General features: G+C 35.2%; 4 protein-coding genes across 13 annotated transcripts in view; 2 read left to right on the top strand and 2 right to left on the bottom strand.

Annotated features, from left to right (window-relative positions):
* Window positions 1–15,333, bottom strand: part of LOC127868642 (eukaryotic translation initiation factor 3 subunit B-like) — a 51,261-nt gene extending 35,928 nt beyond the window's left edge. The window contains exons 1-6 of the mRNA XM_052410573.1: window positions 15,153–15,333; window positions 11,785–11,980; window positions 9,010–9,129; window positions 8,812–8,869; window positions 8,508–8,651; window positions 3,282–3,439 (exon numbers count right to left, since the gene is read on the bottom strand). Of these exons, the coding sequence (XP_052266533.1) occupies window positions 3,282–3,439; window positions 8,508–8,651; window positions 8,812–8,869; window positions 9,010–9,129; window positions 11,785–11,980; window positions 15,153–15,294 (818 nt within the window). The 5' untranslated portion in view covers window positions 15,295–15,333. The remainder of the gene's footprint in view (window positions 1–3,281; window positions 3,440–8,507; window positions 8,652–8,811; window positions 8,870–9,009; window positions 9,130–11,784; window positions 11,981–15,152) is intronic.
* Window positions 15,334–22,563: 7,230 nt separating this feature from the next.
* Window positions 22,564–45,583, top strand: LOC127868647 (WD repeat-containing protein 13-like). 4 transcript variants are annotated; one of them, XM_052410579.1, is made up of 14 exons: window positions 22,587–22,696; window positions 31,278–31,336; window positions 32,003–32,091; window positions 32,419–32,479; window positions 33,130–33,275; window positions 34,148–34,230; window positions 36,552–36,692; window positions 37,440–37,606; window positions 37,964–38,023; window positions 39,450–39,592; window positions 40,496–40,615; window positions 41,558–41,673; window positions 43,652–43,883; window positions 45,180–45,583. In XM_052410579.1, exons 1-13 carry the CDS (start codon window positions 22,621–22,623, stop codon window positions 43,846–43,848), a joined length of 1,458 nt encoding a protein of 485 aa, XP_052266539.1. In that variant the 5' UTR covers window positions 22,587–22,620; the 3' UTR covers window positions 43,849–43,883; window positions 45,180–45,583. The 4 variants fall into 4 exon arrangements, with proteins under 4 accessions (XP_052266538.1, XP_052266539.1, XP_052266540.1 ...); XM_052410578.1 differs by lacking the exon at window positions 45,180–45,583 and having other exon boundaries at window positions 22,564–22,696; window positions 43,652–44,726; XM_052410580.1 differs by lacking the exon at window positions 45,180–45,583 and having other exon boundaries at window positions 32,422–32,479; window positions 43,652–44,726.
* Window positions 45,584–47,103: 1,520 nt separating this feature from the next.
* On the bottom strand, window positions 47,104–70,551 carry LOC127868641 (serine/threonine-protein kinase LMTK1-like). Of its 5 annotated transcripts, none has more exons than XM_052410569.1 (13): window positions 70,469–70,551; window positions 65,823–65,948; window positions 64,274–64,466; window positions 63,793–63,863; window positions 63,000–63,127; window positions 62,620–62,707; window positions 61,182–61,291; window positions 60,097–60,181; window positions 59,446–59,564; window positions 54,813–54,962; window positions 52,749–54,333; window positions 50,001–50,019; window positions 49,268–49,408 (listed from the first exon to the last, which is right to left on the bottom strand). In XM_052410569.1, coding segments are annotated over exons 2-13 (2,652 nt in total). In that variant the 5' UTR covers window positions 65,925–65,948; window positions 70,469–70,551; the 3' UTR covers window positions 49,268–49,406. The 5 variants fall into 5 exon arrangements, with proteins under 5 accessions (XP_052266528.1, XP_052266531.1, XP_052266529.1 ...); XM_052410572.1 differs by having other exon boundaries at window positions 53,076–54,333; XM_052410568.1 differs by lacking the exon at window positions 50,001–50,019 and having other exon boundaries at window positions 47,104–49,408.
* A 10,868-nt stretch (window positions 70,552–81,419) lies between these two features.
* LOC127868652 (cytohesin-1-like) lies at window positions 81,420–142,562 on the top strand. 3 transcript variants are annotated; one of them, XM_052410586.1, is made up of 14 exons: window positions 81,420–81,563; window positions 93,255–93,328; window positions 105,099–105,166; window positions 109,552–109,618; window positions 123,677–123,795; window positions 125,637–125,717; window positions 126,671–126,783; window positions 127,107–127,255; window positions 129,032–129,143; window positions 130,605–130,619; window positions 136,215–136,291; window positions 138,756–138,906; window positions 139,156–139,225; window positions 140,619–142,562. In XM_052410586.1, the coding sequence occupies exons 1-14, from the start codon at window positions 81,512–81,514 to the stop codon at window positions 140,689–140,691; spliced, it is 1,221 nt and encodes a 406-aa protein (XP_052266546.1). In that variant the 5' UTR covers window positions 81,420–81,511; the 3' UTR covers window positions 140,692–142,562. The 3 variants fall into 3 exon arrangements, with proteins under 3 accessions (XP_052266546.1, XP_052266547.1, XP_052266548.1); XM_052410588.1 differs by lacking the exon at window positions 81,420–81,563 and adding an exon at window positions 90,197–90,622; XM_052410587.1 differs by lacking the exon at window positions 130,605–130,619.
* Window positions 142,563–144,179: the final 1,617 nt, after the last annotated feature.

The raw sequence follows: 144,179 nt of genomic DNA, 5'->3' as shown, positions 1-144,179 counted from the left end.
TAATTTTGCAAGATCTGTGTACACACAAAAGTTTTGTTTCCCTGTTATCAGTGTGACAGAATGTATGAGGACACTCTGACTATGGTTCTGAGGGAAGTTTCGTCTTGCAAAGTGTCTGACCTTTTAACACCTATAAGAGGTGTAAAGGAATTCGCTGTGCTTATTTTCTAACAAGAGCACCGCATAAGGGGTGCCACGCTTGGCTGAGGGTGCAGTTTTGTATAAATGAAAGCTTGACAGAATTATCTTTTTTGAAGGTCACAGTGACCTTGACCTTTCACCTAGTGACCAAACAATGGGTGTGGCATGTAGAACTCATTAAGGTGCAGCTACATAAGAAGTTTCAAAGTTGTAGGTTGAAGCACTTTGATTTTAGAGCAAATGTTCAAAACCTTGACAAAATGTTAAGGTTTTAGCACAACGCAGACGGCGGACACGACGACGGACACAACACGACGAGCTGGCTATGACAATACCTCGGGTTTTCTCCGAAAACAGCCGAGCTAAAAATTGCCACAATGAAGCTTATCTCACCAATTCCTTCAAGTCAAGGCTTGATTCAACCTTGAAGAACCTTGTCTTTTCAATACATTCAACCATAGCCTTCATTAAAAAGCAAAAAATGAATTTTTAGTGGTGAAATTTAATTGCTAGCTGAACAATGTTTGTTTCCCTGTTGTCAGTGTGACAGAATGTATGAAGACAATCTGACCATGGTTCCGAGGGAAGTTCATATAGCATAGTGTCTGACCTGTTAACACCTATATGAGGTGTCAAGGAATTCGCTGTGCTTATTTTCTAAAAATTGCCCCAATCTTAAAAAAAATTTATCTAGCCAATTCCTTCAAGTCTTTTGACATCTGTCAAAAAACACCATGACATCCTTGTAGACCACCCTTCCGTTCTCATCCCCAACAAGCCCTTTTTTGATTCGGACACAATATAATACAGCAAACTTCAATAAATGTGTTCATTTTTCAGGGTAAAACTAGTTTTATTAAATACAGAAACAATGTTTTGAACCAAATAAATGCGATATAAAATTAAATAGGCCCACATAACATAGGCTTCATAAAAAATATGCCACAGGGACATTAAGACCATGCAGACTAAGGTGCTCTGTTCACAAAAAGCTACCTGCCCTTTTTAATTCTGAGATGGAGCACCAATGTCATAACAAAAGCATAAGAAAGAAGTGTACACAATCAAAGCACATATAAAACCCATGAGTAAGAATGTTCACCTATTGATTCCACAATATAAGTATTAACAAAGCCTGTTGCTGCAAAAAGTTTATTTCCCTGTTATCAGTGTGACAGAATGCATGAAGACAATCTGACTATGGTTCCGAGGGAAGTTCATATAGCACAGTGTCTGACCTGTTAACACCTATAAGAGGTGTCAAGGAATTCGCTGTGCCAAGTTCAATTACCTATTCAAGGCCAAAGTGACAGAAACTGAATGTTAATAGAGAAATGGATTAATAGTGTAGATGGGGAAACACTATGTCCCCTTCTGCGCCGCTTTGAATTTATATTTTTGTGACCTTTGACCTTGAAGGATGACCTTGACCTTTCAGCACTCAAAATGTGCAGCTCCATAAATACACATGCATGCCAAATATGAAGTTGCTATCTTCAATATTGGAAAAGTTAAGGCAAAATGTTAAAGTTGGAGCAAACAGACAAACACACACAGCAATCAACCAACCAACAGACAGGGCAAAAATAATATGTCCCCCACTATAGTGGTGGGGGACATAAAAGGGGACACAAATCAAAATGTGCATTGTTACCCCCTTGTTTCAAATTCAATCTATTTTTACTCGTGGCGACCTTGATTTCAATTTGAAAAAAAAAATATGATAAAGAGAAACAACTCAAAATGTGTGTTGTTACTGATTATTCATAGTTACCCCCCCTTGTTACAAAATCAATCTATTTTAAGTCGTGGCGACCTTAACCTTGGAGATATTGACGCAATTCATTCGCGCGACACACCGTCCAATTATGGTGAACAAATGTGCCAAATGATTTTAAAATCTCACAATGAACGACATAGTTATGGCATGGACAAGCTCATTTATGGCCATTTTTTACCTTTGAACTCCAAGTGTGACCTTGACCTTGGAGATATCAACATAATTCTTTCGCGTGACACACTGTCCATTGATGGTGAACAAATGTGCCAAATGATTTTAAAATCCCACAATGAACGACAAAGTTATGGCCCTTGACAAGCGTGTTCTTCCGCCCGCCAGCCGACATTCACCAATCTAATAACCAGTTTTTTCCTTCGGAAAACCTGGTTAAAAATTGCCTCAATCTTAAAAGAACCTTATCTGGCCAATTCCTCCAAGTCAAGGCTTAATTCAACCTTGAAAGAATCTTGTCTCTTCAACACTTTCAAACAAAGCCTTGATTAAAACGCACACACAAAAATATATTTTTGGTGCTGAAATTTAATTGCTTGCTGTTAAAGCTGAACAATGTTTGTGTCCCTGTTATCAGTGTGACAGAATGTATGAGGACAATCTGACCATGGTTCCGAGGGAAGTTCGTCTAGCACAGTGTCTGACCTATTAACACCTATAAGAGGTGTAAAGGAATTCGCAGTGCAATAATGACAAAACAAGGGGATTGTAAATATAACACATTGCCACATAAGCTAAACAATGATACATGTAAACATTCAATAAAATTGGTTTCAATCGGACATGGAAACATGGCTATTTATAACTGTTAATTATGAAATTAAATCGTTATAAAATTTTACAAGATCTGTGTGCACACAAAAGTTTGTTTCTCTGTTATCAGTGTGACAGAATGTATGACGACAATCTGACTATGGTTCTGAGGGAAGTTCATCTAGCATAGTGTCTGACCTGTTAACACCTAAAAGAGGTGTCAAGGAATTCGCTATGCAATAATGACAAGAGGATTGTCAATATAACAAGCAAATTCGTTTGATATCCCCTGCCAATATGCTTCTGGACACAAAATTGTTTTATTTGACACTCAGCTAAAAAAAGGACAAATGGCTTTTAATAACTGTTAATTTCTAATGACAGCCTTTAAAAGAAAACTTCAAAATAACTCTTAAAATGCCACGCTTACAAATATTTGCAGTTATATGCATTAAGCACAACATAAAATATACAGAAATTAAAAGAAAAACCATCGGCAGAGCACCAACATTTTTAGAAAAGAAAGCAATTTCCAATGGTAGGTGAAAATAAACTGCAAATAAAGGTTTAAGGAAGGCCTAACATGGAAGAATACCTTTCACAAGGTGAGAAATCTATCAGCTGAACTCCAGGGTGGCTGAACCTCATAATCTGGTCAAACTTTGGTCCACCCCACAGTGCTATACCTTTCTGATGCAGGGTGGCTAAGTAGGTTCCCTGTGGAGACCAGCGCACATACGTCTCTGTCCATCTCTGGAAACAACATCAAATATGAACTAAATACATTTTTCTTCCCTGCAGTTTCTTTTTATTTTCTAAGAAGTTCAATCTTATAGATAACTGTATTGTTAACGTTTTCTCTGCCATTTCCAGCTATTTGAAATATGCCTCTATCAGAGGAGAAAAAGTCTATTACGCTTTGATAAATATTGCTCATGCTTATTTATTCTTATATCAGAGTATTTTCAACTTTTCAAGTACTCATTTTGTCAACATTTTGATTTTCTGTCCTATGTGCACCTCTTAACTTAAAATATGCATCAGAGCTCCAGATAAGAGCCGTACAGCCGTAAATACGGCTTTTTAATGAAGGTTTATGCATTATTTTTTTTTAAATGGACGTACAATTATTACTTTTATATCCTTTTTACGCATTTACGAAATAAATCTGGCCGTACCAATACGTCAGCGCGGCGTGATGTGCTTTTCTCTTACCTAACGGCGCTTTTCGTTAATTTAAATTACAGAAAAATTGTAGACTGGATTGCGGTATTATGGTCTATTTTGTCGCGTGATTTCCGTTTACTCGTAAACCCGGTAAAAACAATATGTCTACGGGCAATGGAAGGCCGTCAAAAAACACTTTGTTGTCATATAATGACTAGACACCGTCATCTAACCATCCTGACATTCAATCTGTAAACCCAGAAAAAGACATTGTCGCCCCGATATAAAACAATTTGATTGCATCGGTGGCTAAAAACGTTAGAAAACACGATTGGACACTCAAGAAAAAAAAGTGGAAGATTGGAAAACTGAATATGAGACAGTGACATTAGTGTTCATTTACTTAGCTTACTAGTTGGCTTGTGTTTTCTTGTCAAATAAATGAAAAAAATAGCATTTAGTCTAAGTTTTAATGTGTAAATATATTTGCATCATAATTCAGAAAGGATAACCTTATAAAGTAACTGTTTAAGAAGCTAAATATATTTATTATTATTGCTGCAAATGTTTCTGTTAAGTCAGTTATAAACCCTTCAATTTATCCAAGAACACGGGTAGTACAATACTTCCTGTATTTTTGAATATGGTAGTACAGGTACTAATTGATTTTCAGCGTTACTCCTTTTCTTTCTGTCTGTGGCAGTACCGTAACTAATTTCACAAATCATATCTGGAGCTCTGATGCATATATAACGTAAATCCACGAATATAATACGCCCTCGTGCATGATACACACCCCCGAGTTTGGTCAAAATTTATCAGTAAAAATTGAAAATCCGAGTAAAATACGCACTAAAAAAATCAGTGTCCGAAATCGGCCATTTCCAAAAAAATGTGTCAATATATTTTTGTGTTGTGAAAATAGCAAATCAATTTGGTGTTGTCAACTATCTGTTTCAAAGTAATACCCCGGTATATTGATCGGGATGTGTTATAGTGCTGTTGTTACGACAGTTGCATAATAAATATCTCTGTCTGTTGTTCATATTACCATTGATTGTTACCGCTAACACACGGGCTCCTTGCTGACATCCGGGTCAAGCAGTCATAATTACAAAAGAAAGAAGCAGAGACGCTGTTTTTTGTTTTCACATTTAATTCAATTTGACAATATTCGGGACGATAATAATTATAACAAGAGCACCGCCTTGCGGGTGCAGACCGCTCATCTATTTTCTTTTCAAAGGTGAAGGGACTCTCATTTTCAATCACAAAGGAGGGAGGGGTGGAGTGAAGAGGGGTTTATAGTGTGGGGTTGTGGACATTTATTTCATTATCTTCCAAAAAAGCGAAAAAAAAATAAAAAATAGGGGGCGGGGGGAGGGGGGGGGGGGGGGGGGGGGGGGGGGGGATGGCGGGGGCGATGGGGGGGGGGGTATTTTTTGGGTGCGATGGTTGGACGGTATTTCAAACATAACCGTTTTAAAAAAAAAAATGGGTGGGGGGGGTTATTTTGTGATGGGGGGTGGTGGTAATTTGTGAGATGAGATTAAAAAAAAAAAAAAAAAAAAAAAAAAACAAATTGGGGGGGGGGGGGGTGGGGTGGGGGTATAGTGTGAGGGTGTGGTGGTCATTTGTGAGATGATCTTAAAAAAAAAAAAAAAAAAAAAAAAAAAAAAATTAGGGGGGGGGCGGAGGGGGGGAGGGCACGGGGGATGGTTTGGGTGGAGTCTATTGTGGTATGTCAGGTAAGAGTAGTTTCGTCAAAGTATCAATCAAATCTAATCATAAATAAAGAAGTTATGGCAATTTTAGCAAAATTTAATAATTTGACCTTGATTCAACTTGCCAGGTACAGTAACCTCATGATAGCATGAAAGTATTTGAAGTTTGAAAGCAATAGCCTTGATACTTAAGAAGTAAAGTGGATCGAAACACAAAATTTAACCATATATTAAAAGTTACTAAGTCAAAAAAGGGCCATAATTACGTTACAATGACAACCAGAGTTATGCAACTTGTCCTTTTACTGTACCCTTAGTTTGTGAGTGTTCCAAGTATGAAAGCAATATCTATGATACTTTAGGGGTAAAGTGGACCAAAACACAAACATTAACCAAATTTTCAATTTTCTAAGTATAAAGGGCCCATAATTCCGTCAAAATGCCAGTCAGAGTTACATAACTTTTCCTGCACAGTCCCCTTATGATAGTTAATAAGTGTTGCAAGTATGAAAGCAATAGCTTTGATACTGTAGGAATAAAGTGGACCTAAACACAAAACTTAACCAAATTTTCAATTTTCTAAGTATAAAAAGGGCACATAATTCTGTCAAAATGCCAGTCAGAGTTACATCACTTTGCCTGCACAGTCCCCTTATGATAGTTAGTAAGTGTTGCAAGTATGAAAGCAATAGCTTTGATGCTTAAGGAATAAAATGGACCTAAACACAAAACTTAACCAAAATTTTCAATTTTCTAAGTATAAAAAGGGCACATAATTCTGTCAAAATGCACGCCAGAGTTATCTAACTTTGCCTGCCCAGTCCCCTCATGATAGTAAGTAAGTGTACCAAGTTTGAATGCAATAGCATTGATACTTACTGAGAAAAGTGGACCTAAACGCAAAACTTTCAATTTTCTAAGTATAAAAAGGGCACATAATTATGTCAAAATGCACGCCAGAGTTATCTAACTTTGCCTGCCCAGTCCCCTCGTGATAGTAAGTAAGTGTACCAAGTTTGAATGCAATAGCATTGATACTCTTGAGAAAAGTGGACCTAAACGCAAAACTTAACCGGACGCCAACGCCAACGCCAAGGTGATGACAATAGCTCATAATTTTTTTTCAAAAAATAGATGAGCTAATAATAATAAAGTAATAAGAAGACAAAATGGTTACTTCCGTTTTTATAGTTGTCTAGATGAATTACTTTTCCAAAGTATTACAAACTTAATACTTTAATATAACTTAAAATACAATTAAACCGCTTGTGTTTTTCATGATCTCTTTAATTAAAATACGCTGCTGTCATAAAGGCTAGTTTGGGAGTAAAAAACAAATTAATTAATTATCACATTTCAATTTAATTCGGCAATCGGCAGACAGGTGTAATAGACTCTATTAGCATCATAAAACTAATTATTTAATTACCACTCTTTACTTCAAATATGGTAAATATGCGGTAGAAAGATAAATAGTGGTCAGCTAAGAAATATTTATTTACAGGTATTGTCAGTTTTTTTTTTCATTTGCTAATCTCTTTATACGATTTAGCGTCCAGTCGCTATTTTGTAGGAAGACGACGATATTAACTATGTATTCAAATTATACAGTGTCTGCGCATGAATTACCCAATATTATCTGATAGCTCCTCCCGTTCTCACGTTTCATTCGACAACGTCATTTCATGTTTAAGCGAGCTCAATGTTGATTGGCCAGCTACCATGCCCACTTCAATGACAATAAGGTCAAGCGATGTCTCATAATCGGGTACAGAATGGGTTTTGTTTACTGTTCGAATTGCGAACACTTTCATTAAAACAAAGAGACAAATATAGAAAACCAGTCTGATATAAATGGCGGATGTTTTCAATGAAATTTAACTAGATTTTCGCATTTTCACAAATAAGATTTTTATTGAGCCTAATTCTCAATATTTTCGCAAATGACTCAAATGGCGAACGACAGCGCGAGCCCTGTTGCACCCCTTTGATGAAATGGTGTAGTTCAAAATGGCTGCTGAGAAGCTTATAACAGCGATTAAGTTGAAAATGTGCACAGGAAAAATTTTGTTCTGCTCTAAACTCGTATATAATACGCACCCCCTACTTGACGAAAAAATCGGCAGGTAAAAAAGTGCATATTATATTCGTAGATTTACGGTAATAAGGCTGTATCTTATAATTAATTGAGCATTTTGAATTCTTATAACACATCATGCTTACAACGATAATGACCTATCTTTCCAAAAACTAAAAGACAAACTGTAGGGAATAAGCTAATGCCAATTGGCAGCCCCTCTCCTTAAAAAATTATGCCCCATCCGTTTCAAATATATATGGCTCCCTTCAGTTTTCATAAACCATCTTTACTTAAACAATATTTTTCACCTTATTTTATTCCTTTATTTGTTTTTCACCTTATTTTATTCCTTTATTTGTCTTGTAAATACGTACACTTCCTACTAGTTTTTATTGGTTATTGACAGTTTCTTATACTAGTTTCTCATACTAAAATGGAATTTGTATTGATAGTAAGATCAAAACATTTTAAATACAGTACACACCTCATGGAATGGATGATTTAATATAAGAACTTAAGAGGAAACAGCAAATTAAGTCAATATGTACAAGTTTATCATATGACAATTTTTCGCTAAAAAGGTCACCCTGCCCAATTGCAGGATGCTTGCCCAGCGTGTTTTTTTCACCATTTTGGGAATGGGGCTGGGTCCCTTTGGATTGGAAATTGGAGATTAATGACATGTTTAGACTTATTAATAATAAAAAAATATATTTTTCGAAACTTTAAATAGGGATTTTAAAGGTCCCATTTTGGAAAAATATATACTTTTTCCATTGTTGTCATTTTTAGTATGGCTCAATTACTAATGCTTTATATTCTCATTAAAAAGTACCCAGATTCTACTTACAGCTCTCTCCTCCACAACAGTGGGGTCCCTGACAGCCCCAAGGTGCACAGTGTTCTGATAGATCGCAGTCTTCTCTCCACCCTCATAGATCACACTATAGTGATCATAGCAGTCCGGATCTTGCAGCCAATACCTCAGATTGCCCTGAAAGTAGCATATAGAAGCTGCTTCAACTTCCCATCCATTTCTTCAATTTTTTTATTTGAATTAATGCATTTCATAAATGATACCTAACAGACTGAGTTTGTGCAAAGTTACTCATGAACTAGTGTAGTTTGAAAGCAGTAACGAGATGTTGCCATACCAGGTCCTTGTAAGGCTTAGGCTGAGGGGGCTCCCATTCATCAGACACATGCTCATATCTAAAATTTAACAAGTTAAAAGCAATGTTTATATATATATATATATATATGGGTTCAAGTAATACAAATAAAAAAGCAAAGTGGGTTTCTCACATTGCAAAAAGAATAGTTATTTATAAATAATTACCTGTTCCACTTACTTATCATAATCTGAAAACAGGTTGACAGCAAATGTATGTGCTTTATCCAACTTGTAACCGTTTGTGGCTTTCACAGCTTCAGCAGCACTGTTTGGGTTGGAGTATTCGATAAACATGTACCTGTAAACACCAAAAACTTACACATTGTAAATCATGATGTAGACATTACCTTATCTTACAAATTTACACATAATTAACAATAATACAGTACACTCCACGCGTTTTCCCCAATTTCCCTCCATACTCCGCGGGTTTCGACCTGGAGGGAGATTAAGAAAATCCCGCTATACGCGGCGTTTGCATGATTTTGGACGCGGCGGTTAACGATCGGCAAAACTGATAAGCCAACGCGGCGGCCCTCGGCGTTGGCAACGCGGGGAAACTCCGCGTTTTACGAGATAACGATCAATTTAATTTTGTTTGACTTCCTGATTTTCAAATAAAATTACATTTATTATAAGTACATACATGTACATGTAGTATAATATTTACAATAAAAAAAAACAACCAAGATAGATCGATCCCGACGTGGTTGTAGAAGTAGTTGTTGTTGTATAGAAAACTCGTTGATTTACGACACACAAAACGTCGTCTTTTAACTAATACTTACCAATTAATATAAACACAGTTTGCAACATTGTTTTTATTTTGATAATTTAATCCAAAGTTTTCATGTTAGCAGGTGATTTTCTATACTGAACATGTATACAAATGACCAAGGACCCTAAAAATCTCGCAAATCTGTGTGAATTGACAGTTTGACGTAATCAAAGAAAAGCCGCTTCCTGTCTACAGGCATAACTTACTCAAGTAAACACGTTCAAAGAATGCATAAGGAATGGTTTTAATTGTCGGAACAAAGTCAATTCTCTGCTCGCTAATGCATTGATTTTCTCTTTGTTTGTAGGTTATTCCATTGATTGCTAAAAGGTGGTAACTATTGAGTTGATAATTGCATTTAATATTCACAGGTGTATTCTTGTTGCGTCGACATTCTAAACAATGTTTACCAGTAATTATGGACCAAATCGGCAGAGTGACATTCACACATGTTAATCCCTTTTGTCAAAACACCGCAGACAGCAGTCTACACAATAGGTCAGTAGACAAGCTTTGCGTGTTTTCATAACGTCAAACACTTAAAATCCAGTTCCGCCAAGATGTCTTCTTTAATCAGTTTACTATACAATTAGTGTTAAAATAATTACTCTACTAAAATACCGTAACGATAAAGATTCGGCGTGTTCGATTTGAAATTATTTTAGAGGAAATATCAACTTTTTCGCGATATAATTTCGTTAATAAATACCAAAGAAACTTTTAACCGAAATCAACAAAATTCAATGTTCTCTGCGCTACAAAGTTTGTATAACAAGGGACAAAATTGTCACAAAACCAGGTTTTCATTGTGAAAAAAAAATCTGATAAAGGGAGAAAACTCAAACGGAACTTTTGAAATGACCAAAAAAAATTAACCCCCTTTGTAAGTTTTATTTTTTTTTTAAATCTATTTTTAGTCGTGGCGACCTTGACATTGGAGAAATTGACGTGATTCTTTTGTGGGACACACCGTCCCATGATGGTGAACAAATGTGCCAAATGATTTTAAAATCTCACAATGAATGACATAGTTATGGCCAGGACAAGCTCATTTATGGCCATTTTTGACCTTTGAACTCAAAGTGTGACCTTGACCTTGGAGATATCGACGTAATTATTTCGCGCGACACACCGTCCAATGATGGTGAACAAATGTGCCAAATGATTTTAAAATCTGACGATGAACGACATAGTTATGGCTCGGACAAGCTCATTTATGGCCATTTTTGACCTTTGAACTCAAAGTGTGACCTTGACCTTGGAGATATTGACGTAAATATTTCGCGCGACACACCGTCCAATGATGGTGAACAAATGTGCCAAATGATTTTAAAATCTGACAATGAACGACATAGTTATGGCCCGGACAAGCTTATTCTGCCAGCCCGCCCGCCCGCATTCGCCAATCTAATAACCAGTTTTTTCCTTCGGAAAACCTGGTTAAAATATCAATACACGCACGCTTTGCAGGAGTATACATTGTACCTTGACCTTGTACATTGCAGCATAATTTTCGCGCGCTTTTGTCGGGAAATATACATGACTGTATATTGGAAGCATTTGTAAACGTCGTGTTAACAATTAAAAATCGTAGTGTGTTTCGGATTACGAATTATTATTCTCATTTGGAAATTTTACGGAACATTTATTCTTGTGTCATATGTGTTATGATTTAAATATTAATTTGTCAAATGTATTATATTAGACTAATTCATATCGTAGACGTACCTGTGAATTAAAAAACATAATTTTTATACGTATTAATTTTCTATACAATTATCTTTTTTATACATGTACTACAGTATTTAAACAATTTATTATAACAATGTTTTTATTTTTTGGCATGCCCAGTAGCACACTGCTAACGCGGCGTTGCGCGGCGATCACTGATAAGAACGGAAAGTGTCTGCATTTACCGACTAGCCTAAAGTAATACACGCCGCGGGAATTAGCGAACGCGGCGTAACGCCGAGCGTTTTATCGAGTTCACCTCGCTCTTCCAACGTCGCGTGAACACTCGCTAGCAGAAAAAACCCGCGGAGGGAGCGCGTTTTTTGGGGAAAACGCGTGGAGTGTACTGTATAGTGAACACCTACATATTTCTTAAATTTGTATAATGCAATTTTACATAAATATCTTTAGTATTTAGCTACCACAAATAATTTAATTAAATACCCCTTTGTCTTTTCGTCTTCGCCCAATGGGTAGAAGTCATTGACAATCTTTCCAAACTTTTCATATATCTTTTTTACGACAACCTGAAGTTTTGTCAACTTTTCACTTCCAACAACAGGGATATTGTCAACAATGATCACATTGTCGATGCTGTCAGTGTCCTTAGGTTTAGTCTTCAGTAAATCACCAAGCAGATCTGAAATCAACAAATTTGATGTTTCTTACTTTCTTATGCATCATTAAACTTGTGTAGCTGCAATACATTTTCATTATTGCACTGCATGGTTTGTTCTTTAGCAGGGAGCCTTATAAAGACAAATCCAAACCAGTCAAATTATCAAGGACAGTAGGTCATGTAAACTGGGAAATTATACATTACCTCTTTTTTAAAGGATTGCAAATCTAAGCTGAGAGTTGCTATGCCGTCTTTTTTTCTAAGGTACAAAATTTGATGACCACTGCAAGGGCTAAGGAACACTGATACTTCAAAAACTGATCAACATTTACCTGTCTCAAACTCAAACAAATGTAGTCCAAATAATTAGACGTAAGCTACCCCGCTTACGTCTAAACGGCTACCGTCGTTTTCCTATAGCAAATTGAGTTCAACTAAAACTTCAGTTTTTCTCGTTAAATCTTTGCTAATGCATAAAATTATCATCAATTAGACATATATGTGAGCGATTACCTCTTAAATGTGTAAAAATTGTGCTTTTAAACCACTTATGTACATTTTTAAAAATAAACATACACAACACACTTCGTGTGTTTGTCGTTTATAGAATTACATTGAATTATCTTGAACGAAATTATTTTTTGAATAGGTTACACATAACCAATTGTTGTTGTACAACAAACCACATCACTTTTTAGCTTTCTGTACTCTTTAATTAAATGGAACCTATATGTGTGTGTTAAAACTACCAGTTGTATCACGGAGTGTATATTGTTAGGAGATGAATCGAGTATTTGACCCTTACTGTAGTAAATTCAATCTTATGCAAAAACTATTCATCCGATTTTATTGGTTTATACGTTATCTTGTTGCTTATTAATTCCTCTTTCAAAAATATACGTTTTAGTATATTCACGTTGTTATTAATGGATTTTTAGCGAGATAAACACAAGAAATAAACATTTTATGTTTTACCACCGCGCGTTTTACCGTATTGTGGCTATCGATTTTGTACAATTAGCGTACAGCGAAGCGCCGAGGTTATACATTTTGATGTACCCACTCACGTCTTTTGTTGAATTATAGTTTCATTTCTCGGCCGATTTTGACAAATTATATATCATTAGAAAGCTTACGTAACGTAGTAAACAGATATATAAATATATATTAAGTTTTTCTTCTGATTTCGACAGCCCGGCGAGTTATAACTTTAACTTTTTCAAATATCATACCGTTTTGGAGTTTTAGAATCTAGATTTACGGTTGACATGTTCGTACTTTATACCAATTTGTAGCGTTTATATTTGGAGTTCAGTTTTAAAAATTACATCTTGCTTAGAAGAATAGAATTCTGTATACGATAGAAAAAAATTTGTTTAAAAACGAAAGTAATTAAGGAATGAAGGCGGAAGAAAGTAGCGCGCGTTCCTAACGCACTGAACTGATGCTACGGTCTCGGCGATTATGCTTTTGTTTAGAAACCGGCCATTGAATTTCCTTTGCCATGATTATTATATTTTTTATGAAAAGATATCTCAATAATCTTGTTTATTGATAGATCTGTGGTTTTATTGCCCCTGTGTTCAGCACAAACCAATTGTCTCGTTATGATCAGATACTGTGCCGACCAATACTAAATAACACTATGGTGTCATACGCCACAGCAGGGACCTATACTTGTGATCATGGAGTCTAAGTGCAAGACTTAAAAAAGTATGTTGTTTCGCTTGCGGTTGTTAAAGCCAAAACGGGGCTCCCAGCTGGCACAGCTGCTGATATTCAGATCTAAATACTTAAACTTATTGAGACCTTATTCTTAACCGTTGCGCGTTTTACGATATCGGATTTTAGGCGGGAATAAAACTCAGTGAAACTATTCAATTTCTTACACAACATTAAGCATATTAACAGTTATTGAAATTAACAATATCAGCGACATCTCTTTAAAGACTAAACACCTTTTCAAGTATCGAATTTAACATGTCAATAAAATATATTAATACCAAAAAAGGTTTCATTTAATATTGTTCACATTAAACCTTTAAATGAAAGTGTCGCTTTAACTATTTTCCGTGTCTTATTAAGCCGCGAATCGTTTGCTAAAAACAGTTAACAAAAAGGGCTACACGTTCTAATTCTTAATGAAATACAAAAATAAGTATAACATAATTAATAACGTCCATAAACACACACAGCAAGATAAAAGTTTTAATGGAAAACTAATATGACATTCCACGTAAATTATTATTTTCGTCTAAATCTAATACTATATATAGAGAAACAATGTATTTATAACCGACCAATGAGGTAACATTATGCAACTTTCAATTTACACAGTGCTATATGGCAACAATATGGAATTTGAACAGTGGTAGTGTTTTAAGGTCTGGACTATCATTACTTGTAAGTTTGTATAAACATTTTTCTAATGCAATTAGTAAAATAATGTTTATATTTTATGTTTAATAATTTATTGCATGATTATTCTGTGCTGTTATATGAATTTGATGCCGTTAAAGCTTCCTACATGAATTCATGTCGGAACGATGCTATTGCAAAATAACGTTAAACGATATGAGGTCGATGTAAATTGACCTCATATTTATAGGAGTAAAACAAATGGTACAATTAAAGCAAGAAATAATTGCTTTTTATTTACTTCGTTATTCTTTTGAGCGCTCTATCCACCGTATTGGAAGACTTTTGCAATGTTGTAGACTTAAAGTATCGCAATTGGTTAGTTCACCAAACTTTTGTGCATTGTGATATTTGATGTAGCCTAAGTGGATAACGATGCCCAACAGATGTTGTATACTTAAACTTCCAATGGAATTGCTGCGAAGACCTGCGGTCATGTCTATGAAGTGGTGCATGTCTTTAAAAAGCCGCCATAGCAAAAAATATCAAATGCTCTGGGAGTACCTTTATATGGACTTCTACTTAATTAAGAGGTTCTTGGCTTTGTTTCTTAGTTGGTTTTCAGGGGGGGGGTAGTGAATAAGGTCACCTTAATGAGCTAGCTTTTCATTGAAGCGGTTTTATGTGCACTGACTGTGTTGTGAAATAGAGCAACGTCTGGTTACTGCCTGGATGGATGACCGCAAGTTACATCAGTAAATAGTGTATTGTGTAAAAATTAAAACACGTTGAGGCGGCATATTGCGAACAGTTTAAAGACAAACACAACTCAAACCTTCATCAGATACATCATCAACATAATCTTCTGGATCGCTAAACTCCGGTTCATCTTCATATTTCATGTCTGATTGATTGTCTACAGCTGACTCTGACCGTTTTTGTTTCCTCACTTCACGGTCCCCCTTCTCAGCCGCCATCTTACAAACCTCGTGGACCCGGCGGTGTATGGAATTTTAATACTTGTAAAACTAGCATTTAGTAACACCGCACTTTTCGGTAACTCACCAAAGGTCATAATACACCAAATAGTTTCCCTATATAATTCAATGTAAAAGCGACAACTTTGAGCGAAAATAAATGCAACATTTTGCACATAGAGACCCCCATTACCATACCTTTTCTTAAAGGCCATTCTAAGCGGAATCGATTTATGCAATAAAAAAGATATGTCATGCACAAAGCAAGAAAGAACTTGACACAAATCAAAATCGACTGTTTTTGCAACTTTTTTTTTCGGCCGTTTCTTAGTGAAATGTAACCTTTTCTACTGCAATGGTTTACTTTAGTCTTCAAGTGTATCATATTTCAGGGATTCAGTTGTGAACACCTATTCATGCCCTACCATTATCTCCGCAAGATAACACCCGAATAATGGTAAAACGTGTAAAACATGCCTTCCTGTCAACTATGATATTTTTTTAGAGAGTACAGCCCTACATGAAGCGATCATTTAGTGTATTGTAACCTATAACAAAGTCGATATTTCGGTTGCATACGTCTGCATTAGAAACCGCATACCGTTTACATCTTAAAACTTAAAATAGTCAAATCTCTTTCCGCGAAAGTTGCTAGGTTTTAAAGTGCATTTAATATCATATTTCTAAATAATAAAACCATCTTAACAAATATGTTTGCATGTACAGTATGGGCCAAGTTTTGTGTTTGCCTCTAACTTTGAGAATCTTGTAAATCATCAGAACGCGAATGGATTTAAAGGCACAATGGTTAGTACTTGAGGTAGTCGTAAATGGTACAAATAACTATTCAAAGAAACTTTTATTGATCAATTTAGACAGGAACCTTGTTTGTATAGAGCACAAAAGTTGTACACATGCATTACACAACAATAAAAAGAGCAACATAACTAAGCGGGAGTATGAAGGGAAGACAAAAAAGAAACCGAGCGAAAATGTAAATCGAAATGATACTAAATAATTAAAACATAAACGCGCCTTTCACAGAAGAGCCATTTATAATAAGTAAAGCAAAAAAGCAGTGGAATTTCATAAAAACAGATATTATATGATAAATATGTTCTACTACCAGACAACACTACCATGCAGTTAATGTTTATGATATTTATACGATTTAATATTTCCAACTACATTTACTTCATTGTGCTATCTATCTATCTATCTATCTATCTATCTATCTATCTATCTATCTATCTATCTATCTATCTATCTATCTATCTATCTATCTATCTATCTATCTATCTATCTATCTATCTATCCATCCATCCATCCATCCATCCATCCATCCATCCATCCATCCATCCATCCATCCATCCATCCATCCATCCATCCATCCATCCATCCATCCATCCATCCATCCATCCATCCATCCATCCATCCATCCATCCATCCATCCATCTATCTATCTATCTATCTATCTATACTGTCTAACTCCCCTTGCGGGTATTATTGACAGGTGCGCAGTCAGTGCAAAATAAAATTGTTAAAAGTGAATAAGTGAGAAAGATAAAAGTATGTTCGATTAATCATGCATGGTGAAGTGATTTAAGGTTAAAGCTGATAAAAACATGTCTCTCGAAGTTCAAGGGGCAGAAGGGGAAAGCAGGGACCGCTTAAACCCTTCAAGATCAGGATGTAATACTGTAGTGACAGGGAGGTTGTTCCACATCACAATAGCACTTGGGAAAAATGAAAACTTATAATAATTTGCAGTGGTATGGATCTGTCTGAAAGAGAGGGGGTGCATGTGTCGAGTGAATCTGGTGGGTCGCTCGATATATGATGGCAGCGGCACGGCTACTAAACCTTGAACAATTTTGAAAAAGATTATTAATTTAGTGTCATTTCGTCTGTCTTGTAGGGTCTGCCAACCAAGTTCCTGTTGCATGGAGGTGACACTGTCATATGGAGAATAATTATGCTTGACCCAGCGGACTGCTCGACGCTGTACTTTTTCATTTTTTTGTATATTTTGTAAAGTGTGAGGACTCCATACGGAAGAAGCATATTCAACCTGTGGTCTAACTATTGTCTTTTATGCCAGCTGGCGAATGTTGGAATTTCTTGTCTGTATGTTCCTGTGAACAACCAAGAGATTTATTAGCGTTATTTGTAATTCTATTTATATGGGTGTTCCAGGAAAGGTCTTTTGAGATGTCCACACCTAAGTATTTTGCTTTGTCAACAGTTTCTAGTATTTGTCATGGAGTCTGTAATTAAAAAAGAATTTTGGTTTATTTCTGGTTATGTTTAAAACTTGGCATTTACTTGGGTTGAACTCCATGTCCCAAAGATGTTCCCATTTCATAAGTTTATCTAGATCTTCTTGTAGAGTATGGCAGTCATGCATATTGTTGATTGTTAGATAAACGGCAGTGTCATCTGCAAGTAAGCGAACTTGAGAAGTAATAGATTTAGGTAAGTCATTTATATAAAGAAGAAAAAGTAACGGACCAAGCACAGACCCTTGTGGTACCCCAGATGTCACTGGTACCTCGGATGATAATTCTCCACCTAGAGCAACACGTTGAGTACGACCTATAAGAAATGATTTGATACATGAGAGAGTATCTTTATCCGCACCATGTTCCTGTAATTTGAAAAGCAGTTTAAGATGGTTCACTTTGTTGAACGCTTTACTGAAATCAAGCAATATTAGATCAGTTTGTTGTCCAGATGACATATTTCGTGCCAGGTCATCAATGAGTTGTAGAAGTTGTGTTTCGCAGGAATTTCAAATACAACCACATGTTTGTGCCTCCTAAACAAGACATCATTTACCAAACTATGACGATATAAAGCAGTTAAGAAGATGTTTCAACCATTGATATCTATAAAAGGGTTATGGCAATTCAAAGCATATACATTTGAAGCTGGAAGCACAGAGAAAATTCGATCATAACACAGCATTTACAATATATTAGTCCCTGAAATAAAGAAACACATTGATTATTGTGACAAATTAACATTCAGCGTTAATAAATATGCATGCAGACACCTCGTTTTAAGCGCTACATCATATAAATTATCAATTTACATTTTATTAACAATTGACATAAGTTAAACAAATACTAGTATATAAGGAACCGCGTACAAAACACCATTAATGTACACATGTTGAGCAACCAGCCACTTGCATGTCCAAAGCGATTCAATTGTTAGAAAATAATTATAAGTCAGATATAAACTATTGACTGCGTATTCACACCATAACATTAAATATACCTTTACATTTATTATTCATGTACTGAACATGTTTGTTTAACATATATCATTAACGATTTGCATACCGTAGCTTTATATGGTATATCCTTAACGATTTGCATACTAGCTATTGCCATATATTGAAACTGATTTTTTTTATAGGGGCCTTTTCACAGATTTTGGCATGTATTGAATTTTGTCATTAAATGCTTTGTATTGATAAATGTAAACATTGGATCTAAAAAGCTCCAGTAAAAAAACACGAATAAAATTAACGAAAGAAAAAACAGTAAGCCTCAACTGGGCTCGAACCACTGACCCCTGGAGTAAAAGTCTATCGCTAAGACCACTCGGCCATCCGTGCTCATACAATGAGTGATGCATTTTATATAAGCAATCCTCGAAGTATCACAAAATATAACGACAACAACAGAACTTACCAAATCATTCAATCGTTTCGCGTTGCAACGCTTTATAATTTTCAGGTTTAAAAATCGTCAAAAGATGCATATAATGGATACTTTAGAGCTTTGTAAATGTTCAATATTTCTGGTTCCTCATAACTAAAACGAACATTTGCGAATCTGAAACAATCTTTTTTAATTTTATCAATTTACCAAAACGTGAAAAGCCCATTTAAAATCTGCTCAAGACTCACAATGGAGCTTAAATAATGGTCCGACTTGTTATCACCATTTAAAAACCGTATATATGAAACGCCTCTTTCTCGACAGCAGCTTGACACCCCCTCGCCAAAATAACAGCATGCGCACCAACCCGAAGAAATTTCAGTCGGTGCATGGTACCTGAGACTTGGCAAAGTTAATAATAAAAATAGCAAGGGTCAGTGATGTACCTGTAATGTTATAATTGACTATCGTATGGTCAACAACTTTCAGGATAGATCCTGGAAAGGGCTGTTCTATGAAGTTCTGAAGAGGTCGTGTATCAGGGATCGAGCCAACTACATGGGTTCATGTTGTCGCATAGAGAATGTACCCTTCACTGAATTTGTTCTTCAGGTGTTGACGACTTCCGAGACGTTTGAACTGACCGTTGACTATTATCGTACGCCTTATGCACATAACCTCGCATTCTTCCATACTACAAACAAAATCCGTAGCATTATGAACATATGACGCGCACAAGTTATGGTTAAAGAACTTAGTGTGTGTATTATGGGTCGTTGTGTTCTTTCCAGGTGTAGTTATAAAACGCTATGTAACACTGGAATTCCGAACAACAGGTAAAAAAAAATTAGAAATCACTTTTGAATAAATATCTTTTTGACATTACTATAAAAGTTCTTCAAGAAGACGTAATCCTCAGTAATTCCCACAAACAGCGGCGTGCATTCGGATCCAAACTACCCATTGGCTCACCCTTGATTATTACTGGCGGGTTCATTATCAGAACTACATCAATTATCAGCTTTCGCTTGATGTCAGGGCTGTAAATTATTGACATTTTGGGTTTGTTTTTCTTAATTTCGCTGTTTACAATGTCTGAACAACAAAACAAATAAAGCTGTTTGCGGTGTTAAATATTTTATATGTTAAAACGTGTATACTCGTATATTTGAACGTATATTTACCAGCATATTCAGTGAGCAGAACGGAATCTTAAAAATCTCCTACCAGAGCCGATATATCTTTCATTCCCTTTTGTCAAGCTTTTATCAAAAAATGTATCTCGTCCTGTCATTTGGTCTATCGATGTAGCACACTGCGGACAATAACCAAGGTATTGTCTTAACTGTAAATGAATAATTAAAAAAATACACTTGACATCTTTTAATTGTCCATATCATCAAAACTTATCGAAGAAATTGCATACTATTTTTTATGTCCTCAAAACTTGATCGAAGAAATTGCATGTTATTTTTGCCATATACATTTGTATATACATGTGTTGCGTCTTATTTTCGACTCCTGTAAATAGTTCTAAATAAGGTATTCCCGAATCACTGATCCGTAAGGGGTTGGTCATGTTCGCATTTCCGCTGAAAGTATTTTGTGTGCATATTTCAAACAACTCGTTAAGTGTTAGTTTTCATTCGGAAAATCCGCTCTTCATAAAAAATGAATTATGTACATCACAGAGCCGCAATAAGCTGCTCGCAATAAGAGTAATTTAAGTTTTTGTTTGAAAGATTTTATCTGTTGAAATAGTGTTTGACCTAATTGACCCAGACACGAACTTACCATATAATATATATGTATTGTAAACGTTAACATGTTGTTCACGTTTCATCAAGACTGCATTAAGGGATGAGAACAAATAAATAATATATTACCGGTAGTTAACATATAAAATGCGCTTATTGAACGCTTAATAAGATAAACCTTGAATTGGTCATCACGATGGGTTATTTCGGTTAGTACAGTGTTTGATCTAGAGAGTAAACAATACTATATTATATTCATTATATAATAACATGTGCATATCATGCACTCTGAGTACCCTAAGTTCCACTGGGTTACTTATAAAATATTGATATCAAGGGCTATACCATAAGCTGAAAACAGATAATTATAAATGGTTATATTATGGACTAATTCAAATATCGAACTACAGTACATAAAGTGAACCAAATAATTGTTTTCACCGGACCCATGTTGATGTAGAGATAAAAACAAGTTACAGGTATAGCTTTAATATCTTTATTTAAAAATGCGCTGTGTCATATGGTTCCACGAGTTTCCTTAATCATTATATTTAAGTTTTACATGCACTGTTCAATCAATCATTGTTTGCTACTATTCATATGTTACAACTCTTTCTGAATCGCCCTCTCATATTACATGTGAAAATACACATACAGTTAAACTGCAGCTGCACAACCACGAGAGAAACCGTAGAATACAATGTGATCATTTCTTTACGTCAAGTAACCTATTTTCAAGACGCATATGAACAAAACTGGGGTCACCGTCTTGGAACGGCTAATATAAACGCACGGGGGAGATGTAAATCGGTTTTAAGGAGCTCCCCTGCTCACACAAATTGCATCACACTTCAAATTAAGTAGAAATAAAAGAGAATAACATTTCAATTAAATTACAATTTAACTTCTTAAGGGTTAGGCACAGATCAGAACAGCAGATCCGTAACTTCATGAGGCGCGATAAAACGAAGCCAAAACAAGTATCATCTAGATATCGTATATCTCAAAAAGATCAAGTGTCATAGCATCATATAGTTTTCACATTCAGATGATCGTCGTGCAATTCAGAAAGAAGTCGCAATAAGGCTGTACAAATTCGAATAACACAATTAATGCTTGGTTGTATACCGGTATAAAGAATTTAACGTATTGTGGTCTTAAATGTGTATCATTCAAATCAATGGGTTAAAGCATGTTCATACGCCAGTTAAAACGACGAAAGGTAGTGTTGTAACTATTACGGGATGGTTTTATAATCTCTCTCCGGAGCCACGTGAACGTTGTTCAGCAACCGTGGGCGTAATTTAAAACAACATGACGAACAAAAGTGGGTTTTATATACACGAAATTTTCGGTCAAAAGCTAGATGTTTATTTTTATTGTCATTCTACTATTTCGGATCATTTTTACATAATGATTGATAGATTTCATATTTCAAATTGAAAAGTAGACACATATGTATAGGCCCGAGCATACTTGTTAAGGGTTATTCGAGATTCTTAGATAAAGGATAATTTGTTTATGTGGTCATTTGCATACATGAGATGCTTTACTAATTTAATGCTACTACCTGAATTTGGATGAAACACTAGTTTCCTTCCTTAGAACAAAGACCTAGAATAATATTCTTTGCTTAAAATAGCTGAATAGTGTAGATAAAAGCGCCCATGACGATTAGTGCGAATGGAAATTGCACCAAAGTACCAGATCCCAATTAAGCCCATGTACCATAAGTGGTTAAAACTACCTATAGCATAATATGAGATGTTCAAACTATTACTCATGGTATGCGTGTAAAAAAATATATCGCAAGTGAAATGTTTAGTGTAATGTAGCCGCATATCAAAAGTGTCATGTAACCATATTGCGGAAGTAAGCAATGTAAACAGACGAATAAAATGGCAAATTGGCAACAAGTGTTTGCACTAGATGCAAAATACAATGCATACAGGGCACCAAACAATCCACAGTTCAGTACGTTTTCATAAAATGAATGTTCTTACTTGTAGTCCATAAACGTACTCACAGAGCCTTTGATAGTTTTGCAATGGCATTGGCGGCTCTGTGAGTTCACATGCATCCTACTATTCCTAGTCTACTAGTCCAAATTTTTGACGCTATCAAATATTAAGCTACTTTTTATATGGGTAATATTTGGAGCGTACAAAGGGGGAAAGACCAAATTAATGGTGGGAATTTTTCGTTCTTTGTCTATATTGTTGCGCAAGGATTTTCAGGGTTCGACATTAACTTTTTTAACAGCAAGACCGTCGGACCAGCTCCTCTTAAAATGTACTAGCCCGAACCTGCTGTTTACTAGACCATAAATGACATAGCAAATGAACACAATTGTGTCATGTAACTGTTTAATCAGGATTTATCAGTAAATAATCAGTGAACACCAGATTTTTTTATGCATATAGTAAAACAATAAAATAACCCTTTTTTTGCTTTTCGTCGTCAAATTCAAGCCATGGGAACTGAATCGATTTTCCATCTATGATAAAATTGACGTTTTTGTGTTTCTTTATATTTAAGTTTCGTGTCAGTAAAGCGTCGGATTCTTTTGTATTTACTGATTTGTCGGACAAAAATCCGAACTTGAACAAAGCCATTCTTTAAATTACATTATCTTGTCTGCTACGCAAAAAAGTTTACATTGACAATACCGCTTTTCGATAGAAGTTGTAAAATCATGCCCTACAGTTTTACGACACTGCAGAAAATCATTAATATTCATGACAACTTGACCAATTGAAACAAACAATTTCTGCAGGAAGCTCTCTTTGTGTCTAAAATAGCGATGAATCATGTGAATGCTCCCCGTTTATTTAAATATACTAGTTTTGTTTTAATGTAAATAACGGATACAAGAGTAATTTTACACATTAAAAGTAAAGGTTTTCACAGCAGTTATTTATAGTTATTTGAATCAGTATAGATTTTTTTAAATTTATGTACGACCAGTCGGACAAGTTAGCCCGCAGTTTTACTAGCCCGACCACCGATCTTACTAGACAATGTCTGTCGGACGTGCTTTAGTGTCGAACCCTGATTTTGTGCGCAACATTCAAGCCCCGATATAAGACACTTAATATCAACGGATTGCAGTAATATTTACATACCTGTGTAGATAATTCATTTCTCGATAATGTTCCGTAGAAATTATGTAATGACACTTTGAATTTTGCACGCCTGATCAAGTTAAATCCAACCACTATTCAATTTTTCAATATCTCTCGATTCGCTCGCTGTGTAGATATAAATCGATAACACGACCTCGATGTAAAGCATCTGGTTTAAAGTGGGAGAACAAACAGCGTAAAATACAGTTTGCGTTCGTCTGTTGTGGTGCAGAGCGTTACATAGTAAACCGATGTTATACTTTTATGGATTAATTTAGCATTTTTTTTTTTTCTAAATTGACAATTAAAAAGTTCTGAAATAAATTACATCTTTTATTTTTATACTGTACACAAATAATTTTGATACAGATGGTACAGTATACCGTCCTCCTATGTAACGTAAGATGTAAGTAAATAAAACAACACAGACAGAGGTGCGAAAAGGACATGCATAAAAACTTGCTGAAAGTTAGAACAGTGAATAGAAACTGCACCAAATCTGTTTTGAACATATGCTTATTAAATCGACAAAGATTAGCATACTAGATCTAGTTAGGTAAAAGTCGGTGTTAAAAGCTCATGTTAAATAAAATTACGCGTACACGTTACACCGTAATGCCTTCTTCTGATTGGTTCATTTTCAAATCAGTTTCATGACATGGCTACATGTCAGTGATTGTTTTGCGATTAAAGCAGAAGTTTAACTGAAGAATGTATGCCTTTCCAACTTCAATTCGACGATATTTGAGGTAAAAATGGACTTCTGAACTAAAACTGAATGAGTTGGTAATGTTATTTTGCAATTTTACGCAAATCGATGAAAATTTAAACTTTCTGGTTTCCAACACATTTTTGACTTTTCCCCGATAAGACGTTCCAAAGAATTTAGCCCATATAAAAAGTATCTCTAAATTCTTTGCGCGTCTTATAAATAAGACTACCTAGTCTACTGGCCTAGTCCATATTAGTTGCAATAATTCAACTCTCAGCTTTATAACCCAAAGAGTTGCTGAGATTTGAAACGCACTGTCTATTGTCCAAAGGTGCAAAATTTTATCACCTCTGCAAAGGCTAAAGAAAATTGATACTGCAAAAACTTGTCTAAAGCACAAACCCATTCAAATGGTGCCATTTAAGCAAGAAATAATTGCTTTTTATACTACGACCGCTTTGAAAAAACCGGACTCACCTTTGGGAGGCGGGCGGCGGCGGTCACAGCAGTGTCTGCTTCTTAATTCAAATAGTTTTCATCCGATCTTCACCAAACTTGGTCAGAAGTTATATTTAGACAATATCTAGGTCAAGTTCGAATATGAGTTGGAAGCGAGACAATTCACCCCCAAGACAATTCACCCCCAGAAGAAAATTCACCCCCTAGACAATTCACCCCTGCTCCCTGGACAATTCACCCCCAGATATTTTTATACCCCCACAAACGAAGTTTAGGGGGGTATATAGGAGTGAACTTGTCTGGCTGTCGGTCTGTCTGGCGGTCCGTATTAAGTGTCCGCTCTCTAATTCAAGTAGTTTTCATCCGATCTTCACCAAACTTGGTCAGAAGTTGTATCTACATGATGTCTAGGCCAAGTTGGAACATGGGCCTTGCCGGGTCAAAAACTAGGTCACGGGGTCACTTAGTGCGTTTTAAACATTCAGCATGTTGTCCACTCTCTAATTCAAGTAGTTTTCATCCGATCTTCACCAAACTTGGTCAGAAGTTGTATCTAGATGATCTTAAGGCCAAGTTTGAACATGGGCCTTGCCGGATCAAAAACTAGGTCACGGAGTCACTTAGTGCGTTTTTTAACATTCAGCATGGTGTCCTCTTTCTTATTCAAGTAGTTTTCATCCGATCTTCACCAAACTTGGTCAGAAGTTTTATCTAGATGATCTGAAGGCCAAGTTCGAACATGGGCCATGCCAGATCAAAAACTAGGTCACAGGGTCACTTAGTACGTTTTACACATTGAGCATGGTGTCCGCTCTCTATTTCAAGAAGTTTAAATCCGATCTTCACCACACTTGGTCAGAAGTTGTATCTAGATGATGTGTAGGTCAAGTTCGAACATGGGCCAACTAGGTCACGGGGTCACTTAGTGTGTTTTAAACCTCACCATGCTGTCCGCTCTCTAATTCAAGTAGTTTTTATCCAATCTTCACCAAAATTGGTCAGAAGTTGTATCTTGATAATGTCTAGGGCAAGTTTGAATATGGGTCATGCCGGGTCAAAAACAAGGTCACAGGGTCACTTAGTGTGTTTTAAACATCACAATGTTGTCCGCTCTCTAATTCAAGTAGTTTTCATCCTATCTTCACCAACCTTGGTCAGAAGTTGTATCTAGATGATGTCTAGGTCAAGTTTGAATATGGGTCATGCCGGGTCAAAAACTAGGCCACGGGGTATCTTAGTGCGTTTTAGACCTCACCATGTTTTCCGTCAAGTAGTTTTCATCCAATCCTCACCAAACTTGGTCACAAGTTTTATCTAAATGATCTCTAGGACAAGTTTGAACATGGGTCATTCTGGGCCTAAAACTAGGTCACGGGGTCACTTAGTGCGTTTTTTAACATTCAGCATGGTGTCCGCTCTTTAATTTAAGTTGTTTACATCTGATCTTCACCAAACTTGGTCAGAAGTTTTATGGAGATGATCTTAAGGCCAAGTTAGAACATGGGCCTTTCTGGGTCAAAAACTAGGTCAAGGGGTCACCTTGTGTGTTTTAAAAATTGAGCATGGTGTCCGCTGTTTTTTGTGAAGACGACATGCAAAATATTATGTGTCAATGCGGCATGTGGGGGTATTGGTCACGTCTGTGACAAAGCTCTAGTTTTGTTTTCTTTTGCTGTTTGTTTTAGGATATAGTTATTACTAATATCTGTTTTCTAAGGATAGTTATTTGTATTCTAGTTAATTTTTGTTAAGTTTTATTAAAAGCAAATTAAGGTGTTCTCAAAATTTCTTTCTTTTTTTCATAAAATTACTTGCAAATGAAACATAACTGTGCTTTTTATCTATTGATGTTTGTTTTTATTATTAACAATATCATATTATTTTTTTAATGTCATTAAATAATTAATTATGTGTGTTTGTTTTATTTAAGACTGTTTTATTAATTAAAACAGTTTATATTGGTAAAAAGTGTATAAATAAATAATAATGGCATTGGATAGATTATTTGGAAATAATCCGATGTTTTTATTTGATAATTTTAGTAATATGCAAGATTTCGAAATTTTCATAATATTACTATATTTATTTTTAAATGGGAAACATAATAATAAATTTTTTGTCACATGATCAGTCAACAAAGTAACAACCCTAAAAACAACCCTTTTCACACCACTAAAGGTAACAATAAACAGATAATCTGTTAGGGCAACTTAGGCATTCAAAGCTGATGAGGGTACTGATTATCTAGTGATAAGGCTATTACTGATAGGGGTTGCTTAGAGATAAGGCTGTAATATGGAATTAGTTAACATACTGTATGATTGAAGTGGACTTGAATTGAGTACAATTTTTGTAAAAAATACATTACATTTCAAAACATTTTTATTTTAAGTAGGGCCATTCTAGTGGTATTATAGTGGATTTAATAAATCATGAAGTACTCGTGTATAAGTAGCATTTTAAAAATTATAACAGAAAATGGTGTGAATTACTGGATTTGAAATGAATACTGATATTTGCAGACTTAAATATGTTTCAATACACAACATTACAAAACACAACTTCTATCACTAATCCTTCAATGAGAGAAAATCCAACAACTTAATGGATAATAAGAATAAAAATAATTATTTTTTTAATGAAACACTTATATTTACAGGCAGTTAAATAAAAACAATAATCAAAATATCTGGTGAATAAAAATGGAATTTTTTAATACAGGTATTACCAGGTATTAGAATTGCCCAGCCCAACATAATTATTTGTCAATGTGTGTAACTGAAGTCTTTGTTTACCGGTTTTGACTCTTTGATTAATCTGTTTTGTCACGTTGATAAAGCCTTTCCAGGGTGTGAATGCTTGATTGTGCCATTAATGGCACGCTCCCAACCAGATTAAATTTATTTTCTTTAATTAAAGGTTTCTTATAAATTAAACCATTGTATTTTAGTAAATGAATTATCCTATATAATATGAATAAATAAGTAATTGTGATCATGTAAAATTCTAAGAATTCAATGAAACTAAATCATCTTTTTCAATATTTGACAGTACTAATAATAAAATAGTTACCTAGTAATATTATTTAAAACAAATGCACAAATATTATACAAAATACTTAATTTATTTCAATTTTATATGTTGTAACACAGTTTACAGAAAAATACATTGGTTGAATTGCATTTGCCAAAAATCTCAATGTCATCTCTCATTAACATACTACATTTAATATTTTCTTGTCAAAATTGTGCTGCAAAGTCAAAATTATAACCCCAAAACATCTGCTCACAACTTATTTTCAAATATGACAAAAGCAAATGACAATAAAATCTCATATAAAAATATGGGGGTGAATTGTCTTGGGGGTGAATTGTCTTTGGGGGTGAATTGTCCAAGGAAATCAAATTCTGGGGGTGAATTGTCCAGGGGGTGAATTGTCTTGGGGGTGAATTGTCTGACACCCTATGAGTCATGCTGGGTCAAAAACTAGGTCACGGGGTGACTTAGTGCATTTCAAGGATTTAACATTGTGTCCGCTCTCTTATTGAAGTAATTTTCATCCCATCTTCACCAAATTTAGTCAAAAGTTGTGTCTAAATGATATCTAGGTCAAATTCAAATATGGGTCATGCCGGGTCAAAAACTAGGTCACCAGGTCACTTAGTGCATTTCAAGCATTTAGTATTGTGTCCGCTCTGTAATTGAAGTAGTTTTTATCCAATCTTCACCAAATTTGGTCAGAAGTTGTATCTAGACAATATCTAGGTCAAGTTCGAATATGGGTCATGCCGAGTCAAAAACTAAGTCACGGGGTCATTTAGTGCATTTCAAGGATTAAGCATGGTGTCCACTCTCTAATTGAAGTAGTTTTCATCCCATCTTCACCAAATTTGGTCAAAAGTTGTGTTTAAATGATATCTAGGTCAAGTTCAAATATGGGTCATGCGGGGTCAAAAACTAGGTCACCAGGTCACTTAGTGCATTTCGAGCATTAAGCATTGTGTCCGCTCTGTAACTGAAGTAGTTTTTATCCAATCTTCACCAAATTTGGTCAGAAGTTGTATCTAGACAATATCTAGGTCAAGTTCGAATATGGGTCATGCCGGGTCAAAAACTAAGTCACGGGGTCATTAAGTGCATTTCAAGGATTTAGCATGGTGTCCACTCTCTAATTGAAGTAGTTTTCATCCAATCTTCACCAAATATGGTCAGAAGTTGTGTCTTAATGATATCTAGGTCAAGTTCAAATATGGTACATGCTGGGTCAAATACTAGGTCACTTAGTGCATTTCAAGCATTTAGCATGGTGTCCGCTCTCAAATTGAAGTAGTTTTCCTCCGATCTTCACCAAATTTAGTCAGAAGTTGTATCTAGACAATAGCTGGGTCAAGTTTGAATATGGGTCATGCAGGGTAAAAAACTAAGTCACAGGGTCACTTAGTGCATTTCAAGGATTTAGCATGGTGTCTGCTCTCTAATTGAAGTAGTTTTCATCCAATCTTTACCAAATTTGGTCAGAAGTTGTGTCTAAATGATATCTAGGTCAAGATCAAATATGGGTCATGCTGGGTCAAATACTAGGTCACTTAGTGCATTTCAAGCATTTAGCATGGTGTCCAAAACCTTCAAACGAGCGTATCTTGTGACAGTTTGGCACTCTTGTTTACTTTGTTATTCTTTCATACACTAGCTCTATCCACCATATTGGGAACTGTTATAATGTTGCCAACAAGAAGTGTCGCTATCGCTTAGGTCGCAGTACACCAATCTTTTGCACATCGTGATATTTGATGTAACCTAAGTCACAAACACTGTCAAACAGTTGTCGAATAATTACACTGTTAGGAATTTCAAAATGAAAAAGTGGGTTGAAATATTGTTGTGTTTTTTAGGTTGCATGCAAAGGATAATGTCTGTAGGCTGCCATTGAGGTAAATTTAATGTATTTGAAGTTTATTCATCGCATTCCTTAACTGGTAACCAACGACGTCTGTTAAGCGATGCGCACCAAATCTGTGCATAAAACTGCTATTGTATTTATGAAGGGGTGCATAATATATAGTCCATATAAATGTACTCCCAGAGCCTTTGATATTATAATGATGAAAGGTAGTGTGGTAATTAAGGAAAGCAATGCATAAAGTTCAAAAACACATTAAATTTTGAAAATTGGAACAGTGTAAATATTCGACGTCGTTATCAACTTAGGTTACATCAAATATCACGATGTGCAAAATATTGGTGTACTGCGACCTACTTGGTGTACTTCTTGCTTTAATGGTACCATTTGCGTGAATTTGTGCTTTAGACAAGTAAACGTTGATAAGTTTTTGCAGTATCAGTGTTCCTTAGCATTTTCAGTGGTGATGAAATTTTGCACCTCTGGACAAAAGACGGCATATTGCAACTCTCAACAACCCTTTGGGTTATAAAGCTGAGAGTTGAATTATTGAGACTATTCTTACTTGATGATTGTACAAGTCATTGTTCCTTTTTATGGCCCTGGATCGAAAGATCGGGGGCATATTGTTTTTGGCCTGTCTGTCTGTCATTCATTGTGTGCGTCACAAACTTTAACCTTGGTTAAACTTTTGCAATAACTTTTTGAATATTGAAGATAGCAACTTGATATTGGGCATGCATGTGTATCTCACGAAGCTGCACATTTTGAGTGGTGAAAGGTCAAGGTCATCCTTCAAGGTCAAAAGTCAAAAAATACAATCCAAGGGAAGTAACAAGCTTTAAAAGGGAGATAATTTCTAAACCTGCCAAATGATATATTGAAATCTTATTTCAAAGCGGCGCAATAGGGGGCATTGTGTTTCTGACAAACACATCTCTTGTTTACCCTCAAACTTAAGGATACAATAAAGTAAAATGTTTTGTCATAAGGTAAAACTGGTTATCGCCATATAGATACAGGAAGATATTCTCATAAACTTAGGACCATGGCTTCAAAGTTTTCATGATCATAACTGAAAAATCCATTTTCGTATCATTCAAAAACATAAGAAAAATATTAAAATGCTATTGTAAAACATTACCTCAGGGTTTGATTTTTGTTTTATGAATAATAACAAAGTAGAATATGAACATGTAATTCTGATTATCAACAAAAATATACTACCCCTTTAGTCTTAAAATTCTCCATATGCATCGCTACGCAAACTTTTCTCCAAAGGCTAAGAAAAAACAATGCAACAACACCAAAAACTTCTGTCTAGACTGATCTGTATGTTGGTCTGTGTATTTTTTTCAGGAACTTTGTACATCAAACGAAGGAGTCAGTTACTGAGGGAAAGTGCAAGTAATCCAGAAGTAATTCATTTGTTCTTAGTTAGCCTTTGCACAACTTCTGACCTATCACAGGGAGCTCTTGTGATTGCCCTTAGTCATCTCTGCATTCTTTATTGTAAATTGTCTGTTGTGCACTGTCCATAAACTCTGCATTCAAAGAAAATTTTCACATACACTTCCATTTGGATTAAACAAATCTTCATTGGAATTACCCTTGGAAGACCCTCTTTCTTTGTTGTTTACATGGTTCAAGTCTGCTGCATAATAATGCTCTATTGGTCATTATCGGCTCAGGTACTACTTAAAAGTACCCCTGGTACTCTGAAGTATGCTACAATTTATCCCAGTTACAGAAAATATACAAAAACCTACGCTGGAGTACTTGTTCTTAATTTGTCGTTGTCTGCTCATTTTTTCAAATTAATTATTTTGTTCATATTGATTGCAATATTCTCTAAAATGGGCTCTATATAAAAAATTCTTACTCAAAACAGCATGTTAGGGCAGGATTTGTTCAAAGAGAATTTTTGTTTGGTAATGTTTTAACATACTGGTTTTTGGGTGGGTATAAAACTCGGATGAATATGGTCACACATTTAAACATAACCGGTGCATGAACATGCATTGTACTTTTTGTAGTGGTATGAGTTATCATCAGTTATTTTTCATCCTGTTATAATTGTACAGAAAGATTCTTCAGCAAGAAAAGATTATCTGCAGTTGAGAGCCAGATTGTTGTCAGCGAAATATGGCAGCCCTGCATTCTCAGATCAAGGGTAACTTATTGTTTGGAAATTTTGATTTGTTTGTTTTGTTAAAGTTTCAAGAATATTAGGCCTTTAAAAAAAAATATATGTACATAAATATCTACCTCAATTAAACAGGATTAGAAATGTTAACCAATCCATTTTCGAATGCCAGTGAGAAACCCAAAAGCAGCAAATGTGAAATTAAGAACAAAATATGTGCCAGTAAAAAAGCAGTACAAAGATGATCACAATGGTTGGACTATTCAACCAAGTGTTATTATTTTCCACTCAAATATAAACCAATAATTTGTGGATATTAATCTTAATTAATGTAGCATGCATTCTTTCTTTCAGCAGTATCAAGAGTAGATCATTCAGTTTTGGTGGAAGAAGTATCAGTAAATCGACATTGGAGGTAAGGTGGCTTTTAGAGTAAAGATGTTAATTTCTATAAACTATAAACTGCAACTATATTTTTGATAATCATAATGTTTAAGGAGCTCAAGGCATTTGTTTATTGCAAATCACTTACCAGTATATCAGTATTATGTGGTGTCATTTTAGAAAGGTGATAAATATTTGGTTAGATTAAGTTACCCATGATATCTCTTAGAAGGTATCAAACTCATTGCGTCTCTGTCTCAAAGCTGACGTTATGATGATTACACCACTTAGATGAAGAGACCATTGGGTTAAACTTTATTTATCAGAACTCTCAGAATATATTAAGCAGCGCAAACTAAAAAGCATTATTTCTAAAAGTCCTTTTTTGCCTACTTATATGCCTCTTAAGTAGGTTTATAAAAAATCATGGTTGATAAACTGGACTTTAACTTCAATAATGTCCCTTTTCTCTTATATGGAATGCTTGTTAAATATAGATGAGTTTGCTGAGAACATTCTGTTGTCTAGAGTCTGGACCCAAAACTATCTTAAAAGTAAAAGTCGGTATTCTCCTACTTTATTTCCTGTTATATTGGTTGATTACAAAATCATTGTTGATTTACTACACAAAAACAGTTTGCTGAGAACAATTAACAATGCTAATAACATTGTGTTGTCCAGAGTATGGATCCAAAGCTGGGTGACACTAGGAAGTTCCATCGTCGCCAGAGGAGCAGTGGTTCAGCGAAGTTCAACCTGGATGGCCCAATGAAACGTATATATGACAGCATTGAGTTGGTACCCACCAAAGAGGCTGAAGCCAGCAGGTGAAATATACTTTCTACATCCATTTCTTAACATGTTAACGTACATTTTTTTGATCCCTTAGCTTTCTATGTTCATTTTTGGCTCTGCTCTATTACCATTAAACAAATTTCTTTTGAAATTCTGTTTGTTCAAAATCAGGAAAAACGCATTGTTAAATAGGCCGCGAGAGAACTGTAAATGTTTTATTGTACCCTTTTAATGCAATGATACTTTGATAACAAATTGAAATATTTACTTAAGATTAAGGTAACTTTAGGTTTAATAATTTAATAAAGCTGCACAGATTGAAGTAATTTTATTATGCTCCCCCAAAATTTTTGAGGGGAGCATATAGTCGCTGCTTCGTCTGTCCGTGTGTCCGTCCGTCCGTTCACAATTTGTTTCCGGGCTATTTCTCAGCAATTTATGACCGGAATTCAATGAAACTTTATGGGAAGCTTCACTACCAACAGAAGATGTGCATATTATCAGCCGGTTATGGTCTGATGATTTTTCACAGAGTTATGGCCCTTTGATATTTTCTATAAACTGTACATATAGTGCAATTCTTGTCCCCCCAACTACTGACTGGAATTCAATGAAGCTTGATGGGAAGCTTAACTACCTTGAGGAGATGCGCATGTTATTTGTGGGTTCTGGTTAGATGATTTATTTAGAGAGTTATGGCCCTTTGACATTTTTAAGTTGCTAAACCATCCATTGTATTATTTTGTCCAAAGTTATGCCCCTCAAGACGTTTCCTTTTATCTGAATATATAGTGCAGTATTGTGACAAAAAAAACTTTGGGGAGCATCACCTGTCTCCGACAGTTTCTTGTTGTAAATTAGTGGAACTTATTTATGAATATCAGCTATTTACAACTCATTGTAGAGCAATGGCTGGGGGGATGACAGTTTCTGAGAACTATGCTTTTGCTGGCATGCACCATATCTTTGACCAACACACAGATGCAGGTACAATATGAAACTATTGATTAATATTGCATCATTTGTGATAGCTGAATTATGGTTCACATAAATATATGTGGTATATAGTATTCTAGAATGTCTCTATAAATAAAAACTAAACATGGATTTAAAGCTTAGAATAATAATTATGGAAGATGTTTGTTAGGGTGTTATGAATTGGAGGCTCGCTCTGAGATAACAGGCTTATTGCGAATGTGCCCGCACAGGCTAATCAGGGAAACACTTTCCGCTTAAACTGTATTTTCCCTAAGAAAAGACTTCCTTTAAAGGAAAATACCATGAAGGTGAAGAGTCACAATAGTGAGGCTCATTGTCATTAAGCCTTATACCCATAGTGAGGCTCATTTTCATTAAGCCCTATACCTATAGTGAGGCTCATTGTCATTAAGCCCTATACCTATAGTGAGGCTCATTGTCATTAAGCCCTATACCTAAAGAGAGGTTCATTGTCATTAAGCCTTATACCCATAGTGAGGCTCATTGTCATTAAGCCCTATACCTATAGTGAGGTTCATTGTCATTAAGCCTTATACCCATAGTGAGGCTCATTTTCATTAAGCCCTATACTTATAGTGAGGCTCATTGTCATTAAGCCCTATACCCATAGTGAGGCTCATTGTCATTAAGCCCTATACCTATAGTGAGACTCATTGTCATTAAGCCCTATACCCATAGTGAGGCTCATTGTCATTAAGCCCTATACCTAAAGTGAGGTTCATTGTCATTAAGCCTTATACCCATAGTGAGGCTCATTGTCATTAAGCCCTAAACCTATAGTGAGGCTCATTGTCATTAAGCCCTATACCCATAGTGAGGCTCATTGTCATTAAGCCCTATACCTATAGTGAGGCTCATTGTCATTAAGCCCTATACCCATAGTGAGGCTCATTGTCATTAAGCCCTATACCCATAGTGAGGCTCATTGTCATTAAGCCCTATATCTATAGTGAGGTTCATTGTCATTAAGTCTTATACCCATAGTGAGGCCCATTGTCATTAAGTCTTATACCCATAGTGAGGCTCATTGTGATTAAGCCCTATACCCATAGTGGGGCTCATTGTCATTAAGCCCTATACCCATAGTGGGGCTCATTGTCATTAAGCCTTATACCCATAGTGAGGCTCATTGTCATTAAGCCTATACCTATAGTGAGGCTCATTGTCATTAAGTCTTATACCCATAGTGAGTCTCATTGTCATTAAGCCCTATACCTAAAGTGAGGTTCATTGTCATTAAGCCCTATACCCATAGTGAGGCTCATTGTCATTAAGCCTTATACCCATAGTGAGGCTCATTGTCATTAAGCACTATACCTATAGTGAGGCTCATTGTCATTAAGCCTTATACCCATAGTGAGGCTCATTGTCATTAAGCCTATACCTATAGTGAGGCTCATTGTCACTAAGCCCTATACCCATAGTGAGGCCCATTGTCATCAAGCCCTATACCTATAGTGAGGCTCATTGTCATTAAGCCCTATACCCATAGTGAGGCTCATTGTCATTTAGCCCTATACCTATAGTGAGGCTCATTGTCATTAAGCCTTATACCTATAGTGAGGCTCATTGTCATTAAGCCCTATACCCATAGTGAGGCTCATTGTCATTAAGCCCTATACCTATAGTGAGGTTCATTGTCATTAAGCTTTATACCCATAGTGAGGCTCATTGTCATCAAGCCCTATACCTATAGTGAGGCTCATTGTCATTAAGCCCTATACCCATAGTGAGGCTCATTGTCATTAAGCCCTATACCTATAGTGAGGCTCATTGTCATTAAGCCTTATACCCATAGTGAGGCTCATTGTCATTAAGTCCTATACCTATAGTGAGGTTCATTGTCATTAAGCCCTATACCTATAGTGAGGCTCATTGTCATTAAGCCCTATACCCATAGTGGGGCTCATTGTCATTAAGCCCTATACCTATAGTGAGGCTCATTGTCATTAAGCCTTATACCCATAGTGGGGCTCATTGTCATTAAGCCCTATACCTATAGTGAGGCTCATTGTCATTAAGCCTTATACCCATAGTGAGGCTCATTGTCATTAAGCCCTATACCTATAGTGAGGCTCATTGTCATTAAGCCCTATACCTATAGTGAGGCTCATTGTCATTAAGCCCTATACCCATAGTGGGGCTCATTGTCATTAAGCCCTATACCTATAGTGAGGTTCATTGTCATTAAGCCCTATACCCATAGTGAGGCTCATTGTCATTAAGCCCTATACCTATAGTGAGGTTCATTGTCATTAAGCCCCATACCCATAGTGAGGCTCATTGTCATTTTTTTCGTCCATGTGCAGTGACGAGTGTGAAGTTTGCAAATGATGACAAGAGTCGTGTTGCCTGCTCCTCAGTAGATGGTTCCCTGTCTGTGTGTCAGGTGATCCCTCCCCCAGCAACTGTCATCTGTATGCTCAAGGGACATACTGATGCTGTGTCAGGTATAAACTGGGATCTCACTAAATGGGGGACCTCATTCAGTTACCTACCATGAAAACTTTTTAGAAACAGATAAGTCCATGCAATTGGTTTACTCATTGATTCGTAAATATATGAACTAGGCTGATAACACTAGTCTCTAATATTGTGTAATTTTCAAAGTTATTAGATTATATGTTTTTGTGGTTTATTTTGATTAATTACATGAAATCCTTAGGATAACTGCTTAAGTTAAAGTAAATATGAGAAAATGATCAATTGATTTCTACACTAGCACTATAGAACATAGTAGAAACAGAGGATTCCAAATTATTGGATTTGTTCTACCTTGGCTTTTATCTGCAAAGGTAGTTCATAGGAGATCCACTTAGGTCCCAAATTCATGTAATATCTTGTCTTTGATGTCTTTAGTTCCTTTTCAAAGAAATGTGAAGTTGATTACAGATCAGTTACCAGTAATATTATGAAATGTATCCATACTTGTTATTTCAGGAATAGTGTGAGGAAGATACTGCAATTATTAACACAGTTCCTAGCTTTAACTATGATTTCATTTTAAAGAAATTGTGATTGTAAAATATATGTGTAAATGAACACCAGTTTGTTTGTTTTTAAATTAATTTAATGTGGGCATTTTCATTAAATATGACTTTGAGTCTACACACAGAAGTGAGTTATCAATAATTATTGACTGAATTAGTTTACTTGTGTTTTAAAAAAAATAATTTTCCTGCTTTTTAAATTTTCAGATTTCGCGTGGTCTCTTTCCAATGATATCATCCTGTCAGTTTCGTTTGACGGCACAGCCCGGCTGTGGAAAGTGGCGTCTGGAGAATGCATCCGCACGATACGAGACATCACGGGAGCAGAGCTGCACTCCTGTCTCTTCCACCCTCTAAATAACAACATGTTTGTTGTATCCTTGTGGTGGTGTGAAATTTGTGATCAGTTTGTGTTTGGTTGTTAACTCCTTCAGAAAAGATGCAACTGTATTTAATATTATTTGCAATAGTACATTCACTGAATCCAGGTAGATCACTGATAAATTATAATAATGAATTCCACTATTGATATCTCTATGTAATATGTGCTTCTTTAGGTATTTGGTCTGAAATACAAAAGAGTTATACTTCTAATAAAGAAAAAATCAAAAGGTAACATGTAGAACAAGTCATAAATGTTCATGATACAAATTGTATTTGTTGCAACAAGGCTGCAGTAAGGCATGATTTGACAACTGAGATATCTTTTCCTATCTTAACTCCATTCTCAGACTGGGAACAGTAAATGCTTTGTCCAGGTGATCAATGTATCCACTGGAAAAGGTTACAAGGTTGGTATTTCCATTAATCGCTAAACAATAAATCAATGTTGTAGACATGACTTATGTAGTTTTCAAATGGCTTGGCATTCCATTAAAAATTGTATCAAATAAAAGTAGTTAAATATTTAAGTAAAGTTTCCTAAAATGAATTCAATTAGTCGTTTTTTTCCTTAGTTATCCCCACGCTTTTTGAAAAGCGTGGGTATATTGTGGTTATCTCCGCCGTCCGTCTGTCTGTCCTGGCCATTATCTCCTCCTACACTATAAGCACTAGAACCTTGAAACTTACACACATGGTAGCTATGAGCATATGTGCGACCCTGCACTATTTGAAATTTTGATCTGCGTCAAAAGTTATGGGGGTTGGGGCGGGGCAGAGTCAGAGATTTTTACTCATTTTTTAAGGTTACTTTACTATAATTTCTTCATTTCTACACCGATTGTCTTCAAATTGATACCGAACCTCTCTTATGACAATACGGTCAATCTAAACTATGCATGACCCCATTACCAACCCTGGGGCGCCCCGCCCACATAGGTCACGCCCACCTAAAATTGCAGTTTTACTATGATTTCTTCATTTATACACCGATTCACTTCAAATTAATACTGAACCTTTCTTATGACAATACGGTCAATCTCAGCTATGCATGGCCCCATTACCAACCCTGGGGCACCCCGCCCACATAGGCCACATCCACCCAAAACTGCCTTTTACTATAATTTCTTCATTTCTACACCGATTCACTTCAAATTGATACTGAACCTCTCTTATGACAATACGGTTAATCTCTACTATGCATGGCCCCATTACCAACCCTGGGGAGCCCCGCCCACATAGGCCACACCCATCCAAAATTGCCTTTTACTATAATTTATTCATCTCTACACCGATTCACTTCAAATTGATGCTGAACCTCTTTTATGACAATACAGTCAATCTCAACTATGCATGGCCCCATTACCAACCCTGGGGCGCCCCGCCCACATAGGCCACGCCCACCCAAAATTGCCTTTTACTATAATTTCTTCATTTCTACACCGATTTACTTCAGATTGATACTGAACCTCTCTTATGACAATATGGTCAATCTCAACTATGTATGGCCCCATTACCAACCCTGGGGCACCCCGCCCACAGAGGCCACGCCCATCCAAAATTGCCTTTTACTATAATTTCTTCATTTCTACACCAATTCACTTCTAATTGATACTGAACTTCTCTTATGATAATACAGTCAATCTCAACTATGCATTGCCCCATTACCAACCCTGGGGTTCCCCTGGGTCAAACATGCGGCGTGGGTATACGCGTCGGCCTCTGCCGCGCCATTTCTAGTTCAGATTAGTTCTGCCCCTAACCAACATGTGAATAAATAGTAAACATGTGTTCATTCATTGTCTAAAGTATCATATGTGCTTCATTTATTTCCAGGGTGGCAGCTGTAAGATCACTGGCCAGGCCCTGTCCTTGGCCTTTGATCCCACAGGAGCAACCCTCTGGGTGGGGGATGACAAAGGGTCATTGTCCTCGTTCAATGTTGACTTGGCCCATGGGAAGCTGATCAGAACAAGGAGGTGGGTTTCTTTTGCTTAATGTTTGATTGCAGTGTAAGTATCATTATTATAACCTTGCAGCCTGGTATTCTCATTAAGAAAACTGCCTACCATACATCTTTTGCAGCCATGTCAGTATTTTTTTATGCCCCCGGATCGAATGATCGGGGGTATATTGTTTTTGGCCTGTCTGTCTGTCATTCTTTCTGTCACCAAAACTTTAACCTTGGTTAAAGTTTTGCGATAACTTTTGCAATATTGAAGATAGCAACTCGATACTTGGCATGCATGTGTATGGAGCTGCACATTTTGAGTGGTGAAAGGTCAAGGTCATCCTTCACTGTCAAAGGTTAAATATATGGCTTCAAAGTGGCGCAATAGGGGGCATTGTGTTTCTGACAAACACATCTCTTGTTATTGATTAATATTGATTAAAATCATATTTTGTAAAATGAAGGATATCATGAAATGTATTTTTGTCTAATGTCAAGAGGTTCTTTATAACTGACCAATTGAATAAATTTAAATGGCCTTATAATATAACCAGATACTTAAATAATAGTTTTAGAATTTATCTGTCCCTCAACAGCAAAAAACAGATAACAGCAAAAATACAAAAAATAGTGCATCTATGGGGTATTGAGTATATTGATCAATTGGTAATATCTTTATCTATAATCTTTTCCCTCAACTCACTTATCAATAGTATGCTGCAGTGTTTTTTTTCTCCATCTGTGTTTTGATCACCACATTATGTGACATATAAGGGTGGGCATTGTAACCAAAGCAGGCTGCAAGTACACAGGAATATATTAAACATGATGTGCGTTTTTTATGGGAGCCAAGTTAAGAAGTCTTTTACTAGCCAATGAAGCCAAGTTCTCCCATAACACATCTCAATGTGTACATATGTCCCTCCTGCAGGGTGTTGGTGTGCGAGGGTCACTCCATCACGAGCATATCTGCGCGAGCGTGGGTGAGCAGGGAAGCAAGGGAACCCTCCCTATTGGTCAACTGTGCAATCAACTCCCTCTGCCTTTTCAGGTACATACAGCCAAACAGCTTGCATGAGGATACATAAATAACTTTTGCTGAAGATAAAACGTCAGAAATTATTATGTTAAGATTATAGCTGATAGAAATTGCTGATGCTTTATTTTTGAAAACAAGAGACAAGGAAAAAAAATAGATTATGCGTTAACCCATTAATGTTTATCTCCATTCTTGCCTGTTGAAATTTAACAATTCATTAAATACAAATACCTTAGTTATTTAATTAAAACCCTGTACTTGTTGTATCATGAACATGGGTGCATTCTGTTTTAATGATATTTGCAATAATCATTAGTTACAAAATGTCTATTAATATTCATGTATTACTTCTACCACATTAAATCCTAGCATCCTAGCATTACATCAGGTGATCACAAACTTTTGAAATGGCTTGTATAATACAACATCAACAGTAAATGTCAGAATGCTTTCTGATTATACCCCCACAAACGAAGTTTAGGGGGGTATATAGGAGTGAGCTTGTCTGTCGGTCTGTCTGTCTGTCAGTCCTTATTAAGTGTCCGCTCTCTAATTCAAGTAGTTTTCATCTGATCTTTTCCAAACTTGGTCAGATGTTTTATCTTAATGATCTTAAGGCCAAGTTCAAACATGGGCCATGCCAGATCAAAAACTAGTTTACAGGGTCACTTAGTACGTTTTACACATTCAGCATGGTGTCCGCTCTCTAATTCAGTTTACATCCGATCTTCACCACACTTGGTCAGAAGTTGTATTTAGATGATGTGTAGGTCAAGTTCGAACATGGGCCATGCCGGGTCAAAAACTAGGTCACGGGTTCACTTAGTGCGTTTTAAACATTGAGCATGGTGTCTGGTGTTTTTTGTTAAAACAACATGCAAATATTCTGTGTCAATGCGGCATGTGGGGGTATTCGTCACGTCTGTGACAAAGCTCTAGTTTTCATTGCTGTAGAATCTGCCCAGACGGCAGTTTGCAGTTAAAGAAGCGGTTCTCAATCCGGCAGAAGCATGCCCATGTACGGAGCACATTCTGTCCTCTGATGTCTTTCAGGCAAGGAGCCTGTGTCAGTAAGTACAGTTTAAATTAGGGATGCAAGAGGTTAACTGGTTAACCTACCGAAACGACCAGTTAACCAGTTACATTTTCGGAAAAGGTTAACCTGGAAAAAATATTTGATTGTTTTTTTTTTCATGGAATAATTCGTAGGATTTTACTTTTTTCACGTGACATTCTGCCAACTTGCGCTGGCGACTAGTTAGAACAACATGCCGCACCATCGACGGTAATAAATAACGTGTCAAAAATCAAAGTAATAAAGCAATTAATCAATACCTTTGTGATAACAAATAAGGGGTACGTTTTGATAACTGACATTATTGTTTTTTGACTCACGAAAATTTAACTAACAAACTGCGGTTAGTGGGAGCTATTAGCAAAGATGTAATTGACACTTTTATTGAACTCAGGATAAAATACAGTTGAGACATTGGACGGCTTATTTAGATGTTTTGTTAACCAATATCCAGCACTGATTGATCGCGAAAATACCGTGTTTATAAGTAACAATTTTATAGAGAATTATTCGAAGTTAAAATCTTGACGAGTTTATTGATTTTGTATATCCAAAATTAATATCATTATGGTAATTTATGTCCAACGATTCCACCATTACCATCTGATGCAAGTTTTATTTAAGAAAGCAAATTATTTACTAATTAAACCTCAATTAAAACTATTTTTAAAATAAAACCGTTAAATTTAGTATTTGTGTAATTGCTTAAAATTTGCGCGCTATGGTATGTTAACAAACATACGTAACTATCAGTATTTGAGATCATAATACTTAGTTACTTCGCTATTAAATAAATGTACGGATTATATAAAATATTCAAGCAACGTACATTTTGTTCAAAATTAATTTAATCTGCATTTGTGTCCTTTATTTTACCCACATTTTTTAATTGTATAATGAAAATCAAAAGATAATATTTCGGCTATAAACGCTAAAATGAAAACAACAAAATATGCAATTATCGAATAAGAAGAGATGCGGATTAGTTGAACACACATGACCCACTTTACGTCCAATTGAAAGGGAAAAAACATATATATATATTCTATATTAAGCCAATTTGAGTTTCAAAAATTAAAACAGAATGAACAAAGGAACACACCATTTGTGAGCAAAACAACGCGAGTGTAACATAAACGGCCAAACCAAAAATAAGTAATTAACACGTGAAAATGAACATTGTGTAGATCTTAATTTTTTTTTAATCCATTTGCATTTATGCATGAAAAATAAATAAAATATATAGCATACATTTACAAAATTATTAAAATTAATTGTATCATACATTTTATTACGAAACTGGCATGTTATCAACGCAAGCGATTTCATATTTCAAATTACTTTTATTTCTACAGAGCGGTTCGAGTGGTATGACATTTTTTACGTACCCTAAGTCAATTTAACTACTTAAGGCGGTTTGGTTAACCGGTTAATAACCGGTTATGGAAAAAGGTTAACCGGTTAATGGTTTTTGTAACCTCTTGCATCCCTAGTTTAAATGGTTATTGAATTTTAAATAAGGTTTATTAAAGGGACATAATCATGCTTATTCCCCCCAAAATGGACACATACAAAAAATGAATTCCCATTTCTCATGATATATTTTCCTAGCAATATTAAAGTATAACATTATCTGTGTTTAAGTTATGTGTCCAAAACATTTATGATATAAGACTTTGGAAGTCTACCTACAAGTACTTAACTTTCAAATTTAGTTTTAGATTTGCTGTTTTTAGGATAATTTCTTGAATTATTGGTTCTTTTTTTTTCAGAGACAAATCACTAGGGGATATTATGATACTAATTGGAAACCGTAACTTGTATTCTGCTACTTTACTCACCCTTTGCTATCATGTGGATGTACCAAAATGTTTTGTTTGTCAGTCTAACTTTCAGTTGGGCAGACAAAGAATAAGCCTCAGATCTTCAAATTTACTAAATTATCATTAAATCACGTTAACTGTATATTTCAGTATCAGGAAGTGAGGACATGTGTGTTTACTTCTTTGACATTGGTAAGGACAAGAAGGCATGTGTGAACAAACTGCTGGGCCACTCTGCCCCTGTGCTGGACGTCTGTTTCAACTGTGATGAAAGCCTCCTTGCATCGTGTGACGCACAGGGATTGGTAATCATATGGAAACGTGAAGGCAAACAGGGGGTGCTCTGATAGGGGCAGGGCTGGTGAACCTGGACTTAAATCATGTGAGTTAAAAGTTGTCCAAGATTAGCCTGTGCATACTGCACAGGCTTATCTGAAAAAACTTTATGCACATGCATTAAGCCCAGTTTTCCCTGTACAAGGCTCTAATTTACAATTGGAGTAACATGTGCGAAGAGGTTGGTACATTTGCTTATCACACTGGTGAGGATTCAATTCCCGAATCTGGTCCAAGTTTGATGGGAGATCACCATACTTGACGACTACGTTGCCAGTTTCAAACAGCACATGACTACGTTAGAATGAAGTCTGTTACAAAATGAATAGAAGACACAGAAAATTGCAGCTATTATTAAATATATGATTATAATTGAATAGTCAAAATCATGCATGAAATATTATGCTAGTGTCTGAATGAAATGAATGTACTGTATTTTTGGCCGTAAACTTATCTTTAGACTATATTCTCTATATAGCAATTGTCAGCGTTGACAATGGTACAGTTATAATCTCTGATTGATGGGAAAGATATTACAATTGCTACATTTATACAAATCAATGTAAAATATTTGTTTGTGTATGCCTTTCCATACTGTTTAACACATGGTGGTAAGGTGTATAAGGATGCTTATATGCATTTTCTATTCTGGTCAACTATGACTGACTGCCTTAGCTTTTGAACTGGAAAATTTTGATAAGACTTAAGTTGTTCAGTTTTCAAAAAGACTTCAGATGTTCAGTTTTAAACAATACTTAAGTTGTTCTGCTAAAGAACTACAGTACACAGAGTAGAATTCAATAACCTTATGTTCTGGTTTCGTGTCGTGAAACAAAACATTTTTGTGCAATAAAAATTGTTGATGTGGAATAAATTATTTAAAACTTAATTTGTTGTCATGCATAAGTAACCAAATACATGTAAATGTAGAGATAGGTGATCTCTACTGTGATTACAGTTTATGATGCTCTGTAATATGTTCAACTTGAGTGTTGCTGTAAGCTTCAACACTGCTGTATGTGATATAATAATCCATGCTCTGGGAAAATAGGGCTTAATACATGTGCTTAAAGTATCATCCACGAATGGCATGAGCAATCAACTGATGACATAGACTGAAAAATTGAAATAACAAGGATATTCCCCATATGGATCACTATCAACATAATAAGTTAAATTAAAGTTGTTTAAAAACCAGAGTTATTGCAGGACCCGGATTTTAATTTTCGATTAATTCTGAAACCAAAGCAACCTCATTTTTTGTCCCATGAAAAGAATGAAACTACATGCTCATCTTTTTGGAAAACATCTTATATTCCTGGTTCTGTTCATGTACTTACAGATAATCTGATGTACACTGTATCCAACCCACCAGCACATACTGGCCCATGTTTACAACAGAAAAACAAAACAAACAAACGACATGGTTTTTTCTACTTTTTTATAAGAAAATAATACCGGTAATAATAAAGCTGTATGAGCATGATGAAACTATAAATGATACTTCTGTGATGAACATCTGATAATGAGTGGTTATTTGTGGGTTGGAACATCACACCATACATACACATTGGTGTGGAATGGACAATGGAAGCTGTACAGTCTCCAATACTATACATGCATGAGTATCTTGGATAACAAAAATCAACACTGTAAACAGGTTATATGTAATTAAATTCATATTAATACAACTGTATAACTTTGGTTTTCAATATTAAAATACACTTATTTGTTGTATATGAACAATTGTCTGCAAAAAGTAGGTCTGACCTCCCCAGTTAAACTTAAAGAGGTACTGAAGTGATTTCCATAACACTGGCCCTCATGGCCTGTGAACAATTTAGGTAAAATAGCTTTTTTGTAGTAAACAGGCCAATAAATTGGTATTTGGGCAAGATTTGGTTAGATTTTGCAGAATGCTTTCAGTAAAAGATTATTTTTGTCTGTTATTTCAGATTAACTTAACACAGGGTAATTATATATTTTAAAAACTACAACTCAAAAACTTTTGAAAAACTGGTTTTGCTTATAATTCAGAACAATTAGAAAACAACCATGTAACTAACATTTAGTTTTAGAAACAATAACATTTAAATCATTGCATCTCAAGTAAAATTACCAAACTTAAATAAAAACAAGAGCTGTACCACGACGCACACGACTATTATTCTATGTTGTATAATGTTCATTTTCTCTCAATTACATTTCATAATGACCTCTCATTAAAGTATTTTGCTTAAATAGAATTTTGGACAGAGACAGATAAATATAACATTGATGCCTGCCTCTCAGTCAGGGCATAAAATGATGCTTAAGTTGACTTAACTACTGGTCACAGTTATCGGCATATTCCTGTAACTTTACACTATCACACTGAAGACATCTGTTGGAATGGTATATCGGTATCAGATACATACTTGTTGTATAAACATTTTAACCTGAAACTGCTACATTGCATGTCAGGGTTATGGGACAAGGTCAGTTTCTATAAACAATTACCTCTTACACAGGCATGAAGTTTTAAATGAAAATCTGTACAAATAAAGTGATATAAAGTTGTTGCTTTATAACATTTAACCCGTTACCACTTAGATAAGTTTTTTGCATTTATAGTCCCTTAGAAAGTTACATTTAATTAAATAACTTTCTTGCTAAATTTAAGTTTTACAGGCTTCATTTCCAACCCTTAGTTACTGATGAGCAGCAAACAGCATAAAACCTGAACAGACTGCGAGTTCTGGTTTTATGCTGGTTGCAAAAGCCATTTTCACTTTGTTTCTTATGGGGGGCAAGGGTTTAAGTACAAAAGAAAATAAAGTTTGCTCAACTGCAGGTCGAACACAAACGTTTCAAGCAAACCTTAACCAGAGCCTGATGCTGCTGCCGACATATGGGTGTGTAGTATAGCTCAAACTATTAGATCAATGCTCAAGCTATTCAAGTCTCTGTTCATGTTAAAACATGTTTTCAATTCTAACATGCAACCAGCATTTAACATATGTATGTCAGGAAATAAGTTTGAACGTCATTGAAAAAAATCATACACAAAGGTTTTGGATGTAATTGTTTACATAACTGACACATTTTATATGCTCAATAAGGAAAACAATTCAAATGGAGATACACATACATATGTTTTTTTTTATATATATATCAAACTAAACAAGGCTATTGTCAAGCAATATGGTCCCCTACCGGCTCCACAATTGTCAGAAATTCCACCATTTTCTGAATTTTTTTTTTTTTTGTTGCAATAGCAACCACAATTTTTGATGTAGGAACAAAATGAAATGACGCGCATAATGTCCATATTTCCATCTATCCATGTTGCAAGTTTCATGAAAAAATATTAAGAACTTTTAAAGTTATCGCAGGATCCAGAAAAGTGTGACGGACTGACAGACAGACAGAGCGCAAACCATAAGTCCCCTCCGGTGAAACCGGTAGGGGACAAAAAGCAAATAACTGCCATTTCCAAGTGATATGTAAACAAGTGTTTTGTTTCCTTCATTAACTGGTTTAATTTTTATAAAGGCTAATTTTCATAATACATTTATTACATGAATATTGCAGACACTTACCGTACATAAAAACAAAACAATATAACTTCTGTTATTTGTTCATAGTCATTCAGAAATCTTTTCAGATATAAGTGAAACATATTTCATTTCGTGAAATAAGGAAATGCATTTTGGTCTAAATTGTATTTTTAGCTGTGATGTGAATAACGATATTGATATTGATGATATGGAGTTAACTCATCATGTTAATTACACAAATATAACACATTTTCCATCATACATAAACAAAACATAGTTCAAGTACACATTATTAGTATACTTTCACAATAGAACAATCACAGACAACTTTATTTAACCATAACATAGTTTGGAGACACTGGATTTCGACGATTAAATTAATTTAATTTCCATTAAAATGACTCCAAGTTGGAACCTGGGCCCGTATTCACCAAACAATTCTTAGACTTAAGTCTAAGAATAAAGAAAATTCTTTAAATTAGAATATTCAAGAATTTCTTTAATTTTGAGTCAAACTCTGCAATAAACGTCTCTATATTATTCTTCATTTAGAACATTTTGTTAATGACATACTCACCAGTGGAGGCCTGTATATATTCAAACACTGAACACATTTTTCTTGGTTCTAAGTCTATTCTTTATTCTTAAGTCTAAGAATGGGTTGGTGAATACGGGCCCTGTAGTGTGCTTGCCTATCATTGGCCATGGTAGGCTACAACACACTAAATAACAATTAAAAAACTTTTTTACACAATGACTAGAAAAGATGAATGATACACATGTATTTGCACAAAATAACAAACAAACAACAGTGGTGAGAATAATAATAATTATACAAATAATACACCTCATAAAATCCTAGTAGTCAACACATTTTAAGATTGTTCATTTCAAAATAAATTATAAATGTACATTGGTTTTGTGTCCCAAAACAACACACACATATGGCTCAAACATCAATTGATACATATTGCAAGAGTGGAAGCCCTTGACTGCAGCTGAGTGTCACTAATATATTTAATGTTGATCTAACCACCTAAATTAAACAAACATTTGTAAAAAAAATAGTAAAATGAAATGGCGATTTGCTTGATATGATATAAAAGTAAATCTCAGAAAACAAGGACTGCTTTTTTACATATCATACTATTAACTGACCAAGGTAACATTCAACAGATCTCATAATTACATTATGTATGTATGGTGCCAATCAAGGACATAGAATAATTAACTACATCTACAACAAAAATAAGCCCAATATCAAGCCAACAACACACTTGCAAGAACAAATCAGCAAAATGAAGACAATTGGTAAAAAATGACATTCTTTGGTTATTAAACAAACATAATTACATATATAGCATAATCTTATATCAGACAGGATAACATTGTGTATTTAAAAAACATGAAGTATGGTACTAACAACAGTTACCAATAATTTATGAGCTCAACATCTAATTATTTTAAACTAACACAAACTGATATGTATAATGTTAAAAATAGTTTGTTTAAATCTCATATTTAACTTGTTTGCACCAATCTGCTACATACTTAATGTTATAACAATTACAATAACATAATTATATTCATATAAAATATGCAAACTAGTTTTGGTGACATTTCATGTAATAACTGATTAATAAATGCTTAACATACCTTCACCCTTAGAAAATATAAATACAAGTGCTCACCAAGAACAAATTGTGCCCATGAGCATATGTGCCCAGACGAGCTATAAAAAAAATCCAATAAAAAACTTAGCATCCAACTCCCATATATCTAAATGCAGAATAAAATAAATAATGTAGCTCATGTGTTCTAAGTTATCTAAATGGCAGTAGAAAATTCCCTTTACTTCTGTTGTTCTTTATTATAGAATTCAAGCGATACTGTCAATGTCCTCGGAAGCTGTCAGTGGATCATGCCGCGAGTTTAAGACCTTGACTTTCACACCTGACACATTTTGAAGATGCTTGCTTCCAAGGACTTGTTCAGCTATAGAGTCAAGATCTTGTCTGATGAGGTCATCATTCTGTGAAAAAAATAAGCAAAATATTCAACCACACTAATATATGACATAACCATCTCTTCATTTAAATATTGTTTTAACAACTAATGATTTTATTTAATTTAAAATGTATTATGTCAAGTAAGGAAACCTTTTCAAGAGTTTTTAATTTATACGAAAATACTTTAATACATTTTTTGAATTGATATTACATATTGCAGAAGTCATGGGATGTGTGTATAAATGATACACAGAAATGCTGTTTACATTCACCATAAAATGCATAAGCAGGCATTAATAAACATGACCAAGGTAAAATCGAAAATATACATTAAATTATACACAAAACATTATTGCTTTAAATCTACAAATCATTTTAAAAACATCTTTTTGATTTTTTATACCAACATAATACCCAAACACATGGTATTATTAATACATAAAATCGAAATCTGTAAAACAATTTAATACCATAAGGTTTATTTGGAATATAAGACTAAATGTTTAAATAAAGTGAGGAGCCCATTTGATGCAGATTACATTAAATGGGTGATATGGGAAATTAAGTGGATACAGCCATAATTGGATGATCTGGGATACAAGGTAAAACACTTACAGAAATCCCACTCTAGTGCCTGGACAGACAAGTACAGGTAAACATGAAGTGTTTGTTCAAATATGTCCTAACAACTCACTCATCCCAAACCAAATGAGAGACAGGTTCCAATACTTAGTACATATGGTTCATTCACATTTCATTACAGCTGAACTCAAGATAGAATAGAAAATATGCTTAAATAAACAGAAAAGCAACAAACCAAGAAGACATAAAGATGATGGCCAATAAATTAGTTTATGACATGTCGTGTAACAGAATTCAGAGACTGCATAATACAAATTATTCATAGAATTAAAGTAAAATTACGACTTTGAGTATATATGTCATTGAAAAGAAATGTTTTTGACGACAATAATGATAGTAAATACTATGATGCCGTTTCTAGAGTCCCCAGTTCCATTCAATAAAACATGCTAAAAGCATCCTAATGATATATGATTGTATGTATAATTATGTAAGATTATACAAGTACATGAATACAGTTTACATGTACATACACTTGAACTTATCTGAAAGCTTCTGTATGTATTGTATTACACTAGAATTCCGTATGTATTGTATTACACTAGCATTATCATGATGTTAAGAACATGCAATAATATACATGTAAATATAGAAGTAATAAATATACATTTATACCATGGCACATATTGGAATACAAATGTCCTTAATATATAATGTAAAGTCTGAGAGTTAGAGAGTCAATTAAAAACAGTTAGCAAACTATTACAAGACTGAATATGTGATTCCATTCATCAGGATGTGTTTTGTCAAACCATGAACAAATGCATCAGTTTATTCAGTCTTTCATAAATACCCCAACTAAATCCCATAAGAAATCTCTCAACTATGTAATAAGATTAGAGATTACATGTATAAAGTAACAAGCACCAGCGTTTTCATTAGATCTATCATCATCGCCAGTTCAATTTTTTTCGGATAAAATTTTAGTTTTATTATTGGATGTATTCACGCTATGTTATTGATGTTTTATTGTTGTACACTTTTTTCTTTCAGAAAATGGGACTTGTTCACATTTTGTCAAATGACAATTTTCAGAAATATTGTCATAGATTAAAAAAAATGTGAATGCATTGCATTCAAACAAGCTAACTAACATTCCAGACTCTGATTTTGTTAATTTCAGCGTGTTTATGGATAATCATTTTTCAAATCTACAAAAATATGTTATCAAGTTGTTTGCTGTTTAAATTGTAAGCCAGTGACAAAATAAGATCAGCATTCAGTTGTACAAGTATGACCCTCTAAATGAGTACAAATCTGGTGCCTTGATGCATTTGTTCATTATCAAAAGAGAAAACAAAGACTGCCGATGACTACTGAAAAATGTAAAATCTAAATCACGTGTCAACAGTCTGTGATTTCCCAACTACAGATAAGAAACACCAAACTCTAGAAATCAGCTCAAGTTAATTAAAATGCATCTTTCAACCACAATACTTACATACGCAATGAAATAAAGAAAAGCAAACATAAATAAGTCAAAGGCTCAACAAAAAGCATATAACAAAATTAAATATTATCTAATCCAAATCTGTATCAAATGTATAAAGTTAGATATCAAAAATACAATTTCAAAATCACTGAATTCTTATTGTAAAATTGGTTATTCACGCTGCTAAATACTCTTTTATAGTAAACATTTTAACAAGGGCACAATTTGATACAGCTTTAGTTCAATAGTGCAAATCTAATATTAACACCTCATTTGCTTACATTTTCCATCAAACTACAAGATGCTTTCTTCAATAATTGAACATGCTCCCAATGGAAGCCTTTTCAGTATTGATTCATTGGCACATTTGAATAAGTCTAAGTCCAAAAGTAGGTCAATGTCAAGGTCAAAATGAGGTCAAGAGATGTTGGTGTATTGAGTGCGTACATACATAACATCCACACAATGATCAAAGCTTTGTAGCAAGCAGTAAAGATGTAAGAAAAAACACATCAATTTCTGTCAACCAAGAACTTGGAGACTCTGAATTAGTCAAACAGTGGCTCAATGTCAAGGTCAAAACAAACAGTGGCTCAATGTCAAGGTCAAAATAAGGTAAGGTGATGTGGTTGTGTTCAAAAACATCATCCATGCGAGTATCAAAGGTTTGTAGTAAGACCTAATGATGTAAGACAATACGCATTATTTTGGGTTAACCATGAATTGGGACCAGAATAATTTCAAGTCCAAAAGAAGGTCAATGTTCAGAGTGTTGCTAGTATTTAAAGACAACATCCTATCAAGTATCAATGCTTTGACAGAAGCAATATAAATGGTTGACAAAACGGTCATTTTTGGGTAAAAAGTCCAGAATTTGGGTATTGTGGAGCTCAAAATGAGGTCAGGTAATGTGGGTGCATTAATCATGTTCAAAGACATTATCCATGAATTAATCAAAACAATATCAGAAAGAGTTATTGATGTTAAATGATATGCGTCATTATGGGTTAACCTCAACATAGGGACAGACCAAGTATATGCCTTCTGGCATATGTAGATGCTGAGGGCATTAAAAAAATTAGTATGAACTGTATAAATGCATGCAGATTTACCATTATCGTAATTATCATATTATACAATTAACATGTTTCTTAACAATATAATACAGAAGTCTTACAAAAGACTGAGACTGCAGGTGGAAATTTTGTTATTTGATTATGCCATTAAAAACAAAAATAATATGCCATTAACTATATGCAAGACGCAATTTAAAAATAAAATGCAGTTACCTGCTCCTGGTAAGAGCTCTCCTTTTGGATATAATTCCAGTCCTCATTCTCTTCCTCCTCTTCCTGTACTGTGGCCAGGGTCGCTCCAGAATCATGGTTGAAAGATGCATCCATGTTATCCTGAATCAAGTCCTGTGAAACAATTTCACCAGGACTAGCTACATCTGCATCTTCCTCATCATCAGATAAAGAATAAAACATGCTTTGCGCTGTGGAAGGTGTGGGGTTAGTATTTTTAATGAGAGAGTTAAGACGGTTAGTGAGAATGCTAGCAATCCTAGCCCTAGTGTCAATGCTGGAGTTGGAGTTGATGGACAGCCTCGTTACCTCAGCATCGCTTTCACTGGCCAGACTGCCAGGCCTGGAGTTAGACTCACTTCCTGAGTCCTGGTCAAATGGCCATTCCTCTACATCCACATGCCGTGGTGACTTTGTGCTGGGGATGGAGTCTTCAGACATGTACCGCACCCGACCTACCAGCTGCTCTCCATCATAATCATCCCATTCAAAGTTCATTCCAACATCTTCGTTTTCGTTCTCCTCATTCTCTTCAAACACTAAACCAGACTGAGATGTGTTATCAGATGGAATTCCATCTTCAGGAATTGTTCCCAGTGACCTAGATTTGAGACTTACAGAAGACAGACTCGCTCCTTTGGACATATAAAGCTCCTTTGCCTTTTCAGTTTCCAGATCTGCATGTTTCGGGCTTGATTTTGAATCAAGTCTTGGGCTTTCAGAGCCAGAGTCTTCAGAAACCTCATTCTCAGTATTACTAAATTTAGTTTTAATGTCAGGAGATAGCACTAAGTCTGGTGCAGAGCTACTTATACCAGTCTTATAACCATCATCACTGCTTTGAGTTTCAGACTTCTCACCAAACAAATTCTTGGCTTTTTGACTTGACACTAGTGCTGTGTTTACTGAATATGCTGCGTTCGACGATGTGTCCTTATTTTGTGTTTTGGAAGTGGATCCTGCACCACTTATGGCTGTAACATAGTTTGAGCTAGATCCTTCAGTCTTGGCAGTGTTTTGTAAGTGATGGTCCTCTGTTCTTGGCTTACTTGGCGTGCTCATCTGAACTGGCACCGGTGGAAGGAGCAGGTTTAGATTATGATCAGAATCAAACACATTCTTGCCCATGTTCTTGCCAAAACTCTGAGTGCCCTCGACATCATTACCACCTGAGGCAATGATAGAATCATTATGTAGTAGCTCTGAATCACTCAAAGATGCACCTGGTAAAAAATTGTCTTCAAATCCTTGTGAATGAATGTTTTTCCTTATTGTGATATCTTTTGAGAAATCACTTTCAAATCCTTCACTTCTGTCCACTCTGTGTACAAGAACTTCTGCTATGTGCTTATTGGACTGGTTTACTGTTTTTGACATCACAAACTTTGACTCAAATTCAGGAGACTGTACACCAGTCTTGATATGTGTCTCTATTGAGGGAGCAGTCTGTACTAGGTCATGTGACTGTGATGTCACTTCCTCCTCTATCTGCTGCAGGAAGGCAAGAATGTCGTCTGCAGAGGGCCTGTCATCTGCCTCTTGCCAGCACATCTCCATCACTTCAAACCTACAATGGTTAACATTAAGGCCTTTAAAAACATAATATATCAAATACAATATTTATAACTACAGTTGAATTCTAGTTAAAAACTACTTAAAAGGTCGAACACATTTAACAACTTCACTGTAAATACCCTAAAACATTGCATGAAGAATCTTCATACTAGTACATTAGTAGTGAATCGTTGAGATACCATAAATAAGATTTTATAAGATTTAAGAAGCCCAAAGTCAAAAGTATAATATTTCAATTTGAAGCATTCATTCCTTATTAATATTTGAATATTTAAAATATGAAATACATATAACCTTAAATGTTTAATTCAAATGGATAATGTTAACAATATCCAATGTTTCAGCAATATTCTTTTGTGCTTATATTTTAGTAACAAAGCCATGTTTGAAAACAAGTATTCAAATAATACACTACTAAGTGAAGTGTGTGTCCCAATCCAGTGAATTATGACAACTTGAGAATAAGGTTACCATCTGTCATGCAGCGGTACATGTGTGTCAGGGGGAAGCAACTTGATGGATCCTTCACGGACTACTTTCTGGAGCACATCTTCATCCCTTAGGCTGTTGTACGGCTTCCGCCCAAGAGTAAGAATCTCCCATAGCAACACACTCAGTGACCTAGCAACAGCCACGAATTTATGAACTACAATAAAACAAGCTGTTGTAGCTGATGTAAAAAGCATTTAACACAAAAAGACAGTTATTGGAAATATTGCAAAGCAAATTTACTGAATGCATTTTGATTCTCCCTCTCTAATAATGCAGTCTCCGTGGGCTGGTGAACAGTGAAAATTACAATCATGTTTAAATTGGAAAGAAGTATATCAAAGACATGAAGTGTGTAAATTTCCCACTATGAAAAACACAAAGACATGTAAGGTTTGAGTTCCGTTTCAAATGTTGAGATCATTAAGGCTTCTAGCCTAGATAATATAATTATAAAAGATAGTCAGACTGCGAACTATCTCCATGATTTGACACAATAAATGTTGAATGTTTTCAATTTCAGCATTTTATTTTTCCACAAGTTTATCATCATTATTTTTTTCTTAAATGTATCCAGTAATGAAGAGATGTTTGTGAAACATGTATGCCCTGACCTGCAACAAAGCCATCATTGTGACCTTGACCTTAAATATCTTAAACTGAAAATCATGAAGGGGTCATCCTGCATCTAAACTAACCAGCATATTTATTTATATGATCCTAAAACTTTTCTAAATATTTGTGGACACCAATCTCATGATACAAGCCCCTGTGACCTTGCCCTTTGACCTGATTACCTCAATTTTAAAAGGTTTCTTACTTTCTACCCATGTAACCACTACTCTAATATGCATAAACGTATGTAAAGAAATTGTGTGGAATATTTTTGTATATGGCCTTATGACCTTGACCTCAAAATATATATGCGTTATATCTCCTACCAAATAACCAGAAAACCAATTTAGATGAGCAGATGTGAAAGCATTCCCAAGACATCATGCAGATACAAATGTCTGACATTTGACCTGGAAATGGTAATGCTGACGACAAACAGACAAAACGTAATCACAAAAGCATACATCGAGCATGTTGTGTTCTGTTGAGCTAAATATAAAACAAATTTTATGTTACAAGACCCAGTGACTTTGACCTTTAACAAGGCGACCTCAAAGTCAACAGCCTTTTTCCCTTTCTCAGTTGTAACCAATATGCTACCTTTCATCATCTAAATCAAAGTATTCCGAAGATATCTTGCGGAAACGCGTGACAAGCCCTTGGCATTGACTTTTTACCTGTTGACACATATCAAGAGCTGTCAGAGGACAGCGCGCTCGACTATTCGAGTTCTTGACAGTATAACGTAAGCCATCATGGAAAGGGAGGGGGGTATAATGTGGGTGTGTGGTCATTTAATAGATGATATTTCAAAAATATAATAAAAAAATTTTTTTTTTTTTTATTTTTTTTTGTGGGGGGGGGGGGGATTTTGGGGTGGGGCATGGGGGATGGTTTGGGTGGAGTGCATTGTGGTATGTCAGGTAAGTGTTGTTTTGTCAAAGTATGAATCAAATGTGATCATAAATAAAGAAGTTATGGCAATTTAAGCAAAATGTTTAATTATCTAGGTATAAAAGGGGCCATAATTCTGTCAAAATGCTTGATACAGTTGTCTGCTCTTGTTTATAGATTGGGGTCATGTTGGTAAAGAAGTATGTAAAATATAAAAGCAATATGTCAAAGGACATAGGAAATATTTGAGGTGGTACGCAAACTTTAACATAGATTTATCAATAATATGCATATTCTAAGTATAAAAGGGGCAATAATTCTGTCAAAATGCTTGTTACAGTTGTCTGCTCTTGTTTATAGATTGGGGTCATGTTGCATAAATAAAGAAGTTATGACAATTTAAGCAAAATGTTCAATTATCTAAGTATAAAAGGGGCCATAATTCTGTCAAAATGCTAGATACAGTTGTCTGCTCTTGTTTATAGATTGGGGTCATGTTGGTAAAGAAGTATGTAAAATATAAAAGCAATATGTCAAAGGACATAGGAAATATTTGAGGTGGTACGCAAACTTTAACATAGATTTATCAATAATTTGCATATTCTAAGTATAAAAGGGGCAATAATTCTGTCAAAATGCTTGTTACAGTTGTCTGCTCTTGTTTATAGATTGGGGTCATGTTGCATAAATAAAGAAGTTATGACAATTTAAGCAAAATGTTCAATTATCTAAGTATAAAAGGGGCCATAATTCTGTCAAAATTCTAGATACAGTTGTCTGCTCTTGTTTATAGATTGGGGTCATGTTGGTAAAGAAGTATGCAAAATATAAAAGTAATATGTCAAAGGACATAGGAAATATTTGAGGTGGTACGCAAACTTTAACATAGATTTATCAATAATATGCATATTCTAAGTATAAAAGGGGCAATAATTATGTCAAAATGCTTGATACAGTTCAGTGCTTTCCACAGAATTTTTGTCAGGCGCCCCGGGGCTGATAGGGGTGGTTCGGGAGGGGTGACACCTCCCGACTTTGATTTTTTTTTAAATTTAACATGTCAATTCACGTTCTGTGGTGCGTTATAACTCAAAGAAAAACAGCGTCAAAAGAGGTCATTTGGTGCGCTATGACTCTTCAAGAAAATCCCCCAGTCATTTAAAAATATATAAAAAAAATTATATTGTTTTAAAACTTTCCCGCACAGATAGTTAAATCCCGACTCGAACGATTCCCCAATACATCCGTTTCAACCCGACTCTATTACTGTATACTTACTACTTTTCAAGTTTCTATATATTACCCGATAATCCCATTTTTATAAATCACTTTCTGGTAAATATTTACGTTGAAAGCTCTCAATTATTTCTTTAACACAAACCTTGCCATTTTTCTATAGTATCAAATAAATTTTAAGTGACTATTTATAGATTTGATGAAATATTGCCTCTGAACATGCGTCAATCTCCTGACGCGTTGTGCGCTTGTTAAAACGCTAAATACACGCAAGCTTTCAATGCAAATAACGGGAAGTTGTACATGCTGCATAATTTTCGCGCTCTTTTTAATTGAGAAAAAGATTCGACACAAAATAAATTTGCACTGCTAATTTGAAGCAAGAATATTTTAACGTTGCGGTAACATTTACATTCTGAAGTGTGTTTCGGATTAAAAACGCGTTATTAACATCGACTTACGGGAATGGGTTTCGGATTACAAATTTAATTATTCCCATTTGAGATTTCAACAAATATTAACAGTTGCCTTATGAATTCAATGATAATTTGTTTAAACACTTTACGAGTCAAATAAATGTTTTGACAGAATTATGCATGAAATTCACGTTGTCCATGAGGAGTACAGCCGGTTGCCATCATCAGTCTTCTAAGTGTCGATTATCGGACGAAACAGTTACAAGTGTGCGTAATTAATTCAACGAAAATTTGTTAAAGCGCATTACGTGTCGAATAAATGTCAGAAAAACGAGGTGAATCAGTTCTATAAATGGACATGATGATATATACATGTACTGGAATTAAATTGTTATCGCATAATTGTAACCGGGAGTTATTTGCACAACTTACTCACTCTAAGTAATTAATTGTTAACCACTTGCAATTAATTTCTCGTATTAATTATGAGTCATAGGTAACACTTGTTTACAGTAAAAAGGTGTGATGATGATGCCCAAAACCGTCTTTAATTTACTGTACTGTACTAGTTACTGGTTTTATATTACGTAAATGGTACAACTTCTTGCTAATCAAGCTGCGATAAACTCTTACTTCGTGCCCGACGTCAATAAAAAATAATGGTCGATAGTTAACCCCGCCCTCATAAGCATTCGCGTAACCGATTGGACGATGAACATCACAGTTTGACGACTGGAAAGTTACCTGATACATCCTTGTCAGCATTTAAATGACTGTGTAATGTGGCTAGAATAATTGATACGCGCGTCATGCTATTCTCTTATCAGTGGATTGATCATTACCCCATGTGGTGTTCATGGCGATTACTTTTGAAAGTAGGTACCGAGTGCTCTTTTAAAACAGGGAAGATTGAAACACTGATAGAGAAACCTTGATTTTTTTTTACAATCTCCACTTTCTTTTACTGAAAAATACACTGATCAGAAAATTTCAAGCGCCCCGGGGAATCTGATTTCGAAATTCAAGTGCCCCGGCAAGAGATCGTTAAATGGCCTGTGGAAAGCCCTGCAGTTGTCTGCTCTTGTTTATAGATTGGGGTCATGTTGGTAAAGAAGTATGCAAAATATAAAAGCAATATGTCAAAGGACATAGGAAATATTTGGGTGGTATGCAAACTTTAACATTTGCACGCTAATGCTAACGGGAACGCAGACGCCGGGGTGAGTAGGATAGCTCCACTATATATATTTCATATATAATTGTCGAGCTAAATGGGTTTTACTTTCTTCTTATGAAATTATAATTCAAGTTTGCAAGGTTGTAGGTCAAAGCGTTTCCTAGATATTGTGTGGAAGCTAAAAGTCATCTTAGCCGACCACCAGACAAATACAAAGCAATAAACCCCCACCTTTGTTTTTTTTTTTTTGGGGGGGGGGGATAATTACTGTTCTCACCAGACATTAGACTGGACTGTGAAGTTATTGACCTGCCACACGCCTTGTTTCACCTCTAGTGACTCTGGAGACATCCAGCGAATTGGCAGCAAATCTCGACCAGTGTCGTAATAATCCTCCTGTGTTATCAACCAAAATATCATTCCATCATAGGCAGAATCGCTAAAGACTGACTGGTATATACCATATTTGATTTATATTCTAAATAAAATTGTTTCAACCTTCTTCACACATATACTGATTTCTGGAAGATGGTTGCAATTTAATTGTACTAAAGTAACACTAGCACTGATATGGTGCATTAATTTGGAAATATACCGTACTGCTAAGGATTTATATCTACCTAAAACATAACTAAGAAAAACAGGGTTGACGGTACTTGTATCCAAGTCCAAGCTTTCTTAGTATGCTTTCTTAGTATCTTAACTTATTCAGTTTTAAACAAATCTTTCTAGTACCTAGTTTAAAGTTGACAAAGTAAACCAAATGCAATGTATTACAATGCAAGCAGCCTGTTTTTCACATATTTAACTAAACATTCAAAGCCCAGCAAAGGCATTCATTAACCTTGAGATGCTAATTTAAATACTAAGCTTATTTAAAGAAAGTCAGTTGCTTTCTTACCACGATGCTCAATTAAATGCATCATACCCTAAAAAGGTCTTCTCCAATGCCATAATCTCCAATCTTCAGTTGAAGGTCTGCCATAAGCATGCAGTTCCGGGCTGCAAAGTCACTGCAATTACATCATTTTATGTGTGTATAATAACATCATGAATGACTGCAATACTTTATGAATATAACATTTTTTTACTTCTTCAAGAAAAACTACGACTTCTTACACCAATTCAAATGCAAGAGCCAATCTCTTCCATAAGACAATTAGAGATATTTAAACATCAGAAACATTATAATACAAATTGGAACAATAAAACTCTAGATATTTTCTTGCTTCTATCTACTAGTCTTCAATTTAAGGCAAGTGACCATACTAACAATGGCATTTGCAAGAAGTGTTTCAATAAAAACAAGGGACAAAATTGTCACAAAACCAGGATTTCATTGTGAAAAAAAAATCTGATAAAGGGAGAAAACTCAAACTGAACTTTTGAAATGACCAAAAAAAATTAACCCCCTTTGTAAGTTTTTTTTATTTAAATCTATTTTTAGTCGTGGCGACCTTGACATTGGAGATATTGACGTGATTCTTTCGTGGGACACACCGTCCCATGATGGTGAACAAATGTGCCAAATGATTTTAAAATCTCACAATGAATGACATAGTTATGGCCAGGACAAGCTCATTTATGGCCATTTTTGACCTTTGAACTCAAAGTGTGACCTTGACCTTGGAGATATCGACGTAATTATTTCGCGCGACACACCGTCCAATGATGGTGAACAAATGTGCCAAATGATTTTAAAATCTGACGATGAACGACATAGTGATGGCTCGGACAAGCTCATTTATGGCCATTTTTGACCTTTGAACTCAAAGTGTGACCTTGACCTTGGAGATATATCGACGTAATTATTTCGCGCGACACACCGTCCAATGATGGTGAACAAATGTGCCAAATGATTTTAAAATCTGACAATGAACGACATAGTTATGGCCCGGACAAGCTTATTCCGCCAGCCCGCCAGCCCGCCCGCATTCGCCAATCTAATAACCAGTTTTTTCCTTCGGAAAACCTGGTTAAAAACGATAACATTGTTAACAAGCTGATTCTTACTGGTGAATGTATGAGTGTTTATGCATGCACGCCAGTCCCCTGGCAGCGTCCATGGCAAACTGTATGAATGGTCCCCTCTTGTTGGACATGAGGTAGGACTTCAGATCTCCCTGGTATACACATCATATACATACAATCCCTGTCACAAATACTATTCCTGGATGAAACTTGGCAAAATAATATTTATTTAACCCTTTCCCACGTAACTTGCAGCCTGTTCAGATTTTATGCTGTTTGCTGCTCATCAGTATCTAAGGGTTGGAATTGAAGCCTTTAAAACTTGAATCTAGTAAGAAAGGTCTTACTGTAAACGTACAGAAATTGGTCGGTATGAAATTTCGTGGTTAAATAAAAAACAACTAATTCGTTGACATGTAATTTCGTGGATTTCAAATAAAAACATCTAATTCGTTGATACGTAATTTCGTGGATTTCAAATTTTCGGGGAAGACTGGCCGTCATAATAATTAAACTTTTATTAAAACAACCAGAGTAATGATAAAGCATCATCTGCTAATTTGTGTTGACAGCAAGACTTAAGGTTAATGTGCACTGAAGCATGAAAGTGTTGCCGATAATTGTCGATAAGAGCGATAAAGCAACGCATCTGTGGGTACCAGCTCGCTAAGTGCCATCAGTTTTGTTTTGACAATATTTGCAATTCTCAGCACAATCGGTCCCCTAGTGGTAACAATTGAGTAATAAGGTCCCCAAAATACATGTGTGAAAACCGTTATGTCTCTTTTAACTTTAACTTGTAACTCTAATTGGCACTAATTGACATATGTGATAAATCTGTAAACTGTTTTAGTTTATTTGAAGTGAAGTAACTATTACAAAAAACAAATATCTCGGATAACTGACAACAAAAGAAAATGTCGGACATGACATTCCGAAATGACCGATTTCGGATTAAAAATTTATAAATTATCGTTGGTATTTGAATTCGTGGTTCAGCGGACCAACGAAATCCACGAAAATTGGTACCACACGAAATTTAATGGTTTTACAGTAAATTAGATTTAACTTTCTAAGGGACTACAAATGCTTCAAAACGTGTACCTAAGTGGTAGAGGGTTAATTAATGTTGAATTAAAAGCAATGTCTTAAAAAGTTTATTTAATAAAACCCTGGTTAGAAAAAATGAACATGAAACTCTGGTAACAATGCCAACAGTTACACGTCCATATTTGAACTAACATAATAATTATACTGTTACACAGTCATAGCACAACATGATATGTATGTAAATATATGTTAAGAGTCATGAAATATTAATTAAATGTTCTGTCACCAAGTTAAATAGCAAATTGAATCTGCAATGTTTTCTATATGTCAGACATTTTCCAAGTGGATTTTGGCAGCTCAAAAATGTTAAGCATAAGTTTTGTCGTCCTTAAAAACAACTGTTACACACTTAAATGTTACTATCACTCACCAAGGGAGGGTACTCCAGGATGGCCAGCAAGGGTATGGTCTCTGTGCACTGCCCCAGTAGCTGAATGATGTTAACATGCTCCAAGTCCCTATATGTACACAAGAAACTGTTGCAATATCTCTGAAAGATTGAACTTGGCTAAATCATATAAAATGTATTAATAAGTCAGCATGTGTGTTTTTGAAAACATGCACTGCTGTTTCCAGTTGTATAATTCCACCTAAAACAGATTGGTGGTGTCTGAAAGTTGACCATATTTTTTTTAAACAGAAATATTAAATGTGGATTATTTTATGGAATCAACCCCCAATAAACTAAGTCAGATGTCAAGATGTTTTTCAAGCTTTACAACAATAATATAGCAGAGAGTGTCCATTGACCTGTAGGGTGCTACTTCCTCCAGGAATAGAGACTTCTCACTGGCGGTTGCATCGTCCTTCAGTACTTTCACAACCACCTGGGTCTGTCGTGAGTCCTGGGAGATACTGTCTGCACTGCCTTGCAACACCTGCAGCATTACCAGATAGACACATCCTGGGTCTAAGAACTAGTTACCAGATACTTTTTTAGCCAAATTTAAATTATTGTGCAAGAATTCTTTTCATTTGTGAATTTTTATGGAGTCACATGAAGAAAACGAGATTTCTTAAGCCCTGCACTTTGCTGTTTGCATCCTTTAACTAATTTTTAATCTGCAGCATTCAAACGCATTTTTATTTAAGTATTTTAGAAACACTTTTTCAGCAATGAACACTTCCTTCAATGTACAAACTGCAGAGTGACAATTAAGGGGCATCATGATATTCAGGCTCCATGAATATGAACATTTGTCAACATGATGCTATTCTTGCATATTTAGCAATTCATTTAAACATCATCTGTACCTTGAACTCTCATTAGTCAATATTCGTAAGCTAAGCAAAGTTTTAACAAACGTTTGTAGTCATAAGGCCTGAACCAGGACTGATACTTTTCTTGCATCAGTTTGAGGCGTAGTAAATGTTTTCTATTCTTTATTAAAAACATTCATGCTTCAAGTACTTTAAACAACCTTAAAATGAAGAGTTGGTACAGCCCTTAAGCTTCAATGCAAACTAGCTTTTATATATATATAGGTTTAAATTATCTATATATTTGTGTATGACAGACAATATGTTAACATGAAAACAATACCTGGCCAAACCATCCAAGCCCAATTTCTTTGATGTACAGCAACTGATTTCTCGGAAATGGTTTAAACACAGCTGGAAATGAAGATTTCTATTATATTTCTAAAAGTACAAGTTACAAAAAGCAAATGCTGTTTTGTATGGGTATTTAATTATCAAATGTGTATACCAGTAAATAACATTATCTATACAGCACTTCAGCTTACATTAAAAATTTCCAAACAGTTTATCATTAACCATATAGAAAGGGTGCCTTGAGATGAAACAAGCAATTAGTGTCCTATCTGGCTTGCCCTTACCAAGTTAATATTCTTTGCGAAAAAAGATTTTCCAAATTAGGTTGCCTGTCGGCCACGTCAATTATTGTTAAACATTAACAAGAAATGACTTCATTGGCAACTGTTTTTCACAGGGGTCATATTCATGTTCAATGTAACTCTGGGCAAGAGGTAATAAAATATTGATGTGAAACCATGCATACATACTGACAAGCTTTGAAGCCTCAGATTGTTTCTGAGTGTCACTGCAGACAATACGCGGACGCAGTGCGCGGGTGCTTAAAGTCTTTGCAAGTATGTCTGGAAGGGGTTCAAATGTCACATTGGTCATGTCATGTGAGCTGTCATGACCGGTGTACATGGACAGGTCATTTCTTCCAGACTCCTCATCCTCAAAACTCTGAAAAAATAAGTAGTTATATATAATATACATTAGATATACAAAAACAATATTTTAGATAATGTGATATTTAGAAACTATATATTGCAATCAGGGATCATATTTTTTTCGGTTTTGTCGGTCCTAGACCGATTGGGGTCATGAAAGACCGATTGAAAATCCCAAACAGTCGGTCCGATTCTGTTTGCTTAAATTCCCATGTCATGAAATCGATTACACCGTGTACATGCTAACATACCCTAATGACATTCTTATCTCGATTATGTGTGATAAACCATTCGATGCAGTCTCTAAACCGGTCAGGACCGGTTTATTGCACGTGAGACAAGAATCAAGAACTTGTGAACAGCGGATTTAAGACGCATCGGAAAAGACGCGTCTGAAAGCTAGCGCTGTAACTAAACAAAACATGCCGATATATTTTCCACCAGCGTAATAATCCGGTAATATAATTATGAATGAAAGTCGACGGATCTGATCGACAGAACAGCCGAAAGTTATTTTTATGGGCGGAACTTCACATAAAATAGTTCACAAGAAAAATATTATGCATTGTATTAATCTTTAGTAAAACCTTGTAAGAATCGATAATAATTCGTATACTTTATACTTTGTTGTTGAATAACTCACGACCGGAAAATTCGATGCGTGGTTTCATATGTTTCGCTCTCGCGATTAAATCCCTACGCATCCAAACTATCAGCCGTGGGTTATTTGACAACAAATTATTATGTACACGAATTATTTCTTTATTATTTGGTTCGTTATTGTCAGTAGCTAACCTACGCACAGACATTTGTTTGGTTCAGTGCATGTTTGTAAGCTATTATGGAGTCGACAACAATTTAAAACATCGGTATAGACTAACACAGATTAAATATTGACATCGATGAAAAAGTCTGATAAAAAAGCACACAATGAAATAGCAAATGATAAATCCAGTTGAGAAAACTCGTTCCGTTTAAAAAAATACCTGAAGGAATTTTACTTGTACATTTATTATCCCACATTCATGAATGGCAAAATCAATGGGTATATATTTTAACGTAATTTGTCATGATTTCGGACATAAATTTTTCGGATACTTTTTCCCAATTTATATCCGGACCGATTGATGTTGCGGGAAAATATGATCCCTGATTGCAATACAGATATATTGCGATCCAGATATATTGTGATCTGTGGATCTCGTGAACGGCGATATAATGGAGATGCAGTGTATACATTACTTTATACAAATACAAGTTATACTAGTAATTTGCAATCAAAATCTTTAAGAGAAGCAACTAGCAAATAGTTTTAGTTGACTGCCAAAGAAATGGAAAGCAACAGCTAAATAACAACAATCTGGCTTACTGTGAATCCTCCTCTCTTGAAGAGGTGGCACACACAGCCAAACACAAACACCACACTACAGCACAGCACAGCTGCACCCAGCATAATTACTACAAAAACCATGGTTTTGCTATGGCTCACAGGTGCCTACAACAAAATAATTATATTTTAAACAATAAGTTTCTTTTTGTTTGCTGTAAAAATATCATGTTCCAAAGGCCTTAAGGAGCTCCCCTGGGACCCCAAAAGTCTTAAATGTTCCTTGAGGGAAATGTCTATCCATCCAGGGTCCATTTGGAAGTAATGGTTTGCTTTTTCTTATTTTCTGTATCCTATGTGTCTTTAACATTTTGGTGCCCTTCATTAGGGACTACGTTGAAAAATGAACATTTATTTAAGTACTGTGCTTTTGTCGAAATCTCAATGAGAATACCCTGTTTTCAGAGGGTGCATGCATTTAAGAAAATTTAATTTTCTTAGAAGTTGCAAGAAGGTATATTCTTATTTCATTTATTGGAAGAGGACATACATGTATGATACCAGGCTTGCCAAGTCTTAAGGGCTATATTTTTCATGACGTTTTGAAGCAGCCTTTGGCCCCAAACTTTGTGAAAAATAAGTTTCAACCTGTTTTCATTACTGGCAAAAAATAGTTGCGTTCCCCTCAATATTGTTAAAAACGAGTCACGAAGTTGTAAAAGGGCTGAACTTCTGCTTGTAAGGAATAAATTTAGAAAAAAAATATGTTTTATACTTGCACCATATTACTATTTGTTTAAATAATGCATTAAAATCATATTTTCACGGTCTGGACTCTTTTTCTTAAACAAATAACAACTTACATCATATGATTAAAAACATTCAGACAGGTACAGTCAGTCAACCAGTTTAGAATAACCCGGCAAAAAACGTTCATTCTTTTGACCACAATAATTTCTTTCAGGATTTAGTGTCAATGTGAGAAGATGTAAAAATAAAGGGTAAAATTTATTTTGTATGATAACAGGTTAGGCCAGACGGCATATGCAGTTTTTTGTCGAAAATAGCCAATTAAAGTTCACCCTTGGGAAAATTATTAAAAATCATTTAACTTACAGAATTAGTATTGCAAAACATTGTCATGGCATTTGTTTTCAACCAGCAAAAAGTTTATTTGAAAATAATAAAGCCTTCTTTATCCATATGCACATGTCAAAACATAACTTATTCAATCAGTTCCGCTTAACTTTTTGCTGCATTTATCCCCCCTGCAAGCATAATACAAAAGCTTTCTTGCTAAAAGTTTGTTAATTTATTCCTTTACCTAATGTATACCGTAGACACTTATCATTTTGTTTTTATTGGGGCATTATGGAAAATAAAATACAAATTAATTGGAACTGCTGATTATCCTAGCAACCCTGATAAAAATTACAACTCACAAAAATCTTTAATGTTTTGATACTATCTTAAAGATCTCATAAAATCCTGCTCAGATCAGTTTGAATTATCAATTTATATCAACTACTTTCAAAGTTATGGTAATTTGAATCTTCGGAAAAATAGCCATTTTGGTGAATTTTTTCCTTATATAAAGCTTTCAAGTTGTTTGTCGATTCGCGGACCCGCATTCTATAATTTTAGGTTTCTTTTTTCTGTATTTTTTGTTCTATACATGGTATAAAGTTGAAATTTGGCATACTGATGGCATTTTTCCTGTAGATTACAATAAAAGCATTATTTTGTTGATCAGAAATGGGTATAGTACCCTAATTTTCATTGAAAAGTGACAATTTGGTGTGTTTTTTCGCAACTTGAATTGTCCAAAAGCATAACATCACAACATGTACTTTTAAATGGTGAAAATCTTTAATAAGTCAATACTACAGTAACATTAAACAAATAAACTGCAATAATGTAAAGTGTTTACATATGGAACAATTCAATGCAACATCTCAATATTTCAGTACAAAAACATTCAAGGACAATTTAGAGAAGTATTTTTTGAGTTCCTTAAATTTGAAATGACCCTTCCTCATTCGACATGGCACATATTTGCTCAGAGCCATTAGCAGTTTGCTTTTTTTTAACACTAAGTCTTTTCTCAGTAATTGTTCAACAGTTTGAAAACTAGGAACTTTCTTCTTACATACCAACTTCTTTTTACCCTCAAGAATTCTGTTTACTTTGATGTCGGAGTTAATGGGAACCAGTCTTAGTCATCATTTAGCATACAGAGCATTTCTACAAAATGTTTTAAGTCATAACTATTCTTCTTCGTGAAGTTGAATATTTCAACGACGATTCCTTTTATCAATGAACTGGGTTTTTCAACTTGCTACATTCTGGATCTGGACGGGTACATTGCAGGCCCTTTCGTCATTGGCGCAACGGTAGATGGTGGTTAGTCCCACTGTAGGACAGGTAACCTGAAACTGCATACTGTGTCTGCGCGCTCAAAACTTTCTTCTAGATTGTTCCACTCTATAAATGTCTAAGGGAAAAAAATTCTTATATAGTAGGGTGTCCGTGATACACTTGATTGGTATGAAACACTTTATAGTTTTTGTAAGAGTATTTTTCAACAATGTTATCTGCGTTAAAGTCTGAGAAAGTCTAATGGGGGTAACTCTGCATTGAGATTGCCGGACGTGGGTAAGGAAGTCTTGACTAGGCATGCCGATGATGGCTGATACCAGCCCTCAACCACCTTATAGAAGAAAATCAGTATGTTGGCCTTTCTTCTCTCCTGAAGGGGTTATGATGGAGTTGCAGCAGAGTCCCACTTCCTAGCAGAAGGGACCTGGGTACTCCATCATTAGATATTACTCTTTGAAGTCTTTCACCTTCAGCAAGACACACTGAAAAAATAACAAAACATATCAAATATGTATTTACTAATAAAATGCATATAAAAAATTGTTTTGTTGTCGTTTACACTCATTATCTGACAACTTTGCAAAATCGCGAACAAATGGTACGAACAAGCGATTAAAATTTTAAGTTCGTACCCGATTCAAACAATACGTTTTTTTACGTAAATACTGATAGAAAAACGCATTTATTCATCTGTTTTGATTTGTTTTGATATTAACAACCATTTTAATGCGATTATATGAAGCATGCATAACACGATGCTGAAATATTCATTCAGATAATGGTTATGGTTTGCGTGTCAAATAGCGAACGTTGCAATCGATCCGAAAAGCTGGTTTTAATATTTATATTATACCATTTCAACATAATTCAAACACAATATAACAGAATATGATCATTACAAACCTTTTCTGGTGTTTACTGTATAGTTAACGCCAGTATGGTTAAATTAATTCCGACTTATTACTACGATAGCGATTAGCGAAGCAAAACAAAAATGGCGCCTCCCTCTTGCAGGTAAATCGAGGTCAAATTGAATAAGTGCGTGTCTTTGTTTAAAGATGCGGGTACCTAATTTTCATTTGCGGACAATAATTTTGTTATCAACATTTAAGTTAGACTCTCTTGTTTTTAAAACTACGTTCAAAATTTTGATTGGCCCATCACAAGTCATTTTATTCAACGTCAAAGTCGGGTACTATTTTCTCGGCGAAGGGTGGTCCTACGTCAATTTTGAAAACATTGTTGTAAAGTTCATTCATTCGCGAACAAGATGACGTCAATCCAGCGATTTTTTTGTCTAATTGGGAAAAGTACCCGTACCGGTCCAATTGGGAAAAATTGAGTCGTGAAAACACTCAAATTGGGAAAAATCGAGTCGTGAAACCCTCAAATTGGGAAATTGGTGTATTTGATTTTATACTCCCAAATACTTTTAAATTGATAACTAAGTGTTTTCAAGCTGTCAATATTATATTTACCTAGGTTCAAACCATAGAGCTGCACAGGGAAACTAACAAAATATTGCATTTTCCAAAAAAAAAAAAAAACATTTTTTTTTTTTTTTTAACCTTAAATTGGGAATTTTTTGGCCAGCAATTGGGAAATTTGTAGTTTTTTCGTAATTGGGAAAGTGCTGTTTACCGGTACTTTATAAAGAAGGAAAAAAATCGCTGCAATCTCATGAATATTCATGATGTTTGACATATCCGCAGTTGTATTGTAAACACGCACATGTTGATGCAAGTACTCTGAAAATCGGTACGAGGCGGTTGGGATAATTCTTCTCATAAATGTCTCAATTAACTGCATATTTAGTTAACCTTATGGAATAATAATGAAATGAAATTTATATGCATGATTAGAGAAAACATTTCTCTTTTAATAAATTTTTAATTTTTTGCTTTGCATCATAAAAAAATGGTTTTATTTATAATTAAGTGAGAGTGGTATTGGTTTTTACCGCTATTCTCCCATTGAACTGATAAGGAATCAGCTTTTATTAGGGTTGCTAATTATCCGGAACTGGTTTACAAACTGTACACCCAACATGCATCTGACTGTTTCACTTACACCTTTTAACTCCCAGGGATCTGAAGGGCCAGTAGCTGGAAGTTGGATTATTGCAACTATTTTTTATAATTGTAATGCTATGGACAAGAAAACATGAAATTGATGAATCACAATCATTAAAATGCCAGCAGAATAAGGAGATGCGAACAAATCTTTTTACTGAACTTTAAGGCCTTCCATAAATAATCCTTTGTAGATAATGAAATCGATCAATAAAAGCGCAAACAATAATTTATTACCCGAATAAAAGGAATATCATATGAAAAAATAATTCATCGTGTTCATTTCGTTTCCAATCTCACTTCCTGAAATTTTATATTCTCTAGTCTATATCGTAATTAACATTTGGACAAAACAATTCAATATTTTAATGATAGCAAATATAGTAGATATATATTATTTAATGAGTACAATACACATACAATTATTATTTTTTTTTATAAAACGTGTTCTTTACACTATTGTATGTGTTTATTGTTTTATGTTTGAGACTATTGAGACTGGTTATGATTTGAAGAGGTTACATACAACTAATTAGTAGTCGACGCCGCATAAAAATTTAACAACGTTGTTTCCATGTAAAAGATGTAGCAACAACATAATATACAAGTTTGGGTGTTTTGTATACTATCAAGCATGATAAAATAAAGTTTATGGTATATTTTTATTGATAATATGCAATGCTGTTTTACATGTTTGCATGCTAGAAATTTGATGAAATTATTAAGATCGATAATTTTTTACTTTACAGTACATCAAATCGACAAAATAGTAAGCACTTTTATATATTTATTTATTTATTTGTTTATTTATTTACTTATTATTATTATTATTATTATTATTATTAAAAAGGTCTAATTATTTTTTGTTTATACATCACTTTTCTAGCTCCAGCTGGAAACTGTTTGACGATGGGAGCAGGACTGGTCAAAGATTTATCAAGAAACATTCATATTATATACATGTGTATTTATAGATCTTTGGACTGGTTTATTCATTTTTTTCCCGAAAATGTAACATCCTTAGTATAACATATAAAAGAAATCCTATCTTCCTCTCTTACAAACTAAATGATCACATCCTGAAAAAAGTAAACTACGCCAAATATATAGGTCGTACACTCCAAAGTAACCGAAAATGGGATAAACATATTATTTCAATCAAGAATAATTCTTACTAGGCATAAGGATTTATTCGCTATAAAACCTCAAAATTAAATCACCCAAAATAAAAACACATTCTTACATAGCAATAGCCAGGCCTATATTATAATACTCGTATTCTGTACGTGACCCACATACGAAAGCTCAAATAAATCAACTGGAAAAGATGTACAAAGACGTTAAGCCAGATTCATAACAGACAGATATCACAATAAAAGGTCAGTAACTTATCGGATAGACACTCTCAATAGGCCCATTGCCTGTAAAACGCAGAACAAAATTAAGCCTCATCATGCTATATCAAATTATCCATCATGAAGTTGCCATCACTCCTCCTGATAACATATTCGTTCATGTCTACCCCGATCCAGACTCAGCAGCACTCATGATTTTTGACACATACACACTGCAGAAGACTACATTTTTATTCTACCCAAGAACAGTTCACTGTTATCCAATTGAATTTACTACCTACCTATATGAACGAGGCAGCAACAGTATAAGTTTTCAAAACTCTTACTCATGTGTGTGTCATTGTCTCCCGTTATCCACATGCAGACATTTACCATGAGAAAAATCTTAACACCCGACTGAGCACATTTGGACAGTTTTCAGCCTTTAACCTATAGGCGCGGGTACACCATCTTAAATACAGAAGGAGGGTTTAATCGGGAGAAGAAGTAAATATGAAAAGATTTATCAGCTCAATTCACCATTATGTTTTTATTCTTCTTCATCCTCATGAACATGATCCCTCTTTAGGGCATTGTCGTACAAGAAAACAGTTTAAGAGTAGCCCCGGCATGGCGCAGTTAAACGATTTTTTAAAAATACACAAAGTCATTGGTGGCGTTTTTGGTGCAATCCCTTCCTTGAACGCTACAAGGCTGGGAGCCGTCACAAGGTGGTTAAGCATCTGATTCCACAATCTTGTTGCTGACGGTAAGATATTGCGTCTAAGGTAGTCTGTTCAGCATAATAGAATGATGTCCCTGATACTGTTGCTCGATTATTCATTATCGACTCGGGTACTGCTTAAATGTACCCCGGGTACTAAAATGTAAATCGGGCACGGAAAATATACGAACACGTACCCGACCAATGTAGACTGTACCCAAATTAAATTCCCACTCAAAATCCGATTTCGTAAATCGCGCTACAGAATACGAAAAAAATCTTTTCGTTAGAGGCCATTTTACAAAATATTGACATAAATATGAACATACATGTAATTAATTTGAAACAAAAATCAACAACCGACAACAACCAATTTAGCGTTAGAATTCCCGGGTACGTTTTAGTAAATTTTCCGTACCCGGCATGCATTTAAGTATACTAAAGAGTACCCGGGGTACATTTAAGAAGTACCTGACCCGACAATGACCAATCGAGCGCTACTGCTGCCTCTAGTGGATAATATAGCAAGGCGGAGGTTGGGGTCAGATGGAATATCTATCAGGCTGTTAGTGATATGGTAATTAAAAAACGTAGCTGTTAGACGTCTCTGTAGGAGTGGCTTTAATCCTATGTCCGCTATCATATTAGAGCTGCTGCTTGCGGTCCTGTAGTCGCCTTTCAGGTAGCGAGCAGCGCGTCTCTATGAACGGCTTCGAGCTGGTCAGTGCATTTCCGAGTGTGAGGATCCCATGCAGATGCAGCGTGCTTCAATACTGGCCGCACTGAAGTAATGTTAGTACATGCTTTTAATCTAGATTTGCAGCTGGGCATGTTGCGCCTCAGGAATTCAAGGCTCTTGCTTGCCTGACGAGTTACTGCTGCTTCAGTTTATTGATAACGTAGTCTGACTTTATTTGGTTGTTGCTTTGTCGAGATATGCATGACTTACCACTTTGAAGGATTTAATGACGTCAATCAGTTTTTTCACCTTTCTTTATTGCATTCAGATCGAGCTGAAGTGTGACTGTGTACTGTGCTGTTTTGATCCTTCTATAAATCAGAGTGTCGTCTACAAAGGACCCGATTTTCTGGATTAAAAGTAGAAAGAGCAGTGGTCTAAGATCAGAGCACTGGGGGATGCCTAATGGGATGTCGGCTGAGTTTAAGAACTTTCCTTCAACTAAGACCGGTTGGTTTCGACCAGATTGGAAGCTTTCTATCCAGGTTAGGACTGATCCTCTGATTCAGAAGTTTACAAAGCGGTTGAAAAACAGGTTCAACTCATACTTGTAGAAATTATAAAATACTATTATATAGGTATTATATTTCTCTTCTTTATACTTTATAATTGTAGAAATTTCTACGTGTGTATGAACGTTACAACGCAACTTAATGAATGCTACCCTTTCTGATATTATAAATGAGTAATACGATTTTTGTGTATACAATTCCTTACACTAGTATATAGATCGGTTTATTGCAGTTTTGCATCCTCTTACGTAAATATTAAAGAAAGAGAACCAGAATTTAATTCTTATTAAGATACGCCCGTTATTATTGCCATTTTAAGAGGTAAAAATGACGAATTCTTAAAGCATTATATTTTATTTATATGTTATCATTGAAATGTGATCTAGATATCTGTTTTCTATGGAAGAATATTTGTGCCACTACTTACCAGATGAAATAACGTGAAAATAATGGCGGATTTCGCGAAAATAAAACCTCGATAACAGATACATTTTCACGAAAATAAAATAAATTATGTTAACACGAATTTTTCCCTGTTAGTGCTCTAAACTGCCACACATAAAGATAAATTAAAGTTTTCACGAAAACAAATCACTTTTCTCGAAAACATATAACTTTTCATGAAACCTTGGAAATAATACATTTTCACGAAAAGGGTAAAATAATGGAAGACTTTTCTTGAAAACTTTTCACGAAAACTTAAAAAATTTGCGAAAGTTGCCAGATCTCAAAATAGATGCACTTCAGAGCCTTTAACGTGAATACCTAACGTGGTCTTCTACGCGTGGTATGTAAGTATGTTTTAATTAACTAATACAAAGTAGATCTATTAATTGTATAAAAGAATGATATTTATTGTTATTAAAAATGTTTGAAATGTTTGAAATGTTTTTGGTCTACACTTCTTTTATAAATATAATTTGGGAAGGCACGTATTCATAAAAATCAATGTTTTCAGTGGTGAACTTATATTTTTTTGTAACACCTGTCCCAGAGCTTTCTTTACTTTTTGCTGTGTCGTAAATATACTGCAATAGAGGTTACCAGTGGGGAGGGAGAGTTTATCAGGCCGAACGACCGCCACATGATAACTCATAATATACATTAGGAGTTATTAACTAATTATAAAAATGTAACGCCAAATGCGATATGACACATCTGGAAATACTAATTTGTATTTCTAGGACACAGCGTGCATTTAGTTGTGTCACACCATGCTTGTGAGGTTTACCGCATCAAATTTTTGTCCGGATCATAACTTTGCCATTTATCACTAATCAAATTTCACTCATCTTGCTACAAAGGCTCCCTACTATTAGACGATGTGTCTCGCCATAAATTAATATTGCTACCCCCAAGATCAATGGCACACTTATAGGTCAAATGTCCGTATATGACAATATGATAGTGTTTCGCGTCCAGAGCATAACTTCGTCAGTTATCAAGCAAATTTCTTTTAACTTGGCAAAAGTGATCCCCATCATAAGACAATATGTCGCGCTTTTCAAACCAGGGTCCCTACCTCCAAGGTCAAGGTCACTCTTATAGGTCAAATATCTATATATGACAATATGATACAGTTTTTGGTGTCCGAAGCATAACTTTGTCATTTATCAAGCAAATTTTAATTAACTTTGCTCAAATGTTCCCCATTATTTGATGATGAGTCGCACATAACAACCATGTCCCTTTCTTCAAGGTCAAGGTCACACTTATAGGTCAAATGTCTATATATGATTATATGATACAATGTTTTGTGTCCGAAACATAACATCTTCATTTATCAAGCAAATTTCATTTAACTTGGCACAAATGTTCCCCATCATTTGCCTATGTGTCGCGCTTAACACCCAGGTTCCTACCTCCAAGGTCAAGGTCACACTTATAGGTCAAATGTCCATATATGACAATATGATAGTGTTTCGTGTCCGGAGCATAACTTCGTCATTTATCAAGCGAATGTCATTTAGCTTGGCACAAATGTCCCCCATAATTCAACGATGTGTCACGCTCAACACCCAGGTCATTACCTCCAAGATCAAGGTCACACTTATAGGTCAAATGTCTATATATGACAATATAATACAATTTTTTGTGTCCAAAGCTTAACTTCGTCATTTATTATGCGAATTTTAATTAACTTGGCACATATGTCACTCATCATTTGACGATGAGTAACGCTTAACACCTAGGTCCCTACCTCCAAGGTCAAGGTCACACTTATAGGTCAAATGTCTATATATGACAATATGATACAAGGTTTTGTGTCCTGTGCCTAACTTCGTCATTTATCAAGTAAATTTCATTTAACTTGGCACAAATGTTTCCCATCATTAGATTATATGTTGCTTTTACCTTCAAGATCAAGGTTACTCTTATAGGTCAAATGTCCATATATGATTATATGGTACAATGTTTCGTGTCTGGAGAATAACTTCGTCATTTATTAAGCGCATTTCATTAAACTTGGTTCTAATGTTCCCCATCATTAGACTATGTGTCGCTCTTAACACCCAGGTCCCTACCTCCAAGGTCAAGGTCACTCTTGTAGGTCAAATGTCCATATATGATTACTAGTATATGGTAAAATGTTTCGTGTCCGGAGCATAACTTTGTCATTTATTAAGCGCATTTCATTTAACTTGCTACTAATGTTCCCCATCATTAGACGATGTGTCGCGTTAAACACCCAGATACCTACCTATAATGTCAAAGTCACACTTATAGGTCAAATCTCCATATATGGTACAGTTTCGTGTCTCATTCGTGTCTGGAGCATAACTTCGTCATCTTTCAAGTGAATTTCATTAAACTCGGCACAAATGTTCATCATCATTGTCCAATATGTCATGCTGAACAGCCAGGTCCCTACCCCCAAGGTCAAGGTCACACTAAGACTTATAGGTTAAATCTCTATTAATGGTACAATGTGTCATGTCCTGCCTGCGTCCGTAGCACAATTTCGTCCGCGGAGTTCTTGTTTTTTTGTAGTTTTTTCTTATTTTCTTAACTTTTTGATAACATTGATTTCACATTGATGGCTATGTTGTGATATGACAAAAAGTCTGTCTTATTTTAAATAAATAAGTTCTAAAAAAAACAGTGCCATTATTAATTGTATTTGCCCTTGCTTGACTTAATCATGTTAATGTGTTTTAGCTCTACTTTTCGACGCATGTTGTGTTATTGTTGTCAGACCATTGTAGTTGAGGACATCAGTCTTGTTTAAGTGTGTGACTGGTGTCCAGTTTTCAACAACTATCAAAGGTTTTCACCTCTAACTTTGAACACTTGCAGCCAGTTGTGTAAACTTTGATAAAAGTTATCATTGGTTATCTTTTTCAATATCTCTGGTTTTTGGATAATTTAATTTGGATTCCAATTGTATAAAAAGATTAACGAGACCATCACATGCTTTGGATATTGTTTTTTTTTTTTGTTGTTGTTAAAGTTAACCAAGGTCTTAACCAATTTGGACAAATTTAAGCAGTGGACAAAGATAACCGGTGGAGAAGATATTCCAAGTTTTATACAATGGGCTGTTGTTAACTATCAAAAAGAGAACACAAACTTGCAAGACAGATAATCCAAAAAATATTTTGGCAGAATTATGCCCCATGTTCAACGTATATTTTTTCACTTAGATTTTCATTTTATAATAATAATCTAGCACTGCCCTGAGAAAAGTCGAGCATGTGGATGTCGAACGGTTCTTGTTTAAATATCATCTTGATTACCATCAAACAATTTCAACTAATACAGCCAACTCTGACTTACCTTTGCAATTTCACATACTCGGAGTAGTTGTACCTTAACAAATAGTTAGTTGTACATAACTCTTTATGTATTTATCCATATATACTGGTGTGTTTGAGGTATGTTACTCAAAGGTCAAGGTCACATGTAGACTACTGCATAATGAAAATTACTTTGAATATGAAACACACTTATTGTATGGCATAAAACTGCTATTCTCACCCCACATTGGCGGAACAAGGAAAGACGAGAAGTACCTTATGACAACCCCTGTATTCAAGGTAACACGAGAAAATGACACCTGACAGCCCTCTGACACGACTGCAAGACACAATGATTTCAAATTTGACAGTCGTAATGAGTCAGTTTCTCTCGTTTATCTTTAGTCTTTACAGAACCGTCACAAGGCACATACCGTATGCCCAAACATTTATAACTATTTGACAGTATAAGGGCGATTGCCACACATGGGCAGAACAGAAGCATTCCACCGTTCATATGAAATTTGGAAGTGTTACGCAAACAGTGCAGTGATCCAGAAATTATATTTCCAGACACTCTACCCTTCGTGTAACACTACTTCTCCCGTGACGGTATTGATTCCATATACACCGTAACCTGGTTTGATGTTTTTTTTTATTTCAGGGTGTTCATAACACATAAAGCTAGCATTTTGGCCACATATTTAAATGATATTTTAAAGAGAAACTGACAAAATATGTATTGTTTTATTGACACACAATCATGCATGGCAATGACAGCGCATACAAAGCCAACAGCTTGTTTAAAACTAGTACTTGGTCTGCTTTCAGACACAACTATATCTATTAATTGACATTTTGTCAACCAATGCACAAGTTAGCCAGCTTGTAAGGAAGTATCATTAAGTTCATTTTTGTTTCACTTCCGTGTTAAACGAGGCGTTCAATGTACATGGTTATTGCAGCAAAAAGCTCTGTTCATTCTTCTCTGTTTCTAGGTGGTTATTGAAGATTCAAATCTCCGACAGCTGCTCTTGCAAATGTCAGGAACTCTTGTGATACACCAAGTTCTGGAGGGCGTTGAGAATACTCCCGTTCCACATCATTTAATTCCCTATTGTCAACCAGTGGTATTTTACAATCTCTTGCACCATATACTTCTGGTTGAAAGAACAACGCCTCAGGTTTTCCTGCAGGACATGAAATTCGGTTATTTCGACGAACACGATGAGTATTCCAAATATTGCAAACTTCATTCAGGTCTTTACTAATGACAGGAAGAAAACAGTATCTAATGCATTCTAAGTGCACACTATCAGATGTGTCCAGTAATCCGAAATCACTCATCTTTAAAATGGTTCATCCAGACATTTCCACACATTTCTCTAAAACTTCGCCAAAACCTCTCAATTCTGACATTTCTGTTAGATGAAACATAGACGAAGCTTAGGATCCCCTGGTACTGATCTGCGTCTGTCCATCGTAATGCCATTTGCACATCACGGACAATAGAATTTTCTGTACCGCGGTCACAGGCAACCCGAACTGGAATGCCATTAATGTCCCTAATGTAGTCTAAATAAAAGCTAGATATGTACATCGGCTTTTTGTTAGAATCACAACATTTCAGCCACAACACTCTACGGGAAAATCCATCCACAGCTCCATGGATTGACAAACCGTATAGCTTCAATTTGTCCCAGCAATCTAAATGGATTGCAATTGGGACCATTGTTTATATAAATTCTCCGCCTTAACCTTCCCGCCTGCCTTAATGCAACATCTTGTGGATCAATGAGTCCTAAAACTAGACGAACCATCTCAAATGTAGCTGCAAGTCCACGATTATTCAGGAGTCTTTGACGCATTTGCCGGTAACCAGCATTTTCACCGGAAGCTGATAACTCAAGCAATATTCCTTAAATAATTTCTTCGAGACTGTGCTGACTTTGGCCTCTAGTCAGGCGGTAACGTTTCAAGATTCGGAAAATTGATCGTTCGCTTGTTATTTTTCCATGTCGTATGGTCATAACTCCAAGAATTTCACGTATAGAATAACCTCTCTGACGATACAAAACAATAAGCTGTGATGATGACATACCCTGAATATCGGCGTCCTAAATATCGTATGTGGGCATGATCTGGAATTACCATAAAGAAAATTAGAGATATATTATTCAAATAAAAAATCCAAAGGTCTAACAAGTGGCTTTCCAAAGGGGGACATTGGTACTGTACCGTTTTCGACCTTTGAACTCTAAATGTGACATTGACACTGTATAGACTGTTGCATTAATGAATACAAGAAATCGCACATCCATTTCTCACCCAGTAATTTCCATTTTTGTGTCTGAAAGTAAATATGTAAAAACAGCTACATGTTTTTTCGTCAACAAAGATGCATTTACATTAAAAATAAAACAATAAAAGGAAACTTACTACCCAGCACAATAACGTTGTAAAAACGTTATAATAACGTATACATAACGTTGGTAAAACGTTATTTTACAACGTCCATACGACGTGATTTGGTGAACTCCATATAACGTTGTTATAACGTTATAAAATAACGTTATAAAGTGACCAAAATGCAACCGTTATACGACCTAACTGTACCGTTGACACACTACATAACACGCCATATTTTAATAATTTTATTACAAAATTATAAACAATCAACAATGTAGCCTAACAAACTTAAAAAAATTAGTTCAATAATGAATGAATGTAATGTTTTCAGTTGTGAACAATGGTTAAACAGAAGAACATTAACAAACTAAAAAAGGATCGAATATTAACAATCTACAAGAAGCATTTAAAGCACTTATAGTCAATAAGTTGGCTAAATTAACTTCCGGTAACCATGTCTGTTCAGAGAATTTGTGAAAGTTTACCCAGTAAAAATCACAAAGCTTTCTAAAATGCATACATGGAAGTGTCACATCTATATATGTATTAAATGCATATAAAAATAGGCATATTTAACTTTTTAAGTGCAATCACAGATATTTTTTCTAAAAATAAGGTTTAAATATTGTAAGAACATTGTTTTCCTAACCTCATAACTTCCAATTTTTTTATATAAATCAAAACCTTCAAACTAAGGAAGTTCATACTTCATTTATGAAGACCGGTCTATTATTACAATAATAGAGCAAATTGTCTACAACTGCAAGAAATACAAAAAAGTTGGTAGTTTCCACTAACATATGTTTTTTTCCACTAACACATCGGCAAAAATATAGGGTAGGTAGGTCGCCACAACTTTTGCCATCTAATTTTTTACCTTTACACGTTATTTTCCACTAAAATAAGTAATCTCAATGACAAAAGTCATTCCAATTGTCAGTGCAACATCATTTGTTTGTAATTCTGTGATGGCAAAATCAAAATTTGATAAAATAATCAAGTAAAAAATTCAATAAAAAACTTGACTTCAAATGGCCAAAAAATGTTAAGGGTCCGCAAAAAAATGGGGTCGGTCGGGTCAGTGGAAACACGCAAAGTTTTTTAGGCCTTGCAGATAAAGCTAATAAATTGTTTATAACACAATGTTTCAGTTTTGGTCTCTTATTAATCACACATTTTTTTTTTAAATCATGTCACTTTTGCACTACTTCTACAAAGTTTAAGAACAGTCCTACAGCTTTCTTTTCGTACACAAAATTTGTTCTCGACCCACGCACACAAGTAAACATTGACAATTATGAAAGTATATAAAATTTGCTAATTCTCCAGGTTACAAAATTAATAATAGTTTAACATACACAGAAAATACTTCTTAATTTAAAGACAATATCATTTCGTAACATGACCATAAATTTCATAGAAAACATTTTCTGAGACCAACCGGTCTCACATATAATATATAGCCACAGGTGTATGGCTTTCACGGAAACAATGCGTGCTTGCTATATTTAAGTATTCCAAAAATATGTTTTGTTTCCAATGATATCTACTCGTAATTTCTCTCCCGTTTATGTTTCTAACGAATGTATTTTTCATCTATTTACTCGAAAACCATCTCTTGCACGACGGTTACATCATATACATGTGAGAGCAAAACGACAACTCTGTGTGGAGATTGACTCGAACATTGAAGATTGGTGCTTTGTGACCTACATATTCACACAACCAGTCTATTTGTTCGAAGGCGGAAGTTGATTTGTGTTTATTTGCAAAGAAATCGAAGAAATACACCCATAATTTTTTTTTTAATAAATCACCTAAAACTATGACAACCATGATCAGCGATGCTGGCGCTGCCAATGCTTTCAATTTGTCAGGTAATTCATGAGTGGCGTTTATTTTGTTTGTACCAAAGCAAATTTTAAACTCCCCATTTATTTGTCAACCAGTTCCGGATAATCAGCAGTTCCGATTAATTTGTATTTAATTGTCCATTATGCCGAAATAAGAACAAAATGATAAGTGTCTTAGGTATACATTAGGTTAAAGAATAAATGAACACAGTTTATGCAAGAAAGCTTCTGTATTATGCTTACAGAGGGTATAAATGCAGCAAAAAGTTAACCGGAACTGATTGAATGAATTATGTTTTGAAATGTGCATATGGATATAGAAGGCTTTATTATTTACAAATAAACTTTTTGCTGATTGAAAACAAATGCCATGACAATGTTTTGAAATACTAATTCTGTAAGTTTAATAATTTTTTAATAATTTTTCCAAATGTGAACTTTAATTGACCAGTCGCCAAAGTATCGATTGCTCCACCCACATTTTTGATCAGTCAATCAGATATCGATTTTTCACACACCCCTCAGCAACGCTTATCTGGCCGCCATTTTGTCCGACAAACAAAGCGTGTTGTACATATGGAATGGACGTAATTTTTAAGAGTTTACACAGATTTTATATCAAATGCATTATCATTTCTGTTCGATCATTATTCAAAATTGTAGGTGCTATACATACTTTATAAAAGTTTATTATTTTATTTTTATTTCTTGAACATATGAACGAGTCATGAGAAAACAAACACAATAAATAGTTTAACCACATCAGGTGTGTGTTCTATAAAACGTGTTATACCGTTTGATGCACAATATTATTAAGCAGTTTGGGCAACATAATAATTGCCACACGTGCTTATTAATCTCAGCGTAATTGTTGATGATTAATAAATAACAGTATGTTGCGTGGATCTCAGAATGAAGGAACATTAAGGCATTGCTAGGTACTGTACACAAGAAAAGAAAACTATTTAATTACTTAAATGATTTCCAATTATATATTTATTTTCTGTGGATCATAAACAAGGGAAATCATTATAAATTGTTAACTTAAATATTGTTTTAACTAAAGTAAAAACAACAAAAAGGTGATTTCAACACGGCTTAGCCAGCTTAAAGCGACTTCAAGTGTAAAATGTACGGCTTATAATACAACAACAACATTTTTAATACAACATATATTGATACGGGGAAAAATGTGAAAATTGCAATCAACATATAAGGGCCATCTTGTTATAAATAAGCAAATGCATAATATGCTAAATGTATTCAATTCGAATGTTCGTGAACAGCACTGTAATACCAACATTTCATTTTTTGATAGTGAAATGTAACAGGTTCGCATTAAACATAAATGAAATAAAATGCATATTAGACTATCTGTTAATGAAACCACGAAATTAGGCCTGTATTTAATTATGGTTACAATCAAAATTTAATTTATATCGAAATAAAAAAAATCGGTGTCTTTTTAAAAATAACACAATAAAACAAAGATCTAAACATTTTTAATAAACAAAAAACCCATCATGATATGGATATGTCATTTGCATTCAATAAAAATATTTTCAAAATTATATATGAATAGCCACCGGGTTCACTGTCAGACGGTTGAATACAAGTTCAAAATCAATATGAAATAAATGCTCATTTTTACAACGGATTTTTCATCAACTCCCTATATAATATGTATAAGAAACGTTTCTGATAGTCAGTCTGCCGTTAACTCATTTATTTTGATTACGCCATTTCTCTCTAAAGTATTTGTGATTGTATTAACGTTTTACAAAGCAGTTTAGTTTAATGTGCGGCTTTAATAATTTATATTATAGAAAAGAGTATAATACATCATTACAAATATAGAATTTCCCTCACGTAATCCGCTATAATTGCGATCTGCTTGTCGGAGTTTTCTAATCACTAGACCACGTGACTATGTGGGCGGAGCGATCGATAATTTGGCGACTGGTCAGTTGGCTATGTATGACAAAAAACTGCATATGCTGTCTGGCCTAACCTGTTATCATACAAAATAAATTTTACCCTATATTTTTAAATCTTCTCACATTGACATTAAATCCCAAAATAAATTATTGTGGTCAAAAGAATTAACTTTTTTGCTGGGTGATTCTAAACTGGTTCAGATCTATTTGCATTGCATTTATCATGCGAGGCTGAAGCTTTGTGTTGAGATGTTTCCTAAAATAATTGTGCAATTAAAATCAACGAACCATACCGTATCCGAAAACGACTGTTTGAAAACATGTCAATATACGTCTATTGCGCATGAAATAAAATACGCATATCGTTTGACTGCAGAAAATAAAAACCAGCAACCTGTAACCTAGCGAATACACAATCAATATATAATTTGGTTAAAATATTGTTTTAAAATGTGATATTGCAGTGCTTTTTTTACACATAGATACATAATTTAAAATTGCGAGATGGCAGACATTTGTACGGTTTTCAGAAAGTAGTGAGTTTCGTCAATTACTGCTCATGTCAGTGCCAGCCGCTTATCAATCAGAAATCAATAAATAAAAGACCGGGCAAAATCGGCACTGAGCGAAATATCAAAGGGCGCATGCCCGCATTAAATGGTTTATTTAGTCATCTTGACACGATAATTGCTTTCAATTAGCTATCAATTAGCGAGATCATGTGATCGAACGTAATCCCTCGCTATTGTGCTGGAACAACGCTCCCATTGGCTGATGTCGCCAAGCGTTACACTCAGTGGTGCCTGTATCCGCAATCAAGATAAGCCTGGAGGCGTGGTTTCAATTCTATTGACAGGCGTTTTGTATTCCCAGGGATTTTGACAAATTTTGTAAATGCCTAAAAGCAAAAATTAAGGCAATGTTTTTTCGCTGTGAGGTCGGAACACAGTGAAATTTTGAAACTTTAAGCGACTTCGTCGTCGAAGTCGCCCAGTTGCGAGAGCCCTGCACTCAGCCGATGATCACACGGACACCGGGTCATTTTGTAGCATCCGCAGCATCCAGATTTATTTTAAGTCTTACTTAAAATTTTACCTGGCGTCGAGCCCGGAAAGGAATCAGATTGAGATAAAAAAGATCAGACAATCAACACCATGCTACCGCCAAGCGATCACCCTGACATCGGATTCATTGTACGGGTATCGGCAAAAAACAAGGTTATTCCAAGGAACATATACATCGGACGGAGCTTGTCATGATACACAAACAACGAATCCGATGTGGGGCGATTGCCGGACGATATCCGTGCGTTGATCTTCTTTCGATCTCAAGCGGATTCCTTCCCATGAATTTTTTAATTTTTCCGGACGCCGCCCGATGCTACAAAATGACCCGGTGTCTGTGCAATCATCAGACAGGCGCCAGTCTGATGATCGGGCAAATACTTCCAGCGCTTTCCACAGCTCATATAACGGTCCCTCACCGGGACGCTTGAATTGCGAAATCAGAGTCTGCAGGGCGCCTGAAATTTTCCAATCAGTGTATTTTGGCTGTTACTGCAACTAGTCATTCTTAATATCAAAGCGTTATTGACTTCGCCTAGAATTTTGAAAGCGGATTTACGATCCTCTGTCAACTACATCTAGCGCTTTACCCAACTAAAGCCCACTTAAGGGTGGAGCGTCGCTGTATTGGGAAATCAATATTGGCAAATGAGAGCGTACGCTTTGTATAAGCGACAGCACTCGTAGGCAGGCACTACCTGCAGTTAAATCATGCAGACGACTCGTGATGTACATGTTATTGTCACAGAAATCTTGGCCAGTTACTTCTAAAGAAGACTGATGATGGCTGTAATCCTCATGGAAGTTGTGCATTTCATGAATAAAACGGTCAAAACATTTACTCGACTCGTAAAACGTTTTAACTAATTACCGTTTAATTCATTACGCAACTGTTAATGTTTTCTTGAAGTCTCGAATGAGCATAATTAAATTTGTAATCCGAAACCCACTTCCGAATGTAAATGTTAACTCTACATAAACAGATTCTTGCTTCAAATAAACAGTGATAATTTATTTTGTGTTGACCCTTTTAGTGTTTTTCCTAGGAGGGCAAAGGGGCATGGAGCTTTACTTTCAAAAAGGGCATTTTAGCGCGCAGTTTAGGCAAAAAAGGGCAAAAATGAATACCTGAATTACAGGGAAACATGTAATCGCATCAGAAGCAGTTGTGGAAAAAATAACATATAAACAAGCACATTTAATGGTAAGAGATGTATTTAACTTACTATGATTTATATTAATATATTTACCTTGCAATGTACATTTAAGTTCCATGCTGTTTCAATAAACTGTACAGCACGACAAACATAATAAAGCAATATATGCATATGAATCTGATTATACACAGATCCACTAACATATAAATGAAACCATGTTTATCTTATCCCATTTTCTAACAATAATCTCGACAGATGTTTAAAATAACATTGCGAGTAAATTGATTGCTAACAATAGGCAAACACTCGTTTCCGTGACATACATCCACCGAGTAGATTACAAATAAATAAATAATGTTGTTGCTATCTAAAACATTTTTATGCATCATTGATTATCACAGACATTTCATTAATTCCTTCTTTATGTATAATCTCCATCGTTAATTCGATCGTTTACGACGTTATTTGCCATTTTTGCCGAGTCACAATTTAATTCTGTATAGTCCGCCATGTTGATAAAATGTCAAATGATGTAAGCGACAGGTGCGCATAGCAATGTTAAATCGTATACGCAATTCGCATTTTATTAAATTGGTATACGTCTTAGTAATTATTTCAATAATAAGATCTAATTATCTTAAAGACGAAAACGATAAAGAATAAATTTGTTTGTGAATTTAAATGTAATTCTGCGTAAAAATATATGTTTTGATATAACTGAATAATGCATGCAAAGCACAATTGCCACGAGAATAACATCGAGTTTTTCATCAAAAGTCTCCGAAGTAATGATTATATCGTGGAGGAGTTCACATTGCCGAGCGAAAAGTGCGCTTGGTATAACATAGCCTCCGGCATTATCGATTGATACTGACACGGGGTTATTCACGCATGACTAATTCACAGCTTTGGAGCAGTCAGTAAGACCTACCTATAAATCGAGCATTGTTATAGATTAAATTTGCTCAATTAAATATAGTCGATTAGACGTTGACTTCTCTCGAGTAAATCAAGCACAGTCAGAGCGTCACAGACAATCAAGGAGGCTGATTTTGCGGACCAAGTTAGATTGTAAGGCAATAACGATGTTATCGATAAGGGCGCGTGGCGAAATTTGCCATTGAAAAAAAGGGCGCGTGGCGAAATTTGCCTTTGAAAAGGACAGCGTGGCGATCCGGGAGGGCGGCGTGGCTTTTCGCCACGCTAAAATGGCCTGGGAAAAACACTACCTGTGTCTCAATAAAAAGGGTGCACAAATTATGCAGCATGTACAACGTCGCGTCATGTGCATAGAAAGCGTGGGTGTATTGAGCGTTGTATTAACAAACACACACCACGTCAAGCGATTTACCCATGTTCAATGGCAAAATTTCATCAAATCTATTAATAGTCACTAATGCCGAAACTTATTTGATACTTTAGAAAAATGGCAAGGTTTGTTGTAAAAGAAATTATTGAGCACTGTTAACGTCAATATTTACCAGAAAGTGCTTTTAAAAATGGGATTATTGGGTAATGAATAGAAACTTGAAAAGTAGCAAGTATGCGGTAATAAAGGGTTGATATGGATGTATTGGGGAATCGTTGGAGTCGGGATTTTTTACTATCTTTGCCGGAAAGTTTCAAAACAATTAAACAATGTCTTTATAAATGACTTTATAGCTGAGGGATTTTCTTGAAGAGTCATTGCGCAACAAATGACGTCTTTTGACACTGTTTTTCTGAAAGTTTTAACGCACCACAGAACGTCAATTGACTCGTTAAAATTATTTTAAAATATCAAGGTAGTGAGGGGTGTCCACCCCTATAAGCCCTGGGGCGCTTGAAAAAATTCCTATGGAAAGCACTGACTTCGTCCGCTGATCGGACGGTGATCAGTCTCTATTTGTCAATAAAGGAATTAAACTGTATTACTCATCAGACAGCGGATGGCTTCGATGTGTCCAGTCTTTCTAATGCCTGGATATCGGACACATCAGCTGGCGACCGGATTATTTGTGACTGAGACATAAAACCTTTAATTTAGAAGAAATTTGCAACCTTTTTGTCCCTAGGAGGTAAACAAGCAATTTCTCCGTGTTGCTGTTTTTACTACAGGTATTTATTTGAAACTTCATACATATTTTTGGAGTCATTGTTTGAAAGTAAAAATTACATACAATATCCCTTTTACAGAAAACACCTGTTCTATTTTATAATTAAGGTTGTGTCATGTCCGAGTATGCAATTTGGCTAATTGAAATGACACTTCATTAATAATTTTTTGATAATCTAATCTAATTAGAATAAATATAAATTGTACATGTACTGCCTTAAAAAATCTTAAGCAATCTATTTAAAAAACATAAGTGTTCTAACTCATACATTTCAAAACTTACATCTTCTTGACAGTGTAATAATTTTCTAAAAGTACAATAGGAATGTATTTGCTTGATTGTCTTAATCTCTAAGGGGTAAATCATCCTTGTTTCTAAGAAATATGTTTGTTTTTATGTTTAAAAGGCGTTAAACTTGATACAAAGGACATAACAATGCAGAAAAAATCAAATAAAAGTCAACAACTGTTGAATTTGTTTAATAAACCTTCATGTTAATTACTTAACCATGCTTAAAGTAAAATACTGACTGTATTGACTTATTTGAGTAGCCTAGGAAACCGTAAGAATGACAGGATTTTGCATCCTCATTTTCGAATTTTACGGAGAGCATGAGCCTGGACCCACTGAGTAGGCCCTTTTTACATTAACATTTTGAAAACTTGTTACTTAAACTTATAGTTTCCATACCATTTTTATTACATTGTGCTACATATAAGTTTATAACACAATGTGGCAGGGAGGGGGTATTCTCTTCTGTCACAGGCTCTAATTATTATTGCATTCACTGCAGTGCTCCAGCTAGCAATAAATAGAGGGGCGCTGCCAAACACTTAAAGGTCACATTAATAGGTTCTTATAACTCTGCTGATGCAGTGCGTAATATGTAGAATATACATGTATACTTATAAGACTCACATGATCAGTATAGAAAGCGTCAAAGTGGTTTGGGAAAACATAGAGCCATATTTCAAGTGTTTCTGGCACATGTTTCATGTAAGTATTTTAACATTCTGTAACGATCTCTGGTTGGCACCAAATAAGTATAATAGGACAAACGTGTAGACATTGTGAAAAAACATTATGAGATTGCCCAACCAGCATCACCAGTTTTTCGTAAAGTTATCTGTTGGTTATTGATAACCCTTTTTAAACACATAGATTTTATAATTCTCTTTGATTTGAACACTGTCCAAAATGAGCTTAAAGTATTCACAATTTGTTAAGAACTTAGCCATCATATTCAAAGTTCATGTCAATAAAGAAAGAGAAAATTGACTCTAAACGTTAACCAACAGTTTAACCTAAATTATGTACCTCTAGGTCCAGGCTGCTAAGCTGGTTTAGTTCCTAAATGTGCTGTGTTCATGGATTTATTTTTCAGGGCCACATACATCGTTAAAACTCACGATATATAATCCATTGTCATTAAATTATTTTGTGAGAGATTTTACTTAAAAAAAATTGTTTTTCATAGATGTTAATGAGCCAACTAATAAACAATGAAATTACATTAATTTTTAAATACTTTTAAGAATGAGGTCTGGATAGCAATGAGCATAACGATATAAATATGGCAAAAGCGTACAGATAGCTGTGAGAATGACAATGCCACCATTGCCTGCATGTTACTTTTAAAGTTTTAATGAAATGCCTTGCATAATTGGACACAAAACTAATGAGCTTTCTCTTTAATTATTCATGATTCTGAAATTTAGATAACCTATAGTCAATCAAGAAACAGTGTATTATAGCAAATATGGGTTCCAACACTAGGTTTTTGAGCAAATGTGGGTTCTGATTAATGAGCCAGACATGGGTAGTTATTATTAATATCAAAATACACAGTTAAGGTTGTATTCAAATTTATATGCCAACTATTTGAATGCTTTGAAGTAGCCCCCCCCCCCCCCCCCCCCTTCCTAAAAAAGGCAAATGAAAAAAAGTTATGCAATAGTAGTGAACAACTGAAAAGGCTGAAAAGGGATAATGTTCCTTATTTCAGACAGTACAGTTATGGTGCCAAAAGATGCTGTGACACCTGGAAATGCAGCATAAACAACATGATTTCTATGTAACAATTGCAAATATTTGTTCAAAACAAAGAAATAAAAAAGAAGAGATAGTTCTTAACAATGGATTAATACAGATGTAAAAGCGTATTGCTGTAATCTTTAAAAGCTGCTTTCTGTTATTGATTATTCTTGATTGAATGACTCAATGGAAAAATATTAATTGGCATTGACAAGTATGATCGGTACCCATCTGTGGTGGACTGTGCTCTGTAGTTTCCTGATCTCATCTGCTGGAAACACTTTTACCAATAATTATAGTGAACCAGTCCTAGTTTGCTATCCATGCTAATTTTAGCTCATGCTTTATCATGCCCACACAGTATTTTCCCAGGATCTCTACAGATAAAGGAAGTTACATTCAGGGAAAGTGAAGGCAATTTTGTAGGAGAGCAAGACTTTGTGCTTTCACTGACTGTGTGAATTTAATGTTGAATGACGTTCTTTGTTTATGTTGCTCACAAATGAAAATGTTGGTTTTAAAATCATTTTTTATATAAATTGTTTAGAGATCTTTAGCTTGCTCTTAAATTGATCAATATTGGAATTAAAAACTGTAAGGAAACATATGGTTGTAATCGTGCAAAGTGATAAGTGTGTATAAAAACAATTTAATGCTTAGTAAGAAAAACAAAAAAGATTCTTGTGTGAATTTATAGTCAATGCTCAATAAAAAGTAGCAATAATTCTGGAAGTGCTGTTACGTTTGAAAGAAAAACTATTCTTTTCATGTACTTAAAGGATAGTGATCATAATGGTAAATATATTCACATGATATATTTACGTATATAATTTTCACATGTGAGCTTTTTTTAAACATTTGATATGGTTTTGTTTGCCTGTATTGTCATGTGATAATGGTATCAAAGTTTTTAATGATAATAATACAATGTGTTTTTAATGAGTTTGTTTTTTGAAGTAACTGATCCTTGATCCTTTGTCACGACAAAAAGTGAGCAAAAATTATGCAGCAATTTACAACGTCAAGCTTTACGCTTGGAAAGCCTGCATGTATTGATTTTTGGATAAAAAATTTGCAGCACAGAAAACATGGAGAACATCTGTTGATTTTGGTTAAAAGTTACGTTGGTCTTATTTCTATGTAACACAAATAATTTGAAATGGGCATTGCCTATGTATTAATTCCAAATCGAACACGCCGTATCTTTATCGTTACAGTAGTTTGGTAGAATCATTATTGAAACAGTTATTGTACTGTTTGCTGATTAAAGTACAGATCTGAACAAAACTAGATTTAGTGTTGGGCTGAAAACACGCTCAGCACGTCTACTCACTGACCTATTGTGTAGACTGCGGTTTGTAGACAAGGGATTAATATGTGTGAATGCAACTCTGACGAATTGGTCCATAATTACTGATAATACATTGTTTTGAATGTCATTATTTTTAAATTAGTTACATTCTTATAAATATAATGGAGAAATAAATAAATTAATTAAAAATGTGACATAACAGGCATATTCGATCTGAAATCAGGTTTTAAAGAGAATTCAAAATTTCATGGATTAACATTCCTAAATGCATACTTGGGAATATTTTATGAGGGTTTATGTGTGTCATATACGCAGATGCATCTTGTGGACAGAGTTCGAAAAATGTAAAAAAATAGGAGATGCGTCTTACAATCCGGTGAGACCTTTAACCTGAAAAACACTGTATGTTTTTAACATCATGGGTTTGCGTAACAGAGGGTTCTGTAGTAGGAAACTACATTTTGTTGAGGATATGCAGGTTTTGTTGTGGGTTATTGTGGGTTTCATTGTTGATAACTGTGGGTTACTTTTGATTTTGTTGTTGATATACATGTAGTGGGTTTTGTCTTGAGTAACTGTGGGTTTTTATTAGGGATGTCAACGAATATTCGGAAGAAAAAAATCAAAAAAATCGAGTAATTTCAAAGACTTTGTATTCGTGAAATTTGCTTCAAACATTGTACAAAAAGTCGTTCCTCGTGTCATAATGTTTAGTCCGGATAATTCATCGCTATGGTGATGACAGTATACCGGTCATAAATCCCGCTAATTGCCTAACAAAGACAGTCACTTTGTGTCAAAATTATGAAAGGTTCTAATCGCATCGGCAATCAAAACACCGACCTGCACTTGATCCAATGACTCGAATTACATTTAAAATTATCAAAGATTAAATGAGTAAAGGAAAAGCCGACTTGGTGTAAAAAACAAATAAGACCGTATGGCAATTAAAACACAGACCCGTCTTGATCTAATAACTCGAATTACATTTAACATGATAAAAGATTAAATAAGTAAAGGAAGTGCCGACTTGGTGTGAAAAACAAAAAAGATCGTATGGTTATAATCACGTTGTCCAATCAAAAAAGCTTTTAGAAAATAATTTACTCAACCTCTAACCGAGCAAGAGAATTCTGCCGAACTTCAGAGATATTTGCTTGTGAAAATGGAGCCAAACGCTAAACCTCTTGACTGGTGGAAACGTCACGAGAGCGAATTTCCGAAAGTCGCGTATGTTGCTAGGAGTGTTCTATATGTACCTGCAACTTCTATGCCATCCGAGCGCATATTCTCAACCACTGGATTGCTCATCAATAAACTAAGAAATAGACTCGCCAGTGATCTGGTCGACGCAATCGTGTTTTTAAATAAGAACAATGTTCATGTGCCCAGTGACGCCGATCCGAGTGACTTTTAAATGTGGCAACGGTGATCTAACTGTTTTGTTATGTAATTGTTTTGTCGTCATGTAAATATTATGTTTCTCGTTCTATTGTTGATTTACAATATTAAAAGTTTAAAAACAGTTTTCGTCATTCAATTTTAACAATTAGTGACGGCAATGCTGTGTCAATATTTAGTCACTTCCGGGGAACTTCCGGTAAAAACGAAAGTAGAATTCATGGAGTAATGTTACGGTAAACATAGTTGATTTTTTTCTAACAGATGTTGACCGAATATCCGAATATTCGTTCGGAAGGATGACCGAATATCCGAATACCAATATCTGTATTCGTTGCCATCCCTAGTTTTTATGGTTGATAACTGAATTTTGTTGTTGGTGACTGAGGGTTTTGTTGTAGATAACTCTGGGTTTTGTTGTAGTCTTTGGAGGGTTTTGTTGTAAATAAATGCGGGTTTTGATGTGAATAAAAGTTGGTTTTGTAGTGAGTAGCTTTTTATTTTGAAGTGGGTTTTGTCGTAACTGTGTGTTTTGTTGTCTATAATAGTGGGTTTTGTTGTGGTTAACTGTTGGTTAATTGTGGCCTTTGTGGGTTTTGTTTTGGAATATATTGGATTTAGTTGTGGGTAGCGGTGGGCTTTGTTTTTGGTAACTAGATTTTGTAACAGGATAACTATTGGCTATTTAGTTAGCAGACTTTGTTTCCATTTCAGACCTGACCCCAGCTGAGAAGAAGCTTCTTGACACAATACAGGAGAGGAAGGCTCAACTTCTGCTGGAAATACAGGTACAACTTGCACTTTGCCTTGCTGAGCAGGGGTGACCTTACTCAGGTACAACTTGCACTTTGCCTTGCTGAGCAGGGGTGACCTTACTCAGGTACAACTTGCACTTTGCCTTGCTGAGCAAGGGTGACCTTACTCAGGTACAACTTGCACTTTGCCATACTGGGCAGGGTAGACCTTATCCAGGTACAACTTGCGCTTTGCCTTGCTGAGCAGGGTAGACCTTATCCAGGTACAACTTGCACGTTGCCTTGCTGGGCAGGGTAGACCTTATCGAGGTACAACTTGCGCTTTGCCTTGCTGGGCAGGGTAGACCTTATCCAGGTACAACTTGCACTTTGCCTTGCTGGGCAGGGTAGACCTTATCCAGGTACAACTTGCACGTTGCCTTGCTGGGCAGGGTAGACCTTATCCAGGTACAACTTGCACTTTGTCTTGCTGGGCAGGGTAGACCTTATCCAGGTACAACTTGTATGTTGCCTTGCTGTGCAGGGTAGACCTTATCCAGGTACAACTTGCACTTTGCCTTGCTGAGCAGGGTAGACCTTATCCAGGTACAACTTGTATGTTGCCTTGCTGTGCAGGGTAGACCTTATCCAGGTACAACTTGCGCTTTGCCTTGCTGAGCAGGGTAGACCTTATCCAGGTACAACTTGCACGTTGCCTTGCTGGGCAGGGTAGACCTTATCCAGGTACAACTTGCGCTTTGCCTTGCTGGGCAGGGTAGACCTTATCCAGGTACAACTTGCACTTTGCCTTGCTGGGCAGGGTAGACCTTATCCAGGTACAACTTGCGCTTTGCCTTGCTGGGCAGGGTAGACCTTATCCAGGTACAACTTGCACTTTGCCTTGCTGGGCAGGGTAGACCTTATCCAGGTACAACTTGTATGTTGCCTTGCTGGGCAGGGTAGACCTTATCCAGGTACAACTTGCACTTTGCCTTGCTGTGCAGCGGTGACCTTACTTAGGTTCAACTTGCGCTTAGCCTTGCTGGGCAGGGGTGACCTTATCCAGGTACAACTTGCACTTTGCCTTGCTTGGCTGGGGTGACCTTACCTTTCAGATGTAAGGGGAGAGCTGTGTGCCAATTCAGCGGTGAATATTTTAAAATAATTTGTTCTTATTGACCAGACTATCCCATTACAGGAAGGACATGATGTAGTTTTGGCCAAAATTCAGAATAATAATTAATGCACAGACAATTGGAATCAGCAGTTTGCAAGGTAAAAAACTTTGATAATTATTAATTGCAAAAGAAAGATACTAGAGAAATGTTACTTTGATATTTGACTTGCCTAAAGGGATAACTACTTTTGGGACTTGCCAAAAAGGCTAACTCCTTTTGAAAATCACTTGGCTCCCAATAGTTTTAAACTGTCACTGGCAAGGGGACTACCTTTTATGTTAAATTCTGTCATAATTCATAATGTTGATGTATTTTAGCTGCAACAAATTAATTTCATTAAAAAAACATTTGGATAAGAAGCAATTGTATTCTTACTATACAATTCAAAGATTTAAGTGGTGTTGATAAAGGGCTTCATCCACAGAGAACTGAAAATATACAAAATTTACTGTCATACTGTATTACATTAGGATTAAAATGACAATTTTGATAAGAAAACTACAAACTTATTTATTTGTTGGAGAGAATTTCATTTATCATTTTATCTGGTTTGAGTTTGCTTATAACGGTTGCTTTCATTGCAGTGCTTTTATCCAATAAGACATTCTGACATATAGTGATTCATTAAAAGCTATGTTTCCTTCTATGAGAGATTGAATTATTTTTATAGATGCTTTGTTTAACTCGGTCAATTCAATATGATTAAACCTTATTTTACATGGGCAACAGTAGTCCCAAAAGAATTTCAAGAATCAATATCATTTGATTGAGATTTGGGTCTTGCAATCCCTAATGCCTTGTTAAAATTGCATGTGATTGCACCACAACAACATTCATATCTGATATATTCTTTTTATTAAAACAAACACACTTATGTTTTTGTTTAATTTCCTTCACATTAGTAAATGTTGCTATAAACTTACAAATTATACCTTGTTAAAGAAAAAGAATCTCAATGTAGAAGTTTTATTGCACGTCTAATATAGAGAAACTATATTTTGAGTATTTTAACCACCAACAATGTTCCGTTGTAATATATGCATTTTTTGAGTGTTGCCACTTGCTGATATTATGACATGCTATAATCACCAGCATTAAGAACAGCTTCAATACACCATGGAGCCAGGAGCCTCAAGGGAGCTGCATATATTCAGTTTTAATAGCAGTGGTATAGGAAATTACCATACATTAATGATTAACACATATGGGAGCAATCAAAATACACTAACACTGGGCAATAAACTGACTTGGAAGTTGTAGATTCAGGGTAAATGAAACATTGGTGTTGATAAAGCCTGTGTATTGTAGTCTGGAAGATTTCTATCAAGATAAGTGTTCCAATTATTCCTTTTTAGTACCCAGGTAGTGTTCTTATCAGGTATAACTGTATTCTATTTAGTGTTCAGTAACAGGAAATTTCAGTACATTTTGTTTGAAAACCAGTTGTCAAATAACCACTACCTCATAATTTTGAGTGATTAAAATATAAAAGGCACATAATATACAAAGTATACAATAACACTAAGACACTAAGAGTTTCTAGTGAATTTTGCAAATGAGTATTCTTGCTACATGTTCTAGTTACATTTCCAAATTCATCTGCAAAGAATCAACATGTGAATTTTAAAGTTCTTGCTTTGGCTGAAATTTTGAGTTGTAATTAATCTGGACATGTATATTTACATGTATACTTTTCATATATACTTTACATATCATATATATTTTATATATTATATAAATAAATATATTTGTACATGTTTCAGAAAACTAACACAAGCAACTTTTTGTAAAATGGGTGTTACAAACTTTTAATTATCCTTTGTTTCTTGCTCAAATCAGTCTACAGTTATCAAATTTGCGCATAAACTAAATTCAGATGTAAAGGAAATGCTCTTGAAATTAACAACAAATGGGGATTGATAAGAGATTACTGTATAAAAGAAAGTTTTCTGAAAGAATAAGCAACATCCTATGTAAACTGACTGGAGGCTGTATAAAGCAGTAGCACCTGAAGCAAGTGTGAAATCTCACAGAATGTCAAAAATTGATTGTCACTTGAAATACTAACAGTTTCTCATGTGGAGAAACTTTTGCAGCAACTTTCCCTGGAGAATTGTGTGTCAGTGATTGTTACAATGTGATTGATATGTCATCAAATGCCTGGGGAGTGGCTGCTCTTTTCATTTATGCAGTTGATGTCAATATTCTGCAGCCATGAGGAACATAATATATGTTAAGTGTTTACTTGATATTTTGAGAGAAAAATTGACATGTGTTTGACTGTGTATACAAACATGCAATCAGAATTCATTTGTTATGATTTACAAACCTATGTTGTTGTTTTTTACATTCTTATTAACGTGGCTCACTTTCTATTGTCAGTTGTATCTATTGATTGAAAATTCAATGTTTTGAGTATATTTCATGAACAAAGCCATGTCAATATGCATGATTCCTTCCCGTTATTTCTCGAATAACTTAAATGCTAGTTGGTGCATCTGCGCTTCATAACAAAATAGAGACAATTCTTTGGTTGAACAAAAAGCACTAGCTACTTTACATTATCCGTTTAAACAGCTTTTTAAAGGGGCCTTTTCACAGATTTTGGCATTTTTTAACTTATTCATTAAATGCTTAATATCGATAAATGTAAACATTGGATCGTAACAGCTCCAGTAAAAAATCAAGAATAAAATTTAAAAAAGGAAAAGAACATTGCCCGATCCAGGTTTCGAACCAGTGACCCCTGGAGTCCTGCCAGAGTCCTGAAGTAAAAACGCCTTAGCCTACTGAGCTATTCCGCCGAGTACACAGACTTGACGTATTTTATACCTTATATAAGCAATCTTCGTAGTTTCACAAAATTTAACGACAAAAACAGAACTCTGTAAATTATTCAATCGTTTCGCGTTGCAACGCTTTATAATTTTTAGGTTTTAAAATCGTCAAAAGATGCATATAATGGCTATATTAGACCATGGTAAATGTTCAGTATTACTGTTTCCTCACAAATACCATAACTAAAACGAAAATTTGCGAATCTGAAACAACTTTTTTCAATTTTGTCAATTTACCAAAGCGTGAAAAGATCCCTTTAAGGACAGAAGCATTGTTAACTTTACAGCATTAGATTCTTTGGTATAACACGTAAAACAATTATTTTATCCTTCTATTGCTCTACCTGAGATCTTGTCATTGAAACTTAATGTAAAAGTAACAAGGATTATAGCCCATTATTTTGTTGTATTACTTGAAAATGTACATTTATCCTTATGTCTGACTTAACATGACAAACATAGAAGACAGGATTGACCAAGGAGAAGTCTTCAAGTGACAGTTTGTTGACCAGTGTGACACATGTACTTAGTTACTGCTTATGTAAAGTATGTAACTTGAATGTCTCCCAATCTGGTCAGACCTTGTGGTCAGTTAACAGTCATTGGGGAACCCCTTTCTTGCATGCCAGCAATTTGAATTTATCATGCTCATTCAGTAAAAAGTGACTGAATCATTTTGCCTTAAATTGTCATCTGTTTTTAATACAGTAAATGAAAAGTTCATGTTTGATATGGTGATGCTATAGTATCTACATTAACCGAAGGTGTTTGTTTCTTGACATCTCTGACCGAACAAGTAATAATGGTTTACTTGTAATTTGCTATAACCCCCAGCTTTTTTTCCACAATACTAGAAAACATGTGCCTTGATTTTCATGCTTAGTTGCATTTAAAGGCCTTGTGAAACTTCTCTGGTGGTTTTGGGCTTTACAGCATCCTTTTCAAATTAATAGAACATCATGTATAAGTCCTCTTTCTGGCTTTAGACTTTTGCCATCTCTTTAAGTAATTACAATATTGTATGATGTATGTGTTTGAATGTCAAGTTGTTTGTGTAATACTCTAATGACATGACCATGTGATACCATCATTTAGTTGAACCTGTTTAGAGTGGTACTTGACAGACTCTGTTTCATGAAGACAAGATTCCAGGCAGCTGATAAGCCCATGAAACTAGTATCTGTTCGTAAAAGAAATAGGTCTGTGCTGATCCAACTTTGTAGATAAAATTCTTCATGAAGATGCCTTATTTTGCCTAGGGGTAGAGAAAGTAGGTATTGGAAAGGATTCCGTTTGTAATCCAAGGTATTAAGAGGTTCTGCAGCTTTTTAGATTTCCACTTTTTACACATCAGAGTTTGTTTGTCTTCAACAAACTGGGCAGATGGGGTTTATAATTAAAAACTTGTCCCAACTTTTGTAAGTCTAGTAATTTAATTAGGTTTGAGTGCTGGACACACTTGGGGTCCTAAGATAATGCAATCTCAGGAATCGAAGGGTGCATAAGAGCCAATGACTAGAGAAACAGGTCTTCTATTATTGCAGCAGTAAGATTAAATGAAATTATTTGTCTAGCCCTGAAATGTGTAAACATTTCTGAAACACTTCACTTTCACATACTTGTTTGTGGCTACTGACCGACTTTCTTTTATTGAAGACTTTCAACTTCGTGCATTTTTATAGAATACAAAAAGATATATCAACATTTGAATACATAGATCCAAATGTCAGGGTAATGTGGAATATTATACTGCCTGAGAACTTCCTGAGCTTAAATTAATGATTGTACATGATATCATTTGGATGCACTTAGTACATTTATGTCTTTAATGTAGGGGGGGTTTAGTTGGTTGAATTGTGTCTGTGCATAAAATGACAGACTCTGATCTTCATTCAGAATTAGCTACTCTTGCTGTGCATTGTCACAGATCAAAACATATCATACATGTAATTTTACTTTGTGTCATAATCATGGTCTTAACAATGAATATAAATAATTTTGCTCATTCAGTGAATTACGATGAAAAAATGACAACATGAACATATGTTCAATGTAATATTATATTATTTAAACAAAGAATTGCTTATGATGTCATATTTACTGTAGAATGTTTGTGTCTCATGGTGGAATAATGGAATTAGACTCATTATGTCACTTGAAAGTGTTGTGTTACAGGCATCTGCAGTATTTTGTTGACAAGGTTAGTTGTGTCAGTTATTGTAGGTAAAGCTATTGAATGTATCTCTCTGCCTCCAGGGAGTTTGAGGCATCAGGCACAGCACCTAGCTGTATGTCCACAGGGCTTATGCTGCCTTTTGCCAAGTTAGCCAATGGCTACAAATAAGATTTGTCTCAGGAAATTTCCATTTGGCTACACAATTTTCTATATCCTCCAAAAAAAAGAATCTAACTTACAATGGTTCATTTGGCTACCGAAAACTTGACACAGCGGGAGCCCTGGTGTTTTTAACTCCTTTTAATTACTTGGAGGATCTTGCTCAAGCTTTCACAGTTGAATGACCTTATTGTCGGGTTGATGGTCAAGAATGGATTTTTTGGCAGCAACAATATTTTGCTGAATTGTGGTTCTTTGTCTGTTTTTTCACTACAGATTATTAAGTCCCTAAAGTTTGTGTTTTTAACCCCTCTTAAACTACACAATTTAAAAAAATGTATGGAACATATTTTACCAAAATGCAACTCAATAGATTTTTTTGAAAATTAATTATACCTCTACAAACAGTCTTAAAATAAACAACACAGTTCATTAATTGAAATGAACATTTGGCTTCTTTCCAGTATCTGATTTCTGTAACAATATCTTTCTTGAAATAAATGGGGTTTCCTGTAGCTTTATTCTTTGGCAGATGTAGTGTTGATTGATAGCAGCCATTGCATCCATACTTCAAAATGGGGTATTCTGCACAGAAGAAAGAACATGTTGTTGTTTGATAGTTTTGAATGAGATGCAGTTAAGTAATGAATCTTTATTTTCAAATTGAATTTGAATATAAAATTTCCCACCGGCAAGCCAGAAACTTTTTGGAAAAGAAAATGGGCAATCTACAAAAAGTTATTTTTTTATGTATTTTTAAAAACGGGACGTATTATAGTTTATAGTATTAAAATTTCATGCTTGGCGGCGGGTGGGCGGGCGGCGTCTACAGCAGTGTCCGCTCTCTAATTCAAATAGTTTTCATCCGATCTTCACTAAACTTGGTCAGAAGTTCTATCTAGACAATATCTAGGTCAGATTCGAATATGGGTCATGTCTGGTCAAAAACTAGGTCACAGGGTCACTCAGTGCATTTCAAGGATTTAGCATCAGGGTTGGCATATTGACCGGTCAATTGAGTATTGACCGGGCCGGGCCGGCGGTCAATACCCGGTTAAAACCGGTCAATACTGGTCTTTACTGGTCAATACTGGTCGATTGAAAATTGTGGGGTACGGACATAAGCCCTCTAAATTAGCATGGTGTCTGCTCTCTAACTGAAGTTGTTTTCATCCGATCTTCACCAAATTTGGTCAGAAGTTGTGTCTAAATATATCTAGGTCAAGTTCAAATATGGGTCATGCCGGGTCAAAAATTGGTCACTAAGTCAGTTAGTGCATTTCAAGCATTTAGCATGGTGTCCGCTCTCTAATTGAAGTAGTTTCTATCCGATCTTTATCAAATTTGGTCAGAAGCTGTATCTAGACAATGTCTAGGTCAAGTTCGAATATGGGTCATGCCGGGTCAAAAACTATGTCACAGGGTAACTTAGTTCTTTTAAAGGATTAAGCACGGTGTCCGCTCTCTAATTGAAGTAGTTTTCATCCGATCTTCACCAAATTTGGTCTGAAGTTGTGTCTAGATGATATCTAGGTCAAGTTTAAATATTGGTCATACCGGGTCAAAAACTAGGTCACAAGGTCACTTAGTGCATTTCAAGCATTTAGCATGGTGTCCAAAACCTTCAAATTGGCGTATCTTGTGACAGTTTGGCTTTCTTGTTATTAATTGGCAAATCAACTGACTTTCTATTTTTGTGAAGTATATTCGTTTTAACCAAAATATGTTGAATTGTTTTTCGAAATTGATTGTTATAACATGTAAACGTATAAAGCTTTTAACAAGCCATCGTTCCAGCAATGGAATTGTGACCTCACTTAAATGCATTGCATTCAAGCCCGCAAGGTATCAGTTCGCGGTCAGTAAAAGAATCATTATACATAACTAGGTAAACTTAAATTTTGTTTGACCAGAAATGTCTTAAATGAAGATATTGGACATTACTATTATGGTATGTCAATAATAGATTCTTATTGTGATACAGTTTTCAGTAATTCCATGATAATTGAGTACTAGTTTTGATTAATTTAATAAGAATTATTCCATGTGACCATATTAACCAATTTATTGGGCCTGAGCGTGATGATTAACGATACTATTAAAAATCGAATCAAATAACACTGTCCGACAAACCACTAAGACAGGTCTGTTCAAAGAATGTCGTATAAATATTTCAAATATGTATGGATAATTCGTGTGTGGCCGGTTTACTTATATGTTTTCATTTTATTCCCATTCTATTTTTGTTCGGTATCTATAGATATATGATCAATAATATATAATATTGCAAAATAAGCCACAAAATCTGGTGCAGCACCCAGGGATCAATTTGCATGTGATGCAGCTAAGAACTGCACAGAAAAAGGCATTCGCTATCTTTGATCTCATTGATATAACTCATTACCTTTTATCAACACCAAACACAATCAACGTCATATATCATTTAAAAGATATTTATTGTTTATACTAAATAGAAGTTCTTTGAAGATGTAATTTTTGTGTATGTTGGGATAGTATTTCAGGATATTTGCAAAGATATATGACTTTGAACCTAGCCAAATTTAGGATAATTACATCACTGTACATTATTGTTTACTTAATGTCATGAACTTAAAACCTTATACATAATGCTGTTTATACCATGAAGTAGTGCAGCATGTAATTTTTAGCTCATCTATTTTTTGAAAAAAAAATATGAGCTATTGTCATCACCTTGGCATCGGCGTCCGGTTAAGTTTTGCGTTTAGGTCCACTTTTCTCAGAAAGTATCAATGCTATTGCATTCAAACTTGGTACACTTACTTACTATCATGAGGGGACTGGGCAGGCAAAGTTAGATAACTCTGGCGTGCATTTTGACAGAATTATGTGCCCTTTTTGAATTGAAAATTTTGGTTAAGTTTTGTATTTAGGTCCATTTTATTCCTTAAGTATCAAAGCTATTGCTTTCATACTTGCAACACTTACTAACTATCATTAGGGGACTGTGCAGGCAAAGTTATGTAACTCTGACTGGCATTTTGACAGAATTATGTGCCCTTTTTATACTTAGAAAAATGAAAATTTGGTTAAGTTTTGTGTTAAGGTCCACTTTATTCCTACCAAAGCTATTGCTTTCATACTTGCAACACTTATTAACTATCATATGGGAACTGTGCAGGCAAAGTTATGTAACTCTGACTGGCATTTGGACGGAATTATGGGCCCTTTATACTTAGAAAATTGAAAATTTGGTTAAGTTTTGTGTTTTGGTCCACTTTACCCCTAAAGTATCATAGATATTGCTTTCATACTTGGAACACTCGCAAACTATCATAAGGGTACAGTAAAAGGTCAAGTTGCATAACTCTGGTTGTCATTTTTAGGGAATTATGGCCCTTTTTTTACTAAGTAACTTTGAATATATGGTTAAATTTTGTGTTTCAATCCACTTTACTTCTTAAGTATCAAGGCTATTGCTTTCAAACTTCAAATTCTTTCATGCTATCATGAGGTTACTGTACCTGGCAAGTTAAATTTTACCTTGACCTTTGAATGACCTTGACTCTCAAGGTCAAATTATTAAATTTTGCTAAAATTGCCATAACTTCTTTATTAATGATTAGATTTGATTGATACTTGGACAAATTTACTTTTACCTGACATACCACAATAGACTCCACCCAAACCATCCCCCGTGCCCCCCCCCCCCCCCCCCCGAATCCCCCCCCCCCACCCACACCCTCACACTATACCCCCACCAACCCACCCCCAAACCCCCCCCCCCCATTTTTTTTTTGAAACGGTTAAAAAACACAAATATTTATTTTTATTATTTTATTCCAACCATCGCACCCAAGAATCCCCTCCCCCCCCCCCCCTCCCCCCAAAAAAAAATAAAAAAAAAATTTGCATTTTTTTTTCGGCATTTTTGAAAGATAATGTTATAAATGTCCACACCCCCACACTGTACACCCCTCTTCACTCCACCCCTCCCTCCTTTGTGATTGAAATTGAGAGTCCCTTCACCTTTTAAAAGAAAATAGATGAGCGGTCTGCACCCGCAAGGCGGTGCTCTTGTTATTAATTTTACATTCTTTGCAAATTTAGGTGCCATTGAACATAGACATATGATTGGTACTTAACATCATTGTTCAAGTTTTCTTTGAACTAGTAGCAAACTAGTCTCATTTTCAGGGTATCAACATAAAACTTTATAGATATGTTGTTTATACTATATTGTATGTACTACAGTGCTCCAGCTAGGCCTTAATCGAAGGGCGCCGCGCCCTGCCCTCCCGAACCTCCGCCCTGCCCCCCGAACCTCCGCCCTGCCCCCCCCCCCCCCCCCCCCTGAAAAAAAAAAAAAAAAAAAAAAAAAAAAAAAATATTTTTTTTTATTTTTTACATATGATAATTCATAAATCTCTTATTACATTGTAATTAGTTTAATCCTCATTGTAGACATTATATTTGAATGGTTTGATAATAATGGGAATAATACAATTATTTATAACATATAAATTAACATGCAATAGAAAGCATTCCAGAAACACCCGCGCGCTCGAACGTGCCCTTTTCACAAAATACTGCGCGTCGAAAGTGCCCTTTTCACAAAATACTGCGCGTCGAAAGTGCCCTTTTGACAAAAAAGCCACCCTGCCCTTTTCAAATTCTAGCTGGAGCACTGGACTATTTACAAATGCAAGACATTATTTCAATGTATGTTGAAATATTTGTTGCCCATGTAAATGAAGTAAGAAATTTTGGATTTCATAAAATTTGTATTCAATTGTAGATGTACTTATGTTTTTAACTTCAATGACTGTGCTAGTTTTAATTATTTTTAAATTAGTGTTTCAAAGGTAATTAAAAGTGTCATATGGGATATTTAAAAAAAAATCCTGGCTGTCAAATCTTTGTTTTTTCTTGGCTGAACATCTGGCCGCCCCATTGATTATGGCAGTGTTTAAAGTTGACAGACTTAAATCAAATTCTGGACAGTCCACCGCATGACCACGAGATTAATGTCTACCAGTTGTCAAAACCCACCATTCGCTACTGGCTTTATTGGTGAAAATAAACATTTACATTTATTAATAGGGGTTAATTTCTTATATACATGCTCACATATCAATTTATGTATCATTTACATGTTTATTACCAATATTAGTGTGTACATTGGTGGTAACATTTCAAGGCTGTAAGTAAATGCATAGTGTAGCTTTTATCTTTATGTACAATTTATCTACCTTGAGGACTTTGCAAATGACTTTCACTGGGCTGTGATGATGAACTCTTAATAGGTTATTAATTCTTTCATTTTTATTCAAGTGTTTTCCAATAAGTGGTTGCAATTGTGTGCTATAAAAAAAATCTTATTGTTTTGTTGTACATTTAGGTGCCCTTGTTCATTATTTTGAATCCTGGTGTTGTATATAATGTACTTAATGTGATGCAGCAATTTTTTAAGTGGCCTGTTTTGTGTGTTGCAGCAATTAAAAAATGAGATAGCTGACGTTACCACGGAAATTGAACAGATGGACGATGGTTCCGAGGACAGGTGAGTACAGATGCATTGTGATAACTTGAATATTTTTATTAAAAGGCAAAAAAGACAATTTACAGTATACTGCGGGTATCATGGTAAGTTATGTTGCATGTCTCTGATCAATAAGATAGACATGCATGTGTTCAGAAACACAGTTGTTGTTGTTGCATGATGCAAAAGTGAAATTATTATTAACATCTATGTTTTTAAGAACTCATCTCTAACCAGTTTCACCTTTAATATCATATGTATCATATAAAAAGTGAAATAAAAACTACCATACAAGGTCACAATTTTGTTATGGATATTGTATGCCAATTTAATCCATATAAACAGGGCGCATTTCATTGCCACCAGGGGCGGGGCAGTTTTCTTTATATGGTTATAATGAAAACTTGTTCCGCTATATAAGCCATATTAATTGACCAACCTTCATGAAACTTAGATCATTATTTTGTCCAAATACAATCTCAGCTAAGGCCATCCTTAAAAAATTGTTTGTTTGGCATAACCCGACCCAGGTAAATTTGGGTGGGTAGGTAGGTAGGGATTTTATTATGCCCCCCTTCGAAGAAGAGGGGGTATATTGCTTTGCTCATGTCGGTCGGTCGGTCTGTCGGTCGGTCCGTCCACCAGGTGGTTGTCAGACGATAACTCAAGAACGCTTAGGCCTAGGATCATGAAACTTCATAGGTACATTGATCATGACTTGCAGATGACCCCTATTGATTTTGAGGTCACTAGGTCAAAGGTCAACGTCACGGTGACCCGAAATAGTAAAATGGTTTCCCGATGATAATTCAAGAACGCTTATGCCTAGGATCATGAAACTTCATAGGTAGATTGATCATGACTAGCAGATGACCTCTATTGATTTTCAGGTCACTAGGTCAAAGGTCAAGGTCACGGTGACCCGAAATAGTAAAATGGTTTCCGGATGATAATTCAAGAACCCTTATGCCTAGGATCATGAAACTTGATAGGTAGATTGATCATGACTATCAGATGACCCCTATTGATTTTCAGGTCACTAGGTCAAAGGTCAAGGTCACGGTGACCCGAAATAGTAAAATGGTTTCCGGATGATAACTCAAGAACGCTTATGCCTAGGATCAAGGAACTTGATAGGTACATTGATCATGACTGGCAGATGACCCCTATTGATTTTCAGGTCACTAGGTCAAAGGTCAAGGTCACAGTGACCCGAAATAGTAAAATGGTTTCCTGATGATAACTCAGGAAAGCTTATGGCTAGGATCATGAAACTTCATAGGTAAATTGATCATGACTCGCAGATGACCCCTATTGATTTTCAGGTCACTAGGTCAAAGGTCAAGGTCACAGTGACAAAAAACATATTTACAAAATGGCTATCACTACAACTTAGAGCCCATATGGGGGGGCATGCATGTTTTACAAACAGCCCTTGTTTATTTTTATGCCCCCCTTCGAAGAAGAGTGGGTATATTGCTTTGCTCGTGTCGGTCTGTCGGTCGGTCGGTCTGTCGGTCTGTCCACCAGGTGGTTGTCAGACGATAACTCAAGAACGCATGGGCCTAGGATCATGAAACTTCATAGGTACATTGATCATGACTCGCAGATGACCCCTATTGATTTTTAGGTCACTAGGTCAAAGGTCAAGGTCACGGTGGCCAGAAATAGTAAAATGGTTTTTGAATGATAACTCAAGAACGCATACGCCTAGGATCATGAAACTTCATGGGTAGATTGATCATGACTTGCAGATGACCCCTATTGATTTTGAGGTCACTAGGTCAAATGTCAAGGTCACAATGACCCGAAATAGTAAAATGGTTTCCGGATGATAACTCAAGAACGCATACGCCTAGGATCATGAAACTTCATGGGTAGATTGATCATGACTTGCAGATGACCCCTATTGATTTTGAGGTCACTAGGTCAAAGGTCAAGGTCACAGTGACCTGAAATAGTAAAATGGTTTTCGGATGATAACTCAAGAACGCATACGCCTAGGATCATGAAACTTCATAGGTAGATTGATCATGACTTGCAGATGACCCCTATTGATTTTGAGGTCACAAGGTCAAAGGTCAAGGTCACGGTGACCCGAAATGGTAAAATGATTTTCGGATGATAACTCAAGAACGCTTTTGCCTAGGATCATGACACTTCATAGGTTCATTGATCGTGACCCCCAGATGACCTCTATTGATTTTCAGGTCACTAGGTCAAAGGTCAAGGTCACAGTGACAAAAATCGTATTCACACAATGGCTGCCACTACAACGGACAGCCCATATGGGGGGCATGCATGTTTTACAAACAGCCCTTGTTAGTTTTTTTTTCTGACATTGAACTCCGATATTTACCAAACTGAAAGGTAATTATCAAATAAAGCTCCAAGTCTTCTGCCTCATGAAAGGAAATTGGTAAAGATTTTTCTGCACCATTCTATAAAGAACTTCGAAAATATAATATAATCGACGAAAAATACTTTATCCGAAAATGACAGTCCGAAAAATTGTACGCATTTTGCACATGAAATAAAATGTGCATATCGTTTGACTACAGAAAATGAAAACAAGTAACCTAGCAAATACGTAATTAATAAACTATTTGGTTGACATATTACTTTACTATAGCATAGTTTGTGAGCAAAAAAACAACAAAGTAATTATAACATTTTAATTTCAATCAAGAACAGAAAGCTGCAACATCTTCGACATCTAACTAATTATTTAATTATCATCCTTTAATTCAGATCGATAGTCTGTAGAAATTTGTAAAGTGATCAGCTTAAAAATAATTTATTGAGTGTTACGCTTCTTTTCCTTTGCTTATTTTTATACGACTTGCCATTGGCGTTATATTGAAGGCAGACAATATCAATTGTGTATTCCATTATCTGCGCATGAATGACCCAATATTGCCCGATAGCGAACTCAATGTTGATTGGCTAGCCACCATATGCGCTTCAAATTGTTCATGGAAACAAAGAGAAAAATAGTTTACATAAAAACACTCCGGATTAAATGGCGGATGTTTTCAATGAAATTTAACGAGATTTAAGCATATTCGCAAATTATATTTATTTGTTGAGCCAAATTCGCTATACTTTCGCAAATGGCGAACGACAGCGCGAGCTCTATAATAGTGAGCATTTATTCCAATAATAACATCGCAATGCTCTCGCTGTCGTTCGCCATTTGAGTCATTTGCGAAACTATTGAGAATTTGGCTCAAGAAAAATCTAAATTGCGATAATCTAGTAAAATTTTGTTGAAAACATCCGCCATTTTAATCCGGACTGGTTTTCTATATTTGTCTCTTTGTTTCAATGAAAGTGTTCGCAATTCGAACAGTTAACGAAACCCCGTCTGTACCGATTAGACATTGCTTGACCTTATTGTCTGTACCGATTAGACATTGCTTGACCTTATTGTTAACGAAGTGCACATGGTAGCTGGCCATTCAGCATTGAGCTCGCTTACACATGACATAACGTTGTCGAATGAAACGTGAGAACGGGTGGAGCTATTGGATAATATTGGGTCATTCATGCACAGATGTTGTATAATTTGAATACACATTTAATATCGCCGACCACTGTTTATCTTTCTACCGAATATTTACCGAACTGAATTAAAGATAATATTACACATCTCTGCCGATTGCTGAATTGAATTGAACGGTGATTATTAATTTGTTTTTTACTCCCAAACTATCCTGAACAACAGCAGCGTATAAAAATTTTAATTAAAGGGATACGAGAAAAACAGGTGCGGTTTAATTGTATTTAAAGTCTAATTAATCGCATATGCATTTGTCAAATAAATAGGCGACTCAAATAAATACCGGTACGCGTTTTGTTCATAGCTACGGTATTCTTGATATCCTTGAAAGAGCATTCAATTAAATGATGCAAATAACCGGAAAGGATAAAAAGTGGAAAGGAAAAATTTAGCCGAAAGAAGTTTCGGCGAGCAAAAAAAATTTTTTTGGGGAAAGTTACACACAAAAAATTCAGTCGGGCCGAATTAAGTGGGTTGGTCGGGTTATGCCAAACAAAAGAATTTTTAAGGATGGCCTATATTTGAAACTGGGTCATGTGAGCTCATGTTAATGCTCTGTAAGTCACTTTTTGGTTCAATCTTCATGAATCAGCTTGCACTTTTTCAGAATATTATCGATCCTTTGGGTCTCAGGTGAGTGCCTTAGGGCCCATAGCATGTTTTTGTTGGCCACAGCTTAATTTTTGCAATATCAGCGCTAAAAGTGAAATGTGTATGGTTAAACTCTATAAGAAAATGTTGTTGGTAACCAATTTGCCAGTAGGCTAATTGGTTAGTCTAAACTGAACACTTCTGGACACTTTGTATCTCCTCAGTGATAATAAGGTATTGCATATATTTCCAGTAAGAACAACCCAAAGACCAAGCAGATTAGCATTGGCAAGAAGAAGTTTAACATGGACCCTAAAAAGGTGAGCAAATCGTCTGTTTATCATAAGAATACCATTAGCCTTAGATACATCATGGATGGGGTGACTTGGCTTTGAGTGCTATGTGTCTCTAAATTGCATTCAGATTTTAGATAAATATATATAATTATGAGCCGCTTTTGGGGAAAACCGGTATTTATGTGTTAAGCATCCTCACAGATAAGCCTGTGCAGTCTGTGCAGCTTAATCTGGGACTACACTTTCCACCTTGAGTGGATTATCGTTTAGTAGAGATATTATTTTTTTTAAAGTCCATAAAAGCGGAAAGTGTCGTCCCAGATGAGCATGTGCGGACTGCACTGGCTAATCTGGGATGGTAATTCATTCACAAGAAATAGGCTGGTATTTCCAGAATGTGGTTCTTTTTAGAAATTTAGCAGATTCCACATACACTTATCTGCTTGAATTATGCTTCAGTGCCTTCCCCAGGCCATTTAAGCGCCCCTTGCCGGGGCGCTTGAATTTCGAAATCAGAGTACCCGGGGCGCTTGAAATTTTCCGATCAGTGTATTCTTCAGTAAAAGAAAGTGGAGATTGTCCAAAAAAATCAAGGTTTCCCTATCAGTGTATCAATATTCCCTGTTTTAAAAGAGCACTCAGTACCTACTTTCACAAGTAATCGCCATAAACACCACATGGGGTAATGGATAATCCACTGATAAGAGAATAGCATGACGCGCGTATTGATTATTCTAGCCACAAGGATGTATCTGGTAACTTTCCAGTCGTCAAAGTTAAAGTTCCAGGGTTGGCACCAATCGACCGCCCCCGGTTTTAACCGGCGGTTTTTACCGGTTAAAACCGCCCCGGTCAATACTCCCGAAGTGGTCATTACTGGTCAATACTTTACCCCCAATTGTAATTTATATTCCATGCCTAATTAAACAATATTGATAATATAAATTAAACAGACATGTTGCCAATAATGTCTTAAGCTATTAATACCCACTATTTTATACCTGTAAATGCAATTTGTAGGCCAATCTCTCAAAATTTTGCAAATAAGTCAAAGTTGGTCAATTGGATTTTTCTGGTCGATTGAACTTTTTTTCAATTCTAATGAATTATGATGCTCAGATAATTCTGTGCTTGATTCAACAAGAACCTGTAAATTACTGTGTATGCGTTGTTCCTCATACCCCACTGTCCCCACAGTCTTCTAACAGTCTTCTCACCTATACAGGTTGGGGCACCCAAAACTTATAATAGGGCCTTAAATGGCACCTTTTTGACACAATCCTTACTTGTCATGTATTCTTGCATTGATTTCTTTAAATACTTTTTAAACAAAATAGTGTAAAAAACTTTTTTTTATTGATATAAGAATATAAAAACATAATAAGAAATAATTATTAAAAGAAAAAAATAATTGAAAAGAAGAGTAGACCCACAATTGGAAAACATTATTTGTTGGCAAAATCAAGAACTTTGATTGTTTATTCATTTGAATACCAATTGAACTTTTTAATATGAAAGGGAAAAAAACCTCTTAATACAGAAAGGAAACAAGTTAGAAGTAACTATTAAATTAATAGTAAGTACAATGTAATCTTCTTTTGTGTGAGTGATATGAAATAGCCGAAGGGCAGATTTGCTTAATTGTCAATATCAGAGACATAACACTGCATGCATTTTATTACCAACTAAGAGGCCAGATTTATAACCCTAGAATACACAAGAGTTCTGTTTGTCCATCTGCTTATCAAATAGATATATCAATAGATAAGTGAAATGCAATGGTACCTACAATAGTACTTTAGTAACAGATGTGATACACTGAGATAAAGATATTGCCTTAGTCCTTATGTATTTGAGGCTGTTTCCATAAATAATAAAGAAGTAACTTTTTACAGCTTTAAAGATTTTTTTTACAAAAAATAACTCAGCAAAAAGTTTATCAATTACAGAATAATTATTGATTTAATATAAAATGGCTCCTTTGTAATGTTTAAATGCTACAATTTTCAATCGACCAGTAATGACCAGTAAAGACCAGTAATGACCAGTATTGACCGGTTTTAACCGGGTATTGACCGCCGGCCCGGTCAATACTCAATTGACCGGTCAATATGCCAACCCTGCGTCAAACTGTGAAGTTCATCGTCCAATCGGTTACGCGAATGCTTATGAGGGCGGGGTTAACTATCGACCATTATTTTTTATTGACGTCGGTCATGAAGTAAGAGTTTATCCCAGCTTGATTAGCAAGTAGTTGTACCATTTGAGTAATATAAAACCGGTAATTAGTACAGTACAGAACATTAAAGACGGTTTCGGGCATCATCATCACACCTTTTTACTGTAAACAAGTGTTACCTTTGACTCATAATTAATACGAGAAATTAATTGCAAGTGGTAAACAATTAATTATTATGCGGTTACAATTATGTGATAACAATTTATTTAATTCCAGTACATGTATATTTCAACATGTCCATTTATAGAACTGATTCACCTCGTTTTTCTGACATTTATTCGACACGTAATGCGCTTTAACAAATTTTCGTTGAATTAATTACGCACACTTGTAAATGTTTCGTCCGATAATCGATAGTTGAGAAGACTGATGATGGCAACCGGCCGTGATCCTCGTGGACACCGTGAATTTCATGCATAATTCCGTCAAAACATTTATTTGACTCGTAAAGTGTGTAAACAAATTATCGTTGAATTCATAACGCAACGGTTAATATTTGTTGAAATCTCAAATGGGAATAATTAAATTCGTTATCCGAAACCCATTACCGTAAGTCGATGTTAACGCGTTTTTAATCCGAAACACACTTACGAATGTAAATGTTACCGCAACGTTAAATATTTTTGCTTCAAATTAGCAGTGCAAATTTATTTTGTGTCGAATCTTTTTCTCAATTAAAAAGAGCGCGAAAATTATGCAGCATGTACAACGTCGCGTCTATTGCATACAAATGGCGTGTATTGAGCGTTTTAACAAGCACACAACAGGTCAGGGGATTGACGCATATTCAGAGGCAATATTTCATCAAATCTATAAATAGTCACTTAAAAAATGGCAAGGTTTGTGTTAAAGAAATAACTGAAAGCTTTTATCGTAAATATTTACCAGAAAGAGATTGATAAAAACAGAATAAACAGGATTATTGGGTAATAAATAGAAACTTGAAAAATAGTAAGTATACAGTAATAGAGTCGGGTTGAAACGGATGTATTGGGGAATCGTTCGAGTCGGGAAAAGTTTTAAAACAATTAAACAATATAAAAAATATATTTTTAAATTGACTGGGGGATTTTTTTGATGAGTCATAGCGCACCAAATGACGTCTTTTGACGCTGTTTTTCTTTGAGTTATAACGCACCACATAACGTGAATTGACACGTTAAATTTTAAAAAAATCAACGTCGGGAGGGGACACCCCACCGAACCCACCCCCGGGGCGCCTGAACAAATTCCTGGGGAAGGCACTGTGCTTAGGCATTGGAAATTTCAATTTCTTAGCATACATGCTATATTCTTGATAAAGTGATTTGGAAAATTCTGAAGGTATTTTGCATTCTTTCACATTATGCACTGAAGTAAGCATTATTTTGTTTCTTACATTACATTTTCTTTGGTTGGTGTTTTGTCTAAGTAAGCTTGAGTGAAAACAATCAATAAATTAATTATCTGTCTGGAAATCAAACAAACACTGCAAGTGGTGGTAAACTTCTGTGGTTAATGTGCCATGAAAAGCCTACAAAGTCTACATTTCTATGTCTTAGTGTCAGTTGTATTGGCAGTCCTAGGCTGTATTTGGTCCCAGAATGAATGACCTAAAGTGAAAATTGATATGACCAACTGTCAGTGTGATCTGTCATGTGTTCAGGCCAACATAGACAGTGAGATCAATTTACTGGTGATCTGAAAACTGAGCACACCCTGAACATAATGGGAATAGCAGTGTCATCCAGTTAGCTAGTTTTATATTTAGGCGGTCATAGTTTGGCAAGTGTACAGGGAATATAATCTTAACAGTTATCAACAAACAACAGCTATCTTAATCTAACGACATACATGTGTGATGTGTTGAAAAAAACACCATTGTATTTAAGACAATTTCCAGCTTTTTGACAGTATAGTGAAATTCTGCTTTCTCATCATTGTTAAGGGTGTCAAATGTGAGGGGATTATATTAACTTGTTTTGTTTGAAGTATTTTCCCCATCCACTTCCTCATTGTGTTTATAGCAAAATGTCAGGACTTGTTTATTTATATTGAGTTTGTTTTATACATGCGCATAAATAGTGTACTTATAGAGTAAGCCTCACCATAGATAAGTGTTTCTGGCCTTTTCAAAGCTTCCTGTAGTTCTGGCCTATGTCTTTTATCACTAATTAAATCCTGCATGCAGAATGCAGTTCTCAGATAAGTCTCCAGGTCTGCTAAACAGATTTCCTTATTTTTAAGGGGGCTCTTCCGCATCATAGTGTGGGTAATGTAATAAAAAAATACATGAAACCTAATTATCTGAAAAATTGTGGGGGAAATTGAAGTGCATCACAACATTTTCAATGTCAGCATTATTTACTTCTGTTTAAGCTTAAAACTTAAATTTTGGAAAGTATTTTCACAACTGCAAGTTTTTAATGCAGACTGCATAGACTAATCTGATATGAAACTTATGCACACATATAAAGCCCAGTTTTCGCAGGACTCAGCTGCATTGGTCTATGCTTGCACTTGTTGGTGTTCAATTGTGGCTGCACATACTATAAAAAGTGCATTTGACTGATGGGCTGTTCATTTGTGAAGCAGGTGTTATTAATTGCAGAGCTGCATGTTCACTAAACATTTAACATACACATTCCCTAGGCAACCATACTTCAGATAAATTACTATTTTTTATCCCCCGCCAAAGGCGGAGGGATATAGAGTTGGCTTCGTCTGTCCGTCTGTCACAAAACTTTTTAAGGCAATATCTCAGAAACTTTATAAGATTTCAACATGAAACTTAATAGGTATATTATCAATGAGGAGAAGTCAGTGCTCCAGCTAGGCCTAAATGGAAGGGCGCCCCGCCCTGCCCTACCGAAGCCACGCCCTGCCCTTATGAGGCCCCGCCCTGCCCTTTTATTTATTAAACAAAAAGTTGACATATGATAATTTATAAATCTCTTATTACATTGTAATTTATTCCTCATTGTAGACATTTTATTTGCATGGTTTAATAATAATGGGAATAATATATTCCAACACTAATTAATAACATAAAAATTAATATGCAACAGGGAGCATTCCAGATACGCCTGTGTGCTAGTAAGTGCCCTTTTGACAAAATACTGCACGTGAAAAGTGCCCTTTTGACAAAATAGCACCCCCCCTGCCCTTTTCAAAACCTAGCTGGAGCACTGGAAGACTGGAAGTGCCATGCACAAGAACCATTACCCTACACTTTCTTTAATAAGAGTTATTGGCCTTTTTTGTGTATGATGAAACTTTTCAGGGCTAAATCTCAGATAATATGCAAGATTATAACATGAAAGTTCATTGGTGTGTTGGTATAAATTAGGAGAAGTGCCATACTTAAGAACCATAGCCTTTCACTTTCTTAAATAAGAGTTATTGCCCTTTGTTGTTTTTGTATGATGGAACTTTTCAGGGCTGCATTTTATATATGATACAAAATTTCAACATCAATCCTCATAGGTGTGTAAAATCAATGAAAAGAAGTGCCATGCACAAGAACCATAACCCTGCTTTTTACGAAGTGACATGGTGAGCTTATGTGACCGTGTGATGTCCGGCGTCCGTATGTGCGTGTGTGCGTGCGTGTGTCAGTCAACAATTTGTTTGTGTAGACAGTAGAGGTCACAGTTTTCATCCAAGCTTTATGAAATTTGGTCAGAATGTTTATATTGATGAAATGGGTCATCTGGGGTCAAAAACTAGGTCACAAGGTAAAAAAAATAGGTCAAATAATAGAAAAACCTTGTGTAGACAATAGAGGTTGCAAGTTTCATCCAATCTTTATGAAATTTGGTCAGAATGTTTATTTTGATGAAATCTGGGTTGGGATTGTATTTGGGTCATCTGGGGTCAAAAACTAGGTCACTAGGTCAAACACTAGGTCAAATAATAGAAACACCTTGTGTAGACAGTAGAGGTCACAGTTTTCATCCAATCTTTATGAAATTTGGTCAGAATGTTAATCTTGATGAAATCTGGGTAGGGATTGTATTTGGGTCATCTGGGGTCAAAAACTAGGTCACTAGGTCAAATAATAGAAAAACCATCAACAATTTGTTTGTGTAGACAGTAGAGGTCACAGCTTTCATTCAATCTTTATGAAATTTGGTCAGAATGTTTATCTTGATAAAATCTGGGTTGGGATTGTATTTGTGTCATCTGGGGTCAAAAACTTAGTCACTAGGTCTAGAACTAGGTCAAATAATAGAAAAACCTTGTGTAGACAGTAGAAGTCACAATTTTCATCCAATCATTATGAAATTTGGTCAGAATGTTTATCTGGATGAAATCTGGGTTGGGATTGCATTTGGATCATCTGGGGTCAAAAACTTGGTCACTAGGTCAAAAACTAGGTCATATTATAGAAAAACCTTGTGTAGACAATAGAGGTTGCAATTTTTCATCCAATTGTTATGAAATTTGGTCAGAATGGTTATCTTGATGAAATCTGGGTTGGGATTGTATTTGGGTCATCTGAGGTCAAAAACTAGGTCACTAGTTCAAATAATAGAAAACATGTCAACAATTTGTTTGTGTAGACAGTAGAGGTCACAGTTTTTATCCAATCTTTATGAAATTTGGTCAGAATGTTTATCTTGATGAAATCTGGGTTGGGATTGTATTTGGGTCATCTGGGGTCTAAAACTAGGTCACTAGGTCAAATAATAGAAAAACCTTGTGTAGACAATAGACATCACAGTTTTCATCCAATCTTAATAAAATTTGATCAGAATGTTTATCTTGATGAAATATGGGTTGGTATTGTATTTGGGTCGCTTGGGGTCAAAAACTAGGTCACTAGGTCAAATAATAGAAAAACCTTGTATAGACAATAGAGGTCACAGTTTTCACCCAATCTTTATGAAATTTGGTCAGAATGTTTATCTTGATGAAATCTGGGTTGGGATTGTATTTGGTTAGTCAGGTGAGCGATTCAGGGCCATCATGGCCCTCTTGTTCTTAACTAAGAGTTATTGCCCTTTATTGTTTTTGTATGATTTAACTTTTTAATGCTATATCTGAGATACGCTACAAGATTTCAACACGAAAATTCATGGGTGTGTATAATTGCAATTTATAAAAAAAAACAATTACCCTTCACTTAATTATTGCCTGTTAATAATAACCTTACACTTAATGATTATACTGTATTTCAAGGGATTTGCACTGATCCATAAACAAAGTTTATTTGGCTTGGGATATAAATTCAACGAATTAGCTTGTAGTTTTATTATTAATGTTTGCGATGTAATAGTGAGTAAGGACATGTTTTGTTTAATTACAGCTTAAAATGTGACTTAAGTTAAATTGCTATAAATATTTTAATATTTATATAAATCAGTCTCAAATATCAAACTATTGAATTTAAAATAAAAATGTTAAGCAAATTTGAAAGATTCCACCTCTTTCTTTTTACAAGATCTAGTGAAACTTTCCGGATAAGTGTTTACTTCTGATTGATATATTTCAAAACATCTTAGCAATTATTTTGATTTTTTTCCTTTACTAAGAAAAACAACAACATTTATTGAAATTTACGGAATTCCTTGAGTCTGCAGATCAAGCCACCCTCACTTGGAATTCTGTAATTCTTTTGAGAAACTGTGCCAAAAAGTGCTCTGTATATTTCTTCTTTGTGTCAATTTCCCATTTATCTGAGATAATGCTGTCACTTTTATTGCTGAACTAGATGGAAGATGGGAGCATGTGCATAATTTACACAACTAGAGCAGCAGGTCTTAATTAAGGCTAATTTAAATATCAGTCAATAGTTTGAATGATTGCTAATGAAGGCTGGGGGCTGTTGCATGTTGATAATTTCCAGAGGCCGGATGTGTCAGTCTGTTGGATGTGTCAGTTTGTGGGACAGGTATGTGGTGTACAGCAGAGCTCCAGATAAGGGTCGTATTTTCGTAATTACGATTTATTTTAAAGTCCGTTACGTATTTATTTTAAAATCTTGTCGTACCATAAAGAATTACAAAATCAAGTTACGAATATTATTTTTACATCGGTTCGTATCGATTTTTATTGAGTTCTTTTCGTGTATTAAAGATCTTTGCGGTGCTTATATAGAATGGTTATCGGGTTTGTTTAACAAAGCACATTTTTTCCAATAAAAGCAGCGTATACCGTCTATCTGTCAAAAAACAATGGCAGCGCCCAGAGAGCGTCCTAAAAAACTGCAAAGCGTCCAAAAACACGCTTTTAACATATTGTACGCAAAGTGAGCCGAAGTTAAATGTTTAGAAAGACATTATAGAAATGATCTTATACAATGTTGTATGTTCAGTTTCCGACACAGTCGGAAAAGCTAAACAAAAACGCGACACGACGGGTCCAAACTTAAACACTCAAAAAACATTGAACGAGTGGAAGGGACCAGTCCCGTGGCTAATCGTTGAAAAGATTGAAGGGGAAACCCGTTTTAATTGTGAAATATGTAAAAATTATTCTAAGGCATGCAATCTAAGCACAGTTTGGGCAAATGAAGGTATTTGAAAAATAAAATTGTATAATACTGAAAAAACACTGTTGAACTCGTATAAATAAAGTTGCTAGTATGTTTATTTTGATTTTTTTGCATGAAAATAACTATTATTATTTATTTTTAGGTCATTTATAAAAAATAAGAATTATTTTCCAAAACTTAGTTGTAACGTTAAGAATAAAATTTCAGAGTTAAGAATTCTTTTTGAAAATCTGGTAGTAATTTAAGAATTTCACAAAACCTTATCTGGAGCTCTGGTGTACAGCCAGTTTTTCTTTCATTAAAAATACATCTAGGGGATATTTGAAAATATGTAGGTTTTATTTCATTTATACTACAGAAATTTTAGAAGTTATCTCACATTCTTGAAAGTAAATATAAAATCTGGCAAACAAAAAATTATATGATCATTGCCCACATGGCGAATAAAATGTTATGGCCAGAAATAAGGGTTTTGAAAAAAGCAAACATGTCTGAATGAATAAATTTAATAAATATTCCATCTACATAGAAAAAGCGTTCATTTTTAACAGAATTTTAAATGGCGGGCATTAGGAAAAGTCATCTTGAACCTTATTGTATCAATTCCAATCAGTCATTTGTTGAATTGTAATAGTATCAGCCAATCACAATCAGTGTCCAGGCTGCCAAATACACTCAGTCCCCACAAGAAGGTGGTAAACAACAACTGTAAATGTCACAGATCAATACTGATCTATCTCAACAACCTTTGCACTTGAGATACAGCATAAATGACTTGTTTTTAATTTAGAGGAAACATTTCCACAGATACAAATATTGCAATCTGTGGATCCTGCAAACCACAATATAATGGAGTTGCAGTGTATTAAGAAATGTATTACAATAACTTGATCACAAATTCTTCGCATTTTCTTATACTTTCAGGACTTATTAACTTGTTACTATTAACGTTATAGAAATTTAAGTGGCCCATTGCCAGTTTGGCTACTGATGGCACAAATATAAATAACACTTAACATTCCAGTGAGCTATTACTAAAGTAACATGTTTTCACCCAGCCCCATTAAATGAAGCATTTTTCATTTCACTTCAGTACATTAAAAAGTTCTTGTACATCATCCATGAAATGTAGAAAACATATCTGCTGCTTGAAGGTAACATTGTAGGCTTCTTAAGCTTGGATTAAGATCCAAGACCCTATCTGATCATCAGCACAGTTGTTAAACCTTGATATGTCTTGGGCCCTTCATAATGCTATAGACCCAGATCTAGATTGGGAACAACTAGCCTGGTACAACAGCAGTTTGGCTCCATGATTTATAAATCAGGTGAAAGATAAATGATATATAAATTTAAAGTCAGATTTATAGCCACAATCTTGATTTGATGGAAACTTGGAACACCTTTGTTTTTTGTTTTTTGAAGATCATAACACACATTTTCTGCCTAGGAAAAAATACATGACTGTTGTAGAAGGGTTATATCACCAAGAAATCACATAGGACCATGGATACATTTGTATTTGACAATAGCTACTTGCTTTCAACATGAGTGCTGAAATTAAGTTACATATTGTAGAATCATTTACTCTGAGCCCAAAATGAGAATAGTCTTTTTTGCAGCAAGTGCATATACAATATTAACACTATTAAATGTAAAATATTCTGATGACATTACAATGCTTTTCTATTGCTGCATATACGCTTCGAGAACTTATTTTCCCAACTCATTAAATTTCAAGGAATATTTATGTAGATTCACAACCACTTAAGACATAATTGTTACCGGAAATGTTCATGAGATTTTTCAAGCTGTAAAACAAGGGAGAAGTGTTCTTTCTTAGTGAAACTCTTCAATAAATCCGGGCAAATGTACTGTTGGAATACTTTACTTTGGTTTTGTTGACCGAAACCAGTAAACCTGATTTTATATAGAAAATAATAGGTTAGTGTTAATTATAGATCATGTTTATCATGCGAGGCTTAGAAAACAAAAAGTATGAGCCTTGGCGAGTGCTTTTTCATTTTCATGCCAAGCATGACAAACCTGATCTATAATCAACACTAACCTGTTATTCTATTTATCCCACTGTTTATTCAGTTAACCTTGTTATTTAAACAAAATAAGTTTAACTAGATAATTTCGCGTTTTCATGAGTGTTTGTCGTACTTTGATAATGACTTTAGTGTAATCAAGGTCAGTATATTACTCCGCGTTCTTAAAATAACCGCTGATCAAAAAATCATTTTTTTAATCAGAATATCGTTCTGTGACAAAGAGTTGTGTGTTATTAATTACAATTTTATTCATATTGAATTGCAAATCTAAAAGTTTTATAACATCAATATAACATTTAGTTGTTATATACAAGGAACTACATTTGTTTACAACGTAGCCTAACTATGTAGCACGTGCTGTGGATTATACCAGAAATTTAATCAACGGGGCTTTAATCAACCGAATTCGCTGTAAAAGTGGGATATATAGAATATCTATTTATGTTTTCTTACCAGAATTTTTTTTTAATATAAAAAAATCCCTTCTTTTATGTTTCGGAAATCTTGAAGTTGATTTATCAGATGAATGGAAAATGGTTACAGTCTATATTGAAATATTTACTTCATTTAGACCACAATGAATTAATAAAGCAGCTTTTCATAGAACCATAATATGTGTTAAATTGCTTGACCAGAATGTTGGGAGTTTGTCTGTGACACCATGTGGCTGGCTATGACTCTTACCTGGTGATAATCATTTGAACATGTGGCAGTCTGGCAAGAAGATGGGTACACCAGGATTAATCACACCTGTACAAATCATTAAGAACAGCTAACACAATACTTTTGATGTAGTGAACCTGTTAAATATCTTAGATAGAAAATTCAATTACTTTAATCACAACAATGATCAGCCAATTACAAAAAAAATGTGTCCTTGCTGTTAGCATCTTGAGCATGTATTTTGACCTGCCCTGGCTTAATTAGAAGGTCATTAATGTTCTGTATTGTTAATTACCTAATTGGCCAGCCAGTCAGATCTAGAGATGCTTTGTTATCTGATTGACATTGTAGGCTTGTCAGCTTAAAGCTTCAAAGCTTTAAAAGTCTGTCTTCGTCTTGAAGATAAGTACACAAATGTTTCATCTTATTTACTGGTACACAGGCTTTCAATGGTGTTAACATATAGCACTATTTCTTGATTTGCTCTTGAATGTATTCTACTCCACACAGCTGCATAGTTTCTGCACCATATTTCTCTCATTCTGCAATGGCTGTGAAGGACATTCATTGATGTTCTGGCCATATTCACCCAGACAGCATCCACTTATTGTTGCCAGTTCATTCGAGGTTTCAATCCCGTGGAGGCTACATTCTACCATCCTTTCTTAGCATTCAATATTCGTTTTGGCAGGTCAAGCCAACTGTTTGTATGGAATTATGGGATCGCATTTATGTTGCTCATTTTCCTTTAGCCATCAATGTTGTGAAAATAACAAATTGTAGGTTTTTTATATGCACTACTTTTATCAATCTTTATTTAAATATATTCTTTAATATATTTGTTCTTTAGAGAATGTTTTAACCTATGATAATATAATTAATATACTGATAAATCTTGAAGGAAGGAAGGCCCACTATCAAATTTGAGATCAATAGTCAAGGTCACAGGGGCATAATTTACTATTTTGTTGTTGAATTGTGTATATTAACAGCATGGTTTGCATGTCAGCAGGCAAACATGTATCGCTTGTTTTTTATGGAAATGATTTTCATGTTAATCACTCCCCAATGAAAATAAAAAATTGCAGACAATTGGTATTGATTTCTCATCAGCAATGCAGACATATCAGTTGCTTTTTATTATGTGAGAAGGCTGGCATCATAAGATTAACTTAAGGCAGTGGCATATTGTTGATATGTGTTAATGGCTTTTGAAAGAAATATAAAGCCAAATGCTTACAATTTTTCTGCATAAAAACACAAAGAATAGCAAAAATCGTTCCAAGAAAAAAGTGTTGTCCCTGCTAAGCATGTCCCTGATAAGCATGTGTAAACTGCAAAGGCTTATCTAGGACAATACTTAACGCACAAGAATCAAGGCTTTCAAGCCCTATTTGAAATATCGGCTCATTTGTATGGTCCTCACATTGGTCATAATAAGCACAAGCCTTAAAACTCTTCTCTGGTTATTTGTTAAGTGAGCTTTCTCCATATCTCAGTTTAACAATTAGGCGATTGCAACATGTTCCTAACTAATGTAACACCAAGTACCAAACAATGTTTAAGTCACTGAGGTTAACTTAATGAAATTGCATTTATTATTTTTATTGTTTAACATGACCATTAGGGCTGTACTTGAAGATCTTTCAGGGACAGTTTTCACAAAGCAACTTAAGACCAATTGTACATGCATATTTCAAAGACCAAGTGTATTTTAAGAGAGCATGCTGCATGCAGCCTGGCTTTTGTACAATGTATACAGATTCTACCGAGCGTACTTTTTATGCCCTCGGTAGGGTGGCATATAGCAGTTGAACTGTCCATCAGTCCGTCTGTGTGTCCGTCCGAAAACTTAAACATTGGCCATAACTTTTGCAATATTGAAGATAGCAACTTGATATTTGGCATGCATGTGTATCTCATGGAGCTGCACATTTTGAGTGGTGAAAGGTCAAGGTCATCCTTCAGGGTCAAAGGTAAAAAAAATATCCAAGGGAAGTAACAAGCTTTTAAGGGAGATAATTTCTATTTATTGTTGGCAGGTACGGATCATTTTCACAAGGGAAGTAAAGGGATATAATAAACAAAAAATTATGCCTCAGGATCGAAAGATCTGGGGCATATTGTTTTTTGCCTGTCTGTCTGTCATTCATTCATTGTGTGTGTGTCCCAAAACTTTAACCTTGGTAAAGTTTGGTAATAACTTTTTGAATATTGAAGATAGCAACTTGAAATTTGTCATGCATGTGTATCTCATGAAGCTGCACATTTTGAGTGGTGAAAGGTCAAGGTCATCCTTTAAGGTCAAAAGAAAAAAATACAATCCAAGGGAAGTTAAACGCTTTAAAAGGGAGATAATTTCTAAACCTGGCAAATGATATATTGAAATTTTATTTCAAAGTGGCGCAATAGGGGGCATTGTGTTTCTGACAAACACATCTCTTGTTTTTAATCAAAGCGGCGCAGTAGGAGGCATTGTGTTTCTGACAAACACATCTCTTGTTTTCGGCATGATTTGCCACAAAATTGGCCAAAGTGATGAGCATGGTGAAACTGAGAGTCACTGGCAAGAACCAGGTTAAATATCCCATGGTTTTAAATATTGGAATTTGTCCACTAGCCTGGTTTTTCTGTCTCAATTCCAGGGTATTGAGTACCTGATCCAGAATGAGTTGCTGAAACAGACGCCTGAAGATGTGGCCAAATTCCTTCACCAGGGCGAGGGACTCAACAAGACCGCCATTGGAGATTATCTGGGAGAAAAGTACAGTATACCCTTATGTTCTATGATGCACTTTGAGAAACATTTTGTAACCACAAATCCCCCCCCCCCCCCCCCCCCCCTAAAAAAAGCAACAAGCAACAACACACACACACACATACATCGAAAAAAAAAGTCAAACATCTATAGTGTAAATTTATTGTTCCATTGTAAATAAAATAAAAGCAGATTTCAGTGTTTTCAAGATTCTGTGCTTTAGCTCCATATTATGTATCAATTTGCTATTCAGTCTTTTAAAAGTTATTGGTTATCAGTTAATTACAAATCAATATGACCTGCATCATTTAAAAATTTATCTAATTCAATTATAACCTTTAACATAATTTATGATGATGCCATGTGGTACACTGTCATTTGTAGACATTTAATATTTAAATATAATTGATTATCAAATATATTATGATATTTAGATTCAGTGAATGTTCTTTCCTGTTTCTGAATATAAATATGATATAAAAACACTTGTGTATTCAAAAACAGACACACTGTAAATTGTTCATAGAGAATGACAGAAAATGATTTTCAAATGAAAACATGCAAAAATCATATATTGGTGCCAAGAGGGATTATTTTTAGCCAAATATTTAAATATCTACTCTTTTTAGCTCACCTGAGCACAAAGTGCTCATGGTGAGCTTTTGTGATCGCCTTTTTTCCGTCGTGCGTTGTCCGTTGTGCGACGTCAACATTTGCCTTGTGTACTTTCTAGATGCCACATTTATTGTCCAATCTTCATGAAATTTGGTCAGAAGATTGGTTTCAATGATATCTTGGATGAGTTAGAAAATGGTTACGTTTGCTTGAAAAACATGGCTGCCAAGGGGCAGGGCATTTTTCCTTATATGGCTTTAGTAAAATCTTGTTAACACTCTAGAGGCCACATTTATTGTCAGATCTTCATGAAACTTGGTCAGAAGAATCATCCCAATAATATCTTAGACGAGTTCGAAAATGATGCCGGTTGGTTGAAAAACATGGCCACCAGGGGGCGGGGCTATTTTTCCTTATATGGCTTTAGTAAAACCTTGTTAACACTCTAGAGGCCACATTTATATTCCGATCTTCATGAAACTTGCTCAGAAGATTTGTCCCACTGATATCTTGGATGAGTTAAAAAATGGTAACCTTTGCTTGAAAAACATGGCTGCCAAGGGGTGGGGCATTTTTCCTTATATGGCTTTATATGGCTATTGTAAAATCTTGTTAACACTCTAGAGGCCACATTTATTGACCAATCTTGATGAAATATGGTCAGAAGATGTCTTAATGATATCTTAATGAAACTTGGTCAGAAGATTCATCCCAATAATATCTTGGACGAGTTCGAAAATGATGCCTGTTGGTTGAAAAACATGGCCGCCAGGGGGCGGGGCATTTTTCCTTAAATGGCTATAATAAAACCTTGTTAACACTCTAGAGGCCACATTTATTGACCAATCTTAATGAAATATGGTCAGAAGATTTGTCTTAATGATATCTTGGATGAGTTCGAAAATGGTTACGTTTGCTTGAATAACATGGCCGCCAAGGGGCGGGGCATTTTTCATTATATGACTAAATAAGGCTCCATGAGTGTTAACACTCTAGAGGCCACATTTATTTTCCCATCTTCGTGAAACTTGGTCAGAAGATTTGTCCCAATAATATCTTGTTATCTTAGGTGAGCGACTTTGGGCTTTTCAGGCCCTCTTGTTAAAAAATAATCTTTTTAAAATAATTTCATGTTAGCATGTCTGTTTTAGTGTCTGGTAATTATTTATCTTTAAATAATTAAAAAAAAACACAACAAAAACAAGATTCGTTAAAATATCCTTATATTGCAGGTCTGACTTCAACATTGCTGTGCTGAAAGCTTTCGTCAATCTGCACGAATTCTCGGACATGATCCTGGTGCAAGCTCTCAGGTAAGTTGGCATGGCAACCCTGCAGTTTACAGATACATTCACAAGTATTTGAATTTTCATTATTGGTCAACTATCAACAGTCAAATCAATATATCATGAAGAAATTTGAAAAAACAACACGTTTTTAAAGTCTTAATTTCCCTACACAAATTTGTTTTGAGAAAAGGTAACTGTTAGTGCAGAATGTTCAGACATTTACAATTAGTTATAAGAATAGATTCACAAGAAAAGAACTGATTTTGCTTAATTAGCACATGCTGTCTTAACCAAGACTGTGATAGTCTTGGTTAAGACAGCATGTGCTAATTAAGCAAAATGCAATTGGCATAATTTTTAGCTCGGCTGTTTTCGTAGAAATACGGAGGTATTGTCATAGCCAGCTCATCGTGTCTTGTCGAGTTGTCCGCCGTTGGCGTCGTGCTAAAACCTTAACATTGGCTCTAAAATGAAAGTGCTTCCACCTACAACTTTGAAACTTCATATGTAGATGTAGAGTTCTACACGCCACACCCATTTTTGGGTCACTAGGTTACAAAATTCTTACAAGCTTTCATTTATTCAAAACTGCACCCGCAGCTGAGCGTTGGCACCCATTTGCGGTTCTCTTGCTTGGCCAATACTATCATAGTATGATGGTATTGGCCAAAACATAACTTATTATGCCAATCTTACACATGGCGTATTAACTAAGACTATGGTGAGATTGGCAAGAAAGAACTGACTGCCAGTCTTAATCAAACATTTGTAATGAAGATAATTGTAAGATTAGCATGAAAAGAAAGGATTTTGCTCATTTTAAACCTGCACTTTCAACTAAGATTTACACAGGGAGTCTTTATGAAAACTAGGTCAAGATTGGCAAGCCAAGAACTGATATTGCTCATCTTACACAAGCAGTTTTAGAGACTAAGACTGCCAGACTATGACTGCATACCAGAGGCATGTATTTACAGGCAGTTCCTGTGGAGTTTCCGTCTGCCGGGCGAGGCTCAGAAGATTGACCGTATGATGGAGTGCTTTGCAGAGCGCTACTGTGAACTCAACCCGGGCATGTTCACAAGCTCAGGTTGGTTATGATCTTTGGAAGTCTATGGACTTGCTTGATGCCGAGGACAATGGTATAGAACAAATCCCCAAAATAAGAAATGTTCACAGCTGTTTAACACAACATCAAGATTGGTGACTGTTGGCTTTTAAGGAATCTTCCTAAATGAATGCAAATGATCTAGTCTTCATCTTGAATGAAATGTTAAGATATTTCTTAATAACTTTGCAAATTTAATTTAATATTATATCTGCTTAGCCAAACATGGTCAGACATGTTCTACCTAATATTGTATGCACTCTATTAATGGCACTTTCTATGTGTTAAACCTATCTCTTCCCCAGACACATGCTACGTGCTGTCGTTTGCCATCATCATGCTGAACACAAGCCTCCACAACCCCAGTGTGAAGGAGAAGCCCACAGTGGACAGGTTCATCACCATGAATAGAGGCATCAATGACGGCGGCGACTTGTCTCCAGTTCTACTCACGGTACTTACTCTAATATACATACTATGTAGAGATTCAAATATCTAGCTTGAAGACAACTTTGCCATATAGTGATGGATTTCAAAATAACAAATGTTAATCATCATAATACAGTGTTCGAGCTAGTTGATCTCGTTTCGGGCTTCTGGATTTCCCTAGATACTAGCCCTATCGGGCTAGTGATTTTTCCAACTTTTGAAAATTAAAAATGCTAAAAAATATTATTTTCATCCATCGTTTGAAACATATCTAGCGTTTATTAAGCGTTGTATCACGTTTCCTCACCTTCCCGATTATGTTGACATGACGAGAGTTTGAATGACGTTTTTTTTTGACACTGTGCGTTTAAAATGCGGATCTACCCAGGCGCATGGTCTATATTGAAACGCACGCTTTTCATGCGTGGAACTTTACTCTGTCATCAACAATTACGCGCTCTTATTAAATCACGGGTTTTACATGGCATCATGTATAGTGAATGGTGCAGATGCGTACAAAGGGACTTAAAAATATTATCACGTGGCTGTAAAAAAATTGTGAAATTCAGTTCTATAAATGGACATGATGAAATATACTTGTACTGAAATTAAATTGCTACCGCATAGAATTTGTAACGGGTATTGTTTTCACAAATAACTTGCCATAAGTAATTAATTGCTCACCATTTGCATTTAACTTCTCATAAGGAACAATTGTTGTTTAAGTAGTTGTTTAACGGTGAAAAGGTGTGATGATGATACCCAACACCTTCTTTCATGTACTGTTTAATTACCGATGGATATCACGTAAATTTTAAAACTGTGATTCCTTGTAAATCAATCTGCGATAAACGCCAACATCAAGACTGACCTCAATCAAAAATAATGTTCGCCAGTTAAACCTGCCCTTATATGCATTCTCGTTACCAACGCTGAACAGCTCAGTTTGGCAACTGGAAAGTTACCAGAGAATTTCTCGTGTTGCATCTGTGTCATCATAATGGCTGTGTAATGTGACTTTATTATTCGATACTTGAATATCTCTTATCAGTGGGTGATCTATTACCTCATGTCGCTTTTATGGCAATTAAGTGCGGAGCGTGGTTAACAGAATGAATGGCCAGACTAATTGTTGTGATTTGTATGTCCCGTGTCTTAGAAAACAGATGGGGATTATCGGACGTCCAAGTGACTTTCACCATTTGTTAAACGGACGTACAACTGCAGGTTTTGGGCGTAATTTACGCCTGGACGTCCATTAACGGAAGCGATGGGACATATATAAAGATTTTGCAGACAATATTGGGTACTACCGGTATAACAAATTTTAGACAAAAGGCTAGTTGACCTTTTCTTATTTCTGTCATTTTAACACTGTGGAACTATCAAAACAGAAATTAGCTGTGACAGATGACACCAGACTAAAAATGAATACATGTGACAATTAACACCAAATTGTAATACTTTATGTCCATCATTTGCTGGGTCCAGACTGAGCAGTTCGGGCTAGTAAACTTTTGTTCGGGCTAGTGATAAATTCCATCTTGTAGCCCGAATGGGCTAGTGGTTTCAAAAGTGAAATTCGCACACTGATAATATGTTTTGAACACCCGTCTCCCAACCTCTAAGGTCAAGGTCATATTTAGAGTTCAAAAGTTACATGTGTGCTTATGAGAGCTTGAAAATTCTCAGCTTCAACATTTCCCTGTTTGTATACCATGTTAAATATCTTTTTGAATCGAGAACAAAAAATTGGAAAATCGTTCCGTTAAATATGATGTTCTTGTTTCTATTTTGGTAGAACCTGTACGACAGTATAAAGAAGGAGCCATTCAAAATTCCAGAGGACGATGGCAATGATCTCATGCACACGTTCTTCAACCCTGACAAAGAGGGATGGCTGTGGAAGCAAGGTGGGTAACTCTAACATGCTTCCTCCCTCCGTCAGGAGTTGCCTTACATGGCTTTACATAAGCTTATAAACAGATTGTCAAAAAATGGCTGTGCAAGCTTCAGGGCTGTCCCATCTCCCTGCTTTGGTAATTGTGCTGCTAGTTTTTTCATAATGTGTTGTGTGTTTTTTTTGTATGATTGTTAATAAAGAGTCTCACGTAAACATTTTTTTAAAATGTTTAAATGAAATGCAATAAATGAAGGGTTCCGTTTAAGCAGTATAAAAATATCCATTCAAAAGTATCAGTACAATCTTAAAAGTGAAACAGAAAGAAAACATTATTTTGAAATGTTTATATCAAGAGCGCATTTTATTTGCAGATGATGTCATATCTTTACCAAATTTTTTAAAATTATTGGTTAATTCTTCATAAGAAGTTGTTTCAGATGTTGAATACTGATTTGACAATTGCTAAGGCAATAAGCTATATATGTTCCATTTCAACTTTGTTTAATTTTTCATTCTCAAAAAAAATACGGAGAAAATTTCCACATGCATTTGGGAACTTGACTTGATGAATGTTTAAAACATACTGTACATATGAAATATATATGTTTCAATTGTCTCAATTATGCATCCAGCATCTATTAATGCCTGAAGGCACATAGCCAATCACCCATTATTATTTTTTTTTTGCGTCTGTCAGTATGTCTGTAATCGGTAAACTTAAATGAACACATTTCAGCTAAGATATATAATTCTGCATACAAAGCTATTACACCTGCATGGATGATGTATGTGAACATTATCACCTCACTCACATCACCTGACCTCATTTTAACGTTGACATTGACTTACTTTGGGGAATAAGACTAATTCAGAAAGTCCAAATTGTTTTTTAATCCAATATGACACATTTCATCTAATCAACAACCCTGGATTTAAAGCTTTTATACCTGAATGGATGTGATGTGATTTAATGTGATCACCATTATAGTAACAATTGTCGATATAAAAATTAATGATTTAAACATGATTATTTAGTCTGAAAGTTTTATTTTATGCTTAAGTTTTTATAAATTGCTGATTTATTTTTTTTCCTTAGAATTTATTTTAGAAATCATTTAACCTGTAGATCCTGTTTGAAATTAAGTTCTTATTCTGTTTGGTTGAATCATCATTTTTAATAGTGACCAGCATTTCCTCATGCATTATGACTGCATGCAACAGTGACTGCATGCAAAAGTTTATTATATTTAGAGTTTCTTTTGAGAGTGTATTCAGTGATATAAACAGCTGTGTTGTTGTTATCTTGAACATGTCGATATTGTATAAATAACAAGAATATGTTTTCACTTGATTTTAATGAAATGTGTTATTGCTCTGTAAACATTAGACTTGATTGTAAATATTAATAATGAATATATGAAACATAATATTGTGTATCTTTGTATGTGATGTATGTACATATATTTGACAGGGGTCACTAAATTTGGTACGTTATTCCAAATCATCTTTTAACAAGAGTTCTATGCTTGGTTGGCTGAATTTTGCTTATTTCATGATTGTCATCACTTATATTGCACAGTATTTTGCTAGTAAGTAAAGCGAAAGCTATATCATCTTGCCTCTACTGGGGTATATTTTGCTGTTTTAGTCCTTTTTTACACTTTTCGTATTATGACACTGCATATTTTCAAGGCCCCCTCCCCCCATATTCCTTATATAGCAGGGACATCAGGTACATTTTGAAAGCATTGAGCAGCAAAAGCCATTTTTACCTAATAATTGCAGAATGATTTGTGCAGGTTGCCTGAACAAATCTGACATCAATATTTTTAGCTCGGCACAATGTGCTTGTGGGGAGCTTTTGTGATCAACTTGTGTCCTTTGTTGGTCTTGCATTGTCAGCTTTTCACCTGTTAACAATCTAGCTTATTTATTTATTGCCCAATCTTACTGAAACATGTTCAGAAAATTTGGCCCATTCAAACCTCTAAGCCGAGTTTGAAACATGGTCAACCGTCATGTGAGGTAAAAAAAACTAGGTAAAATCAAATAAAAAGCCAACATCAACGTAGTAATATGACTTGAACCAGCATAGCTGGATCAAATCCCTGCCTTCATAACTAACCACATAATGATAGCCGAGCAACATGGTGCAATAATTTTCCCGTTGTTATTCTTGCTTTTTTAATTTTGGTAATTGACTTTGTTATTATGAACCTAAATTATACACTATTTTTTAAATATTGAAGAAAATGATACTACTTATCTTTATAATATAATACTTAAACAAACAAAAAAATCCTAACAAATCTGGTAGGATTTTCTTGTGATGGCAGGGCTTGTATACGAGGACATGAAACACGTGTAAACACTCTGTAGGCCACATTTACTGCTGCATCTTCATGGTAAGAACATTTGTCCCAAAAACAAGGTCACTGTTAAGGTCACATATATTTCCTGATTTTTATTAATCTAAGCTTAGTCAGAAACTGGATCATGTAAAGTCAGAAACAAGTTCAAACAAAAGAAAAAAAGCTTGTGAGCAAGCTCGAGGCAATATTTATAATCCATTCTTTATGAAAATTGATCAAAACATTTGTCCCAATAATATCTGGGCAAAGTCAGGTGTTGTTTCAGTTTTCTATTGTGAAACACCACTTGCTCAGAACAGTTCAGTTCCTTGAGGTCTTAGGTGAGACACTTGTTGCCCTCTTGGTGACATTCATGTTTGATTTGGTGACTGCATTGTATATATTCATGTAATGTTAAAATCAATCATGCATAAACCTGCATATCATTCATGATAAACAGTCAGTGTATAACTATGCGGCCCTAAGTAGTTAATAACATAGATATGGATCCTCATTCTTGCATGGAAGTAATGGCTAATCTTGCAAGTACAATATATGCATATACCATTGCCTTTAACAGTGTATAATGCAGAATATACCCTAGCATTTCCTTAATCAGTATGTACTCCTTGTAGAATGGCAGATGTGCATATTTCCTGACCCTGCTAGGAAAGCTCACATGGCACGGCTTCAATTGCAGTTTAATGCACCTGTTTTCCTTAATGCATATTTCCAAACAAAGAAACCTTGTAGAATGGTGAGATAAAATATACCATTTAACTAGAAAAGGATGAAGAACCATAAAAAACATTTAGATCTTATCTTTATGTACACAATGTTTTAACAATTGTATTATCATTTATGATTAGTCATCCTTTTAAGCTCTTTGTGTGAAAAATTTGCTTAAAATAAAACAGCTGGTTTTGAAACACTTATGCATAATTTTCTAAAAATGTCAAACTTAGTTTAACATATACAAATGTAAAAACTGTAGAACATTTTAGAAAGATATTCTATTTAAGTGCCTGTGTCATATTCAAAAGAGTATTATAAAGTCAGGTATTTAATAATAATTTAACATAAGTTGCAGTGCTGTTGAGATGCATGGTCTAGCAGGGTCACAGTTTTTCTGCCAAGTATCAACAGTTTGTTAGTGCTGCAGGTGCAAGATTTGTAAGCTAGCCAAGCATGGATTTCAAACTGTTCATTATTCTGGTATTGTTTGAACTGTTGTAGTTTGCTGTGCTTAAATGGTTTATGTAGGAACACTTCCATTATTGTACACTCAGTAAGTCTTCTAAGTTGTTTGTTATTCCATAGCACCAACTACACAATGAAACTGTTGTATACTTGAATATATACTTTTGAAAATCACTTATGTTACATCTTTATTATTTATATGTTATAAATAACTGTCAATTAAATTAATTAATTGTAAGATGTAAAGTCTTACTCTGCTGGAAACCAGTATTGATCTGGAAAACTGATCTATTTGTGAGGCTTTTTTATTATGATATTTTCTACTTCACCAATGTTGTCATATTCAACAACAGTGAGTAGTCAGTTAATAAGTTTCTGTATTTCCAATCAATAATATATTTTTATGTCCTATGTATTATTACATATAAGAGTCTCCCAAATGTCTAGTGATTAAAATGATATTTTATCAGTTTATTGCCATGTACATGTAATAAAATAGTCCAAATTTCAGCTGGACTTGTATATGATGTACATTGACATCGTGTAATCTAGAAAATCCAAACTTTTTCTTGGTGTCTTTTATCTCAAGTTCTAGACCTATGATACTTGACAAACTAGTTAATAGTTTGTGATATCATGGGATTTTCCTTGCCCCCATTTGCAGCAATATCTAAAGATTCCTTTTTCCTCAGTTCCCAGTAGTTAAACTTTATACAAACATATCCAAAATTCTTAGTAGTTGAGACTATGCATTCTTCGTTAATCAACTTGAAATTCTTACTTCCTTTAAATTTAGGTCCTTTATACTCTACACAAGTGTAATACCATCAATTCATTTCCTCTTTCAACTTATCAAAATAGTTTAGAGCATGTCCGCTTGCACAAAAAAGAAGCAAAAATATAAATTATTGAGATTATGGATTGTATCATTTTGCTAGTCAATTAACTGATACTATAAAAGAGTAATACTATTTGCAGAATTATACTTAGAAACTATTTTTAATAACTTATATTTTGACTAGGTTATGTTTGGTCTTTGGTAAAGGTTATGCATTGCATCAGTGGTTTAGAGTGGCACTAATATATAGGCTGTGAAAATTGATAGCAGGTACAACACTATCAATCTTTCATGTGTGTGATATCTTGGGTGAATTTTGTTGTTCAATGGGTAACATTGACTTTTGTGATGTTTGGGCTGTGTTAGGGTGTTTTAAAGGCAGCTCTTAGTTAAATCATTAATAAATAAAAATGGTGACCTTTTTATTTAAAAATATCATGGTTTCTGCAGAGGTTGCAGTCTTTTTTTATATGACAATTTTACATGTTGTTTTAAGTTCACCTGTCATGAAGTGACATGGTGAGCTTATGTGACAGTGTGATGTCCGGCATCCGTTGTGTGTGCGTCCGTCCGTCAACAATTTGTTTGTGTAGACAGTAGAGGTCACAGTTTTCATCCAATCTTTATGAAATTTGGTCAGAATGTTTATCTTGATGAAATCTGGGTTGGGATTGTATTATGGTCATCTGGGGTCAAAAACTAGGTCACTAGGTCAAAAACTAGGTCACATAAAAGGTCAAATAATAGAAAAACCTTGTGTAAACAGTAGAGGTCGCAGTTTTCATCCAATCTTTATGAAATTTATTCAGAATGTTTATCTTGATGAAATCTGGTTTGCGATTGTATTTGGGTCATCTGGGGTCAAAAACTAGGTCACTAGGTCAAATAATTGAAAAATCATCAACAATTTGTTTGTGTAGACAGTAGAGGTCACAGCTTTTATCCAATGTTTATGAAATTTGGTCAGAATGTTTATCTTGATGAAGTCTGGGTTGGGATTGTATTTGGGTCATTTATGGTCAAAAACTAGGTCACTAGGTCAAAAACTAGGTAAAATAATTGAAAAACCTTGTGTAGACAATAGAGGTCGCAGTTTTCATCCAATCTTTATGAAATTTGGTCAGAATGTTTATCTTGATGAAATCTGGTTTGGGGATGTATTTGGGTCATCTGGTGTCAAAAACTAGGTCACTAGGTCAAAAACTAGGTCAACTAATAGAAAAACCTTGTGTAGACAATAGAGGTCGCAGTTTTCATCCAATCTTTATGAAATTTTGTCAGATTGTTTATCTTGATGAAATCTGGGTCAGGATTGTATTTGAATCATATGTGGTCAAAAACTAGGTCACTAGGTCAAATCATAGAAAAAACGTGTATAGACAATAGATGTCACAGTTTTCATCCAATCTTTATGAAATTTGGTCAGAATGTTGATCTTGATGAAATCTAGGCTGGGATTGTATTTGGGTCATCTGGGGTCAAAAACTAGGTCACTAGGTCAAATAATAGAAAAACCTTGTGTAGACAATAGAGGTCACAGTTTTCATCCAATTTTCATGAAATTTGGTCAGAATGTTTGTCTTGATGAAATCTGGTTTGGGATTGTATTTGGGTCACCTGGGTTCAAAAACTAGGTCAATAGGTCAAATATAAGAAAAACCTTTTGTAGACAATAGAGGTCACAGTTTTCATCCAATCTTTATGAAATTTGGTCAGAATGTTTATCTTGATGAAAACTGGGTTGGGATTGTATTTGGTTAGTCAGGTGAGCTTTTTATGTCCCCCACTATAGTAGTGGGGGACATATTGTTTTTGCCCTGTCTGTTGGTCTGTTGGTCCGTTGGTCTGTTGGTCTGTTGGTTGGTTTGCGCCAACTTTAACATTTTGCAATAACTTTTGCAATATTGAAGATAGCAACTTGATATTTGGCATGCATGTGTATCTCATGGAGCTGCACATTTTGAGTGGTGGAAGGTCAAGGTCATCCTTCAAGGTCAGAGGTCAAATATATGTGACCCAAATCGCTTATTTTATGAATACTTTTGCAATATTGAAGATAGCAACTTGATATTTGGCATGCATGTGTATCTCATGGAGCTGCACATTTTGAGTGGTGAAAGGTCAAGGTCATCCTTCAAGGTCAGAGGTCAAATATATGTGGCCCAAATCGCTTATTTTATGATAACTTTTGCAATATTGAAGATAGCAACTTGATATTTGGCATGCATGTGTTATCTCATGGAGCTGCACATTTTGAGTGGTGAAAGGTCAAGGTCATCCTTCAAGGTCAAATATATGGGTCAAAATTGTGCATGTAATGTCACTTCTGCAATATTGAAGCTAGCAATTTTATATTTGAAATGCGTGTGTATCTCAAGGAGCTGCACATTTTGAGTGGTGAAGGGTCAAGGTCAAGGTCATCCTACAAGGTCAAGCATCATATAGGGGGACATTGTGTTTCACAAACACATCTTGTTTCTTTCAAATTTGGGCCAAAAAAAGTCATAGAAAAAATTAATTGTGCTTGCATTCCTTTTAATTTGAATGTACATGTATCATTAAGGTTATATTTATTCTGTATAACTCTCTTCATGTTCTCACCATCACTGTTTAAATATATTGTATCAATATAACTACAAAATTCACTAGATGAGCCACACTGCCTCATGCTCACCTTTCCTCTCTGTTACAGGCGGCCGATACCGTAGCTGGAAGAGGCGATGGTTCATCCTCAACGACAACTGCCTTTACTACTTCCAGTTTACTACGGTAACAATGAATTAAGGATGCATAGGGATTTATAGCATTTACTTAGTCTGAGAGCTGGCATTATTGCATTTGAAAACCTCGTCCATGATAAGGGCGGAAGGACATATGGAGTCAGCCCTGTGTCATTTTGTTTGTTTGTGTGGGACATTTCTTGTTCGGATTTGTAACTTTGTTGTACATAATGGAAACTCCTGAAATTAGGTTGCCCAGCAAACAAATCAATGAGCCCAGAGCCTTTCTAACGCTTTATACACATTTTTACATTGTTTACACTTATTACTTATGAGCTGATAGTTTAGTTGTCAGCAATTTCAGCAAAGCTAAACAGGCCCATCAGACTGTTCATAATATTTAATGCTGTCAAGTTTCCACGAGGAGCAAACTATCACAAAAGAATATTGCATTCTTTGTGAAACACATTTATTTACACTGCATACCGCTCTCATTATTTGTTAACCATGGCCTACTTTCCAGCCATCCAAGTTGAAACTTTGTAATGCCTTGGGTGCAGCAATTTTGGAAATAACTTTATACAGCATTTGACACTTTGACGTCATTGGTTGATTCTTTTTATGTGTATTCGATGTTTTGTAAGACGCAATATAATTGGGTTGTGACCGTTTCACGCAAGAGGGGTAAAGGTCTTGATGAATACCGCAAAATATATCGATTGTTAAAAACAGCTTTTTATGCCCCCTGTTCGAAAGATCAGGGGTATATTGTTTTTTGCCTGTCTTTTATGTCATTGTATGTGTGTGTCCCAAAACTTTAACCTTGGTTAAAGTTTGATAACTTTTTATGCCCCCCTTCGAAGAAGAGGGGGTATATTGCTTTGCTCATGTCGGTCTGTCGGTCAGTCCGTCCACCAGGTTGTCAGACGATAACTCAAGAACGCTTGGGCCTAGGATCATGAAACTTCATAGGTACATTGATCATGTCTCGCAGATGACCCCTATTGATTTTGAGGTCACTAGGTCAAAGGTCAAGGTCACAGTGACCCGAAATAGTAAAATGGTTTCTGGATGATAACTCAAGAACGCATACGCCTAGGATCATGAAACTTCATGGGTAGATTGATCATGACTCGCAGATGACCCCTATTGATTTTGAGGTCACTAGGTCAAAGGTCAAGGTCACGATGACCCGAAATAGTAAAATGGTTTTCGGATGATAACTCAAGAACGCATATGCCTAGGATCATGAACCTTCACAGGTAGATTGATCATGACTCGCAGATGACCCCTATTGATTTTGAGGTCAAAGGTCAAGGTCACGGTGACCCGAAATAGTAAAATGATTTTCGGATGATAACTCAAGAACGCTTTTGCCTAGGATCATGACACTTCATAGGTCCATTGATCGTGACTCGCAGATGACCCCTATTGATTTTCAGGTCACTAGGTCAAAGGTCAAGGTCACAGTGACAAAAAACGTATTTACACGATGGCTGCCACTACAACGGACAGCCCATATGGGGGCATGCATGTTTTACAAACAGCCCTTGTTTAATATTGAAGATAGCAACTTGATATTTGGCATGCATGTGTATCTCACGGAGCTGCACATTTTGAGTGGTGAAAGGTCAATGTCATCCTTCAAGGTCAAAGGTCAAATTTATGGCTTCAAAGCGGTGCAAGAGGGGGCTTTGTGTTTCTGACAAACACATCTCTTGTTCAAAAAGCTTTTAGCCCCAATGGACTACCGGCTTTTCAAATTCAATCGCCCGGCTTAAAAATTAGTCAAGTGGGCAACTATTGATTTCCATCCCTGCATAATCCCCACACTTAGATGTTGTCAATGAGATGGCCAAGAATATAACATACATTTCAATGCCCCAGCCTATTGACCTGGAGGCCTATAGGCCCTATTTGCTGCACTACATGCACAGTTTTAAGACTTCTTTGTTAAGTTAGTGGTCAATACTCTCCTAGTCAACATTATGTACCTTTATTTAACATTTGGTACCTTGTATCTCTCACTCCATTTGCGGATGGTGTTTATATATGAGCCTCGTTTTTGAAAAAGTGGGCTTAATGCATTATGCTAAGTGTCACCCCAAATTAGCCTGTGAAGTCCGCAAAGGCCAATCAGGGACGACACAGACTGCACAGGCTAATCTGGGACAGCACTTTAGACACAAGCATTAAACCCTGCTTTCCCAGAGCATGACTCATGTATATCTCTCCTTATGCCTGTGATTGTGTACTGCATGACTCATGTATATCTCTCCTCATGCCTGTGATTGTGTACTGCAGGACTCATGTATATCTCTCCTCATGCCTGTGATTGTGTACTGCAGGACTCATGTATATCTCTCCTCATGCCTGTGATTGTGTACTGCAGGACTCATGTATATCTCTCCTCATGCCCGTGATTGTGCACTGCAGGACTCATGTATATCTCTCCTCATGCCTGTGATTGTGTACTGTATATCTCTCCTCATGCCTGTGATTGTGTACTGCAGGACAAGGAGCCGAAAGGCATCATCCCTCTGGAGAACATCCAGGTGCGTGTGTCCAACGACAAGTCCAAGTCTCACTGCTTTGAGCTGTACGCACAGCAGGAAAACATCATCAAGGCTTGCAAGGTTGATAAGGAAGGAAAGGTTGTTGAAGGTTTGTGTTCCACTTTGAATATAACATTTTTGTTTTTTCTAAAAATCTTTTCTGGAAATGTTCAGACTTAGTTTCTTTTGGGATGAAATCTTCTCTTTTTAATAAAGATCAATATTGTATTCGGTACTTATTAAATTATTAAGCTGGCAAGTTAAGACTGAATGGACTTGAATAACTTTATCATTATTTGTGAAATGCTCGTTACTTGTGGGAAAGCATCAATTATCAAGTGTTTTGTTGTACCTGCAGGGAAGCACAATGTGTACAAAATGTCTGCGGCAACAGCTGAGGAGAAGGAGGAGTGGATCAAATGCATCAAGTAAGTTATGTCTGGGAAATCAGCAGTGAATGATACCTTTTTAACCATCTGCATGCTGGGAAATTTGTCGTCTGCTAAAATGTCGTCTGCTGAATTTCTAAAATTAGCATTTTCTTCATTTTTTTTCAAAGAAAACTATCAGAATAGCAAACAGTTTGGATCCTGATGAGATGCCAGGCTCTGTGGTGTCTCATCTGGATCCAAACTGTTTGCAAAGGGCTTCAAAATTCGGTTCCAGCACTGAAAGAGTTAAGCATGATACAAACATTGTCTCTTCTCATAGTGTTAATACCATTGGCATGTATTTGTGTATGCTTTCCAAAGGGTTAGTTATGGCACCAACTCATTGTATTGTTTTAGATTTGAAAATAAATTATATTACGATTTGCCCATGCTAAACATTTAGAATTGTATTCAAGTTAAAAATTAAGATGTTAAAACAGGCTGACTGAAGATTTTGCACATTTGTTCAAACTTGTTCATTAGGATATTTGTATTTTTACATGAAAATGTGTATATTTTCTATTTATTATGTTGTTTTGTCCTGAAACATTTTCTACTGTCATGAAATATATATTAATAAAACATTTCTGACAGTAATTTTCAATTTAATGTATTAACAGTGCTGTTAAATTAGTCTAGTTTGTTAACCAGGTTTTCCGAAGGAAAAAACTGGTTATTAGATTGGCGAATGCGGGCTGGCTGGCTGGCGGGCTGGCTGGCTGGCGGGCTGGCTGAATAAGCTTGTCCGGGCCATAACTATGTCGTTCATTGTCAGATTTTAAAATCATTTGGCACATTTGTTCACCATCATTGGACGGTGTGTCGCGCGAAATAATTACGTCAATATCTCCAAGGTCAAGGTCACACTTTGAGTTCAAAGGTCAAAAATGGCCATAAATGAGCTTGTCCGAGCCATAACTATGTCGTTCATCGTCAGATTTTGAAATCATTTGGCACATTTGTTCACCATCATTGGACGGTGTGTCGCGCGAAATAATTACGTCGATATCTCCAAGGTCAAGGTCACACTTTGAGTTCAAAGGTCAAAAATGGCCATAAATGAGCTTGTCCTGGCCATAACTATGTCATTCATTGTGAGATTTTAAAATCATTTGGCACATTTGTTCACCATCATGGGACGGTGTGTCCCACGAAAGAATCACGTCAATATCTCCAATGTCAAGGTCGCCACGACTAAAAATAGATTTAAAAAAAAAAAAAAAACTTACAAAGGGGGTTAATTTTTTTTGGTCATTTCAAAAGTTCAGTTTGAGTTTTCTCCCTTTATCAGATTTTTTTTTCACAATGAAAACCTGGTTTTGTGACAATTTTGTCCCTTGTTTTAGTTTTTTGTGTTATACATGTTTAAGAATGTTTTTTTTTATTTCAGATCATGTATTAGTGAAAATCCATTTTATGACATGCTGAATGCACGCAGAAAGAAGGCTGCTCAAGCGAAGTAAGCTTCCACGAGACACTGATCAGTCTTGATCACCGAAATGCACAGTGTAAACTTGATATTGATTTTGTAATTATTCTTAAATTAGTTATTTCTGTGATCAGTGTCACTTTGAGAGATCAGTATTTCAAATGTACAAATTATAGGTTCATAACAATGTAAACATTGTATGTGTATATTGTTCACAGTGAATTTTAATAAATATGTATTATAGATCATTGCAACTACATAAATTTAAAAAAAAATCCTTGTCTTCATTGGTGCTGTCAAAAGGGGCACAAACTCATTTGTGATACATGGCTGGGACATGGCATATTTTGAACACATAATGGTGTGACTTGTGCTGATATTATCTGAAGATGTGTGTTTATGTGTGTTTAGCTCGGCTGTTTTCGGAGAAAACCCGAGGTATTGTCATAGCCAGCACATTGTCAGGCATCTGCCGTATGCGTCGTGCTAAAACCTTAACATTGGCTCTAAAATCAAAGTGCTTCCACTTACAACATTGAAACTTCATATGTATCTGCACCTTGATGAGTTCTACACGCCACTACCATTTTTGGGTCACTAGGTCAAATGTCAAGGTCACTGACAGCTAATATTCTTCTGACAAGCTTTCATTTATTCCAAACTGCACCCACAGCGGAGCGTTGGCACCCGTTATGCACCTGCTTTGCTTAAGCAGTCACACACTTGTAAAATTGTAAAGGTATAGTTAAATAACTATATGTTTGTTTAGGAAATGTAACATGGTGATCATTTTTTTAAGTACTTCAATTGAATCAAATTAAACTTATTTATCAATAATTTCAATTGATGTTTTTTACTGTGATTTTTGAAAGAAAATTAATCAAGTTTTAATAATTGTGGAAGAATGACAATCTTTCTTATACAATATACACACCTTGAGTTATGTTTACACAAGCATCAAAAATGAATTTGTTTTCTGGTGTTTCGTAAGAAAGTAATGTCAGTTATGTAAGCAATAGTTGTCACAGAAAGGATCGTTTGATTTAGTCAGGGAATGGCCAGTCATATGTTATCATATTGTATATACTCATTCACTTTATAACTTATTTTAAAATTTTGTATTTGTTTTATTCTAAATTTTGTATTTGTTTTATGCCGTACAAATAGCCTAAATAAATGTGTTGGAGGTTAATTAGTTATTCAATTGATTAACATTGTTACACAGACTAGTGTTCTTGTAAAATAAGTGTCTTGATCAATTGTTTAATTGATACAGTGGCTTTGTGCATAAAGTTTTCAAAGTAAGGAAAAGTATTGCAGTTTCTCTGACATGACAATAAAATAATTAAAATTGAAATAATTAAAATTTATACACACAACAAATATATACTTCTGAAAAAGGAATTGTTGTTTAAATAAATTATCTTTCAATTTAATATATCAAGTATGATGGGAAATTATGTTGAAAATCTTCTTTTTAAATTTTAAGCTCAGGTTTAACCAATATTGCTGTACTTTTATTCCTTTGACATACACGTTTTGATGGAATTAATATTGATGCTATTAAACATGTTCATGTAATATGGTATTTATGTTTTTGAATAATGGTAAAAGCTTTCAGGTAAAACATTTCACAATAGGTGCTGGACACCTGTGCATATAAACAAACATTTTTTGTGATTGACATAAAACATATACATGTGTATTGTCATGATTTGGGTAAGAGAAAAATTAAAACAATACACTGAGCAAGATGTTCTTAGAATACAGGTCATATATTTTAACTTATTGTTTTTGAAGATTTAGACTAGATGCGCTGTTTCCTTCAAAGTTGATTTGTCAGTCTAGCAGTGTAAAGCTGCTTTAACTTGTACATGAAATACTAGAAATAAACTATCTTTATTATGTATTGGTCTGTTGTTCACAAGTGGTAACGTCTGTGTTTTATCATCTTGTCTTCAGAGTTAAGGAACATTTATTTTGCTCACTTGTGTAAAGGAAAGTTAAGCTGTCTCCATAAATTGCCAAGCAATTATAAGATAATATTTTGTTGCAAGACCTCATTTTAATAGGTATATCCCTATTCGTGTGGAAAAACAAACTTATCTCCTCTGTACAAACAACAGTGACCAATTTTAATCACCAACAATCGTTACTTTTTAAAAATAACGATCGATACAGTTTGTGATTTGGCAAGGATTATAAATGGGTCAGTAAATTTGAGTTTTCCAAAAGCTGGCTTAGTCAGTGAGATGTCAATTCACTCCCCTATATGGAACTACTGTTTGTATACAACACAAAGAATGCCAACTTGTGGCAAAATATGCCATTTTAAAGGCCCTATAAAGGTGATGATCCGTAATTATTTACCGATTTTTAGCGAGGCTGTTTTTGGAGAAAACCCGAGCGATTGTCATAGTCAGCCTGTCGTCCGCCGTAGGGGTCGTGCTAGAACCTTAACATTGGCCATAACTTTTTAAATATTAAAGATAGCACCTTGATATTCGTCATGCATGTGTATCTCATGGAGCTGCACATTTTGAGTGGTTAAATTTCATGGTGAACATCATCCTTCAAGGTCTAGGGTCGAAAAAACTAAGTTCATGGAAGTAATAAGCTTTAAATGGACATAAGCGGCGCAGTAGGCGGCATTGTGTTTCTGATCAAGGTCAAGGTCATTCTTTAAGGTCTACGGTAAAAAATACAAATTTAAGGGAAGTAATAAGCTTTAAAAAGTGAGATAATTATTCAATATTGAACATATCCACTTTATATATTTGGCATGCATGTGTATCTCATGGAGCTGCACATTTCGAGTGGTCAATCACAGTCACGGTAGTGGCTTTTAATTAGTTGCTACTAAAAATAGAGATTTGTTAGAGACAATTATTTTCAAGGGAAGTAATTTATATAAATATAAATCTCATATATTTCCTTACCAAGAATTAGAAGTTCTTTTCACAGTTACTGTACAGATTTATTATTTTGATTATTTATAACTCAAATGATTGATTTGTAAAAGGTTTTTTCTAAATGATATTATTATAATTTCTTTGATGTTCCTTACATACCTGTGGACTTATGTCCATAGATACATGATCAACTCTGGCTATGATCTCTTTTAAACCAAAGGCCTTGGTTGTCAGTGATGTCTGACATGGTCATAATTGACTGTGAGACCCTCCCCTCCCCCCCCCCCACAAGGGAAGTAATAAAGCTTTAAGGGAGATGATTTCTTTACCTGCCAAATGATAAATAGCAATTTTATTTCAAAGCGGCACAATAGGGGGGCATTGTGTTTCTGACGAACACATCTCTTGATATAATTATCATGTTTTACCTGTTCTAGTTTGTGAATGCTAGTTTTCATTAAATACCACTGGACTTATGTCCATACATACATGATAAACTCTGGCTATGATCCCTTTGATAAACCACAGGCAATGGTTGTCAGTGATGTCTGACTTGGTCATTTTTGTCTGTCTACAGACCTCCCCCCCCCCCCCCCCCCCAGTTGGATTG

This window comes from Dreissena polymorpha, chromosome 2 (genome assembly GCF_020536995.1).
Source record: "Dreissena polymorpha isolate Duluth1 chromosome 2, UMN_Dpol_1.0, whole genome shotgun sequence".
Taxonomy (NCBI): Eukaryota; Metazoa; Mollusca; class Bivalvia; order Myida; family Dreissenidae; genus Dreissena; species Dreissena polymorpha.
This window is presented reverse-complemented; position numbering and strand designations above follow the sequence as displayed.

Coding starts and splice junctions, on each gene's coding strand:
- LOC127868647 (XM_052410579.1), top strand. CDS start 22,621: ATGGCAAATTGGCAACAAGTGTTTGCACTAGATGCAAAATACAATGCA. Junction 22,697..31,277: donor ACCAAACAATCCACAGTTCA/GTACGTTTTCAT, acceptor TATTTTTTTCAG/GAACTTTGTACATCAAACGA. Junction 34,231..36,551: donor TGACCAACACACAGATGCAG/GTACAATATGAA, acceptor GTCCATGTGCAG/TGACGAGTGTGAAGTTTGCA.
- LOC127868641 (XM_052410568.1), bottom strand. CDS start 65,924: ATGGTTTTTGTAGTAATTATGCTGGGTGCAGCTGTGCTGTGCTGTAGT. Junction 61,292..62,619: donor TCCTGGAGTACCCTCCCTTG/GTGAGTGATAGT, acceptor TGTGTATACCAG/GGAGATCTGAAGTCCTACCT. Junction 59,565..60,096: donor TTGGAGAAGACCTTTTTAGG/GTATGATGCATT, acceptor TTGATAACACAG/GAGGATTATTACGACACTGG.
- LOC127868652 (XM_052410586.1), top strand. CDS start 81,512: ATGACAACCATGATCAGCGATGCTGGCGCTGCCAATGCTTTCAATTTG. Junction 126,784..127,106: donor GGGCATGTTCACAAGCTCAG/GTTGGTTATGAT, acceptor TCTCTTCCCCAG/ACACATGCTACGTGCTGTCG. Junction 138,907..139,155: donor GGAAGGAAAGGTTGTTGAAG/GTTTGTGTTCCA, acceptor TTGTACCTGCAG/GGAAGCACAATGTGTACAAA.